Source organism: Artemia franciscana, chromosome 10, assembly GCF_032884065.1.
Source record: "Artemia franciscana chromosome 10, ASM3288406v1, whole genome shotgun sequence".
Lineage (NCBI taxonomy): Eukaryota > Metazoa > Arthropoda > Branchiopoda > Anostraca > Artemiidae > Artemia > Artemia franciscana.
This window is the reverse complement of record NC_088872.1, coordinates 11,166,102-11,290,608: the sequence shown is the minus strand read 5'-3', so window position 1 is coordinate 11,290,608 and position 124,507 is coordinate 11,166,102. Positions and strand designations below refer to the sequence as shown.

General features: G+C 36.0%; 3 protein-coding genes across 8 annotated transcripts in view; 1 reads left to right on the top strand and 2 right to left on the bottom strand.

Moving 5' to 3' along the window:
- LOC136031781 (uncharacterized) overlaps window positions 1-9,416 on the bottom strand; it is a 163,571-nt gene extending 154,155 nt beyond the window's left edge. For 3 of the 6 annotated variants that reach the window (XM_065711554.1, XM_065711555.1, XM_065711558.1), the window contains exon 1: window positions 5,278-9,416. In XM_065711554.1, coding sequence (XP_065567626.1) covers window positions 5,278-9,393 — 4,116 coding nt within the window. In that variant the 5' untranslated portion in view covers window positions 9,394-9,416. The remainder of the gene's footprint in view (window positions 1-5,277) is intronic. The other 3 variants (XM_065711556.1, XM_065711559.1, XM_065711557.1) reach the window with 1 other exon arrangement.
- Window positions 9,417-42,470: 33,054 nt separating this feature from the next.
- On the top strand, window positions 42,471-42,956 carry LOC136032397 (uncharacterized). Its single transcript, XM_065712707.1, has one exon. The coding sequence runs from the start codon at window positions 42,471-42,473 to the stop codon at window positions 42,954-42,956; it is 486 nt and encodes a 161-aa protein (XP_065568779.1).
- Window positions 42,957-54,823: 11,867 nt separating this feature from the next.
- Window positions 54,824-123,498, bottom strand: LOC136031780 (uncharacterized). Its single transcript, XM_065711552.1, has 12 exons — window positions 123,444-123,498; window positions 108,028-108,232; window positions 105,252-105,412; window positions 103,446-103,517; window positions 92,452-92,653; window positions 89,784-89,937; window positions 82,037-82,212; window positions 77,801-77,983; window positions 74,330-74,424; window positions 68,484-68,679; window positions 61,612-61,682; window positions 54,824-55,069 (listed from the first exon to the last, which is right to left on the bottom strand). The coding sequence occupies exons 2-12, from the start codon at window positions 108,211-108,213 to the stop codon at window positions 54,973-54,975; spliced, it is 1,593 nt and encodes a 530-aa protein (XP_065567624.1). The 5' UTR covers window positions 108,214-108,232; window positions 123,444-123,498; the 3' UTR covers window positions 54,824-54,972.
- Window positions 123,499-124,507: the final 1,009 nt, after the last annotated feature.

The following is a 124,507-nucleotide window of genomic DNA, read 5'->3' as shown; positions in this document are numbered from 1 at the left end:
CAGTGATGCATACGATGTTTAATGCGCAAGAAACGCTACAGTTACACCTATAGATAAAGAAAAACGAGATTGGGGAATGATCCATGTTCTCCGCAGATTTAAACGTCAGACTTCTGCGACAAAAGCGGAAAATTGAGATGCCAAGAACTAGGTCTGAAAAGCCCACATCAACACCAGTGGTGTAATTTCGTCACAATTCATGGAGGGAGTGGGGAGGGCTAAGTTAAAGCCGATTTTCCCAAGTCAATTGAAAATGACAGTGAAAGATGAGCCATATAATACTATAAAGGCAAAGGTTTACCAAAGAAAACTGATCTGTTTCTGTCGACTCTTGAACTATATAGGCCTCTCTTAGCTTTGACAAGATTTTTGAAGACGTTAAATTTAAATTGGGATCGGGCGGCAAAAACTTTCACTAAGATTTTTTGTCTTGGAGGTTTTTGAAGATAGATTCATTACCATTGCAAGGGCTAAAGATATGTTTGAAATTATAGGTACGAGTACATGTGATTTCCTCAAATAAAGCAAGAAAAAAAACATCCAATCTACCCCCCCCCCAATTTTATACTAGTGACCCTGATAGACAATAATCTTGAAAAAAGTGCCTATAAAATAGCAAAAGATAATAGATCAAGAGCAGCAAGTATAACAGAACTAGTAAATATGAGGAGCAACTTCGGGAACAAAAAAAAAAAAAAAAAAAAAACTGGTGTTTTTTTCTTTTCTTCTGGAAACTGTCCAGGGCATCGTCCTAAAACCACCAATTTAGAGACGGGGACAGTAAAATACATTAGATTGTGTTAAGCCCAAATCAAGTTTAAACCGATCAATCAAAGAGACGTGGCAGCAAAAAGCGACAGGTGACGCCCAAAACAAGGACTAAATATGGTATCAAGTAAGCTATATTCGAACATGTAAACAGATAAAACGAATTATAAGCATTAAAAACGGTTAATATTTTTATAAGGACAGCATTAATTTGATATAGATAAAAAAAAGCTACAAAGCTAATCATTAAAGACTATTTCTCTTCCAACAGTGCTTTCCAAGGTAATCAGATTCATCATTAATCAGAAGACTGATCAAACAGTTTGTGGTAACAAACTGTAAGTAAGCAGCAACGCAGCTCAATGGTAACCGAAAGTCTAAAAAGCAGAATTTTGATACCGATAGATATACCAAGAAATTATTTATTATGCTGATTCCAAATATATAAGTTTCAGTAAGTTTAGTATTATCAATACTACACTACAAGCCTGGGAAAATTTACATAATTTTTGAAAAAAGGGAAACACTCCCAAAAGTCAAATAATTTTAATGAAAATCACACAATCAGATTCAGCGTATTAGAAAACCCTACTGTGGAGGGTACAAGCTCCTATCTGCAAATTTTTGGCCACAAGAAACATCACAGATGCCTATTTATTTGTTTATTTTTTTCAAAAGGTGATAGTATCGACCTATTGGTCCTAGAACATCGGGAGAGGGCTCATTCGATTGGAAATTAAAATTTATAGTTCCCTTCTTAGGTGATTAAAAAGATGGGAGGGCAACCAGGCCCCCTCCCACGTCCCCTTTTTTCCAAAATCATTCGATCAAAATTTTGAGATAGCCATTTTGCTCAGCATAGTTGAAAGGTCTAATAACTATGCCTTTGGAGATAACATGTTCTCCAACAGCCCCTGAGGAAAGATCTTTAATTTATACGATTTGTCCATTGTTTACATATAGTATCTGTTATTGGGAAGAATGCATATATTTTTTTCGGGTGAAGAGGGGACGAATTATCTGCTGGAGGGAGGGGAATTTCTAGGGGGAGAATTTTCTATTATATTGTTATCATATTGATTATTAAATAATGATATTTAACATTAAAATATAATAATACTTGTAATAATAATATTGTTCGAAAAAAATCAACTAAAGTCTGAGGATAAAACAGTCTGAGTAGTTGTGACTACGAAGGGCAATACGCTTGATTTTTTGTAGTTTAGTTACAGTCAACTGAAGTTTAAGGTCCGAACACAATCTAGAAAGAAGAGGAATTTCACTGTGAGATCCGCATTCAGTGATAATGGTGCAGGCACACGACGTGGAAAACCTTGCATTGAAAAAAACTGCACTGTTTAGTGCATGGATCTGTCCTAGAAAAAAAACAAGAGCTAAGAGCTCATATGGCACTTGTGACGAGGTCGGAAGAGCCGAGAGCTCATATGGTACGAGGTCGGAAGAGCCAAGAGCTCATTTGGACGAGGTCGGAAGAGCCGAGAGCTCATATGGTACGAGGTCGGAAGAGCCAAGAGCCAAGAGCTCATTTGGCACTTGTGAGAAGGTCAGAACCTAAAGTTAAACTTTATAGCACAAGATCCTTCTAAATATCAAATTTCATTAAGATCTGGTCACCCTTTCGTAAGTTACAAATACCTCAATTTTCAAAATTACCTCCCCCCTCCCAATTCCACCAAAGAGAGCAGATCCGGTCCAGTTATGTCAGTCACGTATCTTAGACAGGTTTCTATTCTTCCCATCCAGTTTCATCCTGATCTCACCGCTTTAAGTATTTTCTAAGATTTCCGGTCCCCCCAACTGCCCCTCCCCCAATTACGTTTGATCCGGTTGAGATTTAAAATAAGATATCAGAGTTACGAGGTCCTTCTAAATATGAAGTTTCATGAAGATCCGATCACTCCTTCGTAAGTTAAAAATACGTTATTTTTCTTATTTTTCAGAATTACCCCCCCCCCCGCAATTGAGCGGATCCGTTCCAATTATGTAAATTACGTATGCAAGACTTTTGCTTATTTTTCCAACCAAGTTTCATCCCAATCCCTCCAATCTAAGCGTTTCCCATCATTTTAGGTCTCCCCACCCCAAACTTCCCCCAATGTCACCAGATCCGGTCAGGATTTAAAATAAGAGCTTTGAGCCACGATATCCTTCTAAAAATCAAATTTCATGGAGATCCAATCACCCGTTCGTAAGTTAAAAATACCTCATTTTTTCTAATTTTTCAGAATTAACCCCCCCCCCCCCAACTACCCAAAAGAGAGCGGATCCGTTCCGTTTATGTCAATCATCTATCTAGGACTTGTGTTTATTTTTCCCACCATGTTTCATCCCGATCCCTCCACTCTAAGTGTTTTCCAAGTTTTAGGTTCCCCCTCCCAACTCCCCGCCCCCATCACAAGATCTGGTCGGGATTTAAAATAAGAGCTCTAAGACACGATATCCTTCTAAACATCAAATTTCATTGAGATCCGATCACCCGTTCGCAAGTTGAAAATACCTCATTTTTCTAATTTTTAAGACTTACTCCCCCCCCCAACTACCCCAAAGAGAACAAATAAGTTCCGATTATGTCAATCATGTATCTAGGACTTGCGCTTATTTTTCCCATCAAGTTTCATCCCGATCCCTCTACTCTAAGTGTTTTCCAAGATTTTAGGTTTCCCCCCTCCAACTCCCCCCAATGTCATCAGACCCAGTCGGGATTTAAAATTAGAGCTCTGAGACACAATATCATTCCAAACATCAAATTTCATTAAGATCCAATCACCCGCTCATAAGTTAAAAATACTTCATTTTTTCTATTTTTCCGAATTAACCGGCCCCTACTCCCCCCCCCAGATGGTCAAATCGGGAAAACGACTATTTCTAATTTAATCTGGTCCGGTCCCTGATACGCTTGCCAAATTTCATCGTCCTAGCTTACCTGGAAGTGCCTAAAGTAGCAAAACCGGGACTTTAGGTTTTCCCCCTCCGACTCCCCCCAATGTCATCAGATCCGGTCGGGATTTAAAATAAGAGCTCTAAGACACAATATCATTCCAAACATGAAATTTCATTAAGATCCAAATACCCGCTGATAAGTTAAAAATACTTCATTTTTTCTATTTTTTGCGAATTAACCGGGCCCCCACTCCCCCCCAGATGGTCAAATCGGGAAAACGACTATTTCTAATTTAATCTGGTGCGGTCCCTGATACGCTTGCCAAATTTCATCGTCTTAGCTTACCTGGAAGTGCCTAAAGTAGCAAAACCGGGACAGACCGACAGACAGACAGACCGACAGAATTGGCGACTGCTATATGTCACTTGGTTAATACCAAGTGCCATAAAAACTGGCAATACGGAAAGCATATCGTTTTTCAGCGACGTTACCCATTGGATGGAAATTTTAATACTTTCGGTTGCAAATGATTGAATTAAGGGTCTAAGGAAATTGTTTAAATAAATAGAGCCAGGAAACGAAGCCTTTGCTCGGCCTGCGGCACTTAGCACGCAGTGGGCTGTATACAGGCACGCGTCTAAACGATTTTTGAATTATGGATAAGCGTAGCTAGCAATTTCAATTGAATTAAGATATTCCGACGTGAATTGAATTCCCCCTTCATGTCCATCCTTCACAGTCATGGACGATAAGTCGAACCGTAGCGCAAACGGTGAGGGGGAGGGGCTGAGAAAACGATCGCCTCTTACATTTAGGGAATAATTTACGTTCGTTTTAAAGTTATAGTATTGCTCTTTACTTTTATTTGGAAAACCTTCTTGTATTTATATTAATGAATAAATATGTCATTTATTCTTTGGCCTACGATAAGAAAAACCTTTTTACTCAACAACAATACCAATCTTGCATTTAAATAAAATAGTTCCCACAAAAAGAGACATCTTGAAGGGTTTAATATGGGAAAATAGAAAGGCTGTCAATGGTATAATTTGAAGTAGTTTTTGGTTTTTGAAGCCCAGTTATGACTAATTCTTTACTAAGATATTTTTCTATGGCAAATATTTTCAAATATATATATATATATAACGACAAACTGAAAATTTTATATAAAAATTCTTTACTGCCTTTTTTTGTACTTCAATTTGAAAATTTTAATTTGACTATTTAGTCTCCTCAGAATCCAATTCATTAACCCACGAAAATACTGTGTTTAGAAGAATTTTGCGTTGTTCACTTGTTCTATGTTGTAAACAGTTTTTGACGGTTGAAACTACTATTGGTTAATCCGATGATTCGCTGAATTTTCTCCCAAGTAGTGTTGGGCGATAATTCGATTAACCGGTGCTTTCAGAATTCGAAGAGAAACCTGGCGACTCTAGGTCAGAACGATCAGATTTTGAAATCCTTTAATAAATAGTTAACATTTTGACCTAAGAAGACAAAGCTGTATTTAACAGAGGGTGTCAAACTCCTAAAGGTCTTGTCTAAAGATCGGGTGAAAACTTAGTCAATGTCTCCAAAAATTACTAATAGGCTCAACTACTTACTAGCCACCAGATGGGTTGATCATCTTGCTGAATACTTTGGTTCTGATGTATCCATAGCAGCATCCTTTTCGTTTTCTCATCTTCCCAGCGTTTTTTGTCACTTGGTAGAGCTAAAGCCTTCCTTCGTTGAAGTTGATCCCATAGTATCCAGTCATCTTTATATGCCATCATGCGTGTAGATTGAGGAGGGGGTAAAATACCAGACGCAAGCATTCGGTTATGCTCTTCCTCCGCAAAAATAATGCTTTCGATGTCACTCCACGACAAGTTCGGGTCAACCTTTCTCCTATCGCGCTTTCCTTTGGGGTAAATTTTTGTCCTCAAAGCTGCTTCTTGCTGCTGTCTCATCAAGCGCCGATAGTGATGAAGCTCCAATGGAGACAAATATTGGTATGGATTCGCTGCAATGAGCTGATAATCTGTTATGTCCAGACTCTGTGGATCCTGTATCAGGATATTCGGAAAAGCTGAAGACCCAGGCATATCGTATCCAGTAGGCCAACTGGCGGGTACACTTTGACCGTCAGGACTGAATCGTTGCATCATTTGAATGCTAGCTTGAGGCACGTCATAGGTACCTGATAGGGGGGCAGGTATAACGACATCATCGAAAGTATCTGATGATTCATGTGTGTCGTATGCCGAACAAGAAGAAGTATACAAGCTTTCGCTAGTCTGAGTAGCTGTATTAAATATTTTACCATCTGTCATATTCTTTTGTTGTTCTAAGTCAGTTTTATAAGGTTTGACCCAGCTAGGAACTTTGTTAACTTCTAATTTTGCTTCAGTTTGTAGTTTATGTGTTTTATCCTGTACACCAGTGTCCTTTAAAAGAACGGATGGTCTGTGACTTGGAGAGGAAGCCAAATTATAAAAGCTTTGACGATTCTGAGTAGGTGAGTTTGATGTTTTACTATCTGAAATTTCCTCTAGTTTAGTTTGGATTTTTTCTAAGTTATTATTAGAGGCTTTACAGGAACTAGTAGGAATTTTGGCTTCTTCTGAGTATGGTTTAGTTTGCAATTTATGCATCAACTCCCCTCTCATGGATGATACTTTTGAAGCAATTTCAAGGTTAGCAAGCTCTTTTGTTATCTCAGCTTCATGATGTGTGGGAACATGATGGCAATCAGAAATCGAATCTGTTTCTTGAAACTTAAGCTTCAATTTTTGCTTCAGTTCTTGTATCACTGACTCTCTTTTACCACTACCAAACATTGGTGCTTTTCTCTTAGGAAATCCACCACAACTGTTTGCGCTTACATCCTCTAACACAGGAGGGATACAAGGAGGTGGCGGAGGCACAGAATTGGATTCAACTACAGAATCATCTGAAGGTGTCGTAGCATTAGAACTTCGCTTCAATGTGTCACAAAAAGTTTCTTCTGTTAAAGTTTCTGATTTTCCGTTCCGAAATACATACGTTTCAACTTTTGAATCCACAAGAGAAGTTTTTCTCGAATACTCACCATACAAAAAGCTAGAGTTATGAGCACCATATATTGTCTCACCGTTCTTAGAACAGTATATATGCAATTCGCCCTTTTTTAGGTCAATAGGTGTCTCAGTCCCACTCATGTTTCCTGTTCCAGAACTCGTAATAGTTTTGCTGGATGACACTGACTCAGTGCTATGAATTAGCAGTTTACAAGCATTTCCAGAATATAGAGTTTCACTCATTTCCCGAAAAGTAGTTAAGCCAGACTGTTTCACTGTACTAATAGTTCCTAAATCAGAGGAAGTTGGTAGTAAATTCAAAACACTACCCAAAGGGTCTGAATTTGAGGTAGAATGTTTTTTCCTCAAGTTTCCCACTGAATACTTTTTAAGATTTTCGCGATATTGTTCAGAAAGACTTATATAATCTGACACTGATGATTCATCCTCTTCTGAATATGGCTTTCCTTTTTGAAAGTCCCAGCTAGTGTCACTTTCTCTACAGTCTGTTCCAGTTGCAGCACTGTCATTGTCTTGTCTTTCTTCGTTTTCATCTGTTCCAAGACCTATAAATGCATCATGTTTACTGGAGGACGTAGAGACGTTGGAGACTCGGATCATCTCTTCTACTTTAAGGCTACAAAAACTAGAATCATTTTCGATATTTATAGTTTGGAGATTCGGAGCAGAATGACTTCCCGGATTTGGAATATCTCCTTCCTGACTTGTGCAGTGTATCTCAGCAACTACAATTTGACTAGACTTAGCATTGGCAGTTGGATTGAGCTCACTGTTGTCTCCTTTCTCCACTAATCTATATGAACTTTCATTATTCTGTACTGCCTCACTTCTTGCAAATTCAACCTCCTTTAACATTTTTTCGCCTTGATCAATGACGCTATTAAAGCTTGTAATACTTTCTGAATCGGACTGATCAGAACCATTTTTCGATTTCTGACTAGTCAACGAATATTTTTCTGACTCACTACCAGTAACCCCGTGAGCATCTAAATACTGAAATTGATTATCAATAACTTTGTTTACTCTGTCTATAGCGACTTGCTGCCCTTGCTTAGGTTCAAATATCAGGGAATCAATGCTACCAAAAGTATCCGATTCTATCGGGTCTACACTAGATGGCACTGAAGATAGGCTGAACTCAGTATTTTCTTCCATTGGCACGTAAATTAGCCCTAAACTAACATTACTCACAGTTTCAGTTGCATTATCCAACGCCTTTTTTAGCAAGTCCCTCAGTTCCGTTTGTTTCTTCGCCATAAGTAATGGGTCACCTTTAGCTTCAAGCGATTCAAGTAACTTAGCGCGCAATTGCCGTATTAACTTTTTACGTTTTATGGTTTCAATTTTTGCTATTACTTCAATAAGTTTTTCTGAGTTTCCCAGATGTTTTCGAAGTTCTTTGATTTCCATTTCTGTTCTAAATATGGTTGCTGGCACAGGCTCATAAATCGTCTCTAATTCAGACCTACTCCATGTACCTTTTTTAGATGATTGCATCTTTAAGAGTTTCTGTTTTTCAAATTCCAATTTCCGTAATTTCACTTCGGTTAAAGGTACTGGCTCAGGGGTGCTTCTCAAAGATGTTGCTAAAGAACTAGTTTTGACATCTTTAACCGTTTCATAACTATCACAACTGTCACAAGAGCACTCTGAACACGAGTCACAACATTCAGAATCTTTTAAATGTTTGTCTTCATTCTGAATATTGCTCACAATAGAAGAGCGGGATATATAAGTAGGTTCGTTTTTTACTGTTACCTTTTTTTCTATTTTTGGTGGTATATTAGGCTTCTTTACAATACTAGGTTTCTTCCCCTCCGATTCCATCAGGCTCGCTCTTCTAACAATTTCAGATCTAGATATATACGGTGGGTCCTTAATGTCTTTTGATGAGTTGTAATTACTATTAGATCCGGTAAGAGATGACATCTGGTCTTCGTTCATCTTATTAGATTTTCTTGTCTCATTCCCTTTTAGTCTCGTTATAAACGAATTACTCCTTTTTGGGACATTGGCATTTTCATAAATAGGGGATATTAAATTAGTCACCTTTTTAGATACTGACGAAGTTACTGAAACACTCTGATATATATTTTCATTTCTATTATCCCTTGAAACAACTGAATAATCAGACTCACCACCACGATCTCGTTTCATCGACTCCATTCGACGAAGGATATCAGACCGACTCAATTGGCGAAATTCTGTTCTCAGCCGATCACTTTTCACTTCCTTCAATAAAGCATCCCTGGTCATTTTACGAAGTTCAGACATACGGATGGAAAACGGTATAGGTTCATAAATTTGAGAAAACTTTTCCTCAGCAGCAGCCCAAGAGTCAGTTTCACTCAATGAATTCAATTCCTCCTCTTTTTTCTGTAGTTCCAAATTCATTACCTGCCTTATCAGCAGACGCCTTGATTGGTAAGGTGATTCTTCTTTGACAATTTCCTTAGGAAAACTCTCAAGCATCTCTTTCACAGGTCCTGTTTTTCTAATTTTCCTTAAAGAACCACACACTTTGGCTTTGAATAATTTTGCACCTTGTTGTGATGACCAACTGTCAAAGATGTCATCATCCTTGTCACCGTATTCTATATCCTTTTTTCTGTTTCTCCGTATGTTTTTCTCGTTTCCTTTCACTTTCTTCTTAGGCATTTTTCATGTAATCAACTGGTGCGAAAGAGATCAACTGATTGTTCACTGTGCTGATATCTCAAGAATAAGCGCAGCAGCTGCATCTTTATAACGGTCAACACAACTTAATTAAGATGGTTTTTAGGTGCTCAAATATCAAAGGAAAAAGCTATTGTCATTCAACGCTTGAACTATCCACAATAGCCCCTCATTTAACAAAATATGTTGATAAGCTAAGACCGGTTTTCGTTAATATCGTTATATACAATTTTTATAGGCTAAATCCAGTCTACCATGCCGCATTTTACCTCAAAATATGACGATTTCAAAAACATTAGTTATTTCTGTTTTTAAATGGAATCTAGTGATGCTATCTCACAAACCCAGGGGAGACCATGGTAATTTTGCAAAATCAGAAGGAAGCATGCATAGAATACACAGCCAAAACTTCAGAGGGGGTAGAGGCGGTTTTTAGGGGGGACAGAGGAGGCACTTGCCCCGGACGCAGAAATCTTAGGGGCGCAAAATTTTAAATAAATAATCTAACAGTTATAATCATTTTGTAATTTTTGAAATTTTAATTTTATTAAAATAAAGTAGAGGGCGCATTTGGCAGTACGTATAAGTAAATTGAATCCAAATTTTTCATTTTTTCTCAAATCTTCATCACCATTCCTTAGACAAAGCAAGTACCCCAAATTTAATCAATTTTAAATTAAATTTTAAACAAAAAGTAAGTAGACAGAATTCAGGAATTATAATCAATCAATTGGAACGAAACAAGTAAAATTTTCCGAAGGCTAAAGTAAGAAAAGTCAGATTTAAATACATAAAAAAAAAAATTTATAAGTGATAATTGTGTTAATAAATGAAAATTTTGTTAAAATTCGCCCTGACAATTGTTGGGACATAAGGCCATGAACCACCCCTGAGAGGGGAATATCATAGGATTTTTCAATTGGGGGGGGGGGTATGCGGGATCCATGAACAGTTCTTAGAGGGTCATTGAAATTTCATTTTGCTGTAACCTGGCCATTGTAAAAAAAAAAGAAATTCAAATGATTGAATTTAAGATGAGTCATTATGAATAAAGGGCCTATATCGTTAAGGCATTAGAACAAATTTAAATAAATAATAAGTTTTTTCTATATTGCTCAACACGAGTAGTCATTATATTTTAGTAGTAGCAGTAACAATTTATTTTCAAACATCACAAATATAACAACAAACAACAATAATAACTAGTTATTATTAAAATAACAATTATTAAAATGATAACTGCGCCGCACCAAAAGCATCGCTTGCGAGGGTGTGTCAATAACAAAAAAATAACAACCAATATAAGGCATAAGGAGCCGGGGGGTGGAATCATGTGCTGAGAAATACTTGCTTATATTATAATAAATATAGATTATAATAAATATGTCACACACAGTTAAACTACATAATATCATGATCCCGGAGAAAAATATCCATAATTTTAATGATAATTATAATCATCAAACAGTTCGTGGTAACGAACTGTAGTAAGGAGCGACCCGGCTCAATAGTAACCAAAACTCTAAAAAATGGAATTTTGATATCAATAGATACATCAAAAGAATAGCATTTTAATGTTGATTTTAAATATATAAGTTTCATCAAGTTTAGTCCTATCAATGTTACAATATTGGTATCAAAATTTTAGTCCTTACCAAAAGTTACAAGCCTGAGAAAATTTGCGTTATTTTACAAAATAGGGAGAAACAACCCCTAAAAGTCATAGAAACAAAAATGTGGAATTTTGTATTTTTTGCCAGAAGGCAGATCACGGATACGTGTTTATTTTGTTTGTTTGTTTTTTTGTTGTTTTTTTTTCCCAGGGGTGATTGTATCGACCCAGTTGTCCTAGAATGTTGCGAGAGGGCTCATTCTAACGGAAATGAAAAGTTCTAGTGCCCTTTTTAAGTGACCAAATAAATTGGAGGGCACCTAGGCCTCCTCCCACGCTAATTATTTTCCCAAAGTCAACAGATCGAAATTCTGCGATAGCCATTTTATTTAACGTAGTCGAAAAACCTTATAACTATGTCTTTGGGGACGACTTACTCCCCCACAGTCCCCGTGGGAGGGGCTACAAGTTACAAACTTTGACCAGAGCTTACATATAGTAATGGTTATTGGAAAGTGTACAGGCGTTTTCAGGAGGATTTTTTGGTTGGGGGAGGGGTTGAGAAGAGGGGGATATGCTGGGGGAACTTTCCATCGAGAAATTGGTCATGGGGGAAGAAAATTTCCATTAAGGGAGCGCAGGATTTACTAGCATTATTAAAAAAAACAATGAAATAATAAATATGAAAAAGTTTTTTTCAGCTGGAAGTAAGGAGCAGCATTAAAACTTGAAAACGAACAGAAATTATTACCCATATGAGGAGCTCACCTCCTCCTAATACCTCGCTCTTTACGCTAAAGTATTTTTAGTAATTTCAACTATTTATTCTACGGCTTTTGTGATTCAGGGGTCATTCTTAATGAATTGGGACAAAATTTAAGCTTTAGTGTAAAGAACGAGGTGCTGACGAGGGGGCGAATCCCCTTATATAGCCTATGTAATAAAAACATGAGAATAAAAAAGTTCTTTACTTAAGCTAATTTATAAGTTACGTATATCTTTTACTAATAAAAGGATTCGTAAAAAATTAAAAGTTCTAGTTGCCTTTTTAATTAACCAAAAAATCGGAGGGCAACTAGGCTTCCTCCCCCGCTCTTTTTTTCTCAAAATCATTCAATCAAAATTATGAGAAAGGCATTTAGCCAAAAAAAAAAACAAATATGCAAATTTCGTTTTAATTATTCCTCTGAGGAGAGCCAAAATCAAAATATGCATTGATTCGAAAACGTTCAGAATTTAAATAAAAAAAAACAAGTTTTTTAACTGAAAGTAAGGAGCGACATTAAAACTTAAAATGAACAGAAATTACTTCGTATATGAAAGGGGCTGCTTCCTCATCAACGTCCCGCTCTTTACGCTAAAGTTTTTTACTGTTTTAAAAAGAACAGTTGAGAGAAAGAGTCAAACTTTAGCGTAAAGAGCGGGGTGTTGATGAGGAAGCAGCCCCTTTCATATACGAAGTAATTTCTGTTCGTTTTAAGTTTTAATGTTGCTCCTCCCTTTCAGTTAAAAAAACTTGTTTTTTTATTTAATTTAGATAAAAAACGAAGCTCAAATTCAATACATTACTATTAATTTTTCCCATTCATTCGCAATCTGTTTGGAAGATATCAGATTTAAACTGATTAACGTTTAGCTCCAAGACATTAGGGCTAAGCTAATTCCAAAGCTTAGCCTCTCGGGCACTATTAATAATGTACAACAATCAAGTGACTTTCAAATTTTTATGTAAAAAGTGAAATAAAAATAAACTGAGTTATTCCATTTGAAATGAAAATTAAAAGGAGTTTGATGATTTTATTATTATTATTACAATATGGTATATTATGTTACAGTTTGGTATATCTTAATTTGCATATCTAGCCCCACTACTTTTCAAATACCTATTAAATAAAAAAAAAAGTTTTTTTTTTAACTGAAAGTAAGGAGCGACATTAAAGCTTAAAAACGAACAGAAAATACTCCCTAAATGAAAAGGGTTTTTCCTCCTCAACGCCCCGCTCTTTAAACTAAAGTTTGACTCTTTCTCTTTACTCTACTTTTTAAAACAGTAAAAAACTTAAGCATAAAGAGCGGGGCGTTGAGGAGGAAAAGTCCTCTACATTTACGGAGTAATTTCTGTTCGTTTTAAGCTTCAATGTCGCTCCTTACTTATAATAATAATGCTTAAATAATAATAATAAAAATAGGAGAGTCGTTTCCAATCTAACTTGACATGCGTGACAAGAAAATTAAGCGCAAAACGTAGTGGAATCTACTTTCAACCAAACAGTCTGTCTTTAGTTCTTCGGAAAAAGTAGCTGCGTGACTTACCCGTCGCGTCGGTCACCTAGAGTTCAGAAATATTTTGTAAAGCAATTCTTCAAATATGAATGGTAAAAACTTACGAAATCACATAAAAGGTAAGAAACAAATTTGACTAAACTAATTGGTATCACATACTTCATTATAATCATAGCAATGATTATTTTGTATAAATTTTATGTTAATGGTCTGCATCAGTTTAGTATCCGTCTTGATTCCGCATGTCCTCAACTAGTTTCGTCTCTTAGAAACATTTTGAATTGGCAAAAGTGCATCGTTACTTAGGTATCTTGCCGGGCGCTGCTCAGGGTAGAGTGATATCTGCCTCCTCCATCCGCTTCGGTCCCTTGCGGGCGTTTGCGCTTCGCTCGGTCTTGTGTTTGCCAATTGCCAGGAGGTCGGTTGTGCTGTCAGATCATCGTTACTTCGGTCGGCCGTGAGGTCATTTCCAACCAGAATTCATAGGTTAAGAGTCAAAGATCGGCTTAGCGGGTAAGTGGATGAGCATTCAAAGTAGGCGTCCAAACCATCGTAGGGTACGCTTGGCTGCTTGGGAAGAAAACCGAGACTGCTTGGTCTCTACGTACTATACAATACAGCTCTGCTTGCTGAGGTTGAATACAAGTAGTATACCCTCAATAGCTTTAAGTTGCCAGTACCCCCTTCGAATCCCAGTCCCGAAAAATTTCTTATAAACTTTTTCAGGACACAGGTGCTATTAATTTTCTTTATGACGCAGGCACTTGTTAAGTAATAGGGAGTATTTCCTAAAAGATACAGATGCTTATTACGTAATAGGGTATTGTTTACTTCAGTATTTCTTTGCTTGTTACGTAATAGGGTATTGTTTACTTGAGCATTTCTTTGCTTGTTGTGTAATAGGGGGTGATTACTACAAGTGATTTCTTTGATTGTTACGCAATAGGGTATTGTTTATTTCAAGATGTAGATGCTTGTTACGTAATGGAATTTATTAAAGTCCACTAGTCAAGATACAAACGTAGATATTACATCATAGTTTCTTTGTTTGTTTAAAAAACCACAAGAGAGCCAGGAAAAAACTTTCAGGACCCCTAAAGTAAGGACATGGCCCAAACTGATCATAGCCTAATGTTTTTATGCTTCACACACACATAGCCTTTTGCTATCTACAAGCAAGGGAGTTTCCGTCATTTTTATGAGCAGAACGCTTAAACAGTATAGGCGTCTATTAATTTTCTAGCAGAAATGGCATGTTATTTTACTATCAGGACCAAAAAAGAGCGATCCGCTATTTCCAGGAACAGAAGCGTCACGCAATCCACTGTTCTTCTAGCACGACCAAGTAATTTTCGATTGAACCCGGGGGGTATAAAACCAGGAGCTAGAATGGAAATTTCATTAATCTTGTATTAGACTTTGAAGATAAAACTGGAATTTGAAAACGGATATGTTCAAAAGATCCCAAAAGCTGAGTCATTCGTCTGCAAAATTGACGACTTTAACTAGTTAAATCTTTGCGTAAAATGATGTAAAAAGGCAAGTTATATTTACACTAGACCCCTGATTTTTATAGGGTTGAGCTAAATTTTTTGCTAGTTTCATTTCAAGATGTCAAAATCTATTCACTAAGGAGGGCGAACAACTTATTATTTGTTAGTTAATTACCGAAAAACGGGCACTTTTATAACAGCTGCATTCTATGGTGAAACAAATGGATTTTTTGCGTGAAATGGTTCAATAAATATAACTTATATATGCGTTAAATGAAGGTGCGGGTAATATTTCTCCCAATAGTAAATGAACAGAAAGGTAAACAAGGAACATTTTGACTATAATAATGAATCATTTTAAGAAAAACCCACCCTCCTTAAAAGGACCAGAAGCAACCCTAGGCTACAAACTGAATGTATGCTGATTGTTTGGCTTTTTCCTCTAGCTTTGTCCAATTATTATACATGTTTCTCATAAAAAAGTTGCCTTTTGTAAACAAAGTGCCCTAAATCCCCCTAAAATCAACAAAATCGGTAAAATTCTAGATTAGCTACTTATTGCTTTGTTGAAAAGGGGTTACGTTGGGGAAAAGATAAGGACTTTCAGAGCTGGGTTTACAGACTAAAGTATGTCCTAAGAAGGTATTTTGAAGCATATAGCAGGCATATTTTATCATCCTCTAAGGAAATTAAATAAAAAAAACTAGTTTTTTTATCTGAAAGTAAGGAGCGACATTAAAACTTAAAATGAAACGAAAATAACTTCGTATATGAAATGGGTTGTCCCCTCCGCAGTCCCTCGCTCTTTACGCTAAAGTTTTTAATTGTTTTAAAAGGTAGAATTGTGGCAAAGAGTCAAACTTTAGCGTAAAGAGCGAGGGACTGCGGAGGGGACAACCCATTTCATATACGAAGTTATTTTCGTTTCTTTTTAAGTTTTAATGTCGCTCCTTACTTTCAGATAAAAAAACTGGTTTTTTTTATTTAATTTCTGAACGTTTTTGAATTAATGCATGTTTGATTTTGGCTCTCCGCACACGAATTATTGAATTGAAATTAGTGTAATTTTTTTTTTGGCTAAATGGCTTTCTCTTAGTTTTGATCAGACGATTTTGAGAAATAAGGGGTGGGGAAGGAGGCCTAGCTGCCCTCGAATTTTTCGGTTACTTAAAAAGGCTACTAGAACTTTTAATTTTCAACGAACGTTTTTATTAGTAAAAAATATACGTAACTTAAGAATTAACTTACGTAACAAACTTTTATATTCTTATATTTTTATTATGTGTACGAGGGGGTTTGTACCCTCGTTAATACCTCGCTCTTTACACTAAATCGTAAGTTTTGCCCCAATTCTTTAAGAATGACCCCTGAATCAAAAAGGCCGTAGAATAAATAGTTGAAATTACTAAAAATATTTTAGCATAAAGAGCGAGGTATTTATCTCCTCCTAAATACCTCGCTCTTTATGCTAAAGTATTTTTAGAACCCCTCACATGCGTAATAATCTCTGTTCGTTTTAAATTTCAATGCTATTCCTTACTTTCATTTGAAAAAACGTTTTCATGTTTATTTTTTCATTGTTTTTTTTATAGTAATGCTAGAAAATCCTGCGCCCTTTTCATTGAATTTTTCTTCCCCCATGACATATTCCTCAAAAGAAAGATCCTCCCACAAAGCCCTCTCCCATCAACCCCACCCCCCAAACCAAAAAATCCCCATGAAAACGTCTGTACACTTCCCAATAACCATTACTATATGGAAGCACTGGTCAAAGTTTGTAACTTGCAGCCCCTCCCCCAGGGATTGTGGGGGAGTAAGTCATTCCAAAGGACATAGTTACTATGGTCTTCGACTATGCGGAACAAAATGGCTATCTTAAAATTTTAATCTGTTGACTTTTGGAAAAAATTAGCGTGGGAGGGGGCCTATTTGCCCTCCAATTTTTTTATCACTTAAAAAGGGCACTAGAACTTTTCATTTCCGTAAGAATGAGCCCTCTTGCGACACTCTAAGACCACCTGGTCGATACGATGACCCCTGGGGAAAAAAAAACAACAAACAAACAAATAAACACGCACCCGTGATTTGTCTTCTGGCAAAAAATATGAAATTCCACATTTTTTAGATAGGAGCTTGAAATTTTTGCTATGGAGTTCTCTGATATGCCGAATGCGATAGTGTGATTTTCGTTAAGATTCTATGACTTCTAGGGGATGTTTCCCCCTTTTTTCCAAAATAGGGCAAATTTTCTCAGGCTCGTAACTTTTGATGACAACGACTAAATTAATTGAAACTTATATATTTAGAATCAGCGTGAAAATTAGATTCTTTTGATGTATCTTTTAGCATCAAAATTTCGTTTTTTAGAGTTCCGTGTACTATCGAGCCGGGTCGCCCCTTACTACAGTTCTTTACCACGAACTGTTTGAAAAGAAAATAATTCGGTATTTCGGGGCTTCTGACATTATTACTCCTTTGCGGAAGTTAGGCTCAAAATTGAAAAAGGATTATATTTTTTCTCTGGGCCCCTTCCACCTCTTAGTTCGTTTATTTTCCCGTTAGTTTTCACCTGTTTTCGCTTTATAGTTGTGTTATCTCTTAGCAGTTCTTTCGTTAGTTGAGTTATGGTTGTGGTATATATGTTTTATCGCTCGTATAGTTGTGTTATTTTCAAATTATACTCCATAATGGAGAGGCTCCGAACACCCAGCATTGTATATTAAGCTCTGAATTTGACGTTTTTTTTCTAACGTGATCAGATTCGTCCTGCGCCCTTTTCATTGAATTTTTCCCCCCATGGCATATTTCTCCAAGGAAAGATCCTCCCACATAGCCCCCTTCCTCAACCCTACCCCCAAAACCAAAAAAATCCCCCTGAAAACGTCTGTACACTTCCCAATAACCATTATTATATGTAAACACTGGTTGAAGTTTGTAACTTGCAGCCCCTCCCCCAGGGACTGTGGGGGAGTAAGTCATCCCCAAATACATAGTTATTATGATTTTCGACTATGCTGAACAAAATGGTTATCTCAAAATTTTGATCCGTTGACTTTGGGAAAAAATGAGCGTAGGAGGGGGCCTAGATGCCCTCCAATTTTTTTGGTCACTTAAAAAGGGCACTAGAACTTTTCATTTCCGTTAGAATGAGCCCTCTTGCGACATTCTAGGACCACTTGGTCGATACGATGACCCCTGGGAAAAAAAACAAAAAAAAAAAAACAAATAAACACGCACCCGTGATGTGTCTTCTGGCAAAAAATGCAAAATTCCACATTTTTGTAGATAGGAGCTTGAAACTTCTACAGTAGGGTTCTCTGATACTCTGAATCTGATGGTGTCATTTTCGTTAAGATCCTACGACTTTTGGGGGGTGTTTCCCCCTATTTTCCTAAATAAGGCAAATTTTCTCAGGCTCGTAACTTTTGATGGCTAAGACTAAACTTGATCAAACTTATATATTTAAAATCAGCATTAAAATGCTATTCATTTGATGTAGCTATTGATATCAAAATTCAATTTTTTAGAGTTTTGGTTACTATTGAGCCGGATCACTCCTTACTACAGTTCGTTACCACGAACTGTTTGATAACTGCGAATCGGTGTACTCGGGTCTAACCGAAGCTCTGTATTCTCAATTGATTGTTGCATTGCGGTCTGGATTTCAAATCCTTGGCCTGGAATTGATGCACTAAAATTCTCTGACATCAGAAGGACTTATTCTTTTAACAAGTAAGTTTCTTTTGTCGTCGTGGGGCGTGAAAACAACTTCAAAAATTAACAATTTAATTTGGAGAAGGGGAGATGTTTCTAACGCTGATATGGAAGGGATGGGTCACAATAGCGGAGACACAATATGGGAGAGTTAAATTTAAGCAGGGGCATGTTGAAAATAAGATGTATTTTTTTAAATTTATGAAAAACTAAAATTGTATTTCTTCTAGGACAAATTCTGAGATGAATCTCCCAGTAAGAGGGCGAAGACGAAAGCTGACCCGCACGTGCCGAACGCCAAGATGCAGTCCCATTACAGGGCGAAAATGCTACCCCTTCAGCTCCCAATACCCAAGGCAGAGAAGCTGCGGCGTCGTCAAGACTTTTGCCGCCTACGGTTGGTGAAGATGGAGTTGCCACCCCTTTTAGGTTTCCCCAGACCGATGACAATGAAGTTGCCTGCCCTTGTAAGCCTAAAATACAAGATGGAGATGGCAATTCTTACGTAAGTAAAATTATTTGATATTGGTCGAAAAGCTTATATTGGTGGTAAAAACTTTTCATTTTTTCTACCTAATGTATATTCTATTCATCCTAATACAGGATCCCTCCTCATAGTTTTTGAAGAGCTCCTTGGTCCAAAAGGAAATGGACTTTTCATCATGCTCTAACGCTAGAAACTTGACATATTTCACTATGGTGAATCCATTATTCTAGCGATTAGTACCGTTTTGAAAATAAGGTGCTTCATCCAGAAACATTTTTGTTGACCAATCCTGCTTTAAAATGGTATAATTAGCTAGAAATTTCGGCCGTTATTTTTCAAAGAAGCCTATCTATGTGAATTACCGAACAGTATTTTAGTAGCGTTTTACTTTTAGAAGGAGGCTATGCCTCTAAAAAGTGGAGTTAAGGATCCTAGTCCTCAAGTCCTAGAAAAAAGAATTCTATTTTTCAGCTTAATATAAATCCTTTTTCAGAGCTTAAAATCATAAATGCTTCAAGGGGATAATTGTCACTCTTTTTCCACGCCGTCAATAACGAACAGGAGTGAATCGAGGATTTGTTGGTGGATTTGTTTGGGAGCACACTAGAGCAAACAACAAAAATGTAAACCAACACCCCGTCCGTATGTGTTTTAAGACTCTTTAGAACATTATAATAGCTGAAGTGTAAAGAGGGGAACAATTTGCCATGGTGCATTTTGTAATTTCTGGCTTTTAAATTCTTTGCTCGTAGTAGGGTGTCTATGGATGGGAAAGCTAACTTCGGGGGGTCCTGTGTGGAATAATTTCTGATCTTTACAGCAGTAGGTAGTAGCAGGGTCTCAACACATCCGTCGTATCTTTCTGGGGGTCCATGTATGATATACTTTCTGGTCATTACATCTTTTTAGGTGGTAGAGAGGTCCTTCTAGCTCTGAACGCACACTCTTAGGTATAAGCAAGCGCATCCCTAAAACATTTTCAGACTAATATTGTATTCTTTTTCAGACAAATATAATTTTTTCTTTCAGGATGAAATCAAGTGTTTCAATGGGCTAATAAGCTCTTATTATTTTTTAGGTTCACATAACAACATTTCAAGAGGCCTACAACCTCTATGAGAATATCGAGTCATTACTGGACTTGAAACAGGTCCCAGAGAAAAGTGAAGGTGAGGGGGAGTTTATGCGGGTGAATCCGGTTAATATAGACCCCTATCTTTGATTTAGATTCGTTTGTGAGGGATCTCAGTCTCGATAAGGACTATGAATGGCTTGACCAACTACCAGCAAGCGAGTTCGAGAAGTTACCACCCCGCAAAGTGACAATGATGAGGGGGAGTAGGACAACGTGGAAGTGATTCACTCCCTGTTTTACCTTATTTTTATTTAGCCGATTCTGCTTTGCGCAATATTTATGTTTTTAGGGCTGAGTTAGGGGACCCATTTAATACTCTCACAAGTGGTAGTATGTATACGGATCCATTTGACTTAGTCCACTCTTATGTAACCACACACCCCCCACGTCTATCATTCCCCGAAACACATCAAGTCAAAATTTTAACAGAGCTATTTTCTTCACAAATTTTGAAAAGTTCATTGATTATGTCTTGATGTCAACCTCCCCACAGTCCTCAGAGCAAGGGCTGTAAGTTAAGGAATTCACTCATTGTTTACATATAGTATATGTTATTGAATCAGGTATGCATATTTGAACTTTACTTTTTAAAAAGAAGAACAGTCAGCTTTTCAGAGAATGTAGAGTGGAGTGTTGAACTATATCAAAACACGTTATACGTATACAGATTGTCAAAAGGGCATAACTCAGGAATGACTGAGATTATTAATTTAGAACTTTCAGGATATGACAAGGGAAACGATCAAAGATGCAATGTTTGCATGCTACCACTGTTAATACAACTTTCACCATTACTACTACCACACTACTCCATCTATAGTATTGAAGAGAAATTCGAACAAAATCAAAAGACGCTTAGTGCATGTACATTGCCAAAAGAGCGTATCTCAAGAATAAATTGGGTATAAAGTTGGAACTTTCAGAGAATACTTGAAGGGGAAGCCATCTAACCAAAAGGCGATACGTGTACGCTACTACTAATACTGCTACATCTACTACTACTACTTCTATTGCAACTATTTATATGGCTAAGATCATTATGATGGAAATTTCAAAAAGTATATGAACATACAGGTTAGCAAAATGTCATATAAGTAGTGCCATAGCAATTGCTAATTGTATTAAGTTGAAACTTCCAGGACTTGATGAGAGGGATCTTCTACTGGCCAAAAGGCAATATGTTAATGCTACTATTGCTACTACGGCATCCCAGTTGCCCTAATGGACACAGTATTACAAGTCCAAACCACTCGGCTTATGCTATGAGTTTGGGGTGTCATAATAAAAAAAGGGCCTCTAATGTTTTTCTTCTTTAGTCCCCAACTAAAATAAACTTAAACGAAGATTGAATTAAAAAAGTTTAGCAGACATGTTTCCTGGAGCTAACTAAGGAATTAAGAGCATTCTTCCGAAAAACTGTTTTCCCTTTGTTTATTTTATTAGAATAACATTTAATTATTCAGCAGTACAAGACTGATTATACACATATGACTTATTAATTTTCTTTTTTTTTTAAAGGATGTTATGTTTCTTCCAAAGCACAGACCAGAAAAGAGAAAAAGATTAACTGTTATCATCTAAGCATTTTTCTCCGTTTTTTTCTGAACAACAGTGACAAGCATTTTGATTTTATGCCAACTGTTTTAAATATTATCTATTTTCCCAAGAAATAAAAAGGACCGGGCTTATTCATAACTGCACAGAGAAGCAAGAAGCCTTATTTGCCCAACTTTGACCACAAAATGTCTGAGAACTCTTCTCTTTAAGAAGTCAATGAAAAGTACGCAAAACATGGAACACAGAATCAAAACTTCTTCGATTGAACCATAGATTCTAGCCTCATGCTATGTCTGCTGTCAAACATTTTGCCTCTAATAACTATTAAATAAAAAAACAAGTTTTTTAACTGAAAGTAAGGAGCGACATTAAAACTTAAAACGCAAAGAAATTACTTCGTATATGAAAGAGGCTGCTTCCTCATCAACGCCCCGCTCTTTACGCTAAAGTTTGACTCTTTCTCTCAATTCTTCTTTTTAAAACAGTAAAAAACTTTAGCGTAAAGAGCGGGCGTTGATGAGGAAGCAGCTTCTTTCATATACGAAGTAATTTCTGTGCGTTTCAAGTTTTAATGTCGCTCCTTACTTTCAGTTAAAAAAACTTGTTTTTTTTATTTAATTTCTGAACGTTTTTGAATCAATGCATTTTTTTATTTTGGCTCTCCGCAGAGGAATAATCAAAACGAAATTTACATATTTTTTTTTTGGCTTAATGGCTTTCTCATAATTTTGATCGAATGATTTTGAGAAAAAAAGAGCGGGGGACGAAACCTAGTTGCCCCCCGATTTTTTGGTTAATTAAAAAGGCAACTAGAACTTTTAATTTTTTACGAATCTTTTTATTGGTAAAAGATTTACGTAACTTATAAATTAGCTTACGTAAAGAACTTTTGTATTCTCATGTTTTTATTACATATATGAGGGGATTCGCCCCATCGTCAGTACCTCGCTCTTTACACTAAAGCTTAAATTTTATCCCAATTCATTAAGAATGACCCCCTGAATCACAAAAGCCGTAGAATAAGTAGTTGAAATTACTGAAAATACTTTAGCGTAAAGAGCGAGGTATTAGAAGGAGGTGAGCCCCTCATATGGGTAATAATTTCTGTTTGTTTTAAGTTTTATTGCTGTTCCTTACTTCCAGCTGAAAAAGCTTTTTCACTTTTATTTTTTAATTTTTTTTTTTCAATAATGCTAGTAGCCTATATCCTGCTCTCCCTTCATGGAAATTTTCTTCTCCCATTACAAATTCTCTAAGGAAAGTTCCCCCAGCATATCCCCCTCTTCTCAACCCCTCCCCCAAACCAAAAAAATCCTCCTGAAAACGCCTGTATACTTCCCAATAACCATTACTATATGTAAGCACAGGTCAAAGTTTGTAACTTGTTGCCCCTCCCACGGGGACTGTGGGGGAGTAAGTCGTCCCCAAAGACATAGTTATAGGGTTTTTCGACTACGCTGAATAAAATGGCTATCTCAGAATTTTGATCCGTTGACTTTTGGAAAATAATTAGCGTGGGAGGGGGCCTAGTTGCCCTCCAATTTTTTTGGTCACTTAAAAAGGGCACTAGAACTTTTCATTTCCGTTAGAATGAGCCCTCTTGCAACATTCTAGGACAACTGGGTCGATACGATCACCCCTGGGAAAAAGAAAAAAAAACAAAACAAAAAAACAAAAAAACAAATAAACACGCATCCGTGATCTGCCTTCTGGCAAAAAATGCAAAATTCCACATTTTTGTAGATAGGCGCTTGAAACTTCTACAGTAGGGTTCTCTGATACGCTGAATCTGATGGTGTCATTTTCGTTAAGATTCTATGACTTTTAGGGGGCGTTTCCCCCTATTTTCTAAAATAACGCAAATTTTCTCAGGCTCGTAACTTTTGATGGGTAAAACTAAACTTGATGAAACTTATATATTTAAAACCAGCATTAAAATGCGATTCTTTTGATGTAACTATTGGTATCAGAATTCCATTTTTTAGAGTTTTGGTTACTATTGAGCCGGGTCGCTCCTTACTACAGTTCGTTACCACGAACTGTTTGATAATTGGTTCCGTGTATCGAGACCGCACCTACATCCTCGGAAAAATTAGGAAAAATGAGGTATTTTTAACTTACGAACAGGTGATTCGGATTTTAATGAAATATAATATTTAGAAGGATATCATGTCTCAGAGCTCTTATTTTAAATCCCGACCGAATCCAGTGACACTGGGGGGAGTTGGAGGCGTAAACCTGAAATCTTGGGAAACACTTAAGAGTGGAGAGATTGAGAACTTGGTGGAAAGAATAAGCACAAGTTCTAGATACGTAATTGACATAGCCGCACCGGATCCACTCGCTTTGGGGAGTTGGTGGGGGGAGACATAATTTGGTAAATCGGAAAAATTAGAGAAGTGAGGTATTTTTAACTTATGAAGTGGTAACTGGATCTTAATGAAATACGATATTTAGAAAGACCTCCTGTCTCAGAGCTCTTATTTTAAATATTGACAGGGTCTGGTGACATTGGGGGAAGTTTGAGGAGGAAACCAGGAATCTTGGAAAACCCTTAGAGTGGAGAGATCGTGATGATACTTGGTAAGAAGAATAAGCGAAAGTCTTAGATACTTGATTGACATAACGAACGGGTTATCAGATCATAACAAAATTTGATATTTAGAAATACCTCAAGTCTCAGAGCTCTTATTTTATATCCCGACTGGACCCGGTGACATTGGGGGGAGTTAGAGGGAGAAACCGGAAATCTTTGAAAACGCTTACTGTGGAGAAATCGGGATGAAAGTTGGTGGGAAGAACAAACACAAGTCCTAGATACGTAATTGACATAACCGGACGGGATCGGGGCTATTGGGGAGTTGGAGGGGGGGTAGATTCCCAGTACTTTGACGAGTTCGGTGCTCCTGGACGTGCTAGGACGATGAAAATTGGTAAATGTGTCAGTGACCAGCACAATTTGACTTGATAACAGTCGTTTCCCCGATTCGACCATCACGGGAGGGGGCTGGAGGGAGGGAGAATTTTGACAATGGAGGTATGTTTACCTTACGAATGGGTGATCAGATCTTAATGAAACTTGATATATAGGAAGATCTCATGCCCCGATGCTTCATTTTCAATCCGAGACATAGAGGGTGGAGGGGGGGAACAGAAATCATGGAAATCAAAAAGCTTGGAAAACTCTTAGAGTGCGGAGATCGTGATGAAACTTGATGGGAAGAATAAGCATAAGTCATTGATACGCGATTGACATAACAGGACCGGATTTGCTCTTTTTGGGGGAGTTGAGGGGATTTCTAGTACTTTGGCGAGTTCGATAAGAACCACAAGTTATAGACACGTGATAGACATAAGTGGACCGAATCTGATCTCTAGGGGAATTGGAGGGATTTCTAGTGCTTTGGCGAGTTTGGTGCTTCTTGACGTGCAAGGACGATGAAATCGATAACTCTAGTACTGAGTCTAATTTTAGATTCCACCCTCATCACAAGTGCAATATGAGCTCTTGGCTCTTCCAACCTCGTCACAAGCGCCATATGAGCTGTTACTTCTTGTTATTTATGCCAAAGTTCGCAGTTCTAGGTAAATCACGAGTACACCTGGTTGACGATTAATCGGACTGATTAATGGTTACCCTCATGAAGATCATCGCGAGTATCATGACGAGCAATGATCAAACAAAATTACTGAGACGTTCTAGAAAAGCATGGGATAAGTAAATATAAAAGCCAATAGCACTTCTATGAGTGTTTTTTTTTCAAAGTTAAATCCTAAATTTGATCTGAAAAAATGTTTACATATTCAAGGCGAAAAACTTGTATATTTCAAAACAGACTACCAAAACTTTCAAGTGAGCACCGACAATGTTTCGTCCCGTGTCAGGAGGTCCCAAAGTTAAATTTAAAACATATCTAGTTGCTACTATAGAATATCAATGGGGAAAAAGATTAAACACATTTATAGGCCAGATTTCTCTGCATTTCACACGTTTACACCAAAGTTATCCAAAGTTTTGTCCATAAAACGAAATGTTCGGTGAGAGTTATCCCCCATTGTTTTCCTATGCGCTGGTATTGACAGATAGTGGAATAGGTGAATACTATAAAAGTCCAATTTTACAAGAAAAGACAAAAGCTAAAGAACATTAAAAAAAAATACAGGACAAGTGGCCTATTCCTCTTATTTGAGGTCAAGTACGAGACATCTCACCATCGAGACTAAATCTATACATCATCTATCCATATCGGGAACCTTTATTTGACACAATTCTGTCGCATAATTCTGCTATCAAAAGCCCCAAAAGTTATAAAAGGGCATGCAAAATTTGAACAAAAATTTGTAAAGTAAGTGTGAAACCTTTACTTATTGAAAGTATCATACCTCTCACTACCCACCCAGAAGTAATTTGCAAAGCCCTAAAGAGGTTGAGCATGTGCGGAAAGTTTGGAAATATCGATTCGTGTTATTTAGCGTGACAATCAAGGATCTATATCAAGGAACCATTTGCCGAAAATATTTCCCGATTGCCGCGCCATCCTCCCTGTAATTATTTTGATATATAAGTCAAACATACACAGAAGCATTTTGTCCTCGTTTTTTTTGCATCTTTTGTGCATCTTTCTGAAAAATTTTTGACCAGTCAAAAGGCTTTGTCTGTGTCCGCCTAAAGGTATGTATATTTTTTTAATACAAATATTAAAAAGAAGAAGAAGATGAAACTAATAAAAATGCGGATTCAGCATCATCAAGGTTTTGCCCATTGTGATTAAATCTTTAAGAATGTACCACCTGTCACCCAGTTGTTGTTTCACTTTCTTTCCCAGTGGCAACAATGAGAATTTACTTATATTACCTGTTTGTGTGACTTAAGGGCTGATACTTATATTCACAGATGTGTGCCTCATATCTAGGTTATTCCAGTACATATGATATATATATATATATATATATATATATATATATATATATATATATATATATATATATATATATATATATATATATATATATATATACATACATATATATATATATATATATATATATATATATATATATATATATATATATATATATATATATATATATACATATATCAATATATATAAAAATAAGTTGTTTGTCTGTGGGTCTGTCGACTGACGTCATGTTTGTGTGTCGACTGACGTCATTATAAGGGTTGAGCTGCATGTCGTCATGAAGTTGTTGGTCGTCTGACGTCATGTTTGTGACTGACGAAATTACAGACCGGGACACCGGGACACAAATGACGACCGGGACACAGGGAATATAAATGACGACCGGAACACATCATATACCAATTCAAAAACGAATGTATTCAAGCCGAAGTAGCTGAGTTGGTAAAGCGTTATGTTCCAGGTCCGAGAGGTTCCAGGTTCGAACCTTGGTTTTAGCATTAATACAAAAGAAGAAAAAAACTAAAAAAGGTAAAAACTACAAAAAAGACTAAAAAGAAAATACTAAAAAAACTAAAAAAGCTAAAAAACTAAAAAAAGGTAAAAAACAAAATATTAAAAAAGAAAAAAACTAAAAAAAGCTAAAAAAAAAGGTAAAACCTAAAAAAAAAAAAAAGAAAAAAACAAAAACTAATAAAAAGAAACTAAAAAAAACTAAAAACTGAAAAATAAAAATAACTAAAAAAAGGAAAAAAACTGAAAAATAAAGGAGAAAAAGAAAACTAAAAACCGGGACACAGGAAATATAAATGACGACCGGGACACTCAAAGAGAAATTACAGACTGGGACACTCAAAGATAAATTACAGGCCGGGACACCGGGACACAAATGACGACCGGGACACGGGGAATATAAATGACGACTGGAACGCTCAAAGAGAAATTACAGACTGGGACACTGAGACACAAATGACGACCGAGATACTGGGAATATAAATGACGACCGGGACACAGGAACACAACTACAAGGGGGATGCCGGGGGCACAGGGGGATATATAAATGCCGACGGGGACACAGGGAATGTTCGATTAGCAATCACCATCAACAAAGCTCAAGGGCAATCATTAGAATAATCAGGTATAGATCTGAATACGGATTGTTTTTTTCCATGGATAATTTTATGTTGCATGTTCAAGAGTCGGTAAACCTAACAATCTATTTATACGAACAGACAATGGGACATCGAAGAATGTTGTATATTCGCATGTTGTATATATATATATATATATATATATATATATATATATATATATATATATATATATATATATATATATATATTATATATATATATATATATATATATATATATATATATATATATATATATATATATATATATATATATATATATATATATATATATATATATATATATATCTTTCTATATTCTCAGGTGGGACACAGAGACACAACTACAATGGCGCGTAACGACCTACGCGCGCGGGGGGCTTGGGCGGAGCGCCAAGCGCCCCCACCAACTAGGTGTTGGGGTGGCGCGAAGCGCCACCCCAACACGAATGTATATACAGACCGGGACACACATGACGACCGGGACACCGGGGCACAAGGAATATAAATGACGACCGGGACACTCAAAGAGAAATTACAGACTGGGACACCGGGACACAAATGACGACCGGGACACAGGGAATATAAATTACGACCGGGACACAGGGACACAACTACAACGGGGACGCCGGGGAGTACAGGGGGATATATAAATGACGACGGCGACACAGGGAATGGTTGATTAGCAATCACCATCAACAAAGCTCAAGGGCAATCATTAGAATCATGAGGTATAGATCCGAATACGGATTGTTTTCCCATGGACAATTATATGTTGCATGTTCAAGAGTCGGTAAACCTAACAATCTATTTATATGTACAGACAATGGGACAGCGAAGAATGTTGTATATTCACAAGTTTTACGTAGTATATATATATATATATATATATATATATATATATATATATATATATATATATATATATATATATATATATATATATATATATATATATATATATATATATATCAATATTCACAGGTGGGACACAGGGACACAACTACAATGGCGCGTAACTAATATGGCGCGTAACGACTTACGCGCGCGGGGGGGCTTGGGGGTTCACGAAGCGCCCCCACCAATTAGGTGTTGGGGTGGCGCCCATATATATATATATATATATATATATATATATATATATATATATATATATATATATATATATATATATATATATATATATATATATATATATATATATATATATATATATATATATATATATATATATATATATATATATATATATATATATATATATACAAGTACATGTAGTTCAGTTCTGAAAGGTATCTAGACTAAAAGATGTTGCGTTAGCACACATGAATACTAGGACCCACCCTCTTTCCTCCCCATTAGTGGCGGTTATGACGATGCTTGCGCCTGGGGCAAAATCTTGATTAGCATCCTCCCACCTGTCTTTGAAAAATTTTGAAGCCAAATTTAAACTCAATTTCTTAGCAATTTTCACCTTCCTTTCTTCCAACAATGACCCAAGATTTATATTTTCTATAAATACCCCTATTTTGGCATTTTTGTCCCCCGCGAAAAAAAAACGCTTGTCTCAAAAACTTCTGACATAAAAAGTGTCAACTTTGACCTTTATATACCATTATCGTTCCGTTTTGTTAAATACTGAAGCCTTCTAAACTTTAATTAATTTATTTTTCATAGGTCGTTGCTTAACCCCAACAAGCTTTTTACTTGCGTCAAAATGCCTGTTATTCTTCAGCCAAGCTCATAAAATTGCATTTTGTCATGTTAAGAACATGAATTGGACGTAATTGGCGTTCCCTTTGGCGTTAACACAAATTTTGGTAATTTCAAAAATGATAGTAAATCAGTCTTCAGAGCTGCATTTATAACGGATTCGCATAACCTAATTTCATTTTCTCTTATAATTCTGACGCTTGAGTAGTCTGATTATTTATCCCTTACAAATTTGTTGTTTTCTCATCACAGTCCGGCTAACGCAATAATAAAAGGTGTTACACAACGCTTTACGTCCAACTGATATTTACTCATTAATAGCAGCCTTATTAAGCGAAATACGTTCAATTGATTGCTCCGATTTCCAATATCTTATCTGGGTTTTACCGTAATTAGAAGTTTCTATTTTCTCCAAAATACATTGTACTCAGATTTAGAAGTAGTCGGAATACTGAGCTGTTCGTTAAAGTATTAAATATAAGAAAAAAGCTTTTCCAACTTAAAGTAAGGAGCAACATTAGAACTTAAACGAACAGAAATTATTACGCATATTCGTCAATAGCTCACTCTTTACGCTAAAGTTCGAATTTTGTCCAAATTTTTTAAGAATCACTCATGAATCACAAGGGTCGTTTAATTAGAATAAATAGCTCTTTTAAAAGTACTAAAATATTTAGCGTAAAGAGCGAGGCATTTTTTAGGGACGACCCCCCTCATATAAGTAATAATTTTTGTCCGTTTGAAGTTTTAACGTTGCTTTTTACTTGCAGTTAAAAAAAACGTACTTTTTTATTCAGTTTCTGATTGTTTTTAAATGATGCTGAGAAGTCTGGCTTCCCCTCCATGGAATATTCACTTCCCCATGACAAATTCCTCTATGGAAATCCAAAATTTTGATGAGTTACACTTGGGTCATAATATGATTAGCTTGCGAAATACGTCACAACCACGAACCAATGAAATTAAAGAACGCATTTTATCAAGGAATTATAGGAAAGTAATCTCCCTTTCTCTCTTTGTGAGAAGCTTCAATACAAACCATGCTAAATATGCATTGCGAATAGAAAAGGCTGATTGAAGTAAATGGGGATAACCGTGAGCCTGCAAACATTAATATGGATTGCTATTCATCATTGTATCTCAATTAGTTCCAACACTTCACTTAGACAGCTTGTTATTTGAAATGTGAAATGTATGGTGTGTGTTAGTCCTGAACAGATAGTCCAGGGTCTCAGTTATCATATGTATCAGAGAAAAGGCATTATATTATATTATATTTTAAAACAATTTTTGGGTCATTCTCAGTGGCGTCAATTCGTGGAAATTGAAGGGGGGTGCAGCAAATATGTATTTTACACTATTCAGGGGGTGGGGCATTTTGTTGCTTTTTCAATGAAAGTACCAAAAAACTAACTTTTTTAAAAGGACACAACGAAAGTAGGTATTTTTCAAAGTCTAGAGGTGGCAAAAAAGCATGGGGGCAATTACCCCCCCCCCTTTAATTGACGTCACTGGTTGGTAGAATCTGATGCTGCAGGTACTGGAAAAATCAAAAAGGGGAATCTCGGGGCTAATTTATATAGAATTCTTGCTTTGATTCTGAACAGTCAACTTAAAAATATTTGCTTGAAGTCTATTATGTTGAGCGTATGACAGGTTAATCCCGGTGAGAAAATTGCAATTGCAAGTGGAATTGCCGAGAAAAAAAAAACAAAGAAATGAATATAAAGACGACAAACGGGTCAATGGCCAGTAAATGAAAACGAACAGAAACAAAAAAAAAATCAAACGAATATTTCACACGTATACAACAAGGACACAAGGAAACGACAAGAAAACAAACCAGAAACTAGAACTAAAAAATACATTTAAAACTATAATAGAATAACATAAGATATACAATATACAATGACTTACATTTACAATTACATATTCTGTATATTATATTTATGTTAGTCTATTTTAGTTTTAGGCTATATATATTTTTTAGTTATATTTTTTTAGACTTTGGGTAATAATCAAATTCCCCCCCCCCCTACAAAGTTTAAGGCCGTTCGAAAAAAATCTCTAGCTCCTACACTTTCATTATAATGCATTTTACTATATAGTTATATCTTATTATTCGACTGCCCCTAAATATTTTTAACAAAACAAAGAAAAGATATTTCAAGCTCCTATCTACAAAATATAGAATTTTGTATTTTTGTCGGATGAAATATCACGGATGCGTGTTAATTTACTGTTTTTCCCAGGGGTGGTCGTATCGAACTATTTAGAGGGGTGGTCGTATAAAGGAACATTCCTCTATTTTTCACAAATTTTTTAAGTAATTTGCAGCTTCGGGAAATTTAAACCGATTTTCTTCGAAGAATTCTGACTGAGGGAACTGAAGCAAAGGTTCGTGAAGCGAACTTTTTAAGAAGTCAACGAACCGAGCGAAAATTCAAGGATTGCAAGTAACATTTACATCAGAAAAACACATAAATTGTAATTTTGTATGTTCACAAGCCGTGGAATCCAAAAAGCACTACTTTTTTTCTTCTTTAAAACTTTTTAGCTTGCTTTATGGAGCGGAAATAATGTACCTTCTGGCTCATCAAAAAATTAAAACTTATAAGAAGACGGTTACCCAAAGAATGAAAACCTCGTTTGTATAGCATATCACTCCACGCAACAAAGAATTTTGCCGTTTGATTTGTTTCACAAACAATCCTCTCTTGAAAAGTGCATCATAATTGTTTAATACTTTTTCAAATTTTGGGAATTTTCGCGAGCAGAACTCAGAATATCATTAAATCCACATTGGCAGGGTTGCATCAATGTAAACGTCGAAAGTACGGCAACCCACTTTTCAGTCTTTTGAATACTCACTTTTAAATTGAGTAAGTGACTTGTTTATCTTCCCCCTTCTTTATAGGCCAAAGGGTCTTTAGAGGAATAGCAAAATGTAACATTGTATGTCTATTTCATGATGAATAAATCTTATCTTATCTCAAATGGCATTTGCTATGGCAGAATTAACAACATTCCATGCTTGATTTTCATAATTGCATCATCTGTTGTATTTTCAAGTTAATTATGGAATTTAATGAATAAAGAGTAATCCTGTGAGCAGAGGTATATCCAGGGGGACTGGTCACCGGATTTGAACCCTCCTCTCCCAAAATGTCTCACCAAATCGTAAATTTGTCACTAAGTACAGGCAAGAAGATTAATTCTCCTTACAGAACAAAACAAAAATGTTTCTCTGATTCATAAATTAGTTTTAAAATTACAGATAAAAAAAAACTTAGCCCCCTTTCTACTAAACAAAATTCCTTGGTAACCCCTGCCCCGAACAAAAATCCCCGATAAAGTTTTCCCTGTGATTCATATTAAAACCAGATTATATTTGAGAGAATGGGGCGAATTGATAAAGTATTTTGTTTTGTTTACCAATCCCAGCTATTTAAGGGAATATTCAATGGACTCAGGAGAACTTGAGGAAGAGACTTTTTAACCTCCCAGTAAGTATCGCCATTGAACCCTTTGCTCTCCTTTTGACCAGCATAAAATCTTCGACAAAGAATCTGCAGGACAGCTCCCACTATAGAATAACTACAGTGGGAATCCAAGTCCAATAAGCATTCACAGATACCATAAACAAAATCGGATTGGGAATCAGATGCTCAGACAATATACTAGATTTTACTTCAAGAGGGGGCCTAAGTTCCTGGAGAGGCTATGTCCGAAATTACAACAGAGCTCTGACCGAAAATAATTCGTTCCCAAAAGTGTGCCTTAAAATCAAAGAAAAACACACGCGTCAGCGCCGCAACAGATCCTGCATAGTACCTACAGGTCCTTACTGTGCATTTTCTTTTCTCGACCGACACTTGAAACAAATACTTGTACTTCACTTTCAATAACTTTTTTGATTTATGGCACAAATTACATGCATTTTTATCCGAAGGGGAACACATTTACTGTGCTGCTTCTTTTGCTAACATCCTCTAAGAAAAAATGGGACCCCTGACAAGAAGGGGATACGACCCCTTCAATTACTAACATAATTACTACTAAATAGAATGCATTCAAACAATTGGCTTTAAAAACTATTGAGTAAAACATGGTCAGTACTACAAATCCAACCAGGTAGCTGACAGATCTTACCGTGTAACGAAAGGATATATCAGTTATCTTTTCTTTTCTTGACAAACACAAACAGATATGAAATTTCATTGTTACTAAACAGAATTCATTTGAGCAATTGGCCTTAAACTCAGTGTGAAACCTATGCGTCAACATTAGCCTAACAAAAAAATCCTTTGCAACCACAAATTGCTTCCATTCCGCTTATCATAGGAATAACAGCTAATGGCTAATATCAGTCATTCAAGTGAAAAGAAACACTAGCTTGCAAAAATTAAGTTATGACTTCAAACGTAAGCAGAAAAAACTATGAATATAGTAAATACGTAGGACGTGAGAGTAGGCACTGTCATAGAAAAGGGGAATAATAATTAAGGAATAAAACTTCCAACCATTTCACAAGTTCTAGAAAATTTTTAAATTACACTTAATATTTACGCAATTTCAAAGTTATTTAGAAATGTTAATTTTGCTAGAGTTGGTTTTGAGGATGACAGATTGCGCCGTTCTTTCTGGCCATCCATCTAGGGCCAACTGACAAGCAGTCGTCGTCCCCGAATAGAGTGGGAAGGGGTTATAAGTAAAGATTTATAGGAAATTGGAAGTTCTTGGGAGGGATCAAGAGCAAGGCTTTGAATAGACTGAGAGTGTGCGCTGCTAGTTGGACGCAGGCGGTTTTGTGCTAAAGTGAATTGTTAGCAGCAGTAGAAAATGCCGAGCAATTCAATATCATTTGGTGCACTGCTGTCCTTTTCCCATCTCAATCATGTGCAGCACGAAACAAGGCAATTTTTCAAGTATTTGCTCTTTAGTAATCAATCAGTAATCATTTTTAATAACCAAGTTTACCTTTTAGCCGGTCTTAACTCATGGCTAAACCAGAATTGTATATTTAAGCTTGCAGTTCTTCAGGAGATCCCTGGATGATCCCACATTTTCTGTGTACCAAAAAGTCGAATGAAAGCCGACAATCTTCTAATTTTTAATGATATGTGCGCTCTAAATCAGCTCATATTCAAACATCGCAGCATCCAAAATTCAACTCGAGCTTCCAAGTTGAAAAACTTGAAAATTGACTTCAAAACTACGTACTTTCAAAGCTTCTTTTCCAGCAAGGCTACCATTTTGTTTCTTATTTTAGATAGAAACAGCGACTTTACTCTTATAACGCTTCAGCTGTTTTTTTTTTCTTTTTACAGGTAGCAAGCCTGTCGCCCAGCTTTGCGGCAACTAAGAACAAACACCGGGCTCAGTATCAAACAGTTCATGGTAACGAACTGTAGTAAGAAGCTTCCCAGCTGAATAGTAACCGAAACTCTAAAAAAACGAAATTTTGATACCAATAGTTACATGAAAAGAATCGCATTTTAATGCTGATTTTAAATATATAAGTTTCATCAAGTTTAGTCTTACCCATCAAAAGTTACGAGCCTACGAAAATGTGTCTTATTTTAGAAAATAGGGGGAAACACCCCATAAAAGTCATAGAATCTTAACGAAAATCACAGCACGAGATTCAGCGTAAACCCTACTGTAGACGTTTGAAGCTCCTATCTACAAAAATGTGGAATTTTGCATTTTTTTGGCCAGAAGACAGATCACGAATGCGTGTTTGTTTGTTTTTTTTTTTGTTTTTTTTTTCCCAGGGGTGATCGTATCGACCCAGTAGTCCTAGAACGTCGCGAGAGGGCTCATTCTAACGGAAATTAAAAGTTCTAGTGCCCTTTTTAAGTGACCAAAAAAATTGTAGGGCACCTAGGCCCCCTCCCACGCACATTTTTTCACCAAAGTCACCGGATCAAAATTTTGAGATAGCCATTCTGTTAAGCTTAGTCGAAAACTCAATAACTGTGTCTTTGGCGACTAGTTCATCCCCCACAGTTCCCGGGGGAGAGGCTGCAAGTTACAAACTTTGACCATTTTACATACAGTAATGGTTATTATGAAGTGTACAGACGTTTTCAGGGGGACTTTTTTCCGTTGGGGTGGGGGTGGGTCGGCGGAGGGTGTTACATGGGAGGATCTTTCCGTGGAGGAATTTATCATGAGGGAAGAGAATTTCCATGAAGGGGCGCAGGGTTTTTTAGTATTATTAAAAAAAAGCAATGAGAAAATAAATAAAAAAAAATTTCAACTGAAAGTAACGAGCAGCATTAAAACTTGAAACGAACTGAAAATACTACGTATATAAGGGGGTTCGTCTCCTCCACAATACCTTGCTCTTTAAGCTAAAGTATTTTTAGTAATTTCAACTATTTATTCTACGGTCTTTGTGATTCAGGGGTCATTCTCAAAGAATTGGGACAAAATTGAAGCTCTAGTGTAAAGAGCGAGGTATTGAGTAGGATGCGAACCCCCTCAGATACGTAATAAAAATACATAAATATAGAGGTTCATTACGTAAGTTAATTCGTAAGTTACGTATATTTATCACCAACAAAAACGTTCGTTAAAAAAATAAAAATTCTAGTTGCATTTTTAAGTAACCAACAATTGGAGGAAAAATAGACCTCCTCCTCCACCCCTTTGTCTTATAAAAATCTTCAGATCAAAACTATGAGAAAGTTATTTAGCAAAAAAATTAAAGTGCAAATTTCGTTTTAATTATTCATATGCGGTGAGCCAAAATTAAAACATGCATTAATTCAAAAACGTCCAGAAATTAAATTAACAAAACAAGTTTTTTTTAAGTGCAAGAAAGGAGCGACATTAAAACTTAAAATGAACAGAAATTGTTCCGTATATTAAAGGGGTTGTCCCCTCCTCACCGCCTCACTCTTTACACTAAAGTTTTTATTGTTTGAAAAAATAGAGTTGTGACAAAGAGTCAAACTTTAGCGTAAAGAGCGAGGCGTTAAGGAGGGGGCAACCCCTTTCATATACGGATCAATTTATGTTCTTTTAAGCTTTAATGTTGCTCCTTGCTAGCAGTTAAAAAAAACTTTTTTTTTATTTAATTGCCAGCAGAGATCGATCTACTGCGCCACCATAAGATTTTCACAAGGAAACAGAGAGGTTTTTTTCAGCTCCTGAGTTATATTAAAAAAAAAAACAAGTTTTTTTAACTGAAAGTAAGGAGCGACATTAAAACTTAAAACGACCAGAAATTACTTCGTATATGAAAGAGGCTGCTTCCTCATCAACGCCCCGCTCTTTACGCTAAAGTTTGACTCTTTCTCTCAATTCTTCTTTTTAAAACAGTAAAAAACTTTAGCGTAAAGAGCGGGGCGTTGATGAGGAAGCAGCCTCTTTCATATACGAAGTAATTTCTGGTCGTTTTAAGTTTTTAATTTCTGAACGTTTTTGAATCAATGCATGTTTTAATTTTGGCTCTCCGCAGAGGAATAATTAAAACAAAATTTGCATTTTTTTTTTTTTTTTTTTTGGCTAAATGGCTTTCTCATAATTTTGATCAAATGATTTTGAGAAAAAAAGAGCGGGGGAGGAAGCCTAGTTGCCCTCCGATTTTTTGGTTAATTAAAAAGGCAAGTAGAATTTTTAATTTTTTACGAATATTTTTATTAGTAAAAGATTTACGTAACTTATAAATTAGCTTACGTAAAGAACTTTTGTATTCTCATATTTTTATTACATATATGAGGGGGCTCGCCCCCTTGTCAGATCCTCGCTCTTTACAATAAAGATTAAATTTTGTCCCAATTCATTAAGAATGACCCCAGAATCACAAAAGCCGTAGAATAAATAGTTGAAATTACTAAAAATACTTTAGCGTAAAGAGCGAGGTATTAGGAGGAGGTGAGCCCCTCAAATGGGTAATAATTTCTGTTTGTTTTAAGTTTTAATGCTGCTCCTTACTTCCAGCTGAAAGAACTTTTTCATATTTATTTTTTCATTGTTTTTTTTTTTAAATAATGCTAGTAAATCCTGGGCTCCCTTCATGGAGATTTTCTTCCCCCATGACAAATTATCGATGGAAAGTTCCCCCAGCATATCCCCCTCTTCTCAACCCCTCCCCCAACCAAAAAAATCCTCCTGAAAACGCCTGTACACTTCCCAATAACCATTGCTATATGTAAGCACTGGTCAAAGTTTGTAACTTGTTACCCTCCCACGGGGACTGTGGGGGAGTAAGTCGTCCCCAAAGACATAGTTATAAGGTTCTTTGACTATGCTGAACAAAATGGCTATCTCAGAATTTTGATCCGTTGACTTTGGTAAAATGATTAGCGTGGGAGGGGGCCTAGGTGCCCTCCAATTTTTTTAGTCACTTAAAAAGGGCACTAGAACTTTTCATTTCCGTTAGAATGAGCCCTCTTGCAAAATTCTAGGACAACTGGGCCGATACGATCACCCCTGGGAAAAAAAAACAAAAAAACAAGAAAACAAATAAACACGCATCAGTGATCTGCCTTCTGGCAAAAAAAAATTCCACATTTTTGTAGATAGGAGCTTGAAACTTCTACAGTAGGGTTCTCTGATACGCTGAATCTGATGGTGTGATTTTCGTCAAGATTCTATGACTTCTAGTGGGCGTTTCCCCCTATTTTCTAAAATAACGCAAATTTTCTCAGGCTCGTAACTTTTGATGGGTAAGACTGAACTTTATGAAACTTATATATTCAAAATCAGCATTAAAATGCGATTCTTTTGATGTAGGTATTGGTATCAAAATTCCATTTTTTAGAGTTTTGGTTACTATTGAGCCGGGTCGCTCCTTACTACAGTTCGTTACCACGAACTGTATGATGAATATTGTACATATTAGATGCTAGCTAGTGCTACCTACCTGATATGTATCAATTTATAATAATTGGAACATTTAGTGGTGAGCCAAATACTTATTTTATATAGCTATGATCCAAAAGCATTTGATGACCACTTTAACCTCTATTTACTAAGTTTTTCGTCCCAGGACAAAAAAAAATTTAATTTTCACTTGTCCCTCATTACTATCAAGATTGTTACACCTCGAAATTTTTCCAAAGATTTATTATGCTGAACATTACACAGAAAGAGTGTATTGAGCATATATTATACCTTCGGTTTTTTAAGACCTTGGCTTTTCTGCAAGTAAATCTTGGGATATTTTCAATGTCAATGGCAACCCTGACTCCCCATAAGTTCCAAACTATAAAGAGCTCAATATACGTCTAGGGAGCGAGAGGCTAGCAAAAGAGGTCAGGAGAGCTTAAATAATAAACAAATATAGTTATTGCTTCTTTTTCTACTGCGACCCTTTTCCTCCTTCTAAAGCTGTGTCTTTGCACAATTTGCCATTAAGCTTTTGGTTACATTTCTAATCAAAATCAAAATTGTCAATAAAAATATATTCTTGTAGATTAAAATAACAGGAACTGGAAGTAATAGCGAACATGTATTTTGGCAATCCTTATTCTCACTTGCACTCTTTTAATGAAAGATTGCAGTCAAGTCGCGTTAACTGGAGAGATACAAGGGGGGCCTGTATTCTATGCTTCCCTCCTCTAGATTTCCCTCCCCAAGAAATTAAAAAACATTTTTGGGGGGAATTGGGGTATAAACTAAAATTTGATGAAATAATCCTTGTTATATGTGATAAACCAAAGGAATTCTCCTTATATTCCTGTTTACAGAGGGAAGATCCCCTAATAGAGTGATCTAAAAGACAGCCCCCAAGAGAAATGAACTTTCAATTTTTGAACCCTAGGTAAAATCCTCCAATATCCCTGAATGATCCTCTGAGGAATTAAAATGTGAGAACAACCCGAAAAACAAAATAAAAGAGGTCAGCAAACATCTTTAGGATTATCACCATGAAACAGTGCACACAAATGCAAGAGTCTCGAACTAAAGCAGTTCCAGGAAATTCAAGAAAATGTAGGGGAGACGACAAAATGTATTTTTCATTATCTAGGGGGGGCGAATTGGTCATTTGTTTAAAGAAAATACCAACAACAAAAATTCAAGATTATTTCAAAATCTAGGGGAGGGAGCACAGGCCCTTCTTGCCTTTTAGCAATTAACGAGATTTGACTGCATTCATGATAAATCTGCATTGACTGCAACTTGAAAAAATAAGCAAAAATTAAAAGAAAGACTTATATTTATTTGGTGTATTATTAACAGAAATAAAATAAACCAATACCAAAGATAATGTTCCCTTGCCTTAATTTCCATTACTTTGCAGTTGATCAGCCTCAATATTATGACCCTTTGTGAGAACAGCATGCTCAAAAACTGTCAAGGAATTAAATTAGAAAAAAGAAGGAATATATATTTACTGGATGTAAGGGCTTTTGTGTGTCAAATTAGGTTCAAAAGAAGTTCTTCAGCTCAATATCGCGGGATGAGGGGGGGGGGGTTGCTCATCCCATAGCCTCTTTTGATTGGTAGAATATATTTATACAACTTGTTCAATATGAACAGTAAAGGACTGGTAAATTTCCTTTTATTGCAGAACTATTTTTAGTATGACATAAAAGATCAAATTCATATTTTTGTCTGCACATGTGAAAAGCTGGGAGGAAGATATATTCCCCCATGTACAATATTTCCAATGAGCCCCCTCTCTGAAAAATTTACACAGTACAACAAAGAAATATTATTTTTGGCGTTTCAGATCTACCCCTGCAAAACCAATGTAAGAAGACATATTTTTCATTGTTTAATCATTATTTTTGAAGCATTATTGTGCAAAATTTAACTTTAACGAGAAGATGGAAGGGGGAAGGTAGTAATGACCATCCTATTTTGGGTAAATATGAACATAATATTAAAACAGTCAGAAATCAAGTAATAAAAATAAACTAATGTAAGGTGTAAGAGTTGAGATGTAATTAGAAGTAAGGGCTTTTGTGTTTCAACAAAATTAAAACAAACCCACACCAATGACACCCTTCCCCAGATTCTGATTCAATGCAATTGCATTCAAACGACAGTACCTCAAATGAACATATTTTTTTTACAATTAGATCCCAACACTTACAAAAGAAGGTTGTGAAGTTTCGTCATACAAACATAAGAGTCAAAGCCAAATATGTTCAACTCACCACTCTAGTATTATATGACTTCATGTCCTGTATCTCGGGTAAGTCAAAATCATGCCTTGCACCTGAATTATTCCAATTCATTTCTAACTATTTGTTACTATTTTTTCACACCTGAAAAATAAGATAGTATTCAAAAGACACAGTAAATTCAAGCATTATTTTTATATGCCTATGTTTACAAAAAAAATCAAAAAAAATCAATTGATAAGTTACCACTCCAAGTTTGAATGATTAAAATCCCAAACTAAGAGACCTCAGAGTTTTATTATACTAAACAAGGCCGCTCATTTTCACAAGGTATTCTCAAGAAAGTTCTCATTAATGCAGGAGGGGGTAGCATTTACAGTCAGACCTTGACAAATAGCAACCATTTTTGCCAGAATGCTTCAAAAAGACAACTTTATATCTACTGCTAACCAATTCCTAGTTTATACTAATCCATTCTCATTTACAATAGAAAAATTTTACATTCATATAATTAACATTCTTAATATCCTTGTTCATTTTGTGGAATGTTTCAAAACTTAATTTTGTTCAACATGCCCTGATTTGAATTCTATGTATGGTTTATGGAACTCATGCAAAATAGGCATATGAAAATTTAAAAACACATAACATAATAGCATAAGTAAGGCAACTTAGCCTAAGTGGAACTATAAGTAATCATGATATGCTACTTTAAGACAGCCTAGACCATGAAATGTATGATTTCCATGCAAGAAACCATCGAAACTCTTTAGATTGCTTAGATTCAAATCCATAAGTTGCTTCTAGCTGCAATTTAAGGTAAAAAGTCTACACTAAGTGCCATCTTATAAAATGACCATGTTATGAGAATGAAACTTTACCTTAAATATTTTAGATTTCTTGTCTGTGAGATAGGGTTCAGGAACAAGCAGATTCTTGTAGGAATCCCTTGTACTAGAAGAAAAATTGGCCAAAGGCCAGTCTCCATTAACCCCAATCTTGAATTTTTCAAAGGTATACACAGAGATAGCTTAGCTTGAAATCCTTCAAGCTAATAACAGAGATAGCTGATAGATAGCTTAGATTGAAATCCTTAGATTACTCCTAGCTGCAATTTAAGGTAAAACGTCTACACTAAGTGCAATAATAAATTTTTGATGGTAAAATTATAGATCTGAGGCTTTTTCCCATATTATAAAATGGCCATGTTATGAGAATGAAACTTTACCTTAAATATTTTAAATTTCTTGTCTGTGAGATAGGGTTCAGGAACAAGCGGGTTTCTTGTAGGAATCCCTTGTACTAGAAGAAAAATTGGCCAGAGGCCAGTCTCCATTAACCCCAATCTTGAACTTTTCAAAGGTGTCCACAGACACAGTTGAAAAGAAATTATGGTGAATACTTATAGAACCATTTTTCTGTTGAGTCTCTTTTTTTCATCCTCATGTCATATTGAGAGCTGTTCCACCTGGAACTGTTCAGCTGGCACCTGGAGCAAGATTAATTACAACACCCTCTCTTGACTCAAACATAAGAAAAAATAGCTGAATTAAAAGAAAAACTGTAAAAATGGACAATTTCCCAGTCATGCCCCACTCCCCAACCACAACACTCAGGGCAACTGCCCTGGTTGCCCCCCCTAGGAATGATCTCATAATAGAATTCAGAAAGGAATAGCAATGGAGTTTGAGATTCAGATACAAAAATTTTTAAACAACCCTTTTATTTCTACTTTGCAGAAGGAAACATGTTAATACATGAATTCTTACTTCATAATGTGAACAATTTTTAACAGACCAATCATAGACCATTTCAAATTCTTATGTTAAGTAGCTTAATTATAGAATTGTAATATGCATCCAGAAATAAGCCTAAAATGTTACCACAATGACAGGTAGTATTGTTATAATGCATATTTCAAATATGAATGCATGCAATTTCAAAAAAACAAAAACAAATTCTCTCTGAGAAATATGGAGTCATCAGTGGTGTCCTGCAGGGTATTGTCTTAGGACCTACCCTGTTCAATATCTATATAAAAAATATTATTCACATAGCTACAAATCACCTCACTCTCTATGCTGAGAACTCAAAGTTGTTTGGTGCAGTCAACCATGAGTCACTACAAGCAGATTCTGACCATATTCAAAACTGGACAAGATCATGGTACATGAGTTTCAATACTGGCAAAAGTAGTGTTATACATTTTGGCAAGTCCAACTCAAGTTTTAAGTATACTATGGTCAATCCAGCTGTAAACAACATTCAAAAGCTACAAGCTGTGGATAAAGAAAGGGGTATTGGAACTGTTGTTGGCAACCAGCATAAATTCAATTCAAACTGCAAGAAGACTGTGTCTCATACAAACTCTTTCCTTGCACTATCTCCAGTAGGTCTTCTTATGTTTTCATGAGGTTACACAAGGCCCTTGTCAAACCAGTACTTGATTTTGGAATGTGCATAGCTTCACCAGGATACAGGGGTGATCTACAGCTCTTGGAACAGGTGCAAAGCAGAGCTACTAAGGATGTAACAAAGATGAGAGACAAGCCATATTGAAGAATCTGAGATTATCTACACTAGTTTACTGACAACAAAGAGCTGACATGCTCATGACCTATAAGCTTACTACACAAGAAACCCCCTTAATTCACTTATCAACTTCCCAAAATATTGGCACTGACAGGAGGGGACATTCAAAGAAGCTGTTCAAGACATGTGTCAAAACTCAATACTGACGACAGTTTTCCTCCTGTTGTTTAGTAACCACTGGAATAGTCTCTTGGGTGCAATGGTCTCAACACCCAACAATGAAGCTTTCAAGTAGTTACTAGATTTTGAATAGAATGGTGTTCCCTGGAAGAATTAGTGAGACTCAATTGATATTTAATCATTCACATCATCAAGTATGGAGCAATTCACAGACCAAGATGATCTTAATTTGCTCTGAAGTGCAAATTAGGGTAATTAATCTATGTACAAAAAAGTGATTAACAGTGGAGGCAAATAGAAAATCTGTTGACAACAAGTTTTGTACATAGACTATTATGAAACATGGTAAGATACCCAGCAGTCAGGCACCCAATTGCCACTCCAACAATTAAATCACTGTAAAGTCCCAATTACCCTACCTAAAGTGAATGGTCTCACCATTGTATTTGCCTAACTTTTCTTATTTTTTAGCTTGAATATTTTTTCCCTAATTTGAGCTTTTTACTGATGTCTGGGGGTTTTATTCAAGCAGTTCAAAAAGCTTTTTGTTATAGCATTTGCTTTAGAAGATGCATAAAACAGTGCCATTTCTCACTAAAGAGGTAAGAGAAGGCATTAAGAGTAAGAATAAGGCATGGAAGAAATACAAGAAATCAAAACGGGAGAATCATCTTGCTGATTTCAAGAAATGCTGTAACAAGCTGAGAAATCTCACACGTAAAATCATAAGTGATTATGAAGTAAATATAGCCCTTAGTGCAAAAACAAACCCTAAAAAGTTTTGGAAGTATGTTTCCAGCTCTAATCCTAATAGACATAGAATATGCCAGCTTATACATTCTGATGCTACTGTGTTTGATTCCCCTACAGACATTGCAAATTGTTTAAATGCCATATTTGCCACTAATTTCTCTCATTCAGTTTTAGTATCTCCTCCTCCCCCTTTCCCAAAAAGAAACCATGTCCACAAAATGCCATCTGTTGTGATTGATGTGGATGATGTTCTCAAGCACCTGAATAAGTTGGATCCAAACAAGGCCCAGGGCCCTGATGGCATTCATCCACATTTGCTGAAAGAAGCTGCAGCTCTTGTTGCCATTCCACTGGCTGATATTTTTAAGATGTCCATAAGGATGATGATGGTACCAGCTGATTGGAAATCGGCCAATATAGTGTCAATTTTCAAGAAGGGAGATAAAAATAACCCTGAAAATTACTGGCCTATTAGTCTAATATCAGTCATTTCTAAACTGCTTGAAAGTATTTTCAATGATGCTATTATTAACCACCTTGAACAAAATGGTTTATTGTTGAAATCTCAACATGGTTTCAGAAGGAGTCATTCCATTGAGACAAACCTGATCCACTCTTATGATATAGTCACTAAATTAATTGAGGAAGGTAAAGCAGTTTATGTCCTGTTACTCAACCAAGCCAAGGCCTTCAATAAAGTTGTCCACAAATATCTTTTACATAAGCTCCAGGCATATGGAGTCCATGCTGACACTGTGGAGTGGATAAGATTGTTTCTGATTGGCCAAATCCAGAAGGTCATGGTCTATTCTGACAATGGAGACCCCATATTTTCAGAGCCTGCACCAGTTATAAGCAGGGTACCCCAGGGAAGCATCCTTGGTCCCACCCTCTTCTCTATATATATTAATAACTGTAAGGATGTTCTACAAAACCCCATCAATCTCTATGCTGATGACAGCAAACTAATTGGAATTGCCAATGGAACCCTGCAAAATGACTTGAATAGTCTCTCCTTATGGGCTTCCACCTGGATGATGGAGTTCAACCCATCAAAATGCAAAGTCCTTCATATGGGTCCCCACAACAATCAGATTTCATATTTTATGCTGGATAAATCTGGCACACATATCCAAGTTGAGGCTGTTGAGAGTGAATGAGACTTAGGGGTGATCTTTGACAGGAAGTTTAAGTTCCATGAGCACACTATGCAACAAGTTACTAAGGCCAACAGAGCCCTGGGACTAATTAAACAAACCATATCATCACACCATCCTCTGATAATAAGAAAATTATATAATGCTCTTGTAAGACTGCATTTGGAGTTTGGCTGCACTGTTACAAATCCTCAATATAAGGGAGATGTGGCAGCCCTAGAGAGCATACAGAGAAGAGCAACTAAGCTTTGTGCCCCACACCAACAACTTCCCTACCCTGAACATCTGCATTGCCTGAAGATACTCACATTGGTTTACTGGCAGCACAGAGGAGATGTCATTTTTGTCAAGAAAACGTACCAAAACAACATGGCTAACTCCATTTTTACTCCCTCTCTTGCCACCATGACACAAGGCTACTCAATGAAGCTGCAGCAGGAGCACTCTAGATGCAGAGAGAGGACAAACTTTCCTCAGTATGTGCTGTCTCAACTTGAAACAGTCTTTCCAATGAGACTATCTCTGGTGAATCAATTAATTATTTCAAAAATGCAGTTGATTTGGAGTGGACTAACACGGAATGGAAGTACCAGTGGGAGGCCACACCCAATCACACCCACTAATCATGTCACCTCATCAATTCAGCAGCAAGATGTTCTACAGGAGGATGCAGTCCACCTTATCTTACTGTAAATGGAATTTAAGGTAATAACTCCAGGATTTTATTAACACACATTTCCATGCCCTAATTTGGGCTTTATGTAAATGCATAGTAGTTAGGTTCTCCTAGGCTAGCGTAAAAAGCTTTCCACAGTAGTCAAAATATCGAAAATTCAGCTATTTCATTTTTAATTATTTACACTAGGCTATAGCTTTGACACTGTTTAAAACAATTTCCATGTTCTACACAAAACTAACGGTCAATTTCATGAAATTTCAAATAGCATATAAAAAAGTCTTATTTTAATGCAAATGTTACTGCTATTTACCTTTGAAGAAATATATAGGTAAAGTTTCATAGAAAAACATAAATTAAATAGAATTTGTGGATTTTCGCTGCTTCTTCTTGAATTTTCACAGTGAATTGAATCGCCGAAATAACTTTGAATCGGAATTGACGGTGAATCTTTTAGGCAGAAGCGAACAAAAAAATTCTGCTAATGAAATAAAAAGAAGTAAAATCATTGACAAGAGTAACCTTGTGAAAAATAAGGATGATAGTTAGTTTTCTAAAATTTTCACTGTAACAGTTAATTTTTTATTTTAACTTTTTTACCCTCTTCAAAATTCTCGATAAAATTGGAATTTGCGCAGTGGACCCAAACGCCGCATCTTTTTTCTTATCGTTGTCGAATGGCTGATTTTTAAAGGAAAAAGCCACTAAACCCCGATTTTTCTTAATAGGAAGGATATCCAAATCTATTTAAAACATCCCGGGTGACATATCGTTTTAATCTGAATAAACAGAAAGTTTGTTTAAGTCCTCTAGAATTTTGAGGTTGCTCACTACACAATAACTTACAGAAATTCGAGGAAAACACGACACAAACAAACAGACTAATAAATTCTTTGGATCACATGTCTTTTTCAGACTTTTTAATCTTTTACTTTCCAATAAACGTTAGCACTCGCTTCTCTCCGTATTTGTGTTTTCGTGATAACCTCTCCTTGTACGCAATAAAGCCCAGCAATGACAGTATCATATTTTTCTGCCCAGTGTGTGTCGCAATAGTGAAGCAGCCTTTGTTTTCGGTAAAAATTTTAAAAAAAGTTGAGGATTTGGTTGAAGTCGCACGAAACTTCAACCTTATTCCTTTTTTTCCAAAATCCAATTGAATTCCCTGGAATGGTATGATACGAATGGTATGGTAAAATACAAAATTCGTTAACTTCATATTTTCGTAGTTTCGCCAAATTGACCGAATTTCAGCTAAGAAAGTAAAATTTAGTTCTGACATTGAAGAAGTTATTTACTTACCGAATTTATTGCTTTTGCATTGGTTTAATCTATTTTATTTTTAATATTTTTTCGCCTAAGTTGACCAGCGAGCAATGCACTAAAACAAGCAAAGTATGGCCTCAGTTGCAAGAGTTCAAGAATCACGACTCTCTTGGAATGGTTGATCTGAGCCAAAGTTTCCATCTATGTTAAAGAAAATAGCAACTGAAGGCATTTTTAGCCAGTTTTTAGCATGTTAAGTTCGAAACATATTGACTGTTGTTTTTAGTGTTTTAGCACTATCAAGCAGTGGTATTCCAGCAGTTCAAATCTTTTATTAAATACATGACATTGTAAGGTTGATTTATCATTGATAATGCAATGGTGCTGCCTAAGAAAAGAACAATTTTGTCACAATGTGTTATTTATTTGTCTTTTTGTTTTTTTTAGACAAAGAAACTTTACATAGAAGTTGTCGTAGAAACTTCGAAAGGGACTCATTTGATTAGAAATTGAAAGGGCTAGTGCCTTTTTAATTGTCGAAAGCGATCGGAGGGTACCCCTCCCCCACGCCCATCATGTCCTTAAGCAAATTCAATCAGAAATTTGCGATAGCCATTCAGGATAGAACTCAATGTCGGTAGATTTCGAGAAAGTAACTTAGAACGTTAGCTTACTTAACATGCCGAAAGCAACAAATCTCCGCAAAAGTATAAGGCTAAATATAGACAGACTGGTGGCATACTGATGGTGGCGGTAGCACGGCAGTGCACCGCCAAAAATTTTCTCCACGCCGGCACATCCTTCATCGGTGGTGCGCCGCTGATAAATTGGCACGGCGTCGGGCTCTATAGTGGAGTGTGCAGTTACAATGCCTTTCATAATTTAGGTTATTTCTAAATTAATTTCATATGTCTTTCTCTTCTGTTTATTGTATATGTGTTTTATATTTGGCTAAAGACATAAAATACGCTTCTGTCAACTGGTTCAAAAAGCAGAACAGAAGTTTTTCTGTGAATTTTCGTTTTTGCTCTGCATATGGAAAATTACATTTTACACGCTTTCAGTACAAAAGGCAATATTCATTTTTCTTTTACAAATTTGTTTCGACATCGAAGTAATACAGCATAAATTTGTTTAAATTCTTAGGTTTTTTTTTCGTATTGATTTTCATTATAAGTTCGGCAGCTGGTATAAGATAAAATTTTATTTCAATATTTTATGTTTACATTTATCTATTTCATTTACTGCTAATTTATAACTTTGTTATAACAATACACATGTTATACATTTGTTATAACAATACGCATAGTGCCTTCTGGTCAGTCCAAAATCCTCCACAACATACTGAAAATCTATTCGCTTGTAGTTCGTTTTGGTTTAGTTCAACATCCGCCAAAATGTTCCTTGAAAGCTTCACCTCTATACTCTTAGCTTGCATGGTAGCAATAGTTGTAGTATCGTTAGTAGCAGTATGGGCATATCCCCTTTGGTTTTATCAGCTTCCCATTCAAAACAGCCTGAAAATTTCAACTTAATACCACCAACCGTTCTTGAAGCATTGCTGATACGTCCTCTTGATAATCTTTGTGGGAATAGTGTGTTTCGTACAGATTGAATATTTCCTAATTTTTTGCCTTAATACCCTTAGTTTTAATAGCAGCAGTAGTAGAAGTAGAATCAATCTAGCCTTAGCTTTAGTGGTAGTAATAGTAGCAACAGTAGCAGTAGCATGAGTAGATGCAGTAGCATTAGGATGCAAATGTTTTCTCTTGGTTTATTCAAAATCCCCCACAAAAAGCCCAATTGGTTTCAACTTTACACACCGAACTGTTCCTAAGATATTGCTGTTACACCCCTTTGGACAACCTATATATGGACATCGTGCTGCTGTGATTCAGTTCACTTTACCCCCTCAAGATTTCACCATCATACCCCTAGGCATAGTTTAGTATACCCAGTCATTCCTAATTTACGCCTTTTCGACAATCCATTCAAACGTGACGTGTCTTGATTAAGCTCAACACTCCTCTCAACATTTCCTGAAAGGCTCACCTGAATGCTCTTCGTCTTTTTGGAAAGTAAAGTTCAAACATGCTCACCTTTCTCAATAAAATGTAGCCTACTATAGCAAACCTACGTGACAACTCGTCCATTTGATGACAAATCTTAAAAACACCGTACCGTCGGGAAATGTGACAATGACTCCAAACGGGGATACTAAGAAAATACTTGCAGAGCCTAAAAAACAGTGATCGGATTTGCTTTTTATCAAATGCAGAGAAAAATTTCCAAAACGGTGACATGTGGTACAAAAAATACGTTATATAGCCGACCAAGGGTTCTCTTACCTTTGGTCGGCTTAAGAGCATGTTACTGTATGTAAACAATGAACGAATTGCTTAACTTACAGCCCTTGCCCTGAGGACTGTGGAGAGGTTGAGATCCACAAAGACATAATTACTAGAACCTTCAACAATACTGATCAAAATAACTATCTTAAAATTTTGATTGGATGCATTTTGGGAAATGATAGACTTGTGGGGGATGGAATGGTTTCCCTCCATTCAATTCTGACACTTAGAAAGGGCACTAGAGCTTCCAACTTCCAATCAAATGAGCCCCATCCGATGCGAAGTTTATACGACCGCTTGTTCAATAAAAGTCTTATATGCCCAGGGGCATAACTTACAACCCTTGCCACTGGGATCTGGGGGAATGTGTCCACCCTGAAGGCATTGTTATATGCTCTTTGGACTATTGTGAAAAAATAGCAGCCTCTTCTAAAGTTCTTAAAACCACCCTTTTCATGAAAAACCTTATATGCCCCCATGGCATAGCTTACAACCCTTGCCCCCAGACTCTGAGGGGTGGGAGGTGTGTCAACCCCAAAAGCCTTGGTATGTGATCTTTTGACTGAATTTGAACAAACAACTATGTCAAAATTTCTATCGGATGTATTTGGGAAAGACAGTCAGTGAGGGGGGGGGGCTGGTTGCCTTTCGATCACTTTGACTCTTAAACAGGGCACTAGAACTCCTGATTTCCAAGCCAATGAGCCCTCTCAGAAGTTTACACAATCACCCTTCCATAAAACCTTATATCTGCCAGGGACATAACTTACAGCCCTTGCCCTGAGGTATGTAGGGGTTGGGTTATCATCACAAAAAACATAATTATTCGACCTTTCATATGCACAGAATAAAATAGCTATCAGAAAATTTTGATTGGACATATTTCGGGAAATGATGGGCGTGGGGGGAGAGGCTAGTTGCCCTCCAATCACTTTTGACTTTTATAAAGGGCACTAGAATTTGCAATTTTTAATCGAACGAGCCCCTTTCAAATTTTCTACGACAGATCATTCTATACGGAGTACCCTGGTTCAAAACAAAAGAAAAAATTATACATTGAGCCCAAGTCACTCATTACTTAGGCAGAGTTATTGCACTTCGTGATTATTTAATTTTTTTCCAGGAGGCACTTCATTTGGAAAGAGTGATCGCACAACTTCGGAGGGGGATCATTTGATTGGGAGTAGAAAGTTCTAGGGCCCTATTTCAGAGTCAAAAGTACGTTCCCGCAGGGTATTTAGCTTCACCCACACGCTCTCTTTCCCCAAATGCATCCATTCAAAATTTTTAGATAGCTATTTTGTTCAAAACAGTCCAAAGCTCAAATAGCTATGGTTCCTGGTTTTTTACCCCCCACAGGTCTCGGGACCTGGGGTTATAATTTGTGCTAGTTCCACATAAGGTTTTCACGGAAGGAGTGGTCGTATAAGTTTTTGAGGGGGCTCGTTCGATTGAATATCAAAAGTTTTAATACGCTTTTTAAGAGTTGATAGTGAGGATAGCCAACCCCCTTTGAAAGGTCAAATAACTATATCTCAGGGGTGTACAAATCCCCCACAGCCCCCAGGGCAAGAGTTATAATTTATGCAAGTTTAACCAAAGTTAAAATATAGCTGCTGAGACTGCTAGTGTACCCATACGAAGAGTACATCTTAGAACTGAGAGGCATGGTTGGTCAGCTAACCCTGACCTCGTTGATTCTTATGCTAAATTGAAATTCTGGTTTCGTGCCTGGAAGGAGTGTGGTATGCTACGGCAAGGTTTGGTAAATGAAATTCGTCTGAAAACAAAGCAAAGTTTCGCGAAAGTGCTTAGGCAACACCAGGCTAAATCAGTAGCTGAACTATGAACACCACAGGTGATCCTAATTTCGAATGGAAAGTGTCTCACAAGAGATAATTTAAAAACCTATAATGCTACCAAAATTACCAGTGACCAGTGATATGCTTATTTTAAAAGTGAGTTTTCCGAGCCTGATCCATCATTGTCAAATCAATATGAAAGGGAGCTTGATGATTACTTAGGCCAATCAATTGATGAGATCAGTTTTATTGTTACTCTATCTGCGGTTACTGAGTACATTTCTAAGCTACAAAAGAAAACTCTCGTGATGTTGATGGCATCTGTGCAAAACTTTTAAGATGTGAGTCCCCTCTCCTGATAAAGCATCTGACCTTACTCTTTCAGATGATATTCTGTTGTGGTATAGTTCCTGATTTCTTCAGTACTAGAGTAATAACCCCGGTATTAAAAAGGGGAAAGCCCTTGGACTAATGTTCTTCTTTTAGGTCAAATACGGTGTCATCGGCTTTGTACACAATTTTTGAGTTACTGATTATTGAAGAGATTTCTGGTAAGTGTTATACACAGGATAACCAATTCAGGTTCAAGAAAGGAGGAGGCAGCTCACCGTTTGATTGCTAGTTTACCTCTACATACTCATGAAAATAACGAGGTAGTATATTTTGCTCGGTTAGACGTATCTAGAGCTTTCGACACGGTGTACATCCGCATATCTTATTGACTGCTTATAAGCGTGGAGTTAATATTTCTGTCATCAAATAGATACGTTACATGTATAAAAAGTTAAATGCGAGAATTAAGGTCACGATCTCACCTGGTACGATGGACCTTACTCCTTCAATTCCAGTAAAAAAGGGTATTAGATAGGGCGCTGTTACTTCTCCGTACCTGTTTAATGGCACTGTCATTGTGCCACAACGAAATGTTCTAACTACATGTATATTTAAAGGTATTGACGTTTCGATAGCTAACTATACGGCTGACATCCTTGACAGATTTTGAAATGCCATATCTGAGGTCGGCTAGGGTAATTCTGTAATAGGTAATTCTATAGGTAACAAGACTAATTTGATGACTAATCTATTAAAGGGTAAAAAACTCAATCTATTTGCTCAATTTGCCTTCCTAGGTAGTCAGGATAATGAGAACTTTTCAATATATGTTAAATATCGAATGCAGAAATAGGAGGAATTTGGAGCTTTTGATATAAAAATCTTCTTTTCTTATCTGGAAGACTAGATAAAAACCTTCGTAGCACAACAGCTTTTGGTAACAAAACTGAAAAATAAATGACTTTTTCGTCAAGTTTATTCACTGTTATGTAGAATTTATGCAGTGAAACACACTGCCTTCTGAAATGCCGAAGCGGGGGGGTGATCATTTTAGAAACGTCACTTAACGCCTTTTGAATTACCGTAGCTCAAATGAAATTTATTCTCCTCGGATGATACAGGTTTCACTATCATATTGTCCTCTTTGAGCAGTGATTGTAACTTCATATCTGCTATTTTTGTTATTCCTTGGTCGTTTAACACAGCATGTAGTTTTTTTAAGATAATACACGGTTTTGAAATTAAAATCACACGTTGTGCATGAGAAAAAAAAAAATCAATTTTGTGTCTGAGCCATGAAGTAGGTAAAATGAATTGTGGGTGTAATAGCCTCTTTTATAGGATATTCACAAATGGTCGGATAATACTGATATGGACCAAAATAATGAGTCTTCCAAGATTCATACTTGCCATTACCCAGTACGACGCCATGTTAAAGTTAAAAGATTAGGAAACATTTCAAAACAGAATAATTTGCCAGAAAACACTGAGTTTAAGATAAGTTCTTCTGCTATATCTGATGCTGCAGGAAAAAAACATATTCCTGCAGGAAAAAAAACAAAAAAAAACATATTCCTGCGTGTAAATATGTTACATGCAGAAAAAAACAGCCCTTCTTTTTTTCTTAGTTGAAGCTAGTAGAGACCAAACCACAGGGAATCCGGTAGTAGAGTCACTAAAATGTTGCACCGTACCCCAGGAAAGCAATTTTTAAAAAGATACATGAGTTGCATCGTCTCTTGTCAAAAAATACCTGTGCTACATCATTTTGTTCATGAAGATAGTTTTTTTTTTGTCAAAATTGCATCTTATTTTAATATTATCTTACGTTACTTACAGAATGCACTAGATATGGCAATTTCCTTTCAAGTAAGCCCTTAAACATCAATCTATGATGTTTCAGGTCTCCTCCATCCGAAGCTATTCAGAGCCTCCCTCTTTACACACTCCTAGAAAGTTCCCATTTCCTATAAATATTTCTTTTTGACATCCTCCCACCCCAACCGCGGACGATATGCTTTCTGTTTAGCCCTAGATAGTTGGCTAAAAAGGACAGTCTTCAACAATTTGTCAGTCTTCATCCGCAGAACGTGCCCTAGCCTTCTCAACCTTCCTCTCATTATAGTCCTAGAAAGCGGGAATGAATCACACTTTCGGGAATGAATCACACTTTTAGTACAGCCTATTGTTTGGAATACGGTCAGTAAGCTGGGTACCCAGAATGATCCACAGGCAATTTCTATGGAAAAGGTCTAGCAAATCTCCATAAACCTTAGCAATTAAGATTAACCGAAATAATAGTCACTATTCCTGATTTAGCTTCAAATTACAGTTCCTCTTCACTTGACTGTTTTTTTGTTCTAAACACATTTTTAAATTTTCGGTTACTTTAAGGTTCGTTCGTTACTAGGTTGCATCTAACGCTGCAACCATGAAACATAATAATGATATCGAAAACAATTCGACTACGGCAAATATTTGCTTTCCAGACAAAGGTTCTCTCATATTCTTAAGACAATTTGGCAAGCTAGGTAATTGAAAACTTTAGATATGTTCAGGATTTGACATTTGAGCTGATTCCTGAAAACTTTTTTCATCTGGTTCTACTGCTTTATTACTTGGAGACTTGAATATTGCAGAAAGTTTCAGAGATTCTGCTTCTCGTCAAAGTCGTCATATACATGCTTTAATGGCTGCTAAAATCAGAAGCGATCCATCCTTCCCTGTAACTTCACTAATGCATCTGAAATCTGCTTTCAGCCCTTCACTTCCGTCTGTCACCTGTTATTTGAAGTCCTTGCAGTGAGAAATTCCATGAAGTGAGAGATTGCAGTGAAGTGATAGATTGCAGTGAGAGATTCCATGAAGTGAGAGATTGCAGTGAGAGATTCCGAAGTGCTTACTTAGACATTCCACTTTTGGTCAAAGTCTTATCATACGTACCCAAACCATCCCTCTCCTTACCGTTTTATTTTGAATCCGAATCGGCTTATTCCAACAAATTGAGATATCCTAATAGATACGAAATGCACTTAGTATCGAAAATCTACCAGGTCTGATCTTTTTCCGGCTTGCCATACAGTTGTGCAGACAAAAGAAGCTTACCAGATCTATGTATTTGTACCAGCTATGGCAACACTGTCTGAGTAAATTTTTCTCTTCATGACCTTTTCTCTTATTTAAAAAAACATCGTTGTTTTTAGTTTTTGCCTTTGAATTGAATCCTTCCAAAAATTTAAAATTTGTATTTAAAAAGCTAAAAAACAAATACAACTAAAAAAGAAAATAAAATGAAAACAAGCAATCACGTCAAATTCGGATAGAAAAATTAGGTACCGCATGCATCACAGACTATACCAATATCACTAATATCATTGCATTAAAGTGATCCATAGAACATTTCGGTACCCAAAATCGGTTGTTCGTCTTCTGCCATCTTGGTTGACGTTTTTGAGCGCGAAAAAGATCTCTTCGCACTAAAAAAAAAAAAACAAAAAAACAACAACAAAATAAAAAAAAGAGAAAGTAGTTTTTAAGTAAAAAAAGGCAATAAAAGTGAATGGTAGAAAAAAGGCAAATATTTCACATCGATTATCATCCTTACGCAATGCTACAAAAAAGATCAGAGAAAAAAAAAGACAAGGTAATAAGGTAAAATTTTAAGTAATTAATAAACGAAGATTAAAGCAAAAACAAAAAAGTAGAATTACTTGTCTCCCGTATTTTCAACACTGTTTGTTTTAAGGACGTGGTCAACACTGGCCCATTTAATGTATCATTTTAAATATTCTTTTGCTAACTAATCGCAGAGATTGAATTATCACAATCTAATACAACGAATAACAACTATTAACAAGGTATCGCAGCACTAAGCCACCGGAGACGAACACTCTTTCTCAACCCCAATGATTCAAAGTTTCACTATATCGCTCCCCGAAGTTCCCAGTTCTTTTCAACTCTTTCTAATAATCTCTTCTTATTCCATTAGGGGGGCAGCCTGGTTTTCACTTGGTTCCAGATTTATGGTAAAAAAAAGTACGATCTTCGGCAATCTATCACTCTTCATCCATAAAAGGCCGCCTTTTCAAAATTTTCTTTAATTATAGACCAAGAAAGTTAATAGTGGTCTACAAAATTTATAGTGGCCTATAAACTATCTAAGCCTATAGGCCTGAAAAGTGAATTATTGGCTGACCAGATTTTTCGTACAACCTATTGCTTAATATATGGTCAGTCAAACTTTTTATATCTTTTTCACTTTTTACAGCTTGGATGCATCCACTATCTTTGCTAATACTGCTACCCAGACGAGTCCCAATCACAATCTGTTAGAATATTTTTGGAACAGGTGATCAGAAAAAAAAACCTTAATGAAAACAGCATTTATGTTCTTGAAACTAAATATATTTTTTTTTCATATCACTAGTCATAAAATTGCAATATTTAGGAATTAGTGGAGTGACCCCCTTACTCCTGAAAGATCAACCAGGGAAGGAAACTAAACGCAATGAATCAAACCTATTTAACCATGCAGTTGTGTTAATCAAAGGTACAAGCCATTATATTTTCTAGTTGACTGAATTTTTCCGAGGGATTTCATACGAATTAAAAGATATTAAATAAAAAAAACAAGTTTTTTTTTAACTGAAAGTAAGGAGCGACATTAAAACTTAAAACGAACAGAAATTACTTCGTTTATGAAAGGGGCTGGTCCCTCCTCAACGCCCCACTCTTTACGCTAAAGTTTGACACTTTCTCTCAGCTCTACTTTTTAAAACAGTAAAAAACTTTAGCGTAAAGAGCGGGGCGTTGAGGAGGGACCAGCCCCTTTCATATACGAAGTAATTTCTGTTCGTTTTAAGTTTTAATGTCGCTCCTTACTTTCACTTAAAAAAACTTGTTTTTTTTATTTAATTTCTGAACGTTTTGAATTAATGCACGTTTTGATTTTGGCTCTCCGCAGATGAATAATTAAAACGAAATTTGCATATTTATTTTTTTGGCTAAATGGCTTTCTCATAGTTTTGATCGAATGATTTTGGGGAAAAAGGAGCGGTGGAGGAGGCCTAGTCCCCCCCCCCAGTTTTTTGGTTACTTAAAAAGGCAACTAGAACATTTAATTTTTTACAAACGTTTTTATTAGTAAAAGATATACGTAACTTACGAATTAGCTTACGTAACGAACTTTTGTATTCGTATGTTTTTATTACGTATATGAGGGGGTTTACCCCCCTCAGCAATACCTCGCTCTTTACAACAAAGCTTAAGTTTTGTCCCAATTCCTTAAGAATGACCCGTGAATCACAAAGGCCGTAGAATAAATAGTTGAAATTACTAAAAATACTTTAGCGTAAAGAGTGAGGTATTGAGGAGGGGACGAATACCCTCATATGCATAGTAATTTTTGTTCGTTTTAATGCTGCTCCTTACTTTCAGATGAAAAAACTTTTTTATATTTATTTTTTTATTGTTTTTTTTAATAATGCTAGAAAATCCTGCGCTCCCTTCATGGAAATTTACTTCCCCCATGACAAATTACTTCATGGAAAGTTCCCCCAACATATCCCCCTCTTCTCAACAACTCTCCCCCCAACCAAAAAAATCCCTCTGAACGTCTGTACACTTCCCTATAACCATTACTATATGTAAGCACAGGTCAAAGTTCGTAACTTGTAGCCCCTCCCACGGGGACTGTGGGGGAGTAAGTCGTCCTCAAAGACATAGTTATAAGCTTTTTCAACTATACTGAATAAAATGGCAATCTCAGAATTTTGATCCGATAACTTTGGGAAAATGATTAGCGTGGGAGGGGGCCTAGGTGCCCTCCAATTTTTTTGGTCACTTAAAAAGGGCTCTAGAACTTTTTATTTCCGTTAGAATGAGCCCTCTTGCAACATTCTAGGACCACTGGGTCGATATGATCACCCCTCGAAAAAAAAACAACAAAAAAAAAAAACAAAAAAAAAAACTAACAAACAAATAAACACGCATCCGTGATCTGCCTTCTGGCAAAAAATACAAAATTCCACATTTTTGTAGATAGGAGCTTGAAACTTCTACAGTATGGTTCTCTGATACGCTGAATCTGATGGTGTGATTTTCGTTAATATTCTATGACTTTTAGGGGATGTTTTCCCCTATTTCCTAAAATAAGGCAAATTTTCTCAGGCTCGTAACTTTTGATGGGTAAGACTAAACTTGATTAATTTTATATATTTAAAATCAGCATTTAAATGCGATTCTTTTGAAGTAGCTATTGCTAACAAAATCCCGTTTTTTAGAGTTTTGGTTACTATTGAACCGGGTCGCTCCTTACGAACAGAAATTAAACCTGACAAAGATTAAAGAAAATATTAACAAAAACAAATAAAAATTATTATTACTACAGGAGCCAAACCCGAAACGAAATGAAATTATATTTCATACGAATTAAAAAAAAGTTAAAAAAAAGTTAAGTTAAGTTAAAAAAAAGTTTTTCGACAGACAATGAAGAGAGACATTACAAAAAATAATGCAACGAACAGAAATTGAACCTGACGAAGATTAAAGAAAACAATAATAAAAACAAATAAAAATTATTATTACTACAGGCGCCAAACCCGAAACGAAATGAAATTATAATTAACGATAAAATTCAAAGTTAAAAAGAACAAAATTACCAGAAATAAGAGTAGGACTCTACATTGTCATATGTAACCCCATATACAACCCCCTATGGGCTAAAGTATAATTTGCGCTAGGAGTATTCATGGTATAAGTAGTAATATTAATATCCGAGGAGTCCTATGGTAGGAGTAGGGGTAGTAGTAGCAGTAATTATGGTAGAAATTGTTTGTGGTAATAGCAGGGTTGATGCTCTGTGCATAGCAAAATCTCCTTCAATTTCGTACAGTAACTTAATTAATCGATCAACTAGTTAATCTGATGATGAATCTAATTTTAAAAATTAAGAGTTAATCATAATTAAGACCACTACCTAATTGATCCACGAATAATCACAATTCAATAGAGGTGCAGCATACCTATTAGCACCAAGTAGAGTGAAGGCTCAACTTTGGACCCAGCTACAGAGACCCAAAATCCTTGCACGATTCAAGTTTCAAAAAGCGTAACATATCTACTCTTCTATTAAACAAGTAGTTACAGCGGGACATGCCGCAAAAGATTAGCAATGACAGTGGCAGTAGCACTGGTTGATTCTTGAAACTCATTTTCACTTAAGTCTCCTGCTGATTAATCAGCATAGATAGACTCTATTCGCTGCCTCGGTTTTTCAGTCTTGAGCCAGTGTGAGGGCGTTATCTAGGAGCACGTTAACCAGGGTCAAAACCCAGTTGAAGCTGTCCTTCCATTTAGAACAAGGTTTCCCTTTGCGGTCGCTTTAATCCGTTGGCTGGAGGATCAAAGTCGAGTGTAATTTTCGCAGGAGTTTCTGCTGACATTCGGAGCAAATTACAACCCATAAAATACTAAATAGAAATAAATTAAAGCTTCCAAGAAAAGGTAAGCCGGATGAAGCTAGTCAATTAAGAAGAAACTGAAAAGGGAAATTCGCAAATCTACAAGATTCTACTACAAAACTAAGGTCGAAAAATTGCTAATAATGAACCCATAAAATTGATTTCCGAGGTTAAAAAGTTGTGTGGCAGGAGACTTGACCAGGTTAATGTCAACCTATCCGAACTCCTCAAAGTTGCTGCCAATAACCTTCACAGATTCCTTGCAAGGCCTTCCAACATTGTGTCTTCAATCACCACTGATGATATTCCCCTTTTTTCCCCTGTATTCCTTTGGGAGATCAAAAGAAAACAAGAAACTAAGAAAACAAGCACCTGCCCTTTGTATTCCATTTCCTCTGATCAGTGATTTCCTTTCAAAGCCCTTGTTTCTCATTTTCAATGAGATTACCGAGGTTGAGCAATTTCCACAATTATGGAAGCGGGGTTTCATAGCCCCCTTTAAAAATAAAGATGCAGAGCCTTGTTTTGAAGGCGTTCACCCTATATAACTCCAATATCTTTTTTTTTTACTTTTTTTGTGCTTTTGTCCTTTTTTCTTGTTTCTTGATCTCGAAAAACGAACTCGGCTCTTCAGAGCTTGTGATAGGGATTTTTCGAAACATATATCTCAGGTGATCAGTGTAGTAGCACAGTAGATTGATTTTCTGCTTGGCAATACAGGGCCTAGGGATCGATCTCCGCTAATGCAAGGTTGGGTGTAAGGCTTGCTACCTGTCCTGTCAAAAGGAGTAAAAGACCCAGAGACTGAAACGTCGATTTGACACCTTATGCACTATCTACCAACAATGGCTCTGGAGGATCTTTATCCTTTTATCCAAATGGCAAAACCAGCCGATTAGCCAGTTGCCAAGAGCGGTAGCCAACTAGTCAGAGATAGGAGTTCGGCGTTTGACAAGAAGTCATACCACTTCAGCCTCTCAGTTCTCCTGATTTTTTACTTTACACTATATCAATTTAATGATTGACGAAGCTCATGTCAAGTGTCACTTCCACAAAAAAAGGGCTGATACCACAGACACACTGTAGATCCTCATTTGGTTTTATGGCTGATGCTCGGCTTTGACCACACTATGTGACTCAGGCAAGCCATGACTGACGATGCCTTTGCCTGACGTGATTGGAGTTCTTTCTCGATCAAACCGTCTGAGGCTATAATGCAGTAAAGTATACGTACATGATCTAACGATTTTGACTGGGTGACCAGCTACCACAAACAATGGACTGCTAAGCGATGGATCATTCGGCTTAAGAATATTACCTTGTTAGCATAACAAAATAAAAAGCGTTATTTTAATTTAGCTTTAAAAATAATTTCAACTGAACATAAAAATTAGTTTATTTATAATAATTTCCTAAATGGTGCGAAATGTTTATATATATGAAACTAGGAGAAACGGGGGTCAGACTCCCACTTTTGACCCTGTAATTATAAAGACTACCAATCCTTGCATTAATACTAATAATTGTGGCATGAATAGTAGTGGTAGGAACTAGAAGCAGCGAGTATAGGTGTACTATTACAACTAGAAGAGGCCGTGCCATAGAACTACTAGCAGCATCGTGGCACGAGTAATAGTAGCAGTAGGTCTGAATTCTTGCTGCAAAGGAAACGTTTTCTGTCAGTTCAATGCAGTGGAGGTTTTAGTCTCTTCTGCGCCCGGGGCGAAACCTTCATTAGCGCCCCTGTTCCCTGTCTCCCAAAAATTTTCATGCCAAATTTTAACAAAATTTTCGTTTTTTAATAAAATTCGGTCTACTTACTTTTATTTTCAAGGAACTGTGATGAAGATATGAGAAAGATATATTCCGGATTTAATTTGCTTATACTTACTGCCAACTGCACCCTCAACTGTACTTTAATAAAATAAAATTCGAAAATAACAAAATGATTATAATCGTTAAATCATTTATTTGAAATTTTGCATCCCTAAAACTTCTGCATCCGGGGCAAGTGCCCCTTCTGTCCCACCTAAAACCACCCTTGGTTGGATGTTGGTTTCTGTAAAGCCAAATTCCCTACAATTTTATATTTTAACTTGGTTTATCAACAAGATCAATTTCTCAATGATCATAAGTCAGAATCAGGGCAGCATAAACACACATATGTATAAAGTTTGTCCCAGTTATTATTTTTGTTTCCTATATGAGTTTGATTAAAAATTTAAAAATGAATTGAAGTAAATAGAGTATATATTATCTGTGCAACATTATCGTTTCAAAAATAATGTCTAGACTCCGAAACTCCAAACGGTATTTCACGTGATTTTTTTTTAACATAATCATGACTTAAAGCTACTTAGAAAAACAAACTCTGAGAAAATAATATTTTGGAAACGTCTCTAACTTACCTAATCTAGTAAAGTGTCTCTAATCTTCATTAAGTTATGTAAACAATCTCTAATAAAGTATCTAAAGCATATAATAAAGTGTGTAAATCATAATATCTAAAGAATCTGATCCCTAGTAAAGCACCTTTAATAAAGAATATAGAATTTTACCTTCCAGATAAAGAGCCTCTTTGTTTGGTCAGGTAACGCTCAAAAGGGTCCTTAGACGGTGACTCAAAAATCTTCGAAATAAAAAGAAAAATAACATACTAATAAAAGAAAGGGAAAAAAACGAAGGCTTAGGATGAAAAGCAAAGAAAGGTAGAAAAATAACAATAAATACACAAAACAACGGCGACAAACAACAATCAAGAAAGGACGAGAGGCTGACCCAAGGCAGGGGGGGGGGATAAAACTGCAACTTCAAGCGACTATTTTCCATCATTCCTCGGAGTAAAGGGGATGAAAGGTATCCCTGCGCTGAGCATATATGGATTGCTTTCTCCAGCCACATTTCTTATCAGCGTTCCATTTTTCGGGCAAACTACCTCAGCATTCAATTCCTCCTTGCGAAGATATTTCTTGGACACTCCGTTCGCAAATGTAATGAAAATTCACACACGAAACAATGTCCCAGGAAAGGGCACACAGAAATTGAAAAAGAAAAGAAAAACGCATTCAAAGCGTTTGTCGAACAAATTTTCTGAGACTCCCTCTCTTGAATTGAATCAGTCACTCTTGTGCGTGAGGATTCCCTCTGGAATCCTCACGCTTCTTGTGCGCGACTCCCTCTCTTGAATTGAATCAGTCACTCTTGTGCGTGAGGATAGTACTGTTATTTTCTGTTCCTAAAGACGAATATTCTTACTAACATTCCCATCCATCCATATTTGGCTTAGCTGACATATTTGACTTTCAAAATCGTTTTGTTGTCTTTTTTATTAAAACACTTTAAACTTTCAACCCTAGATGAGCAATAGAGAATGACACAAGAGTCTGCATATATTTTTTTTCGTTTTTTTCAGTCTTTTTCAGTTTTTCTTCTTTTTTTAGATGTCATATGGTGTGACAGCATTCCCGACGAAATGTACAAAATGTAACGATCTCTATTCTGAAGAAGTTCTGAAGAAGACCGTAAATTTTGTCGAACTGATCAAGGGATTTCTTAAAGTAAGTTTTGGTCGCCACGTCTTAGCTAAAGGAATCATTTCAAAAATTTCCCCAGAGAGTTTCTAAAAAATAATTTCTTAGACAACACTGCTTTTCGCTTTATAATTGATTTTTTTTTTCAATAAGACAGTAAAAAATGTCGTAAAGGAATATGCAGAATTCAAAGGAAATCACTGCCTTGCTAAAAAATTACCCATTATATATATATATATATATATATATATATATATATATATATATATATATATATATATATATATATATATATATATATATATATATATATATATATATATATATATATACATATATATATATGTATATTTAAGAGTTTCTAGCAAAGAAAGAACTCCATTGGATACATTTGTCTAAAAAGATTTACCCGTTTTTTTCTTGTATTTTTTTAAGAGTTTCTAACAAAAAAAAAAAACAGAAAACTCCTTTGAACACATATATCTAAAAAGAAGAACAACAATAAGTTCTTACTACTGCATAAATAAGAAGTTCATTTTAGATGGCTTTTTTTTCGCCCCGCAAAAAAAAAGACATTTTTTTAAAACTCAGATTTAAAACAAAAGCGAACAGAATATTATTTTTCTTTGTAATTAATTCGTGAAGCCAGGCCACTGAAAAACTTACGGCCATATATGTCACTAGTCAATTATTTACCATTTTTTTTCCCTTGCGTTGTGTCCGTTGAATTTCCTTTCACAGCAATCAACGGAAAAGTTTTCAGTAATGTCTCAGAAAATTACTCCAAACGTAGGTGCGCCATCTGTAGGTGCCAATGCTGTTCTTAAAAAAATAGATTAAAATTTAAACTCCTTCTCAATCAGTTAAGCCTAGGTTTGCCAAAAATAGTTCGGAAAACCATTCCAAATGGACGTGCAGCGTCTCACAAAGCTGTTCCTCAAGTACTCGGTGCAGGGTGTCTTTTCTGGTAGGTAACCCGACTGCACCATGTTTTGGCATATTTGCCATACTGTATTGACGAACGGCGGTAAAAGTAGATAGCTCATCGGAGGGAGGACATAGGATATACTTGTAGAGAACTGTCATTGGTTCCAGGTCAACTGTTTTACTTAGAGAGTGTAAAAGCACCCTATTTTAGAACATCTTGTCTTTGAGCTACCTTGGATCTCTGAAGCGATGCCGCTAGGATTTTAAGATTTCCAAAAAGTGTGCATCCATATTTGGTAATAGGCCTGATGTATGGCCTGTACACAGGGAGAATCGAACTGGAGGGTAACACGATCTTAAAGCGAAGAGTCACACCGTCTTCTCTCAGAAAAGGCTCAGACCCAATTGAGGTGTGTGTTATAGGAGAGGTCTGAGGAGAAACGAATTCTCAAAAGACGAAGTTTGTCTACTCTCTTGATAGCTTTGGCCTTGAAGATAAATATATCTTCAAGCTTCAATGATAGCTTTGGCCTTGTCAGATTGTCGAAGCCGGACCTCCAATCGGGGAATTATTAGTTCTTTAGCCTTGTATGCATAGTGCTATTTCCCATGATGACATTTTTTCGTCAAACAACGTGGAATTATGCTGGCTAAGCAATATTTAACTAATGTCAGAGCCCCAGAAGCTAGCTTCACAGTCACTTTGTCCTCCAAACTACGGAAACGCTCAGCGAATGTAAGAAAAGTGTTCAAATGATGTGAAAAAAGGAGAAAATAAAGGAAAAGAAAAGCAATTACTGAAGTAAAATAAAACTAAAGAAAACAAATACATTGGCTAGAAGCATAAAACCTACATGAAATCTGTGAACGTAAAAAAAACGAAGAAATAATGAAAGACTTTCCGGTTTTGGGGTACTGAAAAAAACAATGGTCTTCAATCTGGATAGAAAAGCAATTTTTTTTTTTCGATTTCGGACACAAGGTCTGAACATAGAAACCTAGAAAGATATGGTCGGGACATTGAAAAAGAAGAGAAGTTTGTGTACACTAGTGATATGAACCTGAAAAAAGTTAATTAATGCTGCAGCGTTACTTAGATACATGTTCAAAGAGTATATTTTAGAAACGGTTTGATATTACTATCATATGATTATCAAATTTTATATTTGCATGAAGAATCGCAGGCAGGCACGTTCTCCAGATTTTGTTTGACGGGAGGAATCAAACACAGAGAGAAACATTACAAGGACAAACAGGCGGATGGTAAAAAAAATACAGGAAAGAATAGAGGAAAATCTATAAAAAACTATCGTGAAGTCTGTAAATTTGAAGAGGGGAGGTGAAGAGACACGACCACGAAGGTCTCCACTTTGTATGCGTGCCCGATCATATATGATAATCAAATTTAGTTATTAGTCGCAAAATAACGGCACAATATTTGGCTTTTAACGGCACAAGTTTTTTCTTAACTGAAAGTAAGAAGCGAAACTAAAGCTTAAACAAATAGAACACTCTTTACGCTAAAGTTTTTATCGTCTTAAGAAGTAAAGTTGTGACAAAGAGTCAAACTTTAGCGTAAAGAGCGAGGCGTTAAGGAGGGGACAGCCCATCTCATATACGGGATGGTCTCTGTTCATTTTAAGTTTTAATGTTGCTTCTTTCTTTCATTTTAAAAAAAACTTATTTTTTTTATTCAACTTACTGTACGTTTTTCAACTACTGCAGGTTCAAACTTGGCTCACCGTACGTGATAAATTAAAACAAAACTTGCATATTAATTCTGGCCGATTTATTCCCTATATGAAGGGTTACTCCCACCTCAATATCTTGCCCTTGACGCAAAAAGCTGTTAGCACTTTTAAAAATGCTTCCTATTCTAATTAAACGGTTCCCGTGTTTCAATAGCCGCTCTTAAAAAAATTGGGCAAACAGTTAAACTTTAGCGCAAAGAGCAAGATATTGAGGAGAGGGCAACCCTTCATACATGGAATAATTTCTGTTCATTTTGAATGTTAATGTTGCTCCTTACGTTCAGTTGAAAAAAAACTTGTTTTATAATTTAATTTCTGATCGTTTTTCAAATAATGCCGGTAAATCTCGCTCACCCCCCAAGAAATATACTCTTCCCTCTCGCGGAAAACTCCCCGTGGAAATTTCATCCAACGTGAAGTGCATCCCCTTCAAATTCCGTCAAGACAGGTCCATCCTCGCTGAAAATCCCCCGTCTCCATAAATTGCTTGCGAACGATTCAGCCTGAAAAATTTTCCTTAGCATTCTTTCATTTGAATACAACTTTAATCTCTAATGGATTTCTCGATCAGTCCAGAAATGACCCCTTCCGTGGCAACTATTTCCCGGAAATCAAAGCACGCGGAAAATAATCCCCGGATATTTCCAACAGAATATCTCCACATGACAAATTTGGCAAAGAGAATGCAAGACAATTAAAAAGAATTTCTATAGTAATTCTGTCAAATCCACCCTATGCAACATTTCCCCTGGAAAATTTATCCCCCCAAAATTTCCCTTCCCGAGGAAGAGTCTCCCTATAGAAATCCACCCCAAACACAAACTCCATCCCCTAAAATATTTCTGTGTACTTTCCAATAACAAATACTATGCGTAAACAATGGACAAATTTCATAGCTTACAAGCCTCTTCCCGCGGACTGTGGGGGATCATTTTACACCTAAAGACATAGTTACTTGATTTTTTCCACTATACTGAACAAAGTGACAATCTCAAAATTTAGATCAGATAACTTTGGGGAAAGATGGGCGTAGGAGGGGGCCAAGTTGCCCTTCAATCTTTTTGGTCACTTGAAGAGGGCACTAGAACTTTTAGTTTCCGCTCTAATGCACCCTCCCTCGAAATTCTAGGACCATTCTTTCAGTTCGATCACCCCTGGAAAAAAACAACAACAAATAAACACGCATCCGTGTTTTCAAGCAAAAATAGCAAACTTCCGCATTTCTGAATATAGGAAATTGAAACTTCTACATAATCCGCTGTACGCTGGTTACGCTGAATACGATGACGTAATTTTCATTAAGGTTCCTTGAATTTTAGGGGGTGTTTTCCCCTTATATCAAAAATCAGGCAAATTTTCTCAGGCTCGTAACTTTTGTTGGGTTAAACTAAATTTTATATGTTTGGAATCAGCATAATAAGCTGATTCTTTTGATGTATCTACAAGTATTAAAATTCCGTTTTTTAGAGTTTCGGTTACTATTGAGCCGAGTCAATCCTTACTTACAGTTCGTCACCACGAATTGTTTGATTAAAGTAAAGAGCGGGAGGGGTCAAATACAGAAAAGAATAACAATAACATGCAGGCGGATCGTATAGGAAAATAAAAAGTATAGTTCAGAATCTATTGGAAAGTATAGTAAAGGTGTGCAGATATCAAGAGAGGGGGGTGGGGAGCCTTCTCCAAGGCCTCTACTTTGCAAACGCGCCCGATTGCATAGTATAATCAAATGTAGTTATCAGTCGCAAAAATAATAGCACAATCTCGGCAACGTCTCCTTTGAACTGGTACCTAGAAGTAAAACTATGCCATAGAAGCTGATAAAATATTAAAAGTAATAATAAATTTGATTCACTAAAAAAATAGATAAAAAAAATCAATGAACAGCAACATTTTTAAAAGGGTTCATTTGCAGGCCAAAAAATAACTGATTTTTGATCGGGAAGATGCTATGCTAAATCAATAATTTACACCTAGTAATAGTACACTAATACCGATAACTCCTCATAGCATAAAACCATTTAGAGCTAACACAGCTACGCAAGCTCCTCCTTCGGCCCTCTATTTAATGCTTCCCTGTTTACTTCATCGCACTAAGCCCCTACTTACATTAAATCTTTCCAAATGACCACTTCCTACCCCGTTCGACGATGTCTTGCTTTCGTTCGATCCCTCTTGATTGTCGATTAAATAAAAAAAAAAAAAGAAGTTTTTTTTTAACTGAAAGTAAGGAGCGACATTGAAACTTAAAACGAACAGAAATTACTCCGTATACGAAAGGGGCTGTTCCCTCCTCAACGCCCCAATCTTTACGCTAAAGTTTGACCCTTTCTCACAACTCTACTTTTTAAAACAATAGAAAACTTTAGCGTAAGGAGCAGGGCGTTAGGAGGGAACAGCCCCTTTCATATACGGAGTAATTTCTGTTCGTTTTAAGTTTTAATGCTCTTAACTTTTGATAAGTAAGACTAAATTTGATGAAACTTATATATTTAAAATCAGCATGAAATCAGATCCTTTTTATGTATCTATTAGTATCAAAATCTCGTTTTTTAGAGTTTCGGTTACTATTGAGCCGGGTCGCTCTTTACTACAGTTTGTTACCACGAACTGTTTGAACAGGACGATTTTCAGCAGCCTATCACCCTTCAGATATATATGTTAAATAGCATTCACATACAAACTTCACTAATTAGCTTTTGTTTGACATAATTATTGTCTTTCTTCAACTTTCTCCTTTCGATTTCAACCATCATCCAAGGCCATATCCAGGAGGAATTAGGGGGTTTGAACCTTCCCCAAAAATTTTTGTTCGACTCACAAAAACGTAAAAAAAATGCACATATAAACAATTTTCTTATACATTCCTATATTTTTTTGTAGCCCCCCTCCCCTAGAACCAAAATCATGGATATAGCCTTGTTGTCATCCTTCAAATATATAAAAACAGATTTAAAGTCAGATTAACAAATTCACACAGAAACTTTACTTAGTTATCAAACTTATTTTCTTTCTTCTGCTTTGATCTAAGCTTTGTATCTCTTGCCTTTGTGAGGTTGAATATTCAGTCGTATATTGTATATTCATTTATAATATTCAGGTTGAATATTCAGTTGCAATACAATTTTTTTCATACAATATCAACAAGAAAAACTTATTACAAAAATGAGGACAAAAAGCCGATATAAAAGTAAAAATAATAAAAATATAAACAAAATTTACCTTTTCTTCAACAGCTTTGCTAGATTTTGAGTGGGATGGCTCTCCTCTCCACAGATCAAATAATTTTGGGTGAGTATCTTCGTTTACCACTGGACTCTGGGGTCTAGTTTTGTGGTGGCCAAAACAAATATCTGGAAAGAGTTCAGCCAGTCCGTAAGTCGTCTTATATGGATCATGCTCCCCGTTATGGTCTGCACTGAAAAATATATAGACTAACACTTAGAATACACAACAAGCAATTGAATAGCAAACTAATAAGAAAGGGAATACCACCACAGAAAATGTGAAAAAAACATATGGGACTATCATCACAGGGCGATAAGAAAGGATGAACCGATGGAAAGAACATTTCAAGGATCTGTTAAATAGGAGAGGCCAGGCTACACCACAAACTTCCTCCGTCCACTCCAGCCAAAATATGTGACTAGCAGCTCCATCACTCGTGGATCAGTATTCTTGCGATGTATCTCCACCTTCGATGGAGGAAGTCAGAAATGCCGTGAAGTCTTTCAAAAAATATAAAGCCCCGGGTGAGGACTCCCTACCGGCAGAAATATACAAAGCAAGTTCGGCGCTCGTTGAAGCCCTAACGAACCTACTTGGCAAAGTCTAGAACGACTGGCAAAGTCCCAGGATTGGCATAACGCAACTATAATCCCTATATTCAAGAAACAAGATGAAGAAGACTATAAAAATTACTGGGGAGTCTTACTAATAGACATAGCTGGGGAGATTTTTGCAATAGTTTTAGCGAGCCGCTTTTGCAAAGAGCGAGAGCAACGGACAAGAAAGAACCAGACAGGATTCCACCCTAGAATGGGACGTGTAAGCCATGTCTTTAACCTACAACTTCTTCTTCACCAACGTTCCATTCACGGATTGGATACCTTCGCAGTCTTTCTTGACTTCATAGCTGCATTTGACTCGATATTAAGACCCTTTTTATGGCAAATAATGCTCGAAGACAGTGTTCCAACGGAAATAGTCGACCTGCTAAGAGCATAATATGAGAACACCCTAAGTAACGTATGAATATATGGTGTACTAATGGAACTACTTGAAATAGCATATAGCGTCCGTCAAGGATATCCGGCATTGCCAATTCTTTTCAACTACATTATAAATTGGATTATGAAAAACGCACTGAAAGATGATGGCGTCGCCTTTTTAGCACAGGAAAAAATTGCTGACATCGAATATGCAGACGATGGTACTCTACTCGCAGACTCCCCACAGAAAGCACAAAATATGATAGAAAGAGTTGCGAAAACGACTAGTGAGACAGGACTCACAATCAGTATCCCTAAAATAAAGTATTTTTCAACCAAAGAGAACACTTCTATATACAGCAGTGGAGAACCTATTGAGAGGCTGGAAGAGTTCAAATACCTAGGGTCATCGATAAATGCTAAAGGTGGACCCACTAATGAGATTCAAGGCAGGATTAGCAAAGCTTGGTCCGTCTTTGGCCAGCTCCGCAAACCTCTTTGGACCAGAAGGGAAATCAACCCCGTGACGAAGCTCAGGATCTACTCAGTATGTGTGCGTTCAATTTTGTTATATGGATGTGAGACCTGGCCCCTCAAGGTGGAAGAAGAGCGTCAGCTTGACACTTTTGACTGAAAATGTCTACGGGCTATTAGCAATATGCAAAAAGAATCAGCAGCAAAGAGCTGATGAAACCATGCGGACAAAAGCACGACGTTTTCCACCATGATCAAGAAAAGAGGTCTCAAGTGGCTAGGTTACGTAATGAGGCGCCCAGAAGAGACCCTGACACGCTAGGTACTACTAGCAGTTCCCGATGGAAGAAAAAACCAGGTAGCCAGATGAAAACTTGGCCCCAAGATGAAAAAACTTTAGTCCCAATGGGAGGATGTGGTAGCTATAGGTAGAAACGGGATGATTCTAGACTCTTCCTTGGTACCCTGGATGCCCCTGGGTGGCAGAGACGGAACTAAGGTAATATCATTTGAATATAGATACTTATTTTTTATTTACATAAATTATAGATACAAATATATAATACTATTTATAGATACACAATTCATAAAATATATAGATACAGATTTTGTAGATGCAGATTATATATATATATATATATATATATATATATATATATATATATATATATATATATATATATATATATATATATATATATATATATATATATATATATAGAATGACCTACAAGAATGACCAGCCTCTTATGACAGATGTCACAAGAGATCGCCATTGGAGATACCTTGGCAACATACTACGTATGGAAAATCTCCGGCTACCAAATGCAGCGCTCAAACCAACAGGTTCACCCAGCAGAGGCAGGCAAAAAGTAATTAAATAAAAGAAACTAGCCTAAACAAAACCAGGGGCGTAGCTTGCTGTGGGGCAGGGGCTCAACTGCCCCTCCCAGACCTCAGTTTGCCCCCCCCCCAGCAGAAATTTAGATTCTTCCAAAATATTGTCAAAACTAAAATTAACCTGCATAATCCAAACATTAGCAGAAACAGATCAGTTTTTTATAGTAAATATTTACCTTTAAAGAACTATAGTAGCTTTAAGTACCTTTATTCTTTATAGTACTTTTATAGTACTAAATAGTACCTTTATGGTACCAAATGGCTTATTTTTTTAGTTTTTACTGTCAGTTTCCCTTAATTTGGGAAAATTGGCTCCAACTTTGCCGGCTCCCCCTAGACTCCAGTTTGCCCCTCCAGCTGCAATTTAGTTTCTTCCAAAATCTTGTCAAAACTAAGATTAACCTGCATAATTCAAACATTAACAGAAACAAATCAGTTTTTTTTAGTACATATTTACCTTTATAATAGCTTTAAGTACCTTTATAGTACTTTTATAGTACTAAATAGTACCTTTATGGTACCAAATGGCTTTTTTTTAGTTTTTACTGTCATTTCCACTTGACTTGGAAAAATTGGGTCCAACTTTGCCGACTCCCCCCCATCTTCAGTTTGACCCCACCTCCCCAGCTGCAATTTAGCTTCTTCCAAAATCTTGTCAAAACTAAGATTAACCTGCAAAATTCAAAGATTAACAAATCAGTTTTTTCAGTACATATTTACCTTTATAGTACTATAGTATCTTTAAGGTACCAAAATGGCTCATTTTTAGTTTTTACTGTCATTTCCACTTGATTTGGAAAAATTGACTCCAAACCCCCCACCCAACCCTAGGATTTTGGCGAAATTACGCCACAGAACAAAATATGAAATAAAGATACAAAGATAACAATGAAACGCTAAATGAAAAAGACAAAAGAAAATTTACAATAGTTTGCTCTTTAAAATATCTTACAAATAAGAAACTTTTGAATCAGCAGTAGCAGAACATTTATTTGACCTTCCACACTATAGTAGGCTATACTATTTAATCAAACGAAAATAATTGATACTTCTATTGGACTTTTACAAAGTTTCTGAGAAATAATAGAAATTAAGAAAACTATCTATGGGGGTATTAGTATCAATAGAGATGAAAGGGAATCTAGATTAAATCAAATCACTTTTATTACAATCACTTAATTAAAAAGCAGGTCAAAACCAAAAATTTGAACATTAACATTTTGCATAATAAGCCCCAAACAAGCGTCAACGTGCCTGTACTGGATTTGCAAATAAAAGGTGCATTCAGTTTATAATGCCTAACTTTTCTTGACCTGTGTCCATTTGTAACTTTTGATTTCTTTTAGAGTTTATTCTATCTAAACCTGATAAATTCTGTTCGTAAACGGCATAAGTAAGATTTTAGATTTTTTTAAAGTAATTGACTTGTTATATTACTAGGGTTCCATTCGGAAGATAATTTGAGACATATGTGCACAATAACGGACAGCTTGATCCCGTGCCTTGTTGATGTGATTTTGAAATTTTGCTTAATTTTTATTTTTATTTAAATGTCCCTTTTCTTTTCATTTTTTTTTAAACTTTTAGCGTTTTTGCAATTATCTTTGTATTTTTTTTTTAGTTTCATCTTTTGTTTAGGATAATTTCTTTTACTAATTTATTTTTTTTTCCGCTGGGAAAGGCTTCCTACTACTGAGAATAGAAAGGCCCACTACTAGGTGTTCCTAAAATTTCTTTGAAATTCGGTAATCCTGGCTGTGTCTTGTGCCACAATCTTGTTAAGAGCAAAGTTCAGAGCGTAGTAACAGAAAATTTAAAATCGCTTTTTGAAAAAGAATATCCAGTGAAGAAAAACCCCTATTAAAAGTTAATTCAGGAATGATAACTGTTATTTAGGTTAATAATAATATTAAAAGTTAACTGTGAAAAAAATTACGGGAATTTTGAAAAGTAGCCTGACACTCAACAAAAATGGTGTAAGGCCACATTCAAATCTGCACAATTAAAACCTCCATAGCCGAAAATTCCATACAGAAATATTACAGTCCCCATCTTCAGCATTAAGGGAACTCGTTTTTTAGCACGAAAAGCAGAGATTTGTCTCCTTTTTTCTTAGTCGCTAGTGAGGCACTGAGACATCACAGTGAGATGCTTAAGGACCTATAAGAAAGAAAATTCTTATTTCTAGAGCCTTTTATGACTAGTAAATTGACTAATATAATTTTTCTTATTCAATCTCATTAATCTTGGTATAATTTAATCCCAAGTGATGAATTTAATTGGTTAAGTTTCAAATCAAATGAGTTCAATCGTTTTGAAAGATACTTTCCAACTTTATACACTCTTCGCGGTGCAAATGCATATTCGTTCCCAAACATGCACGATAAGTCGATATAGTCGATAAGAAATAACCGATTAAGTAAGCAGAGGAGGGACAGTTATACCCGTCGCAAGCGTCATTGTGTCTGCCGGGAGAGTATGCGCTCAAGTATAGTTATGGCAAGCGTGTACTTGCTAAAGCTATGTACATAAGAAAAAGAAAACAAAGATGCCGTTTATGCAGAATATCATGGTAGCTACCAGTTTTCTTGATTTTCAAGCCAATATATTTTCCTTGTTGTTCAAGCCAAGGGACGGTAAATTTCCTATATATAGGGTTTTTAGATAAGACGGTTCTAATGGTATACTCTTTGATTTGATCTGGCCCTATTTTTAGCAGTTATTGGCTATTACATTTCTTAGCACTGAATGTGATCGCCTCTTACTAGGTTGCTAGCTACCGCTGTAACCCAGATCTCGCCCCCTAGAGGACTCCTTATCAAAGATGGAAAAGTTAAAGATTCGATCGGGGCTTCGCCGTTATTCGAAGTTTATATTATGTTTCCGGTTGTATTTTAGGAACAGTTACGTTTTGCAAAAATATACAGGTCGCAATCCTTTAATAGTTGTTAGGTTTCAAGAGTGTGAGGTTTTTCAAAAGAAGCCTATATCATTTGTTTCAGTTTTCCCATTTCATATAATATACGAGTGTTGTTTTGAGTAGTTATTTACTTTTGAATAATTATGTTCTTTGTAAATTCTGTCATTTAGAAGTGGAGTTCTTATTTCGTTTTTTTTTTTTATGTTTGTAAGCGGGCAAAATAAACTTATCTTATCCTAAAATGGTGTCAGATCAAAATGAAAATGGATTACCATGGATTACCCCCATTGTGAGTAACAAGGACAATCCTTTTTTCGCACGGGAAGTAGTGTCTCCTTTGTTTATTCTTCTTTTTTTCCTTGTTATCTCTTTAGCATGGTGAAGAAAAAAAAAAACTTGTTTTAATTGAAGAAGACGAATAATTCAGAATCTAGTTGATACCAAATTTGTTGATATTTAAGAAATTTATGGTTGTTGTAATATAAAAAAGCTATTAGGAAGTCTCGAACCTGGGCTTCAATACTAAGCTTCAAGAGGTATTAACTTCCAAGAGAGAAACTTACTTGAATTTATTTAGAAAGATATCCTTGACAATGTGTAAATCTTCAGTACATGACTGTAAAAATGCTCCGCTCGATCGTGGTACGACATCCTTTATCTGTAAATAGAAAAGTGTTTTTCTGAAATTAAATGAATGATTCAAAATTGAACAAACCATCGGTGGCAACAGGGGATGGGAGTGAATCCACAAAAATTTGGGGGTGGGGTGGAGTAAAATGTATTTTTCAGAATCTTGGAGAGGGGGAGGGGGGCAAACTTGTTGTTTTCCACAATTTTTTAAAACAGAATACAAATAAGCATTTTAAAACGAAAATTCTCCCCAAAAGGTATTTTCGGGAGGATTTGTTAGATATTTTCCGAAGAAATTGTCTACAAACTATTTTGGGGTACCCGTTTGACTGACTGTATTTCAAATAGTAAGCTGCACGAAAAATGTGGCTCTATCCTGCTTTATAAGACTATAATCAAAGAAGGACTAAAATGGCAAGGACCCGTTATGCGGATGAAGGATGGCAAATTGCCAAAGATTGTCCTTTTCAGGGGGACGTATTACCTTTAACTAGTCGTGAAAAATATAGTAGTTATAGACAGGGGTGCAGCCAAGAAATCGGTCAGGGGGGGGGGGCTTACACCGCAAAACACTTACATGTCAAAAATATTCAAAATTCGACCGATCCTTCCTTTACCATAAATCTATAGCCAGACACTTAGGGTCCTGTTTGTAACCTTCAGTTTAATTTTTCAAACATCTCAAGAGTTTATCTAAAACTTAACCACTTGGTACACACCCAAACAATAGAATTAGTAATGTTCGAGAAACAACAATAAGTTGGTTTGCATATTACACGTAAAATATAAAGAATCACAGCAAACACTTCAAGATGAACAAAGGACTGTAGAAGAAGAATTTTCCTTCAGTAAAAGATGTTAAATATAAGCTAAAATTCTTCTCTCAGGGAATTAGTATTCTCAAGATTAATTTCAGAACTATTTGATTTTGTTATGCCCAACTAATTTGATTACACTTGTCCCATTTGCCACTTAACTCCCACCAAAGATTTGACAGCCAAAACTCAGAATACTCAAAAATGAGCTTTAAAATTTATTCTTCCCTTGCTACTTATGAGGAGGGCCTAGATCAACTTCATCTGACTAAATAGGCAATGAGGCGATGTAAATTTACCGTGGATTTTGGACTGAAATGCCAACAGTCTAAATTTCGTTGCATCATTGTTTTTCCCTCAAAAGAACAACTGGCAAAATATTGTTGCTGCAGTTTTTCTGACTCCACTTTGTCATTATTACCATTTTTTTTTATATCAACATGTTAACCCACCTTTAATGTTGACATGTTTAGTAATTGATATGTTTAATATTGCTTATGGTAGCTTATTTTTTTTAGAATAGAAATCTTCGCGGAGCCATTAACGATCTTTACATGTTGCTAGTCCTGTTAATTCTTTCATTTTATTTTCAGCATTGACCTTCACTTGAATGTTTCAAGCGAGGGATTTGCAGGGATTATCTCTGCTAAGAGGCTATTCCAGGTGATTACGGATTGTCAAGCAAACCTCATTTTTGGGTTTTCTTACGGGGTGCACCCCGCCCAAGGTAGTCCTGTCGGGCTTTGTTTTGATGAATTGCACTTAAGACTTTGCTCTTTCAGATGAGAGCTCTGATAACTCCTCTGATGGAGGAAATGTGTGCATTTGTACAAGACCGACAATTACCACGTCGAAACAATCTTAGATAGAGTGCGCTCTTAGATCGACTGGGTTTGGCATCAGATAAATTACCGAAGTTATTCTCTTCTTTATCCTTGTTTAATTATTTCGAGACACCAATTTATAATCTCCGTGCTATTGCGGGCCCTACGGCAGCTGGAATAGAACTCCGGGTCCCATATTAACAAGCAGAGGTCAACCCCACTATGCCACCAGAGGGCTCATCACTATTGATAGATTTAACAAAAATCTTCTTCTTCTTGCTTGGATTATTACAGAGATGCTTTCGTACAATCTCACCACCGAAATAAAATTATAGGCCGCATTACCAAGCAGATATCAATTCCACTATGCCAAGATAGGACTCATCAAGGACTATTCGTAAGCATTAAGAAAAGCTTCTTCTTCTTGCTTGGACTATTACGGAGATGCTTTCGCCTAATCTCATCACCGGGATCAAAATCCATGTCTTGCGGAGGTTTGCTGCAGCTGAGATCGATCTCCGGGTCTCGTATTACAAAGCAGAGATCAACCACGTTGTGACATCACAGGATTTAGCTTAATACTACCGAAGCAGGTTAAAATATTTCATGTCTAAATATTAACTTGGATGCGTCAGGTCTTTATGTAAGGGCACGAAGTCGGGATCAGCCCAGGGAATGGGAAAGGCCCTGGAATTGGACAATCTGAATGCTGCAAAAAGTGTTCATTCTTGAATACATTTTAGGAATCAAGGACTAATCGAGCCCTATGTTATTTCTAATATTTATTAGTGACATTCCTGGTGTGCTATTAGCAAACATTATTGGAATATTGCATGCAGTTACCGGCCCCTCCTGCCCTAGATATTAAAGAATAACTTTTGTTTTATCTTCCTTGAAAAAAAAACATGAAGAAATATCTTCCCTTTCACCCCAAAAAAAAGTGAATTGGCACCCCTGGAGGCTACAGTATGGCATATTACTATCCATTCATAGAACGATTTTATGATAAAACATAAGCATCCAGCAATTGAAACTGACAGGTCAACATATCCAATCAGATATATTTTCCTTAGGAAAGTCTCGGTTGTATATATTTTCTTTTTTCTTTTGTTTTACCACTTTATTAAAATATTAGTGGGTCAATTACTACATTCCTTTATTCCTTCCAAATACTCCTCTACCCATTTATGGTAAAGCTTATCATATTCCTTACAATCTTTACCTACTATGCCAATGATTATTATATTCATTTATTCCTTCCAAATATTCCTTCACCTAACTATGGTAAATATTATCATATTCTTTTATTCCTTCCAATTATTCATTTACCTAGGTATGGGAAAGGTTATCATATTCCTTTATTCCTTCCAAATACTCCTTTACCCAACTATGGTAAAGGTCATCATATTTCTTACAATATTGCTTTATCTACTATGTCAAAGGTTATCATATTCATTTATTCCTTCCAAATATTCCTTCACCTAACTATGTTAAAGGTATTCCTGCCAAATATTCTTTTCCCTAACTATGGTAAAGGCTATCATATTCTTTTATTCCTTCCAATTATTCATTTACCTAGCTATGGAAAAGGTTATCATATTCCTTTATTCCTTCCAAATATTCCTTCACCTAACTATGGCAAATGTTACATCACATTCCTTCACCTAACTATGGTGAAGATTATCATTTTCCTTCCAAATATTCCTTCACCTGATTATGGTAAAGGTTATCATATTCCTTCCAGCTTGACACCTAGAGAACTTACCTTCAGTACTAGCAGCCCCATGGCAAATATACACAAGATGCTGATTAAGGATAGACATAGACTGACAGCTCCTAGGCAAGCTGCTTCCTTGCTGATAGATTCATAGTAAATTGGCTGGTAGCCAAATGGAAGATCTTCACTTCGTGAAAGATATTTTACTGCGCTAAGTGCAAACAAAATGCCCTGAAATTATGAACCAAATAACATAGTACTTTCATATGACAAAATAAAAGATTAAAAGCAAGAGGATGAAATATCGATCAGTAAGCTGTGATATTTCACTGCTCACTGATCGATATTTGCTTACCATTTACTTACCATGCCACATGAAATATCGGTCTGTGAGCTGTGAGGTAATAGCGTTTCTCTGGGAGAATTTACAAGACAGATTTTACAAGAACGTGTATGACGATTGTTATAATTTGGCTGATTTAAACAATTTTATTTAAATTGCCAGAAATATACTAATAGAAAACCCTGAAGAAAAAACCAACTTTTTCAATTTAAACCTCCTGCCCTTCGAAATTGACTTAATAAGAATCCAAAATAGTAACATAACTTTTGAAAGCTAAACAAATATGATTTAAGAAAAAGACTCACATTATCAATATTACAAATTTTATATTTGCACCAGTAATATTATTAGGAGAAATTTTGAACAAGGACGAATTATTATTTTTGAAATTAATAGAAAAAATTCTGATATTATCATATTATTAGTATTGTTATCAAGATTTTATGAAACTGAAACAAGCAGAATTTATCAATATTATCATTATCAAATTATTAATAGTATTACTATTACAAAATCTTTGCAGATACACTGATTATTCGACTAAAAAAAACCTTCATGCCTGATCAATATTACTATTGAAATATTTTTATAGATGGATTATTTACTGCGCTTAGAAAAATCCCAATCTTATAATGCTTTTATTGAGAATTTGTTTCGTACAAAACTTTGATTGTACTCAAAAGAAAAGAAAAACTCAAACTTAACTAGTACTATTCTTGAGATTTTTTTTTTTTTTTGTAGATTGATGAATTATTAGAAAAACAAGATGTTTTGCTATCATTATTCCGGTATTATTATTCAAATATTTTTCTGTAGAAGGACAATTTATCGTACTTATTATGCTAAGAAAACAAAGCTTTTCAAATGGAAGTAACGAGCATAATTGCAAGTTCAGAAGAACATAATTATTGCTTCGCAGTTTCTGCAACCTACAAAACCAACTCAAGTAAACTGGTTCAGCATGTTTCCCTAGATTTGTGGAATTTTAGGAAATTAGCACTCTACTTAAAAAAGAAAAACGCGCAAAAAATGGGTATTTTTCTTAGAACAGAGAAGCTTTTAAGTAGCCTATAGAAAACAAGACTAATTTTTTACTCTTAGTAGTCTTTCACCAGCAATTATTACGGTAACTTAGAACATATAACTTAGATTTTCTAAAGAAAGAATTGAGCAAATTCAGTTTTCAGTAAAACGTAACTTTTTTCCGAATTCCACCAGTAAAGGGTTAGCATTTCTGAACTACAGGATTTAAGTCCTTTACCTTTTATCCGTTACCCTTTATAGTTCCGTCTATTTTCTATGAAAATTAAATTAAAAAACAAGTTTTTTTATCTTTGCAAGCAAACTCATATTGTTTGTGGAATAACAGCTGTGATAAATATTTCAACCAAAAATAATTATTAATTATAATAAGTAAAGAGACACATATAGGATTGGTCTTATGAACAGTTAGAGTAATTCTGGAACAGTGAACTATCACAACAGAAAGATTCCGTCACGAAAATGGTAAAATACAAGAAAAGATAAGAAAAGAATATTCAGTTCAATCAGTTTCCTGTTTTTGACACAAAATGAGCTCCTGACAACTTTTTAGCTATGGAATGTTCACACTGTCATTACATCACTGTCATGTCATTATATCACACTGTCATTAAAACTGCTAATTTACATTCAAATAATATTCCATGATGAGGGTAGAGGCACCAATGTTTCAACAGAGCAATTTTGGAACCAACGTCAAAATTTTCTTCAAAAACAGGATAACTCTGCTTAGTCATGACTGGGAGTGCCATCTCTTGAAGCCATTGTTATATTTGACTATGTAAAATGTGGACACTATATCCAATACACCCAGATAAGAAAAGAATATTCAATTCAATCAGTTTCCTTCTTCAACACAAAATGAGCTCCTGACAATTTTTTAGCTATGTAATGTTCACACTGTCATTACTTGGTTATTTTTCGGCAAAAAAAAAGTTAGGATCAGCACCAATGCATTAAGATACATCTGGTCTTCTCTAAAATGTAGCCATATTTGCTTTTTCTTGATAAAATTGAGTTAAATTGGCATGTAATATTATATTGACAAAACTATGTTGAAAGTGTCAAAAATTCTTGCCTGATGTAGTGGAATACCAGACCAACTAATAATGTTCCTTCAGCCAAATTCAAATGTAGATATTGGCTTCAACTTAGATTTTCGAAAGAAAAAAATAAGTAAATTCATTTTTCAGTAAAACGCAACTTTTTCCCGAATTCTACCAGTAAAGGGAAATATAAGAACAAGATTATTTGAGTTATGATTTGTATATACATTATGCATAAACTTCCAAGTAATAATTTTGTTGTTTATAACTTTAAACTTCCTGCTTTACTTCAATCAGAAAAACACAGTTTAAAAAAAAAAATTTGTTCTTTCTTTAAATATACACAATAAATCGTACATAAAGATCCTTGTCTGACGATGGCGAAAAAAAAAGAAAAAAAAGAAATGAACTAGATTTTGTTAAAGTAGGATATTCCAACACAGGTTTTACTTTCTACCTCTCCTACATCTTTTTCAAGAAATTCATACAAGTTTGTCACACTGATAAGTCTTGAGGAGAATATTATCTATAGTATGTTTGAAAACTTGGAGCTGGAAAATTCGATGATTTGTGAACTATGTTCCGATGGTTACAGTACTAGTCTCTGGAATTGGTTCTGGAAACCAGTTTTTGTGGAGAAAACTTCTGAAACCGAACTTTCTGGAAATGTTCTGCTCAATTTCCAAATATCAATTATGATTTCTTAGTTTAAAATATCTAAATATTATAATGATATATATATATATATATATATATATATATATATATATATATATATATATATATATATATATATGAAAAATATATAATACTGATGCATAATAAAAATAAAATAAATACAATAAACTAAAATAATATAAACGTTTAAATCATAATATTTACTTCTTAGCTATCTCGTTAAGGCCCTTTACCTTCTAATACCACCCCTCCCCCCTAGACTCGAATCCTTGTGGACACACGTTAGTGCTAAACTATATGGAGCTTGTAAAACTCGAAAATATTTTTAAAACCAAGTAGTTCATTTTAAGTTCTCCGTATCCCTTTGGAGGGGGATGGGATGGGGAGAGATTCTTGGGAAGGCTGAAGCACAGATTGGGGAGAAATCTTTGAGCAGGCATAGGAGGATAAATTGAAGGAAAATTCGCAACTGATGCTAGATACTGGGGGGTTTAGGGAAGAGGCGGATTTATAACCAGCTTTCAAGTAGTTTTAATCGATACGCTATCTCAAAATTAAACTCACTGCGACTTTGGCGGTATTTGGTTGAAATTGTTGTTTAGTAGCAAAAAAGCACGTTGTTGGGTCACGATTTCTTTCACGACTTAAAAAAAAATGTTATATATTCTCGATTGCCGTTCAGGTGAGCCTAATTCCTATATTCAGTGACAACGGATCCGATATGGCTACTATTGAAAAAAAAAAAAACAGGAGACACATCAGTGCTACCCATGTAAAAATGTGATGTTCCTTGCTGTACAAAGAGTTTTTTAAACTTTTCAGTCTAGGTTTTTGACAATGAGAGATTTAACTTTGAGAGACATTCAAATGAGAGATTAGAACTTTGTGTCATGAACCCGGTAGGCTTATAGATTATAACATTTTTTTTTTTATATTCCTACCAGCCGTTTAATAGGTTATTATCGATTTTAGCTCCAATATGTCAGACTACTGCCAAAATGATAAGTTTTTCGTCTTTGTTCTGTTAAATTCTCTCCAATTGGCAAGTTAAAGACGAAAAAAAGCATTAAAATCTGTTTATATGCATTTTTGTTACGTTTTTACGAGTCAGACAAACATTTCGCGTAGCGGGGGGGGGGGGTCAAAGATTGCCAAGTTGAACGTAGAGTAGCTTACAGCATTTGCAACAGGTGGAAGTAAAGAAGCTGAGATGATAACACCGACAAGTGGTCCAATATGCTTTCCAAGAACAGATAAACCCACACCAACACCAGATGGCACACCGACAAGAACACTAAATGCCAAAGAATGAGCTACTCCTCGCAACTTCATTTCGTTGGTAATTAAAATTCCTAGAAAGAAAATATAGAACATACAGATAGGAAAGGGGGAGGGAGTATAGACCATAACTTTTCAAATTTTAGGGTGGTAACCTCCCCCTCTGTACAGGCATGACTTTAGACCACCACATAAATATCAATAAGAACACGAAATTTCAAAGAATACACTCATAAATTTCAAAGAAATAAACTTGAGTTTTTTTCTTCGTGATTAATCAAAAAAAAAATTCTCATTGAAATAAAGGTAAAGAACATGGCATTAGACTTTACAGTCCCTACCGGCAGTACTGATCTCCGTTTCTTAGCCCTTCAGCCAGGAAGTGCAATGGGGGGTTGGGGAACAACCATCCTGAGTTTCGCACAACCTTCCTGTTTACTTTCCCCGGATTACTCCAGGTACCCATTTAGAGCTGGGTCGACTCTGGCTGAGCTTCCAAAGTCACGCCACTGACCTCCATCCCAAAACAAATAATTGGGCACACTAGGATTCGAACCCTGGACACCCATGGAAACAAAGGGTGACTTAAAACCTTAAACAGAAAATAAGAAATTTTGGTACTACCCAAGACCGAAACTTATTAGAGTGCTGGGATTCGATACTTTAAATTACATATCCAGGAGAGTACATGTATAATCTTTATATACCATATTTAAATAAGGGTCACGAGAGCAATGGTGCCGTAATTTAAAAATGAGGACGGTCAGAAGTTTTATTTCGATCCAACGCCATTTTTTAGAAGCTTCAAGCTTGTTTATTCACAAAAACTGTTTTGTAATGAACTTCTGCTGCTGAGATAAACATATATAGATAACATAATAGATAAATAGATTAATAGATAGATAATAAATAGGGAGTCTGGACCATAATAAAAAATCAATAAATAGGCAAATAGATGGATAGAAAACATAAATAGATAAACACAAACATAAATAAACATAAATGAATAAGTGGTTATTCCTGAACCAATTGCAGATATATCTTTTTCATTAGGTAGTTTTTTTCAAAATGCATTTTTTAGCTTACACTTTTAGAACGAGGGGGGAGGTGACTATTCAAGAAGAAAGATCGTAAACCTCCGTTTAATGGTTTGCAACCATAAAAAAAGCCGAGGACCACACTTTTCTGGTTGAACTTCCTTGAAGTAATGATTTTGGGACTGTTTTAATTTCTGATTTTAAAGATCGAACTTTATTGTAAATTTCATTTTATTTATAAAAAAGTTTGCTAGAAGATGGTTCTTGGATATAGAGCGAAATATCTATTGTAGGTTTTAGCAAATTTCACTGTCTTGGAAATTTCCTATTGTTTTACCTGTTTATATGCTTTTCATCCATAGAGATTTGAATGATACCTTTTTTATGATTCCCAGGCTTTCCACTCTAGAAATGGCCCTAAAGAGCCATTTTTGGTGTCACATGGTATTCTATGATGGTGTTATCAAGACACTGTCGTAAAGCACGTATTTATAAACAGATGATGATACATACTTATAAAAAGCACGTAGACATAGGTACTAGTTTTCAAATTAGGCCCTGAAGAGACTTACATGATGTTTTAGTACAGGCTGAAATATGACTTTCTTGGATTTTAAAATGGGGGGGGGGGGATGAAAAAATTCAGCCACGGGTTTTCAACTATGGCAATTCCGATTGTACACTTTTCATTTCGATGTGTCACCTTTTTCAAGAGGTTTTGAGCTATTTTTCGAACATTAGATGATCTGTTTCCGCAAAAAAATTTACCAGTAAGATGAAACGAAATAACAGTTAAATTCCTGAACCAGGTTGAAATGAAAAAATTCCTCACTTTACAGTTTTCTTTCAAAACCCATGTTTAAACTTTTAGTTACTATGGGCCGTTTTTCACTCTTTACTACTACTATTTCTAACAATTCACAGCAGCACCTAGCCCCCTAAGGCCAACACAGCTACGCACGGTCCTTCTCCCTCCCAATCTATTCAAAGCCTCCCAAGAAATTTCAATTTCCTTTAAATCTTTTCTTCTGACACCCCCCCCCCTCTTCTAAGTCTTTGATTCCCTTGTCACTATGTTACAGCTATGGCAGCAACCATGATTAGAGTTCCAAGAAACAAAAGTCTGAAAATAGGAAAAACGATGGATGTATCCAACAAAATACATTTCTAGGTCACTATTTTCATATTTTAGGGATTTTTTTTTTTTATTATTTAGTGTATAGTAACTTCAATTACTTATATAATGGTCTACGTTTTGTAATGTATACATGGAGGATACTTATAGCTTCGTGTTAAAAAAAAAACATTATAATTCCAAACCACCGGACAAGCGTGAATCTTCCTTATCCGTCAGAATAAAAGTGTCTCAAAGCAAAGGCCATAATACTAGATTAAGAGAACTAGCACCGTCTATTTTATAAACTTATCAACTCTAAATGATACAAATTTCTTCACAGAAAAAAAAATACAAACACTGAGCCAATTTAATGGAATATTAAGATGGAATACTAAATATATATTCTTATATATATATATTATATATATATATCATAATATATATTATATATGGAATACTAAAGTATATTATTAAAATATACCAAAGCTTTTGGTTGTGTTTATTTTAGTTTACCCATAACGGGGTAGCCTCCCGCACATCACTTGTCCAGCATTTTTTTGTTTGTTATGTTTTTTTTTGTTTAACCAAGTTATTGTTCTTCATTATTATGAGTAGGCGAAGATGCATTGGTATATGTTCTGTTTTTTATATACCCAACTTTACGAGCCCAGCTCTCCGTAGGGGGTTAATACTTTTTGCAGCTTTAAGTGAATAAAATAAAACAGTTGAGACAGCCCTAGAAATATCTATCACCTATCATCACCTTTTGTTTAACTTCTTTAATTAATTTGCATCTCAGCAGTAAAATGAGTCAAATTCCAATTACGACTACATTATCCAAAAATTCCAGATGAAGAAGATGAAATTTAATTCGCGCGCTAAAGTAAAAATGTGGTTCTTCTAGAAATGTGTGTGGCGATCTTTATAAATTTTAATTTGGCTCGTTGCACGAATATATGCAAGGGCCTACTCACAATTACATTTATCTATAGCCGCTATCGAAAAATATATTTAAAAATATATTCTTATATAAAATACAAAAATATATTTGAAAAATATATTCTTGAGCACGATTTTCTTCAGTTTCTTCCATAAATATTTTCGTGAATGTTGCCTGTTAGAAGCAAGCGTATTCAGAACGTTTGATCTTTAAAAAAGAAATATGCGAGAATGAAATACAGCACACGAAATAATCATAGATCTACTTCAGCTACTTATCAGTTTTAAACCTAAGATCGTCTAGCGAAGACTGTTTAATAAACAAGAACAGATTCTTCAATAAAGAGGGGTACACTTCTTTCAAACATTCATCATCATCATGACGAATAGCTTCAAGGCACGCCCAATGCCTGACACACATATTTTGTATCTGCAGCTAAAGCTGATTATTAGCTATCACCCTGAGCCCCATTCACAACGAGATTACCTAATACCCAGGTGTCGCTTTCAACCTCCCACAATCACCACGACAAATAGCTTAAGGGCACGCCCAAATCCTGATACCTTTTTTAACATTGCGGGGTAGGTCCGTTTGACTTCTGTATTATATGCCTAGTATTTGTAGCACAAGCCGAGTTTCAGCTATCACCATACCTATTGGAATTATGATTTAGCCAAATTTATTTGGCTAAATCAGAGCTATCACCCTGAGCCCCATTCACAACGAGATTAACTAATACCCAGGTGTCGCTTTCAACCTTCCACAATCACCACGACAAATAGCTTAAGGGCACGCCCAAATCCTGATATTTTTTTTTAACATTGCGGGGTAGGTCCGTTGATTTCTGTATTATATGCCTAGTATTTGTAGCACAAGCCGAGTTTCAGCTATCACCATATCTATTCGAATTATGATTTAGCCAAATTTATTTGGCTAAATCAGAGCTATCACATTGAACCCCATTCACAACGAGATTAACTAATACCCAGGTATCGCTTTCAACCTTCCACAATCACCACGACAAATAGCTTAAGGGCACGCCCAAATCCTGATATTTTTTTTTAACATTGCGGGGTAGGTCCGTTTGACTTCTGTATTATATGCCTAGTATTTGTAGCACAAGCCGAGTTTCAGCTATCACCATATCTATTCGAATTATGATTTAGCCAAATTTATTTGGCTAAATCAGAGCTATCACCCTGAGCCCCATTCACAACGAGATTAACTAATACCCAGGTGTCGCTTTCAACCTTCCACAATCACCACGACAAATAGCTTAAGGGCACGCCCAAATCCTGATACCTTTTTTAAAATTGCGGGGTAGGTCCGTTTGACTTCTGTATTATATGCCTAGTATTTGTAGCACAAGCCGAGTTTCAGCTATCACCATGCCTATTCGAATTATGATTTATCCAAATTTAATAGCTTGCTAGAGCCATAAAACAAGTTCAGTTTATTTGAACTTAACTAAAGGCCCAGGAAAACGTTTGGCTGCATAGAAAAAAGCTGTAAGGATTTGGACAAACAAATGGGTTTCAAAAGTATGCATCTGATAAAACCAAAAAATAATCTTGGACTAAAATATAAAGATGGTGACAAATAATTTTGCAGCAGTTTGACACAGTATTTTGATAAGAAAATTTTTGTAAAATTGTATGGTACAATATGCCTATTTTAGCTCGAGAAAGAGGCTATTTATACAACATGAGAACTATTCTACATAATAAGTTGACAAGGTTAAAAGCTGCCTTAGATAAACATCTACTCGAGGAGAAAAATGGCTTCCAACCAAACAGATCTTGTGTTGATTTGATCTTCACTCTGCGTACAATGCTTAAAGAATCAAACGAATGGAGACAATGTCTCTATATTCTGTTTGTCAACTTTATATATACATTCGACTCCATAGACCGGCAACTTTGTGGTAGATCTACCTTCTTTATGGTATTTCTTAGAAGCTGCCCCACCTTATAACTACAATATACGAAAAGATGGAATGCTGCGTTAGAATCGAAAACAACACGAGATATTTCAAAGTCACAAAAGAAGTCACAAATTTCAAAGTCACAAAGTCACAAAACAAGGATGCGTTCATTCCTGTTAATTATCATAGTCGACAATATATTTGGACAATTAAATAAAAATGGGATCAAGCTCATGGGCAGACGAGTGCAAGATTAAAACTTCCCAGATGATGTTGGTCTATTAGATACAAGATTTTTTGAACAAACTAGCAGATATGGCTGAACGGTCGCGCCATATAAACGCCCTTAAAACGAAAGTAATGTCTACTATCACCTTACCTCCAAGTATCCAACTCAGGATGAAACCAATAGAAAAAGTTACCAGTTTCAGGTAAATTTGGAGCACAGTCACCTTTGGAGAGCAGGTCTCAGCTCTTTCGATTTCAAAAATTAGCTGAGAACTGCATAGCCTTGAGAAATTCAACGTTCCAACAAATCAATCTAGTATGAACCTCAACCAAATACTCTCTCCAGATGAAACTACGTTGATTCCATAACAAGGTTCTGTCAGTCCTGCTGCATACAGCTGAGTGCTTAAAACTTTCAGCTCAGCAAGAGATACACCTTGCTGGGAATTGAAACAACTGCCTGCAAAGGATGCTAGACATCAATTCGACGGATAGACTAATAGACATTGTAAATCACCAAAAAACAATCAGATGAGTATTTGATTTGATCGGACAACAAATTGGCAGCATTTTGGACATGCAATTCGTATGCCAACATCCAGATTTCCTAGCATGCTTCTACAATGGCAACCAGAGGGCTCAAGACGACGGGAAATGCCGAAAAATATGTTTCGAAGCACATAAGGGTAAGAAAGGCCTGCGATCCACACAAGCGTAATCCCTAACTGGGAAGATACATACACTATTGTTCATATAAGAGATAATCAGAGGTTCTTCATAGACACACCATTGTCTAGTGCTGGTAGAAGAGAAGCTAAGGTACAAGGTAACTAAAAATTATACAAACCAAACACATTTTAGTGACCATTCCATACTTATTCTGTCAAGACCTATTCTTTAATACTTGTGATATGCAGGGCATTAGAGTGCTGTGTTTCTGTTATGTAAATACTTTTACATATTCCTAGGAATCGTAGGATTATTCGGATGTTTAGTGCAAATGGTATACTGAGGCCGTTTGATCAATTGGATTGCAAGTTAAATAGCGGTTATGTCCTTTTCATCCTCTTGTGCAGTTGTTTTGACTTGTTTAAGGAAAACTTCTTTGTATGTGGGTGTGTTAATATATTCCTGTATGAACTTATACATGTATATGTATGTATGTATGTATTTCCAAAAAGAGTCGTCGGGCAATAAACAAGACATAAACATAACAAAACTAACAAATAATAGAAATAAATCGAAAAGAAAAACGAACTTATATATGAATTTTCATGAAATTATTTATAAAGAGATACATCTTTCACGATGTATCAGCCCTTCTTCAACATACTTAGCCAGATTCCTTAATGTCATTTTAACTCGTGATTCTACAATCCCTTCCATCTACCTTCTATCTATCAACAATAACGAAAAAAAACAACAAATTTCTCAGATCCGCCAATTCCTTACAATTCCCCCAAAACTGTGAAAAACATCCTCTTCATCTTCCCCACGTATCGTATAAGGGACTGGGTTAACACTATGACCCCCTAAATTTCCTCTGTCTTTTCCCAATATCAATCGACCCTCCCCTTATATTAACAATCCATTTTATTTCTTCCCCTTTCAATCTAACTTAAAATAAACTTCTTCCCCCCCCCCACATGTCTTTCACCATACTATACATACTCAGAGATCCCGAGGCCACCTTCCGAGCCCGCCACTGCTGTATTCCTTGCTCGTATAACCTTTCTTTTACCTTATCAACCACTATATCCGAATTCAATACTACTACTACTACTGCTACTACCTAAATTCCAAAAATATGAATATCCGACTTCATCTAAAATTTTATTAATTTCCTGAGTCCTTTTTATCGTGTTACTCCACTATTTATTTATATTCTACAGTGGGTCATAAATAAATTGTTATTATTATTATATTACTTTATTACCACCCTTGAACAAAGAAATATCACGAATCTTTTTATACTTTGACCAAAACTGTTCCAATTTCTGATCCCCCTATGAAGCACAGAAAACGTCGACTGGACTGAAATGACTAATGGGTGCTAATCTTTCTATGAACACTTTGCTTTGTCATGTCTGATACGTATTTTTGAAATCTGTTATATGTGACAATTTTCCGTCTGAATTAGTCAGAAGCAACCAACCAGACAAACTTTATTCTGAATGGGTCTGATGGTAGCTAATCTTGGCGTCAACTAGGTCTCATTTTGAATGGTCTTTATGCTACGTTAGTTAAATAGAAAAATCCTTTTTCATCTTTCTATTTACATTTCTTGTCAGTCTTCAGTAAAACCATTCTAAGAATAATTTGAATTGCACAATAGTTTAGAGTTTTTTAACGCTAGTTTTCCAACAAACTGGAGTTGAGAAAATAAAAATAAAATATACCGTTATTCCACCCTTCAATGCTGAAATAAATGATTCCAAAGATGAAACTGACAGCCAAGCATAGCGCCAAACTTAAAACTTCATTTAAAACAGCCATCCTATAAAGATGCTTGTTTCCAATGGAAAACCCAATAGTTGCAGCGGTTATTGGACCCTTTGGAAAAAGGTAATGAAATGTAAATTATATGAAAAATCAAACAAAAAACATGCAAGCGATTACACAAAAAAACACATAATTTCATGCACTCAGAAACCCACATTTCGTACAACCACATATTTATATAAAAATTAGCGTGTTTTTTTATTTGTTTATTGAAAGCCCTTCTATCCACCCTCATGACATATTCGATTCAGCTTATTTCTAAGTCAGGCATGGCTTTTCTAATACTTAACTGGATTATTCGACTTTTACTATCTTCGAACTTAAAATTTTTTTTTATAGGCCTTTGAGTTAACTTTTCCCCTTAATCTAGAATTTTACCCTTAGCTTTGTGGTACTCTTAACTTTGATTCTCATTTTTATTTATTGATTCATAGTGGTAAAAAAAATGATACTTCTAACATTTTTGGAGCAATACTACCTAATGCTTCCGACCCATTCTTGGCTTCCAAGTGATAAAAGTCCAAGATGGGAAATTTCGGTGACGCGGTATGAAATTGATTGAAATCCTAATTCAGTGTAAATACGAGCTAAGTCAAAGCAATAGACTGGCTCTGTATCAGGAAGCAGGGCATGTTTCGCGTTCCTTGAAATGGAATCACATAGGATTTTAAATCTCTACGATTGGGAAACCAAAGTAGGCTGCTAGGCACCTCCAAACCTCTATCTCAATGCCAATGATCAAGCAAAACATTGGTATGTTGCACCCTGTTTGAGCTGGAATCATACGAGAATATCTTATATGTGTATCTGGAGGACAAAAGGAGTGTATCTGGAGCAGTTTCGGGGTCACTCTGACACCACCTCCCACCTTGAAACCTGTACCGGTAGGCTATACATATTACAATATGTTTGACCTGAAATAACACAATGAATTTTGATCTGTGTGCAAAGGAGACCAGTGGTCCTTCTGACACACCCACTACAAAACTGAGGGTAAAAGAAAAAACTAAAAGGATAAAACTAAGGGTAAAATCGTAGGGTAATAGTTCAGTTTATGTTCAGTTCTTAATAAAATACTAAAAATATCAAACTTCTGGATTCAGTTCGTTAAAAACAATCTTATTTAATTGAATCTTAGCCCTCCTCTCCTAGGACCTGGAGATACCCCTAGATTGGAGACTAATTTTGTCAAGTTTCTCTTTCAAATTAGTCGAGAGGGTGTTTGACAAAAGATCAGATCTTTGAAAATTCCACAGCAACTGACGAGAGAAGAGAATTTTTTAAAATACCGAATGTATTAGACGGTTTTTACCCTCTTCCAGCATAACATCTTTAATATAATAGTGTTTCTGAAAAAAAAAAAACAAAAAAAACTCTCTTTTCTTTAAAAAATATTGTTTGTCCCTTGCTTCAAAACTACTTCCGATAACTTCACCAAAAACTCAGCAACTAGATTTGTGTCAATGTTTCAGGTCTGAGGCAACGTCAAGTTCTTCTATGCCAATAGTTGTACCCAACTTTCCTAATCTGTGTTCTATTGCCTTTTTTAGTTATGATAGTTGTGACACAACTTAGTTGTGATAGTTTACACACAATAGTTGTAACGGTTTGCATATTTACGTCAAAAACTTAGTTTTTAGCGTAGGGCTACTTCCAGGGCTTTTGGGCTGATATTCGAATAGACTGGAAATATCTCTAAAAGTTTAATGAGTAAAATTTCTTGAATATAAAATTACAGATTAGTTACAATTATCAAATTAGAGATTAGTGAAATTTTTACAACTTATTAGTTTCTATGGTTTAAATAGGAAAATAAAACTTTCAAGAAAGGATCTGCAGTCCAAATTAAAGTTTTTTTTTTGTATTTGGATTGCGTGGTATGTTAGCCTAGGACTATAACCAGAGCTTGAGGGTGTTTTGAAGAGCTGGTAATCGTCGTTCCCAGTCTAACCTAGCGACAATAACAACAGATTCTTACTTTATTCTCATAAGACATACTCTATTTAATTGACTTTCATAGTAACGTTCATTTTAATTGCCCCCCCCCCTCCTCTCTCCAATACCTGGATATAGCCTGAGGCTTTATGCAGAAGACAACCGATGGTTTGTGCTCTTTCTAGTACTTATTTCTAACGAATAATGACGATTTGAAAAAAAGAAGCAAATTTTGAATATATTCTAAGCCATAACACATGCATTAGAAAAGAAGTTGTGCGTAACTAAACTGAAAAAGGACTATAAGAATCAATTATATAAAGTTTCTCTGATAAGACTGAAGTAAAAAAAATTGATATTATTGCTGATAATTTAAAGATTTAATCTTTGCAAAAGATTACCTTATTTTTTTTTTTGTGTGTGTGTTAAATAGTGCAGAGTTGGTTCGTCACAAATGAAAATAAACTGACTTAACCGTCAAAATCCTTGAAAACTTGAGTTTTATCCTAGACACTACCATCCAGTCAACAGCCGAATTACAATGTAAAATCTGGGAAGTCTTAGTGTTGTTCTTTGAAAAGCCTAACATGAAACAAAATCTTACTTATATGAATTTGAACTAAGGATTACCATGATAGGTGAAACCAGGATGCTTGCTACTAGAACCACAAGGTTATCCTCGACAAGTCCGGTGGCTGCAATAATGATTGCACAGACCAAAAGAGCGAAGTAGTCAAAATCCATTTGTCCTAAAATTTCAGCTTCTTTTACAACCTGCTGAACAGGAACGGCAAGTTTGGATACTTTCAAAAATTCTCTTCTTCCTTTCACCCTGTAAAGATTAATGATAATGAGAAAACATTTCACAGTAAATCACATGCAAACAATCTTCCAAGTATTGAATGTGCACAGATCATCTAATAATTGTAAAACGTAAATGCATACAGAGAGTCAACTCCCTCCCCCTATGGAAAAATCGAGAAATACTGGCCAAGAATTACTTTTAAGCATGCATTCACTCAGTTACAATCCAGAAGAGGCATAAAATACAGTGAAAACTAATAAAAAAGAGCAGAAAAAAAAATGATCAGCAAAGTGAGATCCTCCTGCTACAGGAAGCTAGGAGTCATCCTAAGATCCAAAAGCATCCTTCCTGACGAATCCATTTTGACGCTATTCACGTCATGTATCAGACCAGTTATGGAATATACATGTCCTCTTTTTAATTGGGGCGCTGGTGCCCCAATTAACCACGTCCCTTTTCTTCAACATGTCCAAAACCAATTAGTTTGTGCAGCAATTTCTAGCAACTCTGATAACAAACCACTGCAGTCGACCCAGGGTCGTTTTGACACGGTTTCAATGGCAGTGCTATACAAATACATGAACTGCCCTCCATCTGAGGAGGTACTGATCACCTCGTCAATCTGAGGATCAACTCGTCAAAGTACAGATCGACAAGAAAACCTTTTGCATGGTAGAACCGCCAGGAATATTTGAAGAAATCCATCTCTTAAGTTGTTCAAGAAAAGGTAAAAAAACTCGAATATAACAAGAGCTAAGAGTTCATATGGCACTTGTGACGATGTCTGAAGAGCCAAGAGCTCATATGGTATGAGTTCTTTCAAATTCTAAGAATCAATGGATTGATTTAAAAGGAAAATCAGAGGCTTAATGCCTGTTGGGATTTAAAATAAGAGCTCTAAGACACCAGATCCTTCTAAATATCAAAATTCATTAAGACCCAATCACCCGCTCGTAAGTTAAAAATACCTCATTTTTTCTAATTTTTCAGAATTAAACCTCCTCCCCCCCAGCTACACCAAAGAGAGTGGATCCGTTCCGGTTATGTCAATCACATATCTTGGATTTGTGCTTATTTTTCCCACCAGCTTTCAGCCCGATCCCTGCACTCTAAGCGTTTTCAAAGATTTTAGGTGTCCCCGTCCAACTCCCCCAATGTCACCGGATCGGGTCGGGATTTAAAGTAAGAGCTCTGAGACACGAATCCTTCTAAATGTCAAATTTCATTAAGATCCGATCACCCGTTCGTAAGTTCAAAATACCTCCCTTTTTCTAATTTTACCTAGTTAACCGTCCCCCCACTCCCCCACCCCCCAGATGATCGAATCGGGGAAAAGACTATTTCTAATTTGATCTAGTCTGTTCCCTTATAAGCCTGCCAAATTTCATCGTCCTAGCTTATCTGGAAGTGCCTAAACTAGCAAGACAGACAGATAGACAGACAGAATTTGCGATCGCTATATGTCACTTGGTAAATACCAAGTGCCATAAAAAATGAAGTAATTACCAGGACTAGTGACATGTCATCAATTGTGATGGAGCCGTGAAATCTGTGTTGAAAAAAGAGTGATGGGAGCATAAATTCCAAAAAAAAAGAAAAAAAAAAACACAACTAGCCATTAGGAAACCAGAAAAAACTGAAACACAGGCTCATTCTTATTATAAATAAGGGTTGAGTTTTTCTTCATAGCATCCTTAATGTCCTGATTTTTTAAAAGGATGTCCCTTATATTAAAGTGATTTACAATTTTAGACTTATTTAATCTACGTACTAATGTATTACACGAAGTTCTAAAACATTAACTTCGCTGAATATCTAGCAGTTGATTCTATTTTTTTTTTTCTAATTCGATTTTCTTCAATACTTCTCGTAGACACTACTATACCAACTATTTCTAGTGGCAAGACTAAAGTTTGGAAGTGGTAGAAGTAAATATTCCAAAATTTCAGATACAGAGAATATAATAAAAATAATACAAGAACTAAATATTTAGACAGAAACACTTATAGTCTGACGCAAGAGTCGAATTTATACTATGGTACTTACTGCTAACAGCATCTTACAGCAACAAGCTGCGTGAAGGGTATCAGCACATACCCTCTCCTGCCATAATTTTTACTTCCTCATATGAAGTTGCCACTTGTTTGGGATCTCTTAATATGGCCTCTTCGCATCCCATTATAGGGTGTCTTTCACCCCATTTTTATAGAGTTACCAGACTTAGAATATTTTTGATCAGCCTACACCAAAAGTTACTGAAAAAATTTCCTTCAGCCTACTAATCCTCAGTTACTTCACTGGTGGATCACCTGGACGTGGGGCGGCTAGGCACAGAAAGCATAAAAATTGTTAAACATGTAATTTCGACTACAATGAACAATTGTGCAAGTTCAACAAAATAATCTATTTGAAATAGAACGTATTAATGTGTTAGAGCTGATAAACTAAGGCTGGCGATCAGATCTCACCTGCCTTAATCACGCATAAACAAGGAGGCAAAATTCATTCACAAGAGCGTCATCAAAACGTTAAAAATCGTCTGAAAAACAAAAACGGGATTAAATTAACGGTAGGTCTGATGCTTTTAGTGGCACTGGTAGTAGGTTTCAACGACAACAACGCATTACGGTGCACCTTGCGACACGCCTAATCGTTTTCTGTCTAATTAAAAAAGACAGAGTCTACTTTTCGCCAAAAATAACTTCTTCTCACCCATGAAGTATTCTCTTTTTCTCTTATCTTTATCTCTTTTCTCTTAGATTGCTCTTAGATGAGCATTTCATTCTCCTGTTATCACTACTGAGTGAGTGAACCCCTACCATGACTCACATTTACCTTACTTTTTCTGTATCTAATGGGCTCCCCGACTTTTTTTTCTTTCCCCTTTATTCCCTGGTCATTTTCTTCGCTATTTGTGGTAGTATTTTTTTCCTATTAATGCACAATATGTAATTCTGTAAAGGCTGTTATATACTTCTCAGATATTCCAAAAAAAGGTAGTTCTAATTTCGTAAACAATATTGGTCTACCATCAAAAAAACAAAAGAGAAAAAAAAAGTGAAAAGGGGGGTTTATAAGGCGAACAAAAATACGGTTTCTTTAAAAATACGTAAAAATACTTTTCTTTCTTTATGTTATATTAGCTTTATAAAATGTTTTATCCACAGGGCTGTACGGCTCCTCACTTTTATTGCTTCCTAAAATTCACAATCTTCAGAATCCTCTTCGGCCAATTGCTTCCTCTTTTAACTCTCCTACTATAAGGATAGAAATTTTTTTTATGGCACTTGGTATTAACCAAGTGACATATAGAAATCGCCAATTCTGTCGGTCTGTCTGTCTGTCGCTCCCGGTTTTGCTACTTTAGGCACTTCCAGGTAAGCTAGGACGATGAAATTTGACAGGCGTATCAGGGACGGGACCAGCTTAAATTAGAAATAGTCGTTTTCCCAATTTGACCATCTGGGGGGGGGCGGTTAATTCGGAAAAAATAGAAAAAAGGAAGTATTTTTAACTTATAAATGGGTGATGGGATCTTAATGAAATTTGATGTTTGGAATGATATTGTGTCTCAGAGCTTTTATTTTAAATCCCGACCGGATCTCATGACATTGGGGGGAGTTGGAGGGGGGGGGGAAACCTAAAATCTTGGAAAACACTTGGAGTGGAGGGATCGGGATGAAACTTGATGGGAAAAACAAGCACAAGTCCCAGATACATGATTGACATAATCGGAAAGGATCCACTCTCTTTGGGGTAGTTGGGGGGGGGGGGTAATTCTGAAAAATTAGAAAAAATGAGGTATTTTTAACTTACGAACGGGTGATCGGATCTCAGTGAAATTTGATGTTTACAAGGATATCGTGTCTTAGAGCTCTTATTTTAAATCCCGACCGGATCTGGTGACATTGGGAGGGGGGGGTTGGGAGGAGGAAACCTAAAACTTGGAAAACACTTAGAGTGGAGGTATCGGGATGAAACTTGGTGGGAAAAATAAACACAAGTGCTAGATACATGATTGACATAACCGAAACGGATCCGCTCTCTTTGGAGTAGTTGGGGGAGGGGTTAATTCTGAAAATTAGAAAAAATGAGGTATTTTTAACTTACGAACAGGTTATCGGATCTCAATGAAATTTGATATTTAGGAGGATATCGTGTCTCAAAGCTCTTATTTTAAATCCTGACCGGGTCTGGTGACATTGGGGGAAGTTTGGGGTGGGGAAACCTAAAATGATAGAAAACGCTTAGATTGGAGGGATCGGGATGAAACTTGGTGGGAAAAATAAGCAGAAGTCTTACATACGTGATTTATATAATTAGAACGGATCTGATCTATTGGGGGGGGGGGTTAATTCTGAAAAATAAGAAAAAATGACGTATTTTTAACTTACGAAGGAGTGATCGGATCTTCATGAAACTTCATATTTAGAAGGACCTCGTAACTCAGATCTCTTATTTTAAATCTCAACCGGATCAAGCGTAATTGGGGGGGGGGCGGAAATCTTAGAAAATACTTAAAGCGGTGAGATCAGGATGAAACTGGATGGGAAGAATAAAAACCTGTCTAAGATACGTGACTGACATAACCGGACCGGATCTGCTCTCTTTGGTGGAATTGGAGGGGGGTTAATTTTAAAAATTGAGGTATTTGTAACTTACGAAAGGGTGACCAGATCTTAATGAAAATTGATATTTAGAAGGATCTTGTGCTTTAAAGTTCTTATTTAAATTCCGACCAGATCCTGTGACGTTGGGGGGAGTTGGAGGGGGAAACCGGAATTCTTGGAAAACGTGAAAATTGGGGTATTTTTATCATACGAATAGATGATCGGATCTTAATGGAATTTGATTTTTAGAAAGAATTCATGTCTCAGAGCTCTTATTTCAAATCCCGACCATATCGTTTGACATTGGGGGGAGTTGGAGGGGAAATCTTGGAAAAACACTTGGAGTGTAGGAATCGGGATGAAGCTTGGTGGATAGAATAAACAGATGTCCTTGATACGTGATTGACAGAATCGTACTGGATTCGCTCTCTTTGGGGGAGTTGGGCGGAGGGGTTGAGTGATTTGGCGAGTTTGGTGGTTCTGGACGTGCTAGGACGATGAAAATTGATAGGCGTGTCAGGGAGCTGCACAATTTGAATTGATAGTCGTTTTCCCAGATTCGACCATCTGGGGGGCTAAAGGGAAAGGAAAAATTAGAAAAAATTAGGTATTTATAACTTAGGAGTGGGTGATCAGATCTTAATGAATTTTGATATTTAGAAGGACATCGTGACTCAGAGCTCTTATTTTAAATCCTGACCGGCATTAAGTCTCTTATTTTCCTTTTTAAATCAATCTACTGATTCATAGAATTTTGTTAGAGCTCATACCATACGATCTCTTGGCTCTTCTCGCCTCGTCACAAGTGCCATATGAGCTCTTAGCTCTCGTTGAAAAATGTGTATACACATAGATACACATTATTTGTTGTAAAAATGAAAAACAGTTCGGCTTGCAAACTTAATAATCCAAAAATCAGGAGTTTGTGGTTGATTGGAATACTCCAAAAACATAATTCAACTGGTGCTATCTAAAAAAAAGAAAAATCAAGAGCAACAATGTTCTTTTATTACGTAATTCCTTCAATATATTTCATAGATTGTAGTAGACCTACAGAGTCAAAGGGTGCCACATTTTTAATCAAACCTTTGATATTGTTGTTTTATAACAGTGGGCTCCCCAATACCAAGGAGAGGTTAACACATCTTTTTTAGTCACACCCGAGTCAAAAATAAAATAACTCTTTAGCTTAGTGAACATAAAAGGGTCAAGGTTTTCATACTGCACCCAACAAGTTCACAGATAGAAAAAAAAAATTAGCCAAATCTTGCTTCAGCCCGAGTGGGCTGAAGTGGCTACCCCTTATCTGCCAGATAGGGTCAGTCGTCCAAACGGCCCGTTTGCCAAACGGGACCAACAACGTTTTGTTTACGAATGCATTTTAAATAGACCAACAAGTGAAACATTGTATTCCTCTTTTAACTCTCCTACTGTAAGGATAGAAAAATTTTGTTGAATACATATCATCCACTCGTTCAAACTAAAAAATCGTACGTCAACAATTCTAGTGATTTTGTTTCAAAAGTGAAACAAACTTTGGTCACAGCAGATACGAGATTTGTAGTTTTGAAATGGCCGAATCACTCTAGCGAATAAGCTTAGTGCTAACCTACTTGTATCTGATAAATCTACAATAACAAACCAGACTTTTTTTTCGCTCACAATCCTTTGTTACAAAACGTTTCCTTATTTTAATTACAGAGGCACTTCTTACCGACAGGCTTTAAACGGGCGCCCCCTATCACTGATAGAAAATGATGTTATCATGGAAAATCTTGAAGAAGAGGCTATCTTACAAAACTTAAGTCATTATTTTGAAGTCGCTTCAAAGATGATATTTTCTATTTGTGGGAACAAAGGCAAGACTCTCAAGAATCCTTTGATTTTCTTAGTTCCATGGATATGAAACTTCAATTTACTAAAGATTAATAGTTATCGTCCTTTTCTAAATGTCCTGGTACAGCGGAATGACACAGGTTTTGAGTTCGAGGTCTACCAACGGTAGTGATAGGTGCTTAAATTATATGTCTAATCATTTGCTGTGAAATGAGGGGTAGTTACTTCGTTAGTTTATAGAGCAATACGTATACGTTCACCGCGTTTTCTTGACTCAGGGTTTAAACACATTAAAAGTCTTATTTGGGAATAGGTATCCTATCTCTTTAATTAATTTGATAATAGAAATCGTATTAAAATGTTTAAAATAATAGATGAAGACTATTCAGATAAAAGGATAATGTACTTTATCTTGGTCTTCCTTGCATAAAAGGGACTTCAAGACAAAATTGCCAAAATCTCAAGAAAAAAAGATCCTTTTACTTATTTTAAACTTGGCATAAGATCAAAAATATACCCAGGTAAAGACCCCGTCCCTAAGTTCAATAATTCCGTTGTCTAAAAAAATTCCTTGCTTCTATGGTTTGTGGTACTTGGGAAGGACTGATCAAAGCCATGCGGACAAAATATGTTAGCACCGTATGTCAAATAATAATGCCCTCAAAAAAAAAAAAGTTGAAAATTTTGGGTCACCCCTTACTGAGCATGTTTATGACCACACGCACCATAATAAATATTTGACAAGGCCAGCTTAATATTTTCCTGACAAGTGTTTAGCTCAGGAATACAGAGGGACTCTTGAAATACAAAATATAAAAATTTAGATTTGGTTCTTAACAGTAATATGGGTGATTTTAAAATAAGTGACTGTTATTTTGATTTTCTTAGACGAGAATCTGATAATTTATTCCTTCCCAGAATAAGTTCTATGTCACTAGCATATTCACAACATCATTCGAGTTCTCGACCTCTCAGATCTAGAACATTCTGTGCTAAACACGCTTTATGTAAAAATGAACAACTGTGACGTAGTTCTCTGCTTTGTTATTTCACTTGAAAGAATCTTAGTCGCATGTCTAGATTCTATTTGAGAACGTCCTTTAGATTAGACGTTAGATTAAGTGGATGAACTTTTAAATTTGGGTTTATTGTTTCAATATTTTTTTTAACCTGTTATTTAAGTCCTTGTTGATAGCTTTTTAATTCTTCCAATTTGGGTTTTGTTTCATTTTTATATCCACGTTGTTTGTTTTTGTATTTTTATTTCTTTTATTTTTTTCTTTCTGGTCCAAGTCGTTCTTATTTGTGTTGCGACAGCAACACTTTGGTTTTGTCCCGTTTTTTTTGTTTTTGTTTTTTTCCTATGCCGCCTATCTCGGCTTATTCCTGGAAACTGGTAAGGGTCTAACCTGTGCGGTTTTTACGGAAAGTGTGGACCTCAGGCCAGATTGATGAACATGACATTACATTTTGGAAAACTCCGCAGAACTCTTGCCAGGGGCCAAAAAGGATGGTTTTTGCTTGTCCACGAGCCAGAGCCTATGGTGTGCTAAGTGAAGTGGAGTTATATAGCCTATGTCAGAGAGGAGTATCTGAAGTTGTGCAGCCAAGCTTTCGTTTCATCAAACCATGTTTCTGCTTTCGAGTGCAAAGCCCCGTTCTAGCAGGCAAGCAGGCAGGCACCACTTTCAAATTGAAGATGGACTAAAATCTATAAGTGTTAAATACATGCGGCAGTTACCCGGCCCCACAGCCAATATATCTTCTTTGAGTGATAAATAGAAAAATTTACAGAAGCAAAAAGCGGCATTTTCCCACGGGTCTGAAAGTGCTGCCGTGATTTCGGCTGGGTTTATCATTTGTTTTTTCGGACTTGGGATTGAGGTAGAGAAATGTTATCAGATTTACCTCTTAAACTTTAGAAGTTCTGTCATTGCTAAAGAAATTGGAGCTTATCCTTTGCTCCTTTCTAAGTGGTGACGTTAAAAAGTTGGCCTACGGCAAAAAAAAATCAACTTTTGAACTAAGACAGATAGGATTTTTTTTTCGACGGCAATCGATAGCTCTTTATGAGCTGATCAAAGTATATGTCATCCATTTTTTGGTAAAAAAATTCCTTCATGAGATATACTAGTTTGAAAGTTTCAAGGGGTTGACAACTTCAATAGTAGGGTAACACTGAAACCAAAAATAGGCCGATACCGATTGTGAGACAAGTAGAGGACTTGGTAAGTAACAGTCGGCTGTTAGACCATAATTATCTTCGGCAATAAGGGGTTTGCAACTTTGGCTAGTAGATGAACCTATTATTTGTTTCCGGTGTAGTTGATGGTAAGACCAATTTGGTTCCAGTGGTAAGACATGCAGACGACTTGTAAGTAATAATCGTCTGTAAGGCTACAATCATCTTCAGTGAAGAGGGGTTTGTAAATTTTGCTAGTTGGTGTAGAATTAAGTGTTTACGCAACGGGTACAAACGATAACGTAAAACAATGATGTAGTTTCGTAATAATTAGTGTCACCTATGGTATTTTAATCCTGAAAAGTTATGGATAGCTTTATAATTCCAACTAGATTATATAAGATATTGCCCCAAGTTTTCACCCGTCACGATGTCCACGATTGAAAAGGATAAACTTCAACTGGCTGCAAAGTCAATTTAGTCTCTTCTTTCGATATTCTTTTATTATTGTTGTTTTTTCAACGCTGAGGAATAGCATTTGATCATGAGATTACTGATCGCGTTCTTGTTTGAATATACCGTTTTAAAAGCTTCGATAGGCTGACAACTTCAGCGTTTAACCGACAGCAAAGAAACAAAACCAAAGTGTTGCTCTCGCAACACTATATTCGGCGAAGTCGGAAAAAGGTTGCCGCAACGCTTCACTTTGCTCAGGCAGCGCAGGTCTAGTTTTACTTACAAAATGAGAACTAGATTTTTTCTGGGGGAGGGGGGTCCTTTCTCTAATATTACCGAAGAAAGGAAGCAGTTGTCTTCTTGAAATATCTGTTTTTGTTTACATACAGCATTTTGTTGGCCTTATAAAACCCCATTTTCGCTTTCCTTCTCTTATATTTTTTTTTGTAATTTTGACTGCTGATGGAATTTTCCGGAATCACTGGATGCAATTTCTTTTTGTGACAGTTGTGAGTTAAGTGACAGTGTGACTTTTTTTTTTGTCAGTTTATCCTTGTGGTATGTTGTTTTTATTGCTTTCTCAGTGAAGAGTTCTCTAGTTAAAGTGTTTAATATATGTTTCTTTATTTATTATGTTGCTTATATTATACTTATTTTGTAGGTGTTTGGGTTGCAATAGATGCTTAATGATGTTTGATGATTATCTTTTCTGATGCTGGCTTGTTCAATACTTACCATTTAATACTTGATAGAATATTCTACATTGTTTCTCAGTATTGTTTTGTTTTCGTGATTTAGGTCATCCAGGGCATGCAACTTCAATTTTTTTTCCACATTTACATCTGTATACATTTTTTGTCCAACTAATTTTATATATATATTTATTTTTTTATATTCAACCTTTCCAAATCCAATTCATGGCCTGCATTTTTTTAGACTAAAAATGAGAGTTCGGCTCGTCATGGCTTGTGATAGTTAGTTTTCTGAATAAATGTTGGCTGATCTGCCCAATCGTGTATTTGAAACAATGAGATTTGCGGCATCAAGGATAAAGACGACAAACTATAAGCTGTCACGAATATCTTTCCTACTGCATAGGACAGCTTAAAAGATTCAGATATAAACCCAGAAGTCTTTTAAAAAAAGTGAGCAAGTATGACGGTACTAGACCCTCAAGGTCCAAACCGGCGGTGCTGATCTCTGTTTCATGACTCATCCGCCAGGAAGTGCAGTGGGTGTTAGGGGCCAGCCGTCCAGTGCTTTCGGACACCCTTCCTGCTTACCTTCCCCAAGTTTGTCCAGGTACCCATTTAGAGCTGGGTCGACTCTGCCTGAGCTGACAATCACACTACTGACCCCCGTCCCAAACCAAACAACCGGCCACGCCAGGAATCGGAACCCGTGTCCCTCGGACAAAAGGATTCCCAACCCAGCGCGTCAGCCACTTAGCCAGGACGAGTCTTTGTGCATCCCTAGCATCTTAATTTTCTATTCGCATGTTCCTTGAAATTTGTGTGTCCGTAACCCTTGGCAAAGTTGTGGGAGCAAGTTTTGCATAAGCGGAAGAGGCTAAACATTTTTTATTCGGCCCTCATAATACAATGCAACGATTGTTTTCTTTTTTTATGTCTGTTGTCCGACTGGATATCTATGCACTTAATCAAATAAACCAACAAATAAATTAGCGAATGAACCCATAGTGTATTTTATGGGAAGGACTAGGCTTCTCACTTACCTAAGCTTCTCAGCTTCAACATTGTCATCTTTCGTAATTCCTTTTGATTTATAGTACAAGCAAGGAATGATCCTGAAAAGTAAATCGGCTAAATGAACAAAGACTAGAATGGACAAAAAAGCAGAGGAATCCAGTAAAGACATATTGAATCATTTCGGAGCTCCATCTCGACATAATAGAACGACAACAGGCATTTGAGCCACTCAAAGTTAATTCCACCCATTTTCATAAAGAAAAGGAGAAAAAAAGAGAGAGACATTTGAAACAAACATTCATTTTAGAGCAGAGTGTGATTCTGAGAGGCAAACTGTCTTAAACATTAGAGGATAAACCTCAGTGCCGTTTATTCCTCTATCTTGCAGAATCCCACATTCTCTCTACTTGTCGAGTAGATGTGCCGGTTTCTGGGCTGACACAGTTATAAGTATGGCTCACAGATAAATGCGTGAAACCTACTTGCTCCAGCTCAGGTATGTTGTAGCCCCTCCAGCAATCGGAAATGATTGTTGATCCTGGTCAAACACTATCCACCTATATATTCAAAACTAAATAAGTTTTATGACCATGTTCCAAGTGACACTGTCCAAATATTGGTGTGGTCGGTACAATATACGAGTTCCTATTTATTAATAACAAACTCAGTTATTACAATTTCGGCTAGATATAAATAATCCGCCTCCTGAAACTCCTCAGTCAAAATAATCACTAAATAAAATGAAACAAAATACAATTGGCCTAATCCCATTACATTTTCTTTTAAATATAGGATTTTTATTGATTTTTTTTCTTATTCTCCTTGATATTATTATTAGCTTGATATTATATAAAAAAAAATATATATTTCTCAAGAAAATAATAATGTTTTGAAATGGGAAAGACATACATAATTACCTGATTCTCAAATCTTACCACCTGAGGCAATGGTACTATTAGCGTACAATCGTCGATATTTTTGCAAGGGACGAGTGAGTCTGAAGTCCCCTCCCCTGTTAATGCACCTTATTCTGATTTTTGAGCAATTAGCAGCAGTTTATCTAGATTACAATTTCTAGAAACACTAGATACTAATCTTTAATATACCGTTGGTGATTCAATGATGACGAAAAGGTGAAATACCATTTAGTTTTCAACACAATGAAACGACTTGGCACTGAAAAGCCTTAAAAACTAAGACGACTTTAAACAACATATAAAAATTCAAAAATGCATAAAAAAACAAGCATAACTGAAAATATACAAGCAAACATTTTATAAATAAACATAATTCACAAATATTTAATAAATTTAGAAACTTAGAATTCGGACTTTCATGCATAGATTTTTTTTTCTAATCTTGAACCAGGGATAAATTCAACCCAAATCTTACCTTTTTGCTGGCAAAAAATATTTGGCACAGAAAAACACTTGTTGGTCAAAACCGTTAGCAACAACAATGAACCCATAACAATAACAATAACAAACTACATCTGCATTAAAAACTCAAAATACAATCTAAATAGATGAAGTCGAAATCTGATATCGAGGTATACCCAGGTAGAAAACGCTTAATGTGAGATTGAGATTCAAACAATATTCCTTCTAAAGATGTACATAGCAACCCTTTGAACTTGTAATTTGGCTGGTTTTGTGCTAGCTCATGGAAATATACCTTGAATTAGAATCTCTGCACTCTTAGGCTATGTTTGTAAATTTAAAAGCTAAATACAAATTATAGCATACCAAAACAATCAAATCTACTAGTTCTACTCCACTTCGGGTTGTTGCCATCTAAAGAAATCCGTCAAGCACAACAGAGCTACAGGGTACCTGTAGGAAGAATTATAGACTTTGCCAATCCCAGCTTCGTCCATTACAGAAATTATCTCCTCAATTTGGGCAATACGACACGGAAAATCAACAAAAATGTAGTTTTTCTCAGATGACCATACAGCTTCAATGTTGTTATCATTTATATATTTTTGTATGACCTAAAATTATTTGGTCGGTTTCAATAATCAGTCTTAGATGTATAGGGTTGGGGAGAACACTTACAAGTGCAAATGATTTTGGCTAAATATGACCCGAAAAAAGGAAATCACGGACTTTGTTGGAGGTCAGCACCATTTATTGCGGACGACTCCCCCAATTTCCTTATCATCAACAATAATTAGAAAGCTTCCAGAATATAATTATAAACTTAAAATCTAGCCGGAGGAGTTTCGGATCTAACACAGTAAGTTCTTATTTGAAGCAGCGTTTTTGTATATATTTCTTCATTTTTGATAAACCAAAAATATCTTAAGTTATTCATTTTTGGGCAAAAGTTTATCTCCATAGGCAGCGCCATGAAAATGACCACATCCACTGAAAAAAAATACAAATATTAAAGAGGCACAAAGTATACGATTCCCACTTATAAACAGTTTCAGGTGATGAAATCTAACATTAAAAGCACATTAAACCAACGTAAATTATATTTCCAGGCTTTGAATGCAATATAATTACAAAATAATTCACACTAATAATTCAAATGCACGTTATTAAATACATGCAGTGCTTGTCAGTAATATAATGAGACACTAGTCACCGCACGTAGGATGTTCTAGTGGAAATTTCTGAGACATTATTAGGCAAAAACTTCAACTATCTGACGAAAAAAATTTCTGCTACATATAGTTTCCAACTATATAAAGACAAAATTATATTGAGCGAGCCTTAAAAGGTAAATGATGACAAAGTACAGTTTTCGTTAAAGAAATACCGCTTTTCAAAGTTAAAAGGATAAAAGGCTATAAAATAAACAGTAGGATGGGGAGAGCATGTGTTAACCAAATTTTCACTTTCTAACGAAATATTTTGGAAGTGACCAAGTCACCAAACCCCTTCAATCCCACAGGCACTTTTAGGTGAGGGCCAGAGGAAGTACTTTCCCCGGACGCAAAAAATGTAGGGCGCTAGTTTTCGAATAAATGATATTAAAGTTATTATGATTTTTTAATTTCAAAACTTCATTTTTATCAAAATAAAGTAGAAGGTGCAGTTGGCAGTATGTAGAATCCAATTGAATCCGAAATTTTCATTTTCCCACGTTTTCATCATAATTCCTTGAAAGTTTAAGTAGGTACACCGATTCTAATTAACTTTACTGTTTTTTGTAATATTTTGTATTCAAATTTTGTTATTAAATGACAATTTTGTTTAAATTTGGCCTGACAATTTTTTTGGAGACAAGGGGAGGGGCCTAATCAAGATTTGGCCTGGGGCACAAAAGAGGGCAGAACCGCCACTGTCGAGTCCTTAGTTTTATAGATTATGATTAAGCGCTAAATTTAGAATGTTCTATCCTTCTTTGAAAGCGGTTAGTGCTGTGAATGAAAATAACATTGCTGCAGCCAAGGTAGAAAACAAGGTTAGTAGCTGGTTTCGTGTTGAATCAGGTCCTAAGAAGCACGAAAAAGGCTATGTGATATCATGGAATCAAATTAGAAAGTAAAACTCTCCTAGATCTAGATTACGTTGATGATTTGAGTGTCTTCAATGAAAATGTTAGCAAAATGAACAAATTTTTGGAGGTTTTCAGAGTTTAGGGCAGAAGAATAGGTTTGAAAGTTAATGTTTAGAAGGCCAAGTCGCTTAGACCGTCAATAAGTAAAGCTGAAGGGTAATATGAAGATTGATCAAGTAGATAGCTTCACTTACATTAGTATTATTATTAGTAAAGATGGTGGATGCAGTGGAGATGTTAAAAGTACAATGGCCAAGGTATTGGGCATTTTTTTTTTTTACAATTCAATGAGTTTCGAGGAATAAGAGGATAAGTCTTCGAAGGAATATTAGAACAACATAAGCTACAGTGATGACAGTGATAAAGTATGGTTCTAAAACGTGGGCGGTTTGAAAGGCGGAGTAGGATTTTTTAGATGTTTTCCAGAAGAATTGTTAACGGATTCTTTTGGGTACCTGTCCAACCGATCGTATTTTAAACAGTAAACTGTACAAAAAATATGTCTCTACCACTCTTTCCAGGGCTATAGCTAATGAAGAAAGGTTGAAATGGCAAAAACAAGTTCTGCAGAAGAAGGATGAATGATTGCCGAAGATTGTCCTTTCCGGCCAACAATCTAGGGCCAAACGAAAAGCAGGTCGTTCCCAAATAGGTTGGGAGAAAGTCAAAAGGAAGGATTTAATCAAAATTGGAGCTTCTTGGGAGGGAGTAAAGAGGAAGGCTTGGAGTATATAGGAATGGAGGAGGAGTGTGCGTAGCTGTGTTGGCCCCATGCGAATTGGTGCTGTATTGGATTGCTGGTAGTAGTACTAGTAGTATATCAAACCTAAGGTTTTCAGAGAATTAAAATTGTACATTAGAATTCACTTATATAATGGTGAAAGACTATTAACAGCCTTATAAATTCGTCTTTCATTTTCCGCAGAGTAGTTATTTTCTGCTAGTTTCTCAGAATCCTACAAATTAAGGGAAATATTACGTGACTTTATACAAACCATAGTCACTAGATATTGCAAATATATGTCTCATAAACTGTAAAGCAATAATTTTGAAAATCACCAGGAGTGATTGACAATAAAAGAAAATGAATAACCATACCTGAGCAAGAGAAACTTCTGCTTTCATGCTTTTATCCAAGCTTTGACTTGATGTTGTTTTAGTGTCCACACTTGAAGCAGAGTCAGAACTATGCGTGTTAGCACTACTTTGTCCTGAAAGGTTTGATAACGCAACTTGCTGAGCTCTTGAAGGCACACAAACACTCACGTGCACCCAACTATTCATTTCTAGATCTCTAAGTTACCTAAATAAGAAAATAAATTGGCTACTTTTCTGATGAGAAATAAAATTTAGGATGCATTTCTTATGCAAAACATAGTATGCTCATACGAGGGAAAAGTAAAGGTGAGAGAGGGATCTGAAGAAAATTACCATTCTTTTCTCCTTGTGCAAGGGGAGTAGGGTCAAGGAGGCAGAAGGTGATTATATAAAATTGACAGTCCCTGCTCCAGGAGACCAAACTATACAAAGAAATTCAAACATTTTTTAGTCACTGGATTTTTGTGTGCTTTCGAGGCAAAAAAAAAGAAAAGAAAAAGGTAAGATTACCCTCCCTCAAATGACACTACAAAAGTTTTAACGAGTTACTTCCTGTGTAGATTAAAATAATTGAAGAATCAGTTCCTGGGGTATATGAATTATTACCTTTGATTTTTGATTCAAATATATGTTGTATAAGAAGTTAAAATAGTTGATTAGTCCATATTTCTATGTAAATGCTAATCTTAAAACCAAAAGTTACTCCTGGTAGAAAATGGTTTTTGAGAAGTAAAAATAATTGATTAGTCCCTACTTCAACGTAAATGTTAATCTCAAAACCAAAAGTTGCTCCTAGTTAAAAATGAACATTTTGAAATTAATTCAAAATTTATATTTGAGCCATAATTGCCTTACGTCCAAATTTTATCTCCCGAACAGTACATCAAATTATTTCACTTTTTGACAGACAAGCACTTACACTAAGAAATAGCATTTTCCTTTCTTATAATAGATGGCTGATTTCTATAGGAGACTCAGAGAAAAAAGACAAAAGGAAAATCAATCTAACTGATATAGCTGAGGAGGAAAGTGTATTTTTGATAAACCAGAAGAGATGTCAATCGCCTAGCAAAGAATATCACAATACTGACGACCCAGATTTATAGATTCCAGGATGACTTTTTCAAGACAACCTTCTAATGGTACCCATAAGAATAGTAGGCATACAGAGCGGCTTGCCCCTGCTATTTTTAGTCACTGATTGTCCTGCCTAATGTCTGACCATGAGGCACAGCATTTTGCAGAATATAATACCAAGATTGGAAGCATTGCAGCCAAATTCGTGCTGATGGAAGGGTGGTCAATGCACCCCCCCCCCCCTGTGGCTAGAGCTAGAGTAAGAAATTCTTTCCTTGTAACCATTCTGAAGTTCAAGTACTTCTTGCTGCTAATGGCTGTCAAGTATTGGGGAGCTATTTCCTCTCTTTTGAGGAATGAATGTTGCCTACCAAGCTGGTCGTAAGCTTACGGGTGGGGTTCTCAGGATAGAGGGAAAACAATAGCGGACATCTTGACATTAGCAGGGAAAACTCTTCAATGAAGGGAAGCCAAGGAATAGGCAAGCCCCATCTCAAAATACCAACACCAAGGCACACCAATAGCCTAATGGTGGTTAGTTTTTTTGTGTATAGAGGAACTGATGTTTGTAGCCCAAGCCATGGCTACAAACACCAATTTGACAAATTCGACTTAGTTTTTCGAATCCCCCCATAATAACAATAATAGAAATAAAACCCTAATGGAGCATTGCGAGCACTACTACACTACTTTAGAAAAGAATGTTAGTCCCACACAAACCACATGACTTCGTTTTAGAAATGGATGTTATTTCCACACAGCATTACTGTTTTCACAATATTGCAATTTATTTAATTATTAATGATAGGTAAATTGGAGGACAAATGTTAACTCTTCTCTACCAATTTGGTTTTCATCGCAGTATCGGATCCATCGACGCTTTGTCATCAATCAATCAATTTATTCAACCAACAAGTTTTACAATAAAAACACTTACAAACACCAAAAACAAGAAGAACAATAGGAATTTTTTTAAGACAGTGGGAAACAAATTAGAATGAATATTTCCCTTATTTTTCCCTATTGTTCTTCTTGTTTTTGGTGTTTGAGATGGAAAGGCAGTGTGGTGTTTGTCGTTATTTACAAAAGCACTTCATCATAGACTCCCCCATAATGCTCTATGGCGAGAAAAAAAAAAACAGGAGAGAAATCATCAGTTACAAACACATTGATTGAAGCCACTACATCTGGTTCTCCATTGTTCTGCCAGGAGAAGATGTAAAGCATGCTTTTGATTGCCTTATTCATACCACTATGTTGCTCCTTTTCCTAATACAGACAATAACACCAACTCCCGCATAGCTTTAATTGACAGACCAGAAGACAACCCAAGGTAATTAATGGAATCTTTATTAAGAATATTCAGTGATCCCATCCTAATTGAATAATGCTGGATATCACTTTTACTATTCGCGACTATGAATTCTGTTTTAGAAGGTTCAATCTCTAATCCTATTTCTTGTAGATGTGAGTGTAATATATTAATTGCATTTTGCATTGGCATTAAATTATCCAAGAACAGCAAAATATCATCAGCATACAAGTGGCTAATGTTGATACCTTCAATCACATATGGGGGTAGGAACCATGTGGCTGTTCTAATTGCGTTATTAAATATAAAGGGGCTAAGAACTGACCCTTGTTTAACTCCACAACGTAAATAAATTCGGTCTCAAAGTCGCCCTCCCAAAAAAATTCTCACAGATAAATGACGATTCCAGCCTGCCATACACTGGCCTATAAACGTGTTCACGCCAGTACGCAACAATGACAAAAAAGCGTGGTTATGCAATATACCGTCAAACGCTTTTGAAATATCAATTCCACACACAAATAGTTGTTTGAAAGTTAAATTTTTTAAAGTAATTTATTAATAACAGAACAAAGTGTTATAGGTCTATATGACAAACAATGTGAAGGACCCTTGTCCTTCCTGCATGCACAAACTATCCCATCAAAGAAGGGATATGATGATGGGTTACTATTATTTGAGATAACAGTGTAAGATGCTCTAGTAATTCCATAGTACCATACATAAGGTGCTCTGGTAACAAACCATCTGGACCTGGGGCCTTCCCACATTTTAGTGATATAATTTAAGTCAAAATCGAAGATGGAGGAAAAGACACTGGGTTTTTATATGGGTTCAGCTGAGAAAAATACTTATACAACAATTCACAATAACTCAATTCAGTTGATGGTAGGTTGGATGAGAAGATTGAGGTTGTGTACATACCATTGACCTAGCAGGACTTGGCCTGATAAATCAGCTGATGACTGTGTTAATTTGCTAACCTCATTATAAAGTATTTTTGGATTATTTCCTAATCTTGGTTGATATATCTTTTACTTGTTGTTTCTTCCAAGTTGCCACTAACTTTATATATTTCTTTTTTGTTGATTTAACAATGTGAAAAAGGGGGCCATTTCTTGGTTGGGCACGCTGATCCCAAATACAATACCATAGCCAATGTTTCTGTTTTGCTTCATGTAACCCTGGTATAGTAGATTATCCCTTTTTTGTGTTTTTCTATGTACTCTAATAACAGGAACCACAACAGAAGCCACAACTTTCATTACATAAACTATCTCAGCATAATAAATATATAATTCCAACAAATAAAATTTTTGAGACTATGACCGGAGGTGAAAAGGAATTCTAATTAAACTGAGAATATCATCTAATATGCTTTGATATAAGTTTACATCTATTCTATCACAAAGCTACTTCTGAAACCATTTTGGAATACAATACCTATGGCAAAACACATTTAAAACAATAGACACTTCAAGGGGAGAATGATCACTAATCAAAATTTCCTCAGATACTTTAACAAGACATTTTTAAACATTCAAGATCTGAAATTACAAAGTCCAAATTTGCCATGCTACCTGAATTATAAACATAAGTAAAATTTTTGTTAATTGCTGCCACAGATAGATCTTTCACAAGTGATGATAATAATATCTGGGACCACAGTAAACCAGGAATAGTGAGGTCAGTGTTAAAATTGCCACAAAGCAAAATGACTTTGCCAGATGCTCGTATTTTATGAGAAATTTTTGAGACACTTGCACATACTTTAGCAAAACGTTAGTCAGATTGTTCGTTTCTGTAATTAGTAGGCGTATAAACTGCAAGAACAACAATATGGCCTAGATCAACTGTAACAAAAGTATCATTGGTTTCAAGCAAAACACGCTTAAGGCTATTTTTTACTCCAATCATAATGCCAACAGAGGGACGACCACCTGTGATTTTTGCAGAACAAATGAAGAACTCGTAGTCACAAGAAACTTTCAACTGATTACTATTAATGCCACTTAACTGCTGCTCTACTGCACATACTATTTTGAATGATTTAAATATTTCGACTAAAATTATTAACTTATCTCTTGCTCCATTTATGTCTTGAAAATATAGATGCACACAATCAGGTTTGGTGCAATGGTCCATACCTGTGGAAAGAGGGGAGGGTTATCAGCTACAAGCTTGAGTGCTCGATGCAGGGACAGGCACATGGCTCTTCAATACGGCAAAGGAGAAACTATTGCTTCTGTGAATTCCATCACAATTTGCCCATTCCAAGGTGGAGGCTGAACATGCATTATTGTAGCCATTAACATGGGGTCCAACACATTTGCTGCATTTAGGTTCATTCTAACATTCTTTTGTAAAGTGGTCAAATCTTTGGCGTTTAAAGCACTACTTGGGTCAATTCAGAGGAGTTGACACCCATAAAAGCAAATAATCAACTTTGATGCCATGCTTTAGAGTAATACTGAGATCTGTCTGAGATTTAAAGGACAATTGGACAACTGAACTGCCTCCAAAGCCCTTTGCTTGCATAACAGAATTCACTAGGCATGTAATATTTGATTCATCAAAGCACTTATCAATTCGTATAATTCCTAGATAATCCTTCTTTACAACCTCAGCACTGATGCATGAACCAGGCGGTAAAGCACTTGCCACCAATGAGGCAGAATCATTATCTTTCATAAGTACCAGTAGCCTATCTCTCTGCTGCTCCACATGGTCAATTGTGTCTAAGCACCCTAAATTTGAAATAAACTTGCACTGCTTAGCAGGGTTAGAAGATTGCATACTAGCAGGTAAATTACTAAAAATGACAGGAACTGTGACATTTTCTAGCTTAGGAAGGAATGGCCACAAATGGTTTTGTTCATACTTATCTGTGCTAACAGACTCTTGTTTTTCAACAAGGAATTTTAACATTTGAACACAGTTATTTAATCTTGATGCCATAATAGTATTTAAATTGCTCAGGAAAATCAGAACATCTGATGGGTTCATAATTGCAAATCATGGAACAGGATCATCTTTCAAGATATGGTCTGATAGCAATTCATAAAAGTCGACCATAAAAGCCGTGCTTGGATGTGAGCCCTGGCACCTCTCAAGAATATCAACTCTAAAAATATCATGACAAATTTCAATAGCCTCTTTAAATGCATCTTTTCTGAAAAATGTTGCTGCTAGTTTCACAACAGCATCCTTATCTGCCTTATTAATAATTTGTCTTTGTAGAAAGTTCAAAACAGGACAAATATACACTAAGTCTATTTTACAGGGCATGAAAACTTACTTCCCCACAATCTAAATGATATACAAAAATCAAAGTCTGTATTCAATGAAGCTGTCAGTAAGTTATAATATTTCATTATCAGAACATTATTAATATTTCATAATTTTCTTACTTTCAACAGTTTCACTTATTACACAATCCAATTAAATACAAAGTATAATCCAGCTTACATCCTCACAGATCAAAGGCTGAATTCTAACTCAGTTGTTACTAATAAGTAACAACTTTTGCCAGGAGGCTGTTGGGGATTTGTCAACCCCTAAGTTAAAGTTATTAAACTTTGGAACTATTTTTAACAAAATGACTATGTAAAAATTTGAATGGATGCATTTGGGGGCAGAAGGGCACTACAGAGAGGGCCGGCTGCCCTCTGACCACTTTAGATTTTTCAGAAAGAAACTCAAACTTTTAACTTCAAATCAAATGAGCTTCCTTGAAATTTCATTCAATCGCCTCTTTCCATAAAAACCTTATTAACAATAGGCAACTAGCAGAACTTTCAATCCTTGCCTAAGGGACTGGGAGGTTACCAACCTTCAAAGGCCTAGTTTTTTGACTTTGATAAAAAAATAAAATTTTCAATTTCCAATCAGATGAACCCTCTCCAAAGTTAATATGACCACCCCTGACAGAAAAACCTTAAATGGTAACAGTGGAGATCTTGCATAAGTTACAACCCTTGTCCCAAGGCTCTAGTGAATTTTTCAACCCCAAAGGTAAATTATTATTAAGTTATTTGAGCCAGCTTCTGGAACTAGAGTTACAATGTCTTAGTTGCATAGTGATATTTTGCTTCTTTTTTTCTCTCTCTTTGAAGTGCTTTGTCATTTTATTTTGGTACAGAGATGGTTTTTCAATAGATAAAAATAGACTATTTTGGAAAAAAATGGCTGTTTCAAAATTATGATCTGGTTAGGACATGGAGGGCCAGGGGTCAGCTGCCATAGCTTTTAGAATAAAATATTAATGATAATTTTCTTGGAGGAGAGAGGGGGATTCAGGCCAGAGATCAGCTCTAATAATTTTTGGAATAAAACATCATTAATAAGTTATTTTTGGGGGTTGGTGGGGAGCAGGGCATGCAGTAATACTTGCTTACAAATTGCTTAGTGTGCGCATTGTTTATTTACCCCCAGCTTATTGTTGTAGTTTTTTTTTATAGGTGCTTGGGTTTTGAATAAATAGACTTCATTCAATCCGAAGCGAACACTACATGGTGTCAGAAGTGGGATGGATGCAGAAACGCCTAGAATATACTGGAGCTTGGATAATCTAGAATCCGAATGGATGAAGTTTGAAAACCATGCTAAGTTAATGTTCATTGGACCACTTGCCGGAAAGACACCAATACAGCGATGTGCATATCTTCTCATCTGGGCAGGCGAACAAGGGAAAGAAATCTTCAGCGCATTTGACCTAACTGATGCTCAAAAGGAAGACGTTGATACACACTTCACAAAATTCAGAGAATATGCAGACCCAAGGAAAAATCAAGTCTTCTCACGATACATCTTCCAAAAGCATGACCAGAATCAGGAGAGCATAGACAAATACATTACCGATATGAAAATCTTAGTGAAACCATGCGGTTACGCGGACAAAGACGATATGCTAAGAGACAGGATAGTGGGCGAAGTGGCCAATCCCAAAATACGTGAGAAACTCCTCTAGGTAGGAGACACCCTATCCCTGAGCCAAATAATGACCATTTGTAGAGCATTCGAAACAACCCAAGCACAGCTGAAAACCTTTGAAGGCAGAGAAATCAAGCAGGAAATCGATTCCATTGCCATAAGTTGGCCACACCCTAAGTCCAAGAAACCAGAATGCTACTTCTGTGGTGGAATGTATTCACAGAACCATATTTGCCCAGCAAAAGGGAAGATTTGCTCAAAATGCAGAAAGCCAAACCACTTTGCAAAGGTTCGTAGAAGTGCAGAAAAGAAAGCTGTACATACTGTGGAGGACAGTGAAGCAATATCTGAAACAGCAGACGACACAGATGAAGTGTTCCTGTACACAATACAGAACAACACTAGAGAAGATGAAGCATTTGCCGAATTATCCATTGAGGGGCAAATGTGTATAAAATTCAAAATCGACACAGGAGCACAGGTGAATGTGCTACCACTCCAGTATTACAATAAATTGCCAATAAGACCCGGCCTGATAAAAGGCAGCCACAAACTGACAAGCTACTGTGGATCAGCTATCCCTTATGTGGGAATCAGTCACCTGACCTGCCAATACAAAGATGGAAAGACACAGTCACATGCATTCTACATTGTCAGGTCCAACACAACTCCATATCCAATCAACCAGCCCCACACCACCACCCATACACTACTGGCATGGCTGGCCTGATGATCCCCAAACACCCCATACCAAAAGTGAGCAGATAACAGAAAACATCACCGGCAAAAGTGAGAAAACCCCAGCTCTACCGCCCCCTTCAACAGTCACCAGATTGTCCCCAGTGGGGCTTACGTCAGCAAAGCCTACCTCAGCTGTGCATACTCCAGTAGGGCCTACCACGGTAGACACCTGTCAGGGGCACCATATACTCGCGGCCGGCAACCACAAACCTCACACCTAGACACACCAGAAGCGGACGTGTTGTAAAGCCCCCAATGCAACCCGACATGTGACCTCGCAAAGCACTATCTTCAAAAGAAGAAGGAAGATGCAGTAATACTTGGTTACAAATTGCTTAGTGTGCGTATTGTTTATTTACCCCCAGCTTATTGTTGTTGTTTTTTTTATAGGCGCTTGAGTTTTGAATAAATAGACTTCATTCAATCCAACGCAAACACTGCAGGGCATATCTGATCTTTGAACTATTTTAAAACCCTTCCATAAAAACCTTATATGCCCTGGAGCATAACTTACACTACCTGCCCCTGGGCTTTGGGGGGTTGTGTTGACCCTGGTGTTTTTGTTATATGATCTTAGAACAATTTCTAAAAAAAAATATTTATCTTAACATCTTTATGGGTAGCATCAGGGGAAAAAGGGGTATGGAGGGGCTAGTTGCCCTCTGATCACTTTTGACTCTTAAAAGGACATTAGAATTTCTGATTTCCAATTGAATGACTCCCCCTCCATAGTCTATACAAACACCCCTTTATGAAGTGCCTCTGGTAAAACCAAAATTAATAAAACATTAAAAATTAATGACCTTTAGCAGGCTATAGGCAATGCTATAGCATTGCATTTGATCCAGCCCTGTTTTCAAGGGTTTTAGACTCTTTCAAAATAACCACAGATTCATTTTGCAATTAACTTTTTCAATTAAGATTAATTGAAATAATAGTTAATGTTTGATTCAGTTTTAAAAGCAGTTCTTTTGAATACCTTTTTCTGAGTAAACAGACTTCAAGATCTAGTTTTCTAAATAATTTTCAAGTGTACAGAAGATGGCTGTTCTGTTTGACTGGTCGGATGCCTATGGAAATGTAGTTCACAACAAATTATTGGAAATCCTAATAAATCTTGACTTCCCATATTCTTTTATAAGTTTTATAAAGTCTTTTCTAACTGATAGATATTTTTACATTCAAGTAAATCAGTCTAGAGGTGAGCAATATCCCATTAAAAGAGGACTTCCTCAAGGTGCAATATTGAGCCCTCTTCTATTCAACTTGTATGTTTCTGAATTTCAAGTATCTCATGCATCATTTGGCCTTTTATGCAGATGATTTGATTATTTGGAAGTCGGGAAGGGATATTGGCCATCTTCAAAGCCTTGTTCAACAGGATATAAGCTTAGTCCAGAGATTCTCTTTAGCATTTGGCTTCCCAATCTCAATCAATAAAACTAATGCCATTATATTTACTAATGGTACTGCAGATTCTCCTAATCCACTGACAATTTTCTCAAGGGAGATCCCATATTGCAATCCAGTGAAGTTACTTGGTTTATTAATCGATTCTAAAATGCAGTGGCATGAACATATTAATTCTTTGAAATCTCTGATTATTCAGAGACTTTGTATTCTAAAGAGACTTGCTGGAAGTAAGTGGGGATGTCACCCAAAAATTATTTTGGATTCTTACAAATTATATATTTGTTCAAATATAGAATATGGGATTAAAATTTTTTCAGCTCGTCCTCCATCCTCATTCAAAATCCTTGAACCAAAATTCTTGCTATTTGCTATTTCTTGCCTTTACAAAATTCTGCTATTTGAATAGCTTTGGGTGTGCATAAGCATACTCCTCTGTCAAAGTTAAGAATACTGTCTGGATTGGTGTCCCTAAGTGAAAGAGCCTCCAGTCTAAGGATAAATTTTTCTTATATTTATGGAGCAAAGCATGCTGTATATGCACATACCTTTGCTGAGAAGTCAGCCTGTCCCAATGCCCATTCATCATGAAATCAGTTTCAACTGGAGGTCTCAAACTGGAATCAACATTTGCTTTATGCATATCCCTTTACTGAGTCCCCCCCCCATGGGAAATGAGTCCTCCAAGCTGTCAAGTAGAACTTATCTCTATTAGTAAAGATTTGATTCCTATTACAAGATCCAGACTATTTTGGCTGAACAAATCTCAAAGGCTTACCCCAACTATAGAAAAATATATAGAGATGGATCTGTCCAGAGGGAAAGAGCTGGAGCAGGAGCATGTATCCCATCCCTGAATTTGAACATCTATTCTCCTCTCCCATTGGGATCTTCTATCTTGTCTGCTGAATTATGTGCCATCCACCTGGCCTTGGATACACTTATAAATTATAACATGGAATCTGAAAATACACTCTGTCTCTCCAACTCTAAATCAGCATTACTATTGATCCAAAATATTAATAGAATTGCTAATGACATATATAATATTAGAAGACAGCTTCTTAATCTTAAGATCAAAGAAAATGAAGTTTATTTTCAACATGTTCCTAGTCATAAAGGCATCAAATATAATGATATGGCTGATTCTCTAGCAGCAAAGGCTTCCATGTTATTTCCTAGTCCTTCCTCTGACCTCAATTCATGAGATATTATCAGGCAAAGATCCAAAGTTAATCACAGTAAATTAATGTTATCTCCATTTCATACAAGATTAAATACAGTGCTATATTACCGGCTGAAATCAGGTGCCCTATTTCTAAATAGCTTGTTATTTAATTGGAAGCTACATCATTCCCCTTTATGCCAAATCTGCTTTTCAGCAGAGGAAACAATCCAGCATATATTATTTGATTGCCAGGCTCAGAGTGAGGAGACTGTTGCTCTTAAGCGTTTCTGCTCCTTGGCTAAGATTCCAAATACTTATACAGCTATCCTGGATTCTAACCTGCCATGGGAAATTGATTGTAAGATATTTAAGGCAGCAATTGATACCTTAAAGAAGAGAAATATTGTTTAATAAAGATTAAAGCTTGAAGAAGTCAATTTTTAAAAGGACATGATTTATCCATAGTTTTTGATTGTGCAGAAGAGAGCGGGAATGAGCAGGAAGAGCCATATTGGTACTGGCCAGCCTAGTGGCCTTAAACTGCTGGGGACAGGTAGCTCTGGTACTCGCACTTCCCACAATCAATAACAGTGTATTATTGTTCATAATTGCATATATTCATTGCTTGCAGACTGGAGGAGAATAGTGCTTCCAGTGGCTATTTTTTTCTGGAGAAGAAGTCAAAGAGTTTTTTAGTCAAAGAGTGTTAGTCCATATACCTCCCAACAATTTTTGGAACTGGAAGATGAATCTAGTCAAACTTAAAAGCTCTTCTTGCATCAGAATTTTGAAAGGTTGTTAAATCTTTAGAGGCAATGACATGAAGGATCAGGGAAGGGGATGTCTAAATATTGAATTGATATTCTTTCAAGAATTTGGGTCATCAAGATTGACAACAACACTGGTGCCTTGAGTTCAGTTTATGTTGGAATCATAGGCAACACAATAGTACTGCCTAAGTAATGAGCAAAGTGGACAAAATGCATTACTTACTTTTTTTTAATTATCTGTTTTCATCAAGACACTTTGTATGGATGGAGTTGTCAAAGAAACTTCAAAGGAGCTCATTTGATTGCAACTTGAAAGTTCTAGTGTCCTTTTAGAGAGTCAAAATGGATTGGAGTGCAAGCAGCCCTCTTCATGAACTCATTAATTTTCTAAACACACAAAATCAAAATTTTGAGATAGCAATTTCATTCAGCATAGTTGAACAGTCTAGTAACTATGTCTGAGGGATATTGGGTATGTTAACTCCCTGTTGCCTAGTTATGTAATTTTCCCATTAGGCATATGCTTAAAGCTACATGTTGCTTTAACACAAAATCAAAAGGCACTATGTGCATAATGGTTGTCAATAAAACATCTGAGTAACATCCCAAGAATGACTGTGATCCCTTTTTTTAGAAGTTTTGGGTCTTTTTAAAAATCCTGGGAAATTAACTTTTAATATTTCACTTTAGGCTGCTTAGGCTGAACATCCTATAGGCCTAGGGCCTACTTATAACAAAGCAAGATGTTGTAATTAATGAGCTATCTATACATTCTAAATCACAGTGTACTAAAATTCTAAACAACAAAAAAAACATAAAGTAAATTAGCCTAATCAAATTTGTAACATAGGACAAGTTCATAAACTTTAAAAATATATGATTTTGAAATTATACATTTAAGACATTAGTTTCCTAAATTGAGATAGTGTTCTCTAATTTCTAGCTGAAAAAATGATTCTTCATTAAACATTTTGATTTTGCCTAGTCTGTTGATTAAAACAACTCATTAATCAAAATTAGGCTATCAGAGTAAGAATTCTTTTCTTCACAGGTTTATTTAATTTTGGCTGGTCTCCTAGGCTTATACCACTGAAAGTGACTGGAGGACAAGCAGCCCTCTTCACAAACCCATTAATTTTCTAAGCAAATCCAATCAAATTTTTGAGATGGTCATTTTATTCAGAATAGTTGAGCAGTCTAGTAACTCTGTCTCTAGGGATACTGGGTATATTAACTCCCTGTAGCCTAATTATGTAATTACCCACTAGGCATATACTTAAAACTATATATTGCTTTAAAACAGAATCAGAAGGCACTGTGTGTATGATGGTTGTCAATAATACATCCCAGCAATGGGTAAAATTCTACTTAATTGACTTCTTACTATCAAACAGTTTGTGGTAACGAACTGTAGTAAGGAGCGATCCGGCTCAATAGTAACCAAAACTCTAAAAAATTGAATTTTGATATCAATAGCTACATCACAAGAATCGCATTTTAATGCTGATTTTAAATATATAAGTGTCATCAAGTTTAGTCTTACCCATCAAAAGTTACGAGCCTGAGAAAATTTGCCTTATTTAGGAAAATAGGGGGAAACGCCCCCTAAAAGTCGTAGGATCTTAACGAAAAAGACACCATCAGATTCAGCGTATCAGAGAACCCTACTGTAGAAGTTTCAAGCTCCTGTCTACAAAAATGTGGAATTTTGAATTTTTTGCCAGAAGACAAATCACGGGTGCTGTTTATTTGTTTTTTTTTTTGTTTTTTTTCCCCAGGGGTCATCGTATCGACCAAGGGGTCCTAGAATGTCGCAAGAGGGCTCATTCTAACGGAAATGAAAAGTTTTAGTGCCCTTTTTAAGTGACCAAAAAAATTGGAGGGCACCTAGGCCCCCTCTCACGCTCATTTTTTCTCCAAAGTCAACAGATCAAAATTTTGAGATAGCCATTTTGTTCCGCATAGTCAAAAACCATAATAACTATGTCTTTGGGAATGACTTACTCCCCCAAAGTCCCTGGGGGTGGGGCTGCAACTTACAAACTTTGACCAGTGTTTACATATAATAATGGTTATTGGGAAGTGTACAGTCGGTTTCAGGGGATTTTTTTTTGGTTTTGGGGGTGGGGTTGAGGGGAGGGGGCTATGTGGTAGGATCTTTCCATGGAGAAATGTGTCATGGGGGAACAGAAATTCAATGAAAAGGGCGCAGGATTTTCTAAAATTACTATAAAAAAAACAATGAAAAAATAAACATGGAAAATTTTTTTTTCAATTGAAAGTAAAGAGTAGCAATGAAACTTAAAACGAACAGAGATTATTACGCATGTGAGGGGTTCTAAAAATACTTTAGCATAAAGAGTGAGGTATTTAGGAGGAGATAAATACCTTGCTCTTTATGCTATAGTATTTTCAGTAATTTCAACTATTCATTCTATGGCCTTTCTGATTCAGGGGTCATTCTTAAAGAATTGGGACAAAACTTGCGATTTAGTGTAAAGAACGAGGTATTAACGAGGGTACAAACCCTCTCATATACATAATAAAAATTAAAGAATATAAAAGTTTGTTACGTAAGATAATTCTTAAGTTACGTATATTTTTTACTAATAGAAAAATTTGTTAAAAATAAAAATTTATAGTTGCCTTTTTATGTAACCGAAAAATTGCATGACAACTAGGCCTCCTTTCCCATCCCTTATTTCTCAAAAACGTCTGATCAAAACTAAGAGAAAGCCATTTAGCCAAAAAAGGAATTAATATGCAAATTTCATTTTAATAATTTATGTACGGAGAGCCAAAATCAAACACGCATTAATTCAAAAACGTTCAGAAATTAAATAAAAAAAAAACTAGTTTTTTTAACTGAAAGTAAGGAGTGACATTAAAACTTAAAACGAACAGAAATTACTCCGTATATGAAATGGGTTGTCCCCTCTGCAATCCCTCGCTCTTTACGCTAAAGTTTGACTCTTTGCCACAATTCTGCTTTTTAATACAATTAAAAGCTTTAGCGTAAAGAGCGAGGGATTGCAGAGGGGACAACCCATTTCATATACAGAGTAATTTCTGTTCGTTTTAAGTTTTAATGTCACTCCTTACTTTCAGTTAAAAAAACTAGTTTTTTTTTATGTAATCTTGGAAAGGGTTTAGGTTAGGAAAATGAAACTTTCAGGGATGAGTCTTCAGGCTAAAGTAGGCTATGTCCCAGGAAGGTATTTTAAAGTACCCACCTTTACTCCTTCTCCCTGTAGAGGGCCCTGAAATTTGCCTAGCCTACATGACAGGTCTATGCCTATTGAAATTTTTACAAAACAACATTATACCCTAATTTTAAGTTACTAGTTGCTTTTTCTCTGCCTTTAGTTCTGAAAATGCAATTCCTGTTATTTGAGTAGAATTTTGAGCCATATCAAGGTTTTTCTTTTTCTAAATTTAGGAAATGTATTTGTATATCTTTAAAACCTTATAAAATGGAATTGAGCAAAGTTATGAAGCTGACATTTTTTGTTGTGCTTCAATTAAGCAGAAGACCTATTTTGCAAGGTTTGATTTTTATAACACACATATTTTTAAAGGTCATCAAAGGTCAGGGCCCTCTAGAGGGAGAAAGAGTGGAGGTAATTGCTTCAAAATACCTTCCCAGGATATTCTTTAGCCTGTAGATTCATCCCTGAAAGTTTCATTTTCCTAACCTAAGCCCTTTCTGAGATAACAAGAAGTCGATTAACTAGAATTTTACCCAGCAATGTCCCAACAATGACTGTAATGCCTTTTCTGAGCGGTTTCCGGCACTTTTCAAGAAATCTGGAAATTTTTTTTCAATATTTCACTTCATTCAAAGTGAACTTCAGTGATATCTAAGCAATAGACTGCTTAGGTTGAATATCATGTGGTCCTAGGGCCTACTTATAACAAAGCAAGACATTGAAATTAATGAGCTATCTACACATTTTAATTTACAGTGTTCTAAAATTCTAAACAAAAATAAAGTAAATTAGCCTACTCTAAGGACACGTTAATAAACTTTAAAAATAAAGGATTTCGAAATTTACTTCAAGGACATCTATCATTAAGCTTACAGAGAAAACCAGATAAAACCCACTAAGTTTTCAGCAAAAATTACCAAAAATCACCGGACTTCGACCCAATAAATCACCAAAAATTGGTGATCAATTATGATAGGGCTGCAACTAAAAAGAAGCGTTTGGCACCCTGAGGTAAGACGGTATGTTTTTTTCAAAAGCCTCTATCGAGATCATTATCGACATCAACTATCGAGATCATTATTAACTGAAATTATGATCTAAAATCCTATTTCTGGACATGAAAGAGCCTTTTAATTTATTTTATTACTATTTTACCTTTCTTTGTCTATTATTTCCAAAAATTTTGGTTTTGCTTTTTTCTTAATTTCTATTGAGACCAAGAATCACAAAACTCATCTTTCATCCTCAAATAAAATTTTATTTGCTTATGATTGTTTTTGTTCCCTGTGCCACAGTCTACGTCCTTAATGATAATGATAGCTTTGAAATAAACCCACTCAAATGGTGTCAATTTCTTATATATTTGTTTTACCTGTAGAAAATTACGACAGGTCAGGTCTAAGCTGAAATATTAGACAAAAGGTAATAAATCACATTCCCATGGTTTATTTGACAAGACCCCTGCTCTGGTTAATCATTTAAATACTGTGGCTTAGAGGTTTCATACAAAAGAAGCATCTTGACAAAAATACAAGGGCCAGAGACCACACAATTCTACCAGCAACACGCAACTTCACGGAATATACCTGGCAGGGTTGCCTTACCCCCCTTGCTAATTTCGCTGTTGCTAGCTCAGTTAATTACTGTGTCAGCTTGTAAGCTCAAAATGAATTCATAAGACCTACTTTGAATCTTCAAGAACTTCTGGTCTAATACCATAGTTTACCTATATGCAAACAAGTTAGATAAGCAGAGCAGACATAAAAAAAGAAAAAAAGGAGTGTGAAAACCTGTAGCATATAAATAGCTGTTCTTGAGTCCTGTCCTTAAATTGGAATTGAGAAGGACGATTTGAGATGAA

Bases quoted from the DNA above. Each gene is read 5' to 3' on its own strand.
- LOC136031780 (XM_065711552.1), bottom strand. From the start codon at position 108,213: ATGAATAGTTGGGTGCACGTGAGTGTTTGTGTGCCTTCAAGAGCTCAG. The intron at 77,984-82,036 runs GTAAGCTACTCT...TCATAATTTCAG, and splicing joins TTCCACCTGTTGCAAATGCT to GGCATTTTGTTTGCACTTAG. The intron at 68,680-74,329 runs GTAAGTTTCTCT...TATATTTTTCAG, and splicing joins ATCTTTCTAAATAAATTCAA to TGCAGACCATAACGGGGAGC.
- LOC136032397 (XM_065712707.1), top strand. From the start codon at position 42,471: ATGCATGCAATTTCAAAAAAACAAAAACAAATTCTCTCTGAGAAATAT.